Source organism: Megalobrama amblycephala, linkage group LG10 (genome assembly GCF_018812025.1).
Source record: "Megalobrama amblycephala isolate DHTTF-2021 linkage group LG10, ASM1881202v1, whole genome shotgun sequence".
Classification (NCBI taxonomy): domain Eukaryota; kingdom Metazoa; phylum Chordata; class Actinopteri; order Cypriniformes; family Xenocyprididae; genus Megalobrama; species Megalobrama amblycephala.
Window position 1 is genome coordinate 2149559 of NC_063053.1, and position 107029 is coordinate 2256587.

The following is a 107029-nucleotide window of genomic DNA, read 5'->3' on the forward strand; positions in this document are numbered from 1 at the left end:
TTACAGTATTTGTTACCATAATACAGTTAAAAAATGTTTTGAGTGAAGAGAAACGACACATAATTAACATCTGAGTTCATTACAGTAATGGGATCTGCTTCATTTTGTTTTTGTGCAGTATTGTGCATTTTCTTTCTTTTTTTAATTACATTTTGGGGTGAAATATGAAAATATGATCCACACGTTTTCATGAGAAGCTACTGCCACATTTACAAAAACAAAACATGTTAGCACAGGTACATGAAAGCAGAAGTTTAAAATATTCATATTTATTCACGCTGTATGTTTGTAGAGGCAGTATGCATCTATGCCATGGATACAGCAGCCAGAATCCAAGTATGCTCCGCGTTTCTGTTGTTTTGCCTCATTTGACCCTCTGTTTGAAATTGAGTGCTCTAAAAAACTCAACCGAACCAGAATCCCAGCAGCTCATTTGAAATGCGTGACGTGTGCCAAAACATGTAAATCACTGCCTCAAAGACACCTAGACGAGTTCATTAAGACGCCACAATTGAAAATGAAGAACAAAAGGGTCACGTTTAATGAGCTATTGAATTGTTCGTTTAATTTGGAGCCCATGTTTTGTTGTCTTTCTGTAGCAAACAGCATCAGTGTGACTGTCTACAAGACCTGCTTTTGTTCCTCGTGCCAAAATATCAAATGACTTAATCACTGCCAAGACTGGTTTACTAATCCTTTCTTTCTTTTTTTCTTGTATTTTGTGCATCAGGTTAAAGAAGTATTGAATATTAACTAATAAAACTGCCAAGAACCTGTGAGGGCGAATCCCACCAAACATGTCAAGAACATTTTTCTTGATTTCACCTCAAAATCAAAATGAATAAATTTAAGAAATTATATTTTACTTGCAGACAATGAAACCTATTTTATGTTGATCACTATAATTTTTCTTGTATATGTGTGTGTGTGTGTGTGTGTATATATATATATATATATATATATATATATGCATGCACATATACACACATACTTGCGTATATATATATATATATATATATATATATATATATATATACATATTTATATATATATACATACATACATACATACATACATACATACATACACACACACACACACACACACACACACACACACACACACACATATATATATATATATATATATATATATATATATATATATATATATATATATATATATATATATGCATGCACATATACACACATACTTGCATATATATATATATATATATATATATATATATATATATATACACACACACATATATACATATATATTTATTTATATATACATACATACATGCATACATACATTTTTATACTTTTTTGGGAAATATGATCAGGACATGTATTCGTGAGATTCACCCGTGAGGCAAGATGAAATCTGGGAAAATATTGACCCCAAATGTAACGTCTTTGATTTTCTATTTAACATGAGTGTATTATGAAATTGCAATTCCTGAAATAAATTTTGTAAACTGCCATTGTTTCTCTACACTGCCACGTGACCAACTGCTCGCTCGATATTCACCCCGCCATTCTCAGTTTCCATAGATGTTCCTGTGAATCAAATCTCAGAGGTTAAATTACATCTGTGAGAGCTTTTTGCCAACTGTGAACAGTAGATACGCGAGGCCTGTGCCGGTGGTGCGTCTCGGACGATGCTTGTGAATGAATCTGACACGTCTGAGTGTGAAGAGCCTCCATGTGTTTATGGTGGTGCGACTTCTTCTTCTGTTCAGTGTTTGTCTCATTATATTTTCCTCATGTTGTCTTCTGCCTACTATTGAGTGTGTCGACTGCATTGAATGATGTAAATAAATCTGACTTCTGTTCTGAACACTGACAGCTGCCACCTCAGTATCAGTTTGTTACTGTCTGTCAGACGGACAAACCCCTCGTTTTTTGTACGCTAACCTCTGTTAATAAAATGTTTATAAAATTTATTTTCGCCAAAGATATGCAATTGCATTATATATGGTATCACTGAATAAAAGATGTTGTTTTACTTAAGATGGTTTTTGTCCAGATGTGAGTTGCATTGTCTGTCAATTTTTGTAGTTAGCTAAAATATATATATAGTAGTCAATATTTGAAGTGGATCAATCAATCAATCAATCAATCAATCAATCAATCAATAAATAAATAAATAAATAAATAAATATAGTAATATTCAGTAGAGAAAAGATACACTGTTAAAGTACATCCTGAATTTTGGAAATGTTGGGACGTTTTTTTTTTATTTGAATAAAATGAAAACTAAATCACAAATCACATGAGCCAATATTTTATTCACAATAAAACATAGATAACATAAATGTTTAAAGGGAGAAATTTTACACTTTTATCCGCTAAATGAGCTCATTTCAAATGTGATGCCTGCTTCAGGTCTCAAAAAAGTTGGCACAGGGGCAACAAATGGCTGAAAAAGCAAGACATTTTTAAAAGATTCATTTGGGAGAACATCTGTCAACTAATTAAGTTAATTGATATCAGGTCTGTAACATGATTAGCTATAAAAGGGATGTCTTAGAGAGGCAGAGTTGCTCAGAAGTAAAGATGGGCAGAGCTGTGAAAGAGTGCGTAAAAAGATTGTGGAATACTTTAACAATGTTCCTCAACGTCAAATTGCAAATCTCATAATCTACAGTGCATAACATCATCAGAAACTGGAGAAATCTGCGTAAGGGACAAGGCCGAAGACCTTTATTGGATGCCCGTGGTCTTCGGGCCCTCAGACGACACTGCATCACTCATCGGCATTGTGTCAATGACATTACTAAACGGTACTTCCAGAAACCACTGTCGGTAAACACAATCCGCCGTGCCATCTGCAGATGCCAACTAAAGCTCTATCATGCAAAAAAGAAGCCATATGTGAACATGGTCCAGAAGCCCCGTTGTGTCATGTGGGCCAAGGCTTATTTAACCTCAAAACTCATAACCTCGATGCCTAGACGTTTTGAAAAGAAGAGGAGATGCTACACCATGGTAAACATGCCCCCATCCCAACTATTTTGAGACCTGTAGCAGGCATCAAATTTGAAATGAGCTCGTTTTGTGCATAAAATCGTAAAATTTCTCAGTTTAAACATTTATGTTATCTATGTTCTATTGTGAATAAAATATTGGCTCATGTGATTTGAAAGTCTTTTAGTTTTCATTTTATTCAAATTTGAAAAAGTCCCAACATTTCCGGAATTCAAGTTGTAATACAGTTATTTTCCAGATGCTGTTTTAGTAATTTGTTTTACCTTTATGACAATTAAAAGCCAGTCATTTATTTTGGAATCAGCATGTTGTCTTCATAATATCACATTTATAGGCTGCTGAATACATGAAAATGTATATCTGCCTGGAAGGAGGATCTTGTCTTCACTGTCCAAATACTGGGAATTCTCAGATTAATATTCTGGACAAACAGCTCCATCTGCTGGTTATAAAATGAACACATGAGATTCTTATGTTTTCTCTCATAAGCTCATGTAAGTGTGTAAATCTAATGAAGCTTGTGTTAATTACCGACTCACACAAGACTCTAACAGACACCAGTAAATCTGGCTAGTTTAGAGGCTGGTTTTGTGTATCCTGACACATCTTTATACTGTGAAGTGTCCAGTGAGTCTCAGAATAGACTCCATTGATAATTAGCACAGCATCTCATTCACTTTAACTCAAGCAGAAATTACAGCCCCCTCCCAACCCACATCCATGGCAACCACACCACGCCAACAGTTGCATGGCAACCAGACAGAACCGAAGCCTCCAGGCATGAACTATTGTGTGAGGAGAGACAGAGATAAATGGAGAAATGTTTGAGATGATGATGATGATGATGTGGGATGAATTCAGTGCTTTGCATTCGTTTCAGATGGAGCTGGTTTAGTTCAACACATTTATGTCTTCTCATCTTTAAAATGGGAAATATTTTTGTTGTCTTCACATCAAAATGTGATAAAAAGAAATAAATGATTAACTTCCACAGCCCAAACCAATAGCTTATTCTGATTTTCATTTCTTTTAATTTAATTATTTATACAAAAAATGCATTACTTTGTTAAAAGGAAATCCTTGGAAAAAGATACTAGTGAATATTACAAAAAGAAAATTATATGTCTATCAATATATAATTGATTATCATATTTATCTTATATCCATATGCTTGCTTTCACCATTTTTCAAAAATATGTTGGCTTTTACATTTTTATAGTGAAACAACTGACTAGTGAAAAAAACAAAATTGCTAATTAGCATATTGTTACATTTCTATAGTGAAATTTATAGAAAAAGTTTCTAGCAAAGAACAAAATTGCTAATTAACATATTGTTACATTTCTATTGTGAAATTTATAGAAAAAGTTTCTAGCGAAAAGAACAAAATTGCTAATTAGCATATTGTTACATTTCTATAGTGAAACTTATAGAAAAAATTACAAGCGAAAAGAACAAAATTGCTAATTAGCATATTGTTACATTTCTATAATGGAATTTATAGAAAAAATTACAAGTGAAAAGAACAAAATTGCTAATTAGCATATTGTTACATTTCTATTGTGAAACTTATAGAAAAAATACTAGCGAAAAGAACAAAATTGCTAATTAGCATATTGTTACATTTCTATAGTGAAATTTATATAGAAAAAATTACTAGCGAAAAGAACAAAATTGCTAATTAGCATATTGTTACATTTCTATTGTGAAACTTATAGAAAAAATACTAGCGAAAAGAACAAAATTGCTAATTAGCATATTGTTACATTTCTATAATGGAATTTATAGAAAAAATTACAAGCGAAAAAAACAAAATTGCTAATTAGCATATTGTTACATTTCTATAGTGAAACTTATAGAAAAAATTACAAGCGAAAAGAACAAAATTGCTAATTAGCATATTGTTACATTTCTATTGTGAAACTTATAGAAAAAATTACAAGCGAAAATAACAAAATTGCTCATTAGCATATTGTTACATTTCTATAGTGAAATTTATAGAAAAAGTTTCTAGCAAAGAACAAAATTGCTAATTAACATTGTTACATTTCTATTGTGAAATTTATAGAAAAAGTTTCTAGCGAAAAGAACAAATTTGCTAATTAGCATATTGTTACATTTCTATAGTGAAACTTATAGAAAAAATTACAAGCGAAAAGAACAAAATTGCTAATTAGCATATTGTTACATTTATATAATGGAATTTATAGAAAAAATTACAAGCGAAAAGAACAAAATTGCTAATTAGCATATTGTTACATTTCTATTGTGAAACTTATAGAAAAAATACTAGCGAAAAGAACAAAATTGCTAATTAGCATATTGTTACATTTCTATAGTGAAATTTATATAGAAAAAATTACAAGCGAAAAGAACAAAATTGCTAATTAGCATATTGTTACATTTCTATAGTGAAACTTATAGAAAAAATTACAAGCGAAAAGAACAAAATTGCTAATTAGCATATTGTTACATTTCTATTGTGAAACTTATAGAAAAAATTACAATCGAAAATAACAAAATTGCTCATTAGCATATTGTTACATTTCTATAGTGAAATTTATAGAAAAAATTACTAGCGAAAAGAACAAAATTGCTAATTAGCATATTGTTACATTTCTATAGTGAAACTTATAGAAAAAAATACTAGCGAAAAGAACAAAATTGTTAATTAGCATATTGTTACATTTCTATAGTGAAACTTATAGAAAAAAATACAAGCGAAAAGAACAAAATTGCTAATTAGCATATTGTTACATTTCTATAGTGAAACTTATAGAAAAAATTACAAGCGAAAAGAACAAAATTGCTAATTAGCATATTGTTACATTTCTATAATGGAATTTATAGAAAAAATTACAAGCGAAAAGAACAAAATTGCTAATTAGCATATTGTTACATTTCTATTGTGAAACTTATAGAAAAAATACTAGCGAAAAGAACAAAATTGCTAATTAGCATATTGTTACATTTCTATAGTGAAATTTATATAGAAAAAATTACTAGCGAAAAGAACAAAATTGCTAATTAGCATATTGTTACATTTCTATAGTGAAATTTATATAGAAAAAATACTAGCGAAAAGAACAAAATTGCTAATTAGCATATTGTTACATTTCTATAATGGAATTTATAGAAAAAATTACAAGCGAAAAGAACAAAATTGCTAATTAGCATATTGTTACATTTCTATTGTGAAACTTATAGAAAAAATACTAGCGAAAAGAACAAAATTGCTAATTAGCATATTGTTACATTTCTATAGTGAAACTTATAGAAAAAATTACAAGCGAAAATAACAAAATTGCTAATTAGCATATTGTTACATTTCTATTGTGAAACTTATAGAAAAAATTACAAGCGAAAAGAACAAAATTGCTCATTAGCATATTGTTACATTTCTATAGTGAAACTTATAGAAAAAATTACAAGCGAAAAGAACAAAATTGCTAATTAGCATATTGTTACATTTCTATAGTGAAATTTATAGAAAAAGTTTCTAGTGAAATAAAAATGTAAAAATATCATCATTAAATATGCCAAAATATTACCCAGTATGTTTGAATTCTTTTTTTTAATGTAGAATATTCTATTTTTAAGGGATTTTTCTATTCTTTTATCTTTTTTCTATCACTGATAATGTTTGCGTCCTCGTATCTATGGCGGACGAACTTTCAGAGAGAAAAACTTTAGGAGGAACCAAGAAAACACACTGAAGCATGAACAGACAGTGATTCTCATAAGCTTTTCATAATATCCTCAATAACCCGTCTATCATTTTTCCATCTTGGCAGCTTCAGCGCTGTTGGCACACTTATTCACAGCAGACTGACATCATCTGCTCCAGTTTTTCATCCTCGATCAGCAGCTCAATCATCATCGCTCTGTTCTTCTCAGACACTTTTATCTGCTGCATTTTCTCCTCCTCCATGAATTCCAGCATCAGTTTCTTCTCATGCTCCATCTGTGATGTCCTCATTCTCCTGTTCCTCAACACTACCACTAGATGGAGTTGTTTACTTGATTCTTTAATGATCTTTTTCATGATTTTTCTGTTTGAAATTAAAGGTAAAGTTCACTCAAAAATGAAAATTATTGCATAATTGATTCACCCTCAAGCCATCCTAGATCTATATGGTATTCAGTGCCATGTTATTACATCTGAAACCCTCAGTGTCGTTTTTTAAAGGGCCAATAACCTGATTAATGCCAGAAGTTCCAGCTGGATAATTGTCTCTTTCTCCTCTTCCCTGTCTGTGTTCGGGAGTCAGTAGGATTGAGTCGATCCTGAGCAGGAACAGCTGATGGGTTTGATTGACAGCACTAGCAGGTGAGGGTTCGAGTTCAGCTGTCCAATAAGCTTCTAAAAGCCCTGCGTCAGGTGGGATGTCTGTGTCAGAGCAGGGCTGTGATTGGCTGCTTTCGTTAAATGCACTGCCAGCTGCTGAGATGGAGCACAATGCAGGGATTGTGCCTGTTTCAGTGGTGGAGCAGCAGCTGCTTCAGACCTGAACATCACTATCACGACGCTGAACCTCCTCTGATTACAGACACAGACCTTCACAGCCTTTCATTTAGATCATCATCACGTCACACTGACTGCAACTAATTACACACGTCTGGCCTTTTATCCAAATATGGAAATCAAGAGCATCTGTCTATAACTGTGAAGTTATAATTATATACACTATACTGTTCAAAAGTTTGAGGTCAGTAAGGTTCAAAATATTACTGTTTTTAATCTCAGCTGTTTTAGATCAATTAAATGGAGCCTTAGTGAACATCAAAAACATCGAAAACATGTTTGAATGAGAGACATCTGCCAGTATTTGACCAGAAAGAATTCCACATCTGATCCAGTGTGTTATGATAAGAGATGCTCATCCCGTATACACACACACACACACACACACACACACACACACACACGCACACACAATCACTCAGAGGTCACGGCAGCGCAGACAGTTGACCTCTTGTGAAATTTATAGAAAAATACTAGCGAAACGAACAAAAATAGCTGAATATCATTTTGTTACATTTGTATAGCCTAGTGAAATTTAAAGGGAAAAAAACTAGTGAAACAAACAAAATTGCTAATTAGCGTATTGTTACATTTCTATAATGGAATTTATAGAAAATATTATTAGCGAAAAGAACAAAATTGTTGCTAAGCATATTGTTACATTTCTTTAGTAGAATTCATAGAAAAAAATTACTAGCGAAATGATCAAAATTGCTGATTAGAGTATTGTTACATTTCTATAGAGGAATTTATAGAAAAAAATAGTAGCGAAAAGAACAAAATTGCTGATTAGCATGTTACATTTCTATAGTGAAATTTGTAGAACAATTACTAGCGAAAAGAACAAAATTGCTGATTAACATATTGTTACATTTCTATAGTGGAATTAATACAAAAAAATTAGTAGCGAAATGATCAAAATTGCTGATTAGCGTATTGTTACATTTCTATAGAGGAATTTATAGAAAAAATTACTAGCGAAAAGAACAAAATTGCTGATTAGCATGTTACATTTCTATAGAGGAATTAATAGAAAAAAATAGTAGCAAAACGATCAAAATTGCTGATTAGCGTATTATTACATTTCTAAAGTGAAATTTATAGGAAAAAAAGACAAAGCCAAAAGAACAAAATTGCTGATTAGCAAATTGTTAAAATTTCTAGAGAGGAATTTATAGAAAAATATTAGTAGCAAAACGATCAAAGTTGCTGATTAGCGTATTGTTACATTTCTATATTGGAATTCATAGAAAAAAATTAGTAGCGAAACGATCAAAATTGCTGATTAGCGTATTATTACATTTCTATAGAGGAATTTATACAAAAGAATTAGTAGCGAAACGATCAAAGTTGCTGATTAGAGTATTGCATTTCTAGAGAGGAATTTATAGAAAAAAATTAGTAGCGAAACGATCAAAATTGCTGATTAGCGTATTGTTACATTTCTATATTGGAATTTATAGAAAAAAATTAGTAGCGAAACGGTCAAAATTGCTGATTAGCGTGTTGTTACATTTCTATAGTGGAATTTATAGAAAAAAATTAGTAGCGAAACAGTCAAAATTGCTGCTTAGCGTATTGTTACATTTCTATAGAGGAATTTATAGAAAAAAATAGTAGTGAAACAATCAAAATTGCTGATTAGCATATTGTTACATTTCTATAGTGGAATTTATAGAAAAAAATTGTAGCGAAACGGTCAAAATTGCTGATTAGCGTATTGTTACATTTCTATAGAGGAATTTATAGAAAAAAATTGTAGCGAAACAATCAAAATTGCTGATTAGCGTATTGTTACATTTCTATAGTGGAATTTATAGAAAAAATTACTAACGAAAAGAACAAAATTGCTCATTAGCATATTGTTACATTTCTATAGTGAAATTTGTAGAACAATTACTAGCGAAAAGAACAAAATTGCTGATTAACATATTGTTACATTTCTATAGAGGAATTTATAGAAAAAAATAGTAGCGAAAAGAACAAAATTGCTGATTAGCATATTGTTACATTTCTATAGAGGAATTTATAGAAAAAAAATTGTAGCAAAACGATCAAAATTGCTGATTAGCGTATTGTTACATTTCTAAAGTGAAATTTATAGGAAAAAAAGACCAAGCCAAAAGAACAAAATTGCTGATTAGCAAATTGTTAAAATTTCTATAGAGGAATTTATAGAAAAATATTAGCAGCGAAACTATCAAAATTGCTGATTAGCGTATTGTTACATTTCTATAGAGGAATTTATAGAAAAAAATAGTAGCGAAAAGAACAAAATTGCTGATTAGCATATTGTTACATTTCTATAGTGAAATAGCCCGTCCTGTCCCGTACACACACACACACTCACACACTCACGGCAGCGCAGACAGTTGGCCTCTTGTTCGCCTCAACTGCTGCAAGAATGCAAGTAAATAACAACTGCAGAAAGAAAGCAACAGATGCTCTGAAGGCTTCAAATCACTGAATGACGGACAGGCTGTGAAACGCCCTGTGGAGAGAAAGAAAGTAAAGGCTTTTATGACAGTAATGCAATTTAGTGGAGCACGCCCAATCATCAGTGCCAAAATTACTGTTGTATAAATCAATAAAACTTTCAGAATGAGAAAGATAAAGCGACAGAATATGATAAATGGTTGCTGATTCTTAAGAGCGGATTCTTTTTAATGAATCAACACATTTAGCATTTAAATGTAGCCACGCCGCGCTCGTCGTGTTCCGTCGTCCAATTTGTATTTCCACAGCATGGAGGTAAATCTTACGGATTTATGAATAAACTGCTCGTTTTAAAACCTTCCCGGTTTAACTGATATTTGTTTTGACATCTGCTTTAAACATTACAATGCTCATGATAACTTTAAGTAAATCCACCTCACCAGCTAATTACTCTCCGACAGCGATGTCAGACATTACCGCCAAAACTTAAGTTAAAAGACAATTCTAAAATGGCTGTTTCTCTGTAGTTACATATTTCCAGTATCAGAACAAGTGCATCTGTGAATCTCCACACCCCACAAATAACATGCAATCCACTGAACAACAACTGAGTGCATCTGTCTGTGGCTGCCATTACTATGCTGTAATGTTGTTTTCAAGACTTGATAAAATGCTTTTAAATTCGTCATGGCCTCTAGCATACTCATTTTGACATGTGGCTTTAATCCAGTGAATCCCAACTTCTTGGTGATTGTTTAAACTGTGTGGATCATTTTAATAATAGACTTCTAATACAAGTTTAGTGCTGGTGATAGAGAAATTTGAGCTTAAAACATAAAGACAAGGAAACAGTTTTAATCTATACAACACCAAGACAAATTTGATCATTGCAAAAACAAGTATTCATGATTTAATATATTAATCTAACTTTCCTTAACAAACTTTATTCAGTCAGACAGAGAGAATTAGACACAACGATGATGTCATAATGCATGATCTAATTCCAAGGCTAGATGATTGGATCATACATTTCCCCTAATTTAGGGGTAATTAAATGAACAGTGCTCCTTTTCTGCACACTGTAATTCAAAAGGGACCGCTGTGACCGACCCCTAATCTTCCTCTGCTAGCCACAGTCCTTTCCTGACAAGTCGCGTTGAATTCTCTCATTTCTTTAAGGATGTAAATACAGTAAAAAGATTTACGCCAAGCTTACGTCCCCTTAAGGTAACCATATAATTCATAATAGCTTTTGTTGTTGACATCAAAGATCATTTATCCAGTCAAAGCTGTGTTTGTGTGCTCATTCATGCCACTAATTTTGATACTCTGGGTCCAAAATTAAATGTTTTGAAGCAAAATCACTGATCTAAATTTTATGAAGTCTTAAAAAAATGAACAGAAATATTTCATGCACTTTTAAATTTGGCTGCAAGTACGATATTGTAAAACGAGCCGTCAGCTGTGTGCGGTTGAATGTGGGATTTAAACATCTGACTTGAGCAACTGGCGCACTGAATTCAGCAGGATAACAAATGCTGAGCCGCGCGTTCTCCAGTTGTCTGGGGTTCACGTCTGTCACCGTCTGTCTCAAGGCTTCACCCTTACGAACATTTGTCCGTCACTGTATAAAGAGAAAAACATTCGCTTTCACAACATTTGCTGCAAACAAACACCTTAGTAACCAAAAGCAATGGCCTGGAAAGTACAAGCATCACCACAGTGGCAACATAAAAATCAAGTTATTTTTGCATGTATGTTTGGTGGGTTTTTATTTTTTTAGGGGCCACCGTATTAGTATATTTATTATATTTATATACTTTATTAATAGGCACCTATTATAATCATTGGCGTTCTTCTTCTTCCGTTTCCGCTATGGAAGTCTATGGCAGCCCATAAAACCACTTGTGGGAAAGTTATGAAATTTGGCACACTGATAGAGGACAGTCTGAACTGTCACCATAGCAAATTTGGAGTCTCTAACTCAATCCCTCTAGCGCCACCTGCTGTCCAAAGTTGCACTCACGTTTATGCTAATAACTTTTAAACCGCAAGGGCTAGAAACAAATTCTGGTTTCATGGCTCAAGATGATTCGATTGAACCCTATGATGCCATTTTCCATCAATTTTTCAAAAATGTTCCCACTATTTTGAATTTTCATTTTTTGGAACGCATTTCTGCGTCATCTTAACGAGACAATCAAGGAGGAGTAGATTGTGCAAGCTGTGCCCTTTGTTTAACATTAGTTTATTTATTTATATTTGGTTTATCGCACCATATTGTATATTGTATCTATGTATTTTAAACATTTGAGTGGACTGATAAAGGGAGCTGTAAAGTATTTTTGTTGTCGTTTTTACTATAATAATGTACCAAATCTTACTCGTATAAATATTGCAGTATAGAAAAATACTATGCATACATTTATAGGTAAAATCGAACTCCTAACCTCCTGTACCCATTCTGTGATGTCAAACAACTTCCCTTTGCAGAGGATCATGGGGGCCCGAAGTGTCCATCAGTTGTACCATTTGAAATCCTTCATTCCGAAGGGCCCTTTGAAGTGGCCAGTTTTGAGCACTTCGGTTTGGAACGACCCTTCAATATGGCGGCCATGATTATTTTCACTCCGAAGTGCCCTTTGGAGGGCGATATATCCTGTTTGGAACGCACCGTGTATCTCCTAGAATTTGGTCCATGACATCATAAGCATACTGCATTTCGGCGCAGCGCCACCTACTGGTTTGGAGACATGAAAAATGTTTTTTTTTTGCTTATAACTTCTGAATGGTTTGTCCAAAAATCATAAAAGTGGTCTTGTTAGATTCATGGTGTCAATTTTCCCATATTGGCCATTTTGTGCATCAGCCATTTTGAATTTTGTAGTAAAATGCTGTGTTTTATGAATACATTAGTGTATTGCTATGAAACTTGGTATGAGTCTTCGACACCATGCCCTGATGTCCTCAAAAAGTTTCTGGGCAGTGCCACCTTGTGATCAAAAGTTATAAAGAAATATACAAAAATGCTAATAACTTTTGAATAAATTAGCCTATTGTAATGAATCTGGTCTTGATAGATTCCTAGATGCTGAGAACATTTCATAGTCAGCCAAACTTCCTGTCCACCATTTTGATTTTCTTCAAAAACCTACTTTTTCAATCTCCTCCTAGACCGTCCGATTTTCACCAAAATTCAGACCATGCTGGCAAAAACCGTTTCAAAGCCGTTTCCATATAACGCAGAAATAAAGTTGAGGCATGATGCCAAAATGACTCCTGAGGCTGCATATTGACACCAAACTTTGCATGTGTCATTGTCATCTCACTCTGACCAAACCACATCAATTTAGTCACAGCGCCACCTATTGGTTGAAAGTGATAAACCATTAAATCATTATTATTGACTGTATTTATGATTTTTCAGTTATTTTGCCTAAAATGATCTTAATAGGTCTTTAATTGCTCATTATTGCTGTTGGTCTGATGCTCCCAGCCATGGTGGTATGACTTACCGTGCCTTCTTTGTGCTTGGCCCCTTAATCGCTGCTTGCAGCTATATTTTTATTTATTTTATTGACCTCCACAACATAAGCACACTAGTGTGATGTTTATGCCCAAACATGAGCTCATCTGTTGTCTTTTTATTCCCCTAGATGATGTTTTGGAGGTTCAGACGATGCCTGGAAGAGAATAACAGAGACTTCAGAGACCTGAGAGAGGACAAACACCATTTGTATGGTTGTTTCAAATCAACTCAAATGTATTTATAGAGCTTTTTTTCTCAATACACATTGCTTCAAAGCAGCTTTACATATCATCATGATTACGTCATGTTTATAATTTCTTAATGTCTTCATACTCACATTTAACAGATTAGAACTGGACGATAATATCGTTTATATTTTGCGACGAAAGCTTAATACTTGATGTTCTGACCCCAGCATAAATTCTCTTCACTAATTTTGCTTCTCCAGTAAATGAATCTTGATTTAAGAATGTTTGGATATTTGTACTGGAAACCAAGACAAAAATACTGATGAAGAATATCATTTTTTGAAGTGTTATCAAACACCTTTGTGCTGTAAAAACACACGGACACAGACTAATAGGGATGTTGAAGATGCTTTTCGCCCAAAATGGCTTTGTACCAATTTGTGTCATCTAGAGAAAGGCAAGAATTCACTCATTACATCAGCAGAAAGTGTCTGATGCGTCTGGCTCTCTGATTAGAGCTAACAGGCTGTAAACATTTCCTGTGATTAAAATGTCATACCTGTTGGGTGAGAAATGGGAGAAATACACACAGGCCTCGTCGAGGTTGCGCTCCGACAGCTGTGCCTGTGTGTTTAACGAAACCTCTTTGTGTTTCTAATAAACCTCCAGCCCTCAGCTACATCAGCGCATAATTGAAGGCTGAGGCCACCTGACTGGCCGTGGTGATGACATCATGGGTCAAAGGTCAAACCCGCTATCAAAGTGATTGAAGGGGGTAAAAAGTCCGGAGTACAGTAACTTCACTTCAACATTACATAGATCACCGCAGAACGTGACTAAATGTTGAATGACCTCATGCTGGTCCATTTCCTCCTTGCTTGATTGCCACCCGAGGCGGACCTTATATTGAGATTAATATATACTCTGAGAGGTTTGCTTGGTGGTTACTTCTCTATGGAAGCTTGTTTCCACCACAGAATAAAAAATGTAAAAGATATTTGTGACTTTTTATCTCACAATTCTGACTTTTTTCCCTCAGAATTGTGTCAGAATTGTGAGTTATGAAGTCAGAATTGTGAGTTATAAAGTCAGAATTGTGAGTTCTAAAGTCAGAATTGTGAGTTCTAAAGTCAGAATTGTGAGTTCTAAAGTTAGAATTGTGAGTTCTAAAGTCAGAATTGTGAGTTATAAAGTCAGAATTGTGAGTTCTAAAGTTAGAATTGTGAGTTATAAAGTCAGAATTGTGAGTTATGAAGTCAGAATTGTGAGTTATAAAGTCAGAATTGTGAGTTCTAAAGTCAGAATTGTGAGTTCTAAAGTTAGAATTGTGAGTTCTAAAGTCAGAATTGTGAGTTCTAAAGTCAGAATTGTGAGTTCTAAAGTCAGAATTGTGAGTTCTAAAGTCAGAATTGTGAGTTCTAAAGTCAGAATTGTGAGTTCTAAAGTTAGAATTGTGAGTTCTAAAGTCAGAATTGTGAGTTATAAAGTCAGAATTGTGAGTTCTAAAGTTAGAATTGTGAGTTATAAAGTCAGAATTGTGAGTTATGAAGTCAGAATTGTGAGTTATAAAGTCAGAATTGTGAGTTCTAAAGTCAGAATTGTGAGTTCTAAAGTTAGAATTGTGAGTTCTAAAGTCAGAATTGTGAGTTCTAAAGTCAGAATTGTGAGTTCTAAAGTTAGAATTGTGAGTTCTAAAGTCAGAATTGTGAGTTATGAAGTCAGAATTGTGAGTTATAAAGTCAGAATTGTGAGTTCTAAAGTCAGAATTGTGAGTTATAAAGTCAGAATTGTGAGTTATAAAGTCAGAATTGTGAGTTATAAAGTCAGAATTTACGCAATTCTGACTTTATATCTCGCAATCCTGAGAAAAATAGTTAAGAATTGTGAGAGTGATAAAAAAAGTCGCAATTACCTTTTTTATTTTTTATTCCATGGCAGAAACAAGCTTCCATACATGATGCGGTCAGGGTTATTATAGTTAACTAAAACTAAAGCCATAAAAAATATAAAATAAAGTATTTGAAAATTTCTGAAAACAAACAAGAAAAGTACTAAAATTAAAATTAGTTAATTCAAAATATTAAGTCAAGTCACATTTATTTCTATAGCGCTTTATACAATACAGATTGTTTCATGGCAGCTTCACTTTAATAAACAAGAAAATAAAATAATTAATATTGCAAAGTTATGAAATGAATACAATTTCAGCTGTAAAGCAGCTCTAAAAAGACAATAGTGTCATTATTCGGCTTAGTTTGGCTTAATGTTGATTCAGTTTAGCTCAATAATAGTGCAATACTGTCAGTTTTTGGGATTGACAACCGCATTTACTTACCGGTGTGAGTCTTGAAATGTCCCTTTCACTCAGCAATTACAGTAGCGTCTCGAATACTGTCTGTATGAACGGTTGTCACTCCCGTAAATAGCCAAACTGTGTGTGAATGTAACCGTACTCAAATACAGGACTAACAACCATATTCTGCTGCTGTGTGAACATGGCTGTAGGATCTTCTCACCCATTTCCATTTGCCAAGTCTGATAGCTTAGAGTAGCAATGGCACACCTATCCTCAACGATGACGTGATGGGCTTAAGGGTCCGAATGTCACCAACTGACTTCCGATTGAGACGAATATAGTTTTGATATTCAGTAAGTAACACAAAAGCACTGTTCTTGCGATACAGACATCTATTGACTGTACTTGCACAGGCTTGAGTGCTGCAATATTTCAGCCCTGCTGTCTGGTTTCTTCCCCTCTGGTGCCGCTGATTGTAAATGGACACATTGTTCTTGTTTTAAATTTGGATCTGAGAGAACAATCTTGAGAAATGTCTACACGTCTGACCACAAATCAAAAGTTGAGCATTTCGTCATTTGGCAATTCTGAGACTCACAGATGTTTCATTTAAGTCGTTTAAGATGGTTATCAGCAAGGACGGTTCTATTTTATTTTATTTTATTTTATTTTATTTTATTATTTTATTATTTTATTTTATTTTATTTTATATATATTTTTTATTTTATTTTCCCTCTCAGTGATGCACAACAATCAGTGCACAATTTATTTTACTTTATTTTATTTATCATTGTCTCTATTTTCCCTCTCAGTGATGCATGACAATCAATGCACAATTTTATTTTATTTTATTTATTTTATTCTATTTTATTTTATTTATTTTATTTTATTTTTTATTTATTTTTTTTATTTTATTATTATTTTATTTTATTTTATTTTCCCTCTCAGTGATGCACAACAATCAATGCACAATTTTATTTATTTTATTTTATTTTATTTTATTTTATTTTATTTTATTTTATTTTATTTTATTTATCGTTGTCTCTATTTTCCCTCTCAGTGATGCACGACAATCAATGCACAATTTTATTTATTTTATTTTATTTTATTTTATTTTATTTGTCTCTATTTTCCCTCTCAGTGATGCACAACAATCAATGCATGTTTGGTGTGCAAATGGTATAAATATACAAGCTGGCCTTTTGAGGACTATTTGAGGATTATTAGTACAGAAAAATACTTTAAGTATGCAATTTAATCTTTCTCAGTAACATTTTCTTCAAAACAGTTGGTCCTTGATGACAGTAGATGATCTGAAAGAGAAAAGTGACCGTACATTGGCTTTATTGTCCAATGTAATGCATTGCATGCAAGTTGCTTCATGAATCACATTTGATAATGCACCAACCTGTAAATCAAGTTTGCGTAGCTAGAAGCGTTTGAAATCATGTACTTGTCTATTTTGTTCTCCTTAAGTGTTCTTAAACATGCTGCATTTCTTCTAAAGTCAAGTAGATTTTTCAAACATATTGATATCCTAAATCATTGCTTGCATCTTCCATATCTTTGTCTCTATTTTCCCCCTCAGTGATGCACAACAATCAAACAGCTTGCACAATAAGTCAAAGCAACTAAACCTCCAAGGTTTCCCAGATCTTGTTTGAAAATGTCAAATAATCAGCAGCGGTGTTACTGTGAATCACATGACTCATAGTACAGTTGTACAGCAAAATGACGAGTAGGGTTACGTATGGAGATTCAGAGTAAGCCAGATATAGAGGTTGTGTATTTACAGTGGACCTTCACACAGCGTTTGATGTTCGTCCAGCTCAGGGCTTCATGCTTCCGCTTGGCATCAACACACACACTGATCTCATCTGTTTGAGCACATGGAGTCGTGGAGCGAGTTTGGGGTGAGACTACCTTACCTGACAACAATCATTTTTTTAAGCCAGTAAGCAAACCTAGCGACCACCTGGAACACCCTAGCAACATGATACAAACTCTCAGAACATGTTAGCAACCGTATAGCAAAGCCCTGGCAAGTACCAGTATCACTGTGGTGGCAATGTTAAAATTAGATTATGTTTGCAAATGTTTGATGGTTAAATATTTATTTTATTTTATTTTATTTTATTTTATTTTATTTTATTTTATTTTTTATTTTAATGCAATGTAAAAATAGAATTATTTTTGCAATTATGTTTGGTGGTTTATTTTATTTATTTATTTTTAATTTCATTTTATTTTATTGCCCTGGCAAGTATTATGTTTGGAGGTTAAATATTTTATTTTATTTTATTTTATTTTATTTTATTTTATTTTATTTTATTTTATTTTATAGCCTTGGCACCAACATCACCATCATGGTGACAACGTAAAAATATAATTATTTTTGCAATTATGTTTGGTAGTTTATTTTTAATTTAATTTAATTCAATTTAATTCAATTTAATTCATTTATTTTATTTTATTTTTTCATTATTTTATTTTTATTTTATTTTATTTTATTTTTGATTTTAATACCTTGGCAAGTATCAACGTCACCATCATGGCAATGTAAAAATAGAATTATTTTTGCAATTATGTTTGGTGGTTTATTTTATTTATTTATTTTTTATTTCATTTTATTTTATTGCCCTGGCAAGTATTATGTTTGGAGGTTAAATATTTTATTTTATTTTATTTTATTTTATTTTATTTTATTTTATTTATTTTCCCTATCAGTGATGCACAACAATCAATGTACAATTTTATTTTATATCATTTTACTTTATAGCCTTGGCACCAACATCACCATCATGGTGACAACGTAAAAATAGAATTATTTTTGCAATTATGTTTGGTGGTTAAATATTTTATTTTCAATTTAATTTAATTTAATTTAATTTAATTTAATTTAATTTAATTTAATTTAATTTTTAATTTAATTTAATTTAATTTAATTTAATTTAATTTTTAGCCATGGCAAGTACCAACGTCACCATCATGGCAACGTAAAAATATAATTATTTTTGCAATTATGTTTGGTGGTTAAATATTTTATTTTCAATTTAATTTAATTTAATTTAATTTAATTTAATTTAATTTTTAATTTAATTTAATTTAATTTAATTTAATTTAATTTAATTTAATTTAATTTAATTTAATTTAATTTTTAGCCATGGCAAGTACCAACGTCACCATCATGGCAACGTAAAAATATAATTATTTTTGCAATTATGTTTGGTGGTTTATTTTTAATTTAATTTAATTCAATTTAATTAATTTATTTTATTTTATTTTAATTTTTAGCCCTGGCAAGTATCAACATCACCATCATGGCAACATAAAAATATAATTATTTTTCAGTTATGTTGGGTGGTTTATTTTATTTATTTATTTTTAAGGCAAGTACCAGTATCACTGTGGTGGCAACATAAAAATTTAATTATGTTTGCAAATGTTTGATGGTTAAATATTCATTTTATTTAATTTTATTTTTGATTTTAATACCTTGGCAAGTATCTACATCACCATCATCGCAACATTATGTTTGGTGGTTTATTTTATTTTATTTTATTTTATTTTATTTTATTTTATTTTATTTATTTTTAATTTCATTTTATTTTATTGCCCTGGCAAGTATTATGTTTGGCGGTTAAATATTTTATTTTATTTTATTTTTTATTATTTTATTTTATTTTATCTATTTTCCCTCTCAGTGATGCACAACAATCAATGCACACTTTTATTTTATTTTATTTTATTTTATTTTATTTTATAGCCCTAATTTAATTTAATTTAATTTAATTTAATTTAATTTAATTTAATTTAATTTAATTTAATTTAACTTAACTTAACTTAACTTAATTTAATTTAATTTAATTTAATTTTTATTTTAGCCATTGTGGCAATGTAAAAATATAATTATTTTTGCAATTATGTTTGGTGGTTAAATATTTTACTTTTTAAATTAATTAATTAATTTATTTATTTATTTTTATTTTTTTAGCCCTGGCAAGTAGCCGGGAAGATTTTACAACAAGCGGTACATTCATATATCCGTAAGCTCTTACCTTCATGCTGTGGAAATACAAAATGGATGACAAAACACAATGAGCGCAGCACTGAAAAGGGGTGGGGCTACAGGATGTCTATAAATTAAATATAAATGATATGTATAACTATTAATATTATTATTAGTGGTGCTTAAATACACTTCTCCTGCCCGTTTCCCTGTCCAGTTCAGTGGCACTGCAGCTGTCAGTGGCTCTTGACTAATAAGTCTGTTATTTCTGTGGTGAATGAGGTTGTCATGGTCTCTTTCGGCTGGCGTTTCTTCGCACTGATAAGACAAGCTGTTCTCGGGGGTCAGTGAAACATGACTAAGGCCACACGGCTCCAGGTGTACGAAGACGTCAGCCATCAGGCACGCACTCCTCTCAGATTGTGCGTGTATGTAACTCGGTACATATCTCTGGCACATTTCTGAGCATATTAAATCAATGATAAAGGGATGAAGTCATAGCAGTTGGGTGCCAGAGGGCCAGTTCTGACGGTTAATGTTCCTTAAAACCGGAGACAGAGCCTTGAACAGTTTATCGTGTTGTGTTTCGCCTTTAAATATGCATGCTCGGGGCGTAAAACAAATGAATGTGCATTATTTAATTTTGCGGGGACAGAATAAAGCAATTCAGAGATTCCAGTGGAGGTCAAGTGTCTAGGCGTCCCGACGACAAAAACACGAGAGGTTTAGCTCACGACTTTGGAATTCAAGACAAACAAGATACTCGCAGCGCAAATTTATGACTTCAGCATTGCTTTGCCAGCGCTTTCGTCTCGGTTTACTCTTGTTTTCACAAACTTCTCTTTGACTTAAGTCATTCACCAGCTTGACAAGTCAAACAAGCTGTCCTTTCTGTGATGTTGTGTTAGCACTTGCTGTCATTTTTTTCGACCGCGCTGTCAGTTCCTTCATGTTTAACAATGAAATGAGTGGGTGAACCTGACCATAGCTGGTTGTTAATGTTGCTTTATTAGTGTAGGAGAACAGCCAAAATCAAACATGTTTAGTTCCTACACACAGAGACATTTTCGCTTTGTATAGTAATCGTACTGTACTTCAGCAAGACAAATAAATGAGACACTGTGCAGTGAATAGTGTATTCAACACTTCTGTTTGAGTGTTGTTGCTCAGAGGTTGCTCTTTCAAAGCACATGAGACTTCATTGAATTTTCAGTTGTTTAAACTGTTGTGTAGCCAAGTGAGACAATTATTGACATACATTAAAGGGGACCTATAATGCACCTTTTCACAAGTTGTAATATAAGTCCCCAGAATGTGTCTGTGAAGTTTCAGCTCAAAATCCCCCACAGATCATTTATTATAGCTTGTCAAATTTGCCCCTATTCGGATGTGAGCAAAAACACGCCGTTTTTGTGTGTGTCCCTTTAAATGCAAATGAGCTGCTGCTCCCGCCCCCTTTCCAGAAGAGGGCGGAGCTTTAACAGCTCAACAACAACAAAGCTGGAGAATCTCACGCAGCCAAAATGAGGAAAGTGTTCAGCCTTACATTGTTCAAACCGACACTGATGGAGAGACTCAGGAAGAAGTTACAACTTTTAGACGTTTCTGAATGGTTAGTGGATAAATTGATGTAGTTGCTGTGGAGTTGATTCAACTCATCCACTAGCATGTGCCGTCATGTTCATCTTTTGTGTTGAATTGACCCTCGTTTGTGAAGCAGTCCGGCGTAAAATGATGGCGAATCAGTGGTTCGGAGCGTGTATCAAACTGCCAAAGTCACGCCCCCCAGTGGTGACGTAATAGTGCCTCGTTTACTGAAATCATGTGACGTTGGCGCTCCGAACCACTGATTCGACACAAAAGATTCATAAAGCTTCGAAGCTTCATGAAGCAGTGTTTTGAAATCGCCCATCACTAGATATTGTTGAATAAAGTCGCTATTTTTGTTTTTTTGGCGCACAAAAAAGTATTCTTGTCGCTTCATAACATTAAGGTTGAACCACTGTAGTCACATGATCTGTTTTAAATATGTCTTTAGTAGCTTTCTGGGTATTGAAAGTGTTATTTATTTTTGCTGTCAATAAAGAGGCCTCACTGATCCATCAGATTTCAACAAAAATATCTTAATTTGTGTTCTGAAGATGAATGAAGGTCTTACGGGTGTGGAACGACATGAGGGTGAGTAATTAATGACAGAAATTTCATTTTTGGGTGAACTAACCCTTTAAGGGTTTTATTGGGTAAGCCACACAAGGAAAGAGTTACAGTACAATTGTCCAGACGTGAGGTTATAAAAGCACGGACAACAGTTACGCCATTTTTTAAATTTAGCAAAGGTTGTATACGTACAATGTTGCAAAATTGGATAAAAAACAGGGGTCCCACTTTATATTAGGTGGCCTTAACTACTATGTACATACATCAAAAAATAAGTACTTTTTGGGTTCATATTGAATTGCAAAACACATTTGCTGCTATTGAGGTGGAAACGGGTAAGGTTAGGGAAAGCTTTGGTGGTATGGGTAGGTTTAAGGGTAGGGGTAAGGGTTAAGGGATGGGTCAACAGTGTAATTATAAATGTAATTACAGAAATTAATTACAGATGTAATTACATGCAGGTGTTTTTAAAATATAAGTACAATGTAAAAACATGAATGTACACAATAAGTGCATTGTATCAAATGATTAATTTAAAAATAAGTACATAGTAGTTAAGACCACTTAATATAAAGTGGGTCCAAAACAGGATGTGACAATCTGGCTGATATGGAGTTCAAAACGTCTTCGGAATCAAATAGAACCCCAAGATTCCGTCAATATCATTGGAGAAGTCATGTTGGGAAAAGACAAGGGATTTAGGGCCTACTAACAGGATTTCTGTTTTGTCAGTATTCAGTTTTAAAGGGTTAGTTCTCCCAAAAATGAAAATAATGTCATTAATTACTCACCCTCATGTCGTTCCACACCCGTAAGACCTTCATTCATCTTCAGAACACAAATTAAGATATTTTTGATGAAATCCGATGGCTCAGTGAGGCCTGCATAGCCAGCAATGACATTTCCTCTCTCAAGATCCATTAATGTACTAAAAACATATTTAAATCAGTTCATGTGAGTACAGTGGTTCAATATTAATATTATAAAGCGATGAAAATATTTTTGTGCGCCAAAAAAACAAAATAACGACTTATATAGTGATGGCCGATTTCGAAACACTGCTACAGGAAGATTCAGAGCGTTATGAATCAGCGTGTCGAATCAGCGGTTCGGAGCGCCAAAGTCACGTGATTTCAGCAGTTTGGCGGTTTGACACGCGATCCGAATCATGATTCGACACACTGATTCATAACGCTCCGAAGCTTCCTGAAGCCGTGTTTTGAAATCGGCCATCACTAAATAAGTCGTTATTTTGGTTTTTTGGCGCACCAAAAATATTCTTGTGGCTTTATAATATTAATATTGAACCACTGTACTCACATGAACTGATTTAAATATGTTTTTAGTACATTAATGGATCTTGAGAGAGGAAATGTCATTGCTCCCTATTCAGGCCTTCATCGGATTTCAACAAAAATATCTCAATTTGTGTTCTGAAGATGATTGAAGGTCTTACGAGTGAGTAACAACATGAGGGTGAGTAATTAATGACATTATTTTCATTTTTGGGTGAACTAACCCTTTAAGAAGTTTTGAGCCATCCATACTTTGAGATCTTGTAAACAGGAAGTGATGGAAAAACAGTACTGGGCTGAAAGGTCAGATAGATTTGTGTATCATCAGCATAACTATGGAAATGAAGACCATGACGCTGGACTATCTGACCGAGAGGAAGCACATAGATTAGAAACAGAAGTGGACCAAGAACGGATCCTTGAGGTACACCACAGGAAAGAGCGAGATTTGTGTATTAATGCTAATAATAAATTGTTGCCTGTACAAGAGATATGAATTTGTTAATTGTTTGAGACATTGTTCAGATCTCTTCTGAAACTTTACACATGTGTGAGGTCTTTTACTCAGAAAGAAAATCTGAAAATCGCTTGAAAAAGTCTCTGTTTGCTCTTATCGAATCTCTATAGTAGGAAAAACACTTAAAAAGAGATGTCATTACCGTTTCTCACAAGGTTTGGGAATTGAAACAACCCCCAAATATAAGCATTAAACTTCACTCTTAACTTGTACAGACATGAATGAAGCCTTAAATAATGCAGCTTTGATGAGGATAAGCTTGCTGTTTTTTTCTAAGCCCGTGCAAACAGCAAGTTTTCTTCATAAAATGTAAAGTGTTTTGTAGTTTGTGATTTTTCTTTCGTGCGGGGAATCTTTGAAGTCATTCAGTTTAAATGAGCAGCAGTCGACCCGCGTGCTTTTCCAGTGATCAAATACATCAAAAGGTTTTTCTTTCTCTGTGGTCGTATCGTCTGAGCGTCTCGAGCTTCTCCATTTATTTAGAGCATCCGAGTAAAGAGATCATACTGATGTGATACTTGCGTTCTGTCAAGTAAATGGGCCCATTGTCTCCATGCAGAGCTGCAATTTTGTCTAATGAGGCCCTTGATATATGCTGCGTGTGTGGCACGGATGTGGCCAGACGTATTTATCATGCATGGCACATGTGGTTTGTGCTCGTTTGTGTAAATAAAAGACATTCCGTTGATTTATACTAACAAATACTAACATCAGCCCACTATTGCAGCTTTACTGTGCCTACTGCGACTAGTTTCCGCTCGGAGAGTATTTGTTCCATAGTTTGTGAATGCATGATCATGTGATAATATTGAAAATAACAATATTTCCAAAAAGTGATTGTAAAGCATATTTGATCAGAATGTACTGAATTAAATTAAATTAGGCAATATTTTTATTCAGAAGTTACATTAATGGACATTTAAAAAAAGTTTCATCTGGGATAATATTAGATTTTTTTTTATCAAATTGAAATAACTGTTATTGTTGCTATTATTATTGTTATTGATATTTTTATTTATTTATTTTTGTTTGTTTTGTTATTAATATTTTTATTCATTTTTGTTTGTTGTAAAGATAATGTTTTTAAATTATTTTATACAATTCATTGAAGTATTATTGTTATGATTATTTTATATTTTATTACTCCTGAGCCTTGATTATAGTCTATAATGCTGATATGGCATGGTAGAACAATAAATACATAAATAAATAAATATTTGTTACTTTGAAAAGGTCATGTAAGACATTGTTATTATTATTATTATTAATATTTATTTATTTTTTAATGTTTAACTTTTATTTTATTTTTGTAGAGAAAATTGTCTATGTAGGCTTTTTTTTTCATTTATTTTCATGACAATTTATCCCCCGATTCTAATAACTTTTTTTGAGTAATTTAATTTGTATTTTATTTTATTTTATTTTATTTTATTTTATTTTTGTTTTGTAGAGAAAATCATCTATTTAGGCTATTTTATTAATATATTTTTCATTTATTTTCATGACAATTTATCCCCCGATTCTAATAACTTTTTTTGAGTAATTTAATTTGTATTTTATTTTATTTTATTTTATTTTATTTTATTTTATTATTTTATTTTATTTTATTTTATTTTATTTTATTTTATTTTATTTTATTTTTGTTTTGTAGAGAAAATCATCTATTTAGGCTATTTTATTAATATATTTTTCATTTATTTTCATGACAATTTATCCCCCGATTCTAATAATTTTTTTTTGAGTAATTTAATTTTTATTTAATTTAATTTAATTTTATTTTATTTTTGTTTTGTAGAGAAAATCATCTATTTAGGCTATTTTATTAACAGATTTTTCATTTATTTTCATGACAATTTATCCGCCGATTCTAATTATTTTTTTATTTTTTTAAGTATTTTATTTTATTTAATTTTATTTAATTTTATTTAATTTTATTTTTGTTTTGTTTTGTTTTGTAGAGAAAATCATCTATTTAGGCTATTTTCATGACAATTTATCCCCCGATTCTAACAATGTTTTTTTTGAGTAATTTAATTTGTATTTTATTTTATTTTATTTTTGTTTTGTAGAGAAAATCATCTATTTAGGCTATTTTATTAATACTTTTTTTGCATTTTTTATGACAATTGAATCCCCCAATTCTAATAATTCATTATTTTTTGAGTAATTTAATTATTTTATTTTATTTTTTACTGTTGTAATACAGTAAAAATTGCACTGTTTTTTTTTTTTAAGTCAGCAAGACTCTGCATATTAAATAAATACGATTTTTTCACATTACACTAATGATATATTTTGTCACAACGTTATTGTAATGAGGATTTCGGGGGTAAATGCAAATGAGAAAATGCGAGCAAAAATGCAAGTGAGCACAGTAAATTTCATTTACTGTAATCATAAAGCCTCGTACCCCCAAACCAAAGCCTGATGATGAGGGAGAGCAATCAAAGAGCAGAGAAAAGAACATCCAACCACACATTTTGATGAGAGCAGTCACGGCATGACATCATCGCTCATCTTAGAGGAGATTGTTGCGTTTATTGACTGCAGTAAAGCTCATGTAAGCCCACCTTCTGCCAGCCAGGCCTGGTGTTTGAGCTGCATGTCTTTTATCATCATCTTGGGAGGGCATGATATCATCTAGCCCAGCGTCAGCTCCCCGCCGTGGATCATGTTAAAAGATGAGCAAGATATTTATTCAAACAAGAACCATCCGCACACTTCGCTTATTTCATGTGCTAGAGACGGCACTCTAGTCCTGGGTTTTGGTGCGTTGCCTCTTTGTTTCTTTATACATATATTTTCCTTCCAGTTTTAAACCAGTACAAAGACTATAGTTTTAAGACTACTAAGACCTGTGGCCAATTGCATAAACTGATTAGACGTGTCTTACAATCTATCTAATTTTTTTCTTCAAGAAAGTTCATAACTTTTTTAAGTTAGTTACATAAAAATGTAGATCTGTCTAATTTGATTTGGAAAAGTAAGACTGTATACCTCTAATGTAACTGCTAGTTGGTCAGGGGTCATGAATTGAGATATCAACTTTTCCTTAAGCTTTTAATATATAAGAGGTCATCATACTATAAGAATATCCTGTAAGTTTCAGAACTGAAAACATCCTTGTTAGTCCAATAAAGCTTTTATTGACACCAACGAACGACTGATCCTGGAATGTGTCTATAGATAGGTGAAACTCCGCCTCCGCAGAAGAAATCAACGCCTACTTCATCATTGCATCATTAGTGTTAGTGAGATGAGAGAAGAGCGATACAGGACTAAAATAACATTACCTTTCAAATGATCCCAATACAGGAATATGGTTATTATTTTCAACAATGTGAATGTCTCAGTTGAGCTTTATTTATTTGTATTCGGTTCATTTCACTGTGGATTCTTTGGTAAATCAATCGCATTTCGGACTTTTACGATATGGACTCTACAGTAATGCAACAACATGTCAGAAACTGTGTTCATTCTGATGCCTGATCTGATATTAATGATTCATGTACAGTCAGATGATCTTTGTCTGTGTGTCAGTAAATCAAACCAGCGACTAAACGCTCAACTTCACCTTGTTTCTGTTAGTAGGATGAAAATAAACTGTTATTTAAACGGTGATTAAAGAAAGTGATCAAAGAACGCTCCCTTTACAATCACTGGAGCTGTCAATCAAACAGAGCGAGTTTATCAGTGACTGAGTTCTGGACTCCCGTTTTTTTCAACGAATCTCTTAGTTATGTTATGTTTGCACTGTTAGTTATGATGAAAGCATTCGTTAGTGTGCAGAAATTGAGTTGCAATGACGAGATCACTGCTTTCATGAGCTCAACAACATGTCTGTGATCGACTACAATGTTCATCACTGCAACCTTTCATGCCACGATCTAAATATAATGCCATAGAGCTAAATGTAATGCTGTAATCAACACTTTTCACGATTAGTTAACCTTGAGAGCTGTAATACTAAAAATGTGCTAAAAGTTTTAGAGAGAGTATAGCTATTTCATATGCAAAGATGTCAGCCAATCACAGCAGTGGGCGTTTACACTGAAGTCTCACAGCAGACACGCCCCTTAAAACAGAGCGTTCAAATCAGAGACTAAAATCAGGGTTTTATTTCTAAATTATGACCATTTTTGATGTAAAAATCATACTAACATTATAAGTGCACCCCAGGAAACATTATAAAATAATAAAACAACACAGTTCATGACCCCTTTAAGAAACAGTCTTAACATAGTGGCTAAGTAGTGAGTAAATTAAGCCTAACTAGTTTTGTCATTTTCTAAAAAAATACATAAAAAATAATTTGTGTTTTCTTGAAGTGCAAAACTCACTGCCGCAATGCTGGAGTGCTGTAAGTGGTTGCTAGGGCGTTGCTATAGAGTTTCTAAGGTGTTCTGAAAAAGTTTGTGTAGGATTTTTTTCTAGCATTTTCTTAAAAAACATCGGAAATAATTTTTTATTGCATTTATATAATGTTATGAGTGGTTGCCAGGGTGTTTGTCAGAGTGTTGCTAGGGTGTTTCGTGTGGTTGCTAGGCTCCAAGTCTAAATAGGTCTGCACCCTCAGGTCTCTGTGTTGTTTTTGTCTGTATGGTTCAGGTCCATCTTTCAATGTATATGTCTGTAAACTTTTCTAATGAAACCCAGCTTCTGCAAACTCTCTTCTGCTAATTATTTGCCTTTTATATAAATTTAAACCGTAAAATATGGCCAACACCTTAGATAAATTTCAGTGACCTCATTCCACAGTTCCTTGAACCAATAACTTCAAGACTTATTGGTATATGCCTGTACAGATAAATGTGTTTTGGTGTGTCGCAAACGTGTTTTTAACAGTCTTGCCTCAGAACTGTAATATTAGGACAGCGGAGGCTTTTGAGGTGTGGCATCATGTGAAATAAAGACCCAGCGTTTTCAAAGCTCCACCCATTTCCCTCGCGGCCCCTCCTCATGTATAGGATCTATCTCTGATGTTCAAGCTGCAACACATTAAAGGCTCTCTGTGGATGACTTCATAGTGAAACCAGAGCCTTTTACAACAGTCATTAACCATGTCATAACCAGGTCCGACACAACCATATGGCTTGCTGCCGACTGACGGATCTGCTAAATGAGATGCCTAATCCTGGAATATGGGTGAAATGCTAAACTATTTATGTTAAAACATCCTTTTTTAAGTATCTAATGAGACTTGAAATAACCTGAATGAAAATTTGATTGTCCAAAGCTCAAGAGAAAAGAGAGATATGGAGTTCTCAATACCAATAGCCGATTATTCAGAATGATGTCTGCAGATACTGATTTTCTTAAGAAAAAAACCCTCCCAACTAATGCCATAAACGATACAGGGAACCCTCTTATTGAGTGATATAAAGTCAGAATTGAGTGATATAAAGTCAGAATTGCGAGATATAAAGTCAGAATTGCGAGATATAAAGTCAGAATTGAGTGATATAAAGTCGGAATTGAGTGATATAAAGTCAGAATTGAGTGATATAAAGTCAGAATTGCGAGATATAAAGTCGGAATTGCGAGATATAAAGTCAGAATTGAGTGATATAAAGTCAGAATTGAGTGATATAAAGTCAGAATTGCGAGATATAAAGTCAGAATTGAGTGATATAAAGTCAGAATTGAGTGATATAAAGTCAGAATTGCGAGATATAAAGTCAGAATTGAGTGATATAAAGTCAGAATTGAGTGATATAAAGTCAGAATTGCGAGATATAAAGTCAGAATTGAGTGATAAAAAGTCAGAATTGAGTGATATAAAGTCAGAATTGAGTGATATAAAGTCAGAATTGCGAGATATAAAGTCAGAATTGCGAGATATAAAGTCAGAATTGAGTGATAAAAAGTCAGAATTGCGAGATATAAAGTCAGAATTGCGTGATATAAAGTCAGAATTGAGTGATATAAAGTCAGAATTGCGAGATAAAAAGTCAGAATTGCGAGATATAAAGTCAGAATTGAGTGATATAAAGTCAGAATTGCGAGATATAAAGTCAGAATTGCGTGATATAAAGTCAGAATTGAGTGATATAAAGTCAGAATTGAGTGATATAAAGTCAGAATTGCGAGATATAAAGTCAGAATTGAGTGATATAAAGTCAGAATTGAGTGATATAAAGTCAGAATTGCGAGATATAAAGTCAGAATTGAGTGATATAAAGTCAGAATTGCGAGTTATAAAGTCAGAATTGAGTGATATAAAGTCATAATTGCGTGATATAAAGTCAGAATTGCGAGATATAAAGTCAGAATTGAGTGATATAAAGTCAGAATTGAGTGATATAAAGTCAGAATTGAGTGATATAAAGTCAGAATTGCGATATATAAAGTCAGAATTGTGTGATAAAAACTCTCAATTCTGACTTCATAACTCCTAATTTTGGAAAAAGTATTCAGTTATAAATTATAAACTCGCAATTCTGACTTTATCTCAAGCAATTCTGACTTTATAACTCGAAATTCTGACTTTATATCACGCAATTCTGACTTTATAACTCGAAATTCTGACTTTATAACTCACAATTCTGACTTTATATCTCTTAATTTTGACTTTATATCACGCAATTTGATTTTCTGTGATTTTCTTCACAGTATGAGTTGCAGCCTGACATGTTTTTCCGATCCCTTTTGATTGACAGGATATAATCGGCCCTGATCATTGGCTGTTTTTAAACAATCTGCCAATGGCTGATAGTAAAATTAATTGAATTTATCGGCTGAAACCGATTATTGGCCGATACATTGGTGCATCTTAATTGAGAGTATAAAGTAACGACATAGAAGTGACTTTTGACTCGAGATCTCTTCTGAAACCTTCTGCAGGTGTTAACAAAAGTCTCCCATTTCCTCTCCATTCTGTCTCATTACTGGCTTGAAGGAACAACTGAGATATTAAAGAATAGATGCTTTTGCTCAGATATTTTGTAAATTGTGCCCATCATGATTTTGTACTGACATTAATATTGCTTTCTCTCATTTCAGAGTCCTTCATCATCATCTCTTCACTTTTACTGTGAGCGAGTGAGAGATTTATAGCCTTTGTTACGACACCTCGTAAAAACTGACATCATGTGTGACGGCCGGGTCTAATGGCAGAGGTAACGAGATTTTTACTTTTTATAAAAATATGCCTATGAAAAACTCACCACCATGATGCTAGGGTATTTTGGGGAGTTGCAGGATGTTGCTATGTGGTTGCTAGGGTGTTTCTGGGTGGTTGTTAGAGGGTTTCCATATTGAAGAGTTGGATTTCTGTGCATTGCTATGCAGTTATTTGGGTGGTTTCTAGGGCATTGCTAGTGTAGTCTGGATGATGTTAGGGCATTTCTAGCTAGAGTGTTCTAGGTTGTTGATAGGGAATTGCTAATATGCAGTTTCTAGGGTGCTTTGCTTTTTTTAGTGCATTGCAAGGGTGTTCTAGGTCGTTGCTATGACTAAGGTGTTCTGGGTGGTTTCTAGGGAATTGTATGGGGTTACTAGGGTTTGATTTGAATGATTTTAGGTGTTGCTGGGGCATTGCTTTGCAATATGAAGATGTTTTGAGTAGTTGCTAGTGCATGTTCTTGGTGATTGCAGGTCATTTCCATGTAGGGTTGCCAACTTCTGGAAAGGAAAATAAGGGACAATCATGGTTCTTTATAGGAAAATAAGGGACAGAATAAGGGACACTCAAAATATTTGTACTGTACCACACAGTGTATGTCATTTCAGTATCTGCAGTTAAGTAATGTGCATAAAAGGTTCCTGGAATGTTTTCATCAAAAACTTTAATTTCTTTTCGACTGAAGAAAGAAAGACATGAACATCTTGGATGACATGGGGGTGAGTAAATTATCAGGAAAATTTATTTGAAAGTGAACTAATCCTTTAAACTACGTCAGAGCTCGTACACACCTCACACACTGGATGTGGAGGGCAGTTGGACATAGTGGTATATCAGAGGTAAAAAATGATATAAATACTGTTCGGTTTCTCGCACAAACTGATCGTTTCGTGTCTTAGGACATCAATGTGTCGTCACGAGCTGCAGGGTTTAATTTTGTCTGTGCATGTTTTTTGACTCTTATAGATGAAGTTCCCATTATACGACTGACAGACGGTTGGAGTTAAAAATCATCATTTGTGTTCTACTGAAGAAACAAAGTCTCCTACATCTTGGATGCCCTGGGGGTAAATCAAATTTTTATTTTTGGGTGAACTATCCCTTTAAAGCCATTCCTCGCAAATTTGTCTCAAAGGAATGATTAATTCTTAATTTAGACAAACTGCATTCCGCATGCCTTCCATACGGAACGCTTCATTGATGCCTTAAATACGGGACGATTCTGTAATATACAGAACGGTTGCCAACCCTATTTCCATGTAGTTGCTAAGATCTTCAGAGTGGTTTGTAATCTATGTGGTAGCAAAATGTTTAGCGTGAAACACTTTAAAATTTAATACCTAAAACAAGCATTCTAAAACAACTTTCCTCTTTCACCCCGTCAGGTCTGCGTTCTCACTCCATGTCGTTTTCTCTGCTGTTCAAATGTGACTAGTCAGCTCCACACGTGCCCTTATATCACTGTAGTCACGGGGGTGAAAGGTCAGTCCTGAAGGCATCATTTGTTCAGAACACATGTCATTCCTCTGCTTAATTTAGCTTGTGCACTTTCATTGGGCTGGAAACCTGTTGAGACAACTGTTGGAGGCCCGGAACAAAGACGTGAGGAGAAAGTCTGAAGAGCTTCACTTGAGATCAGACGGCGACGCGAGCACAACACCAGCGTTTATCTTCACTGCAGATCTTTTCAGCGCTCATCAGAAGCTTATTTATGCTCAGAATTTACTGAAACCAAGAGTCTTCTCTCATCTCTGGAATGCGAAGATTTGGAAAACATGCCGATTTGCTATTTTTAAATATTTACAGTACGTTTCGAAGGTAAGCGCTTCTGTCTGCCCGCGAGGGTCACCCAGGGGTCTCCTTCCGTCTCCGCCGTCCCGCTCTTATCGCCAGGCTCCTCTGTTCTCAGTCAGAGAGGAAGTTTTGACAGCCAGACTTTACAACCTCCCGCCTGCGCTTTGCACATGCTCTGACAGAAGTCCAGTGACTTCATCCCTCATTCACGAAAGCTTCCCCTCCTCCTTCCCTCTCTCTCTCTCTCTCTCTCTCTCTTTGCAGTCAGGCAGCATGCCAGCCGTTTTCCTCTTGCTGCGCTCTCTGGTTGTCAGTCTCTTCAGTAGCAGATTAGCAGCCTCAGCCGCGCAGCTCCTCCGCAGAAGCCTCACGGCGGCTGCTGGCCACCTCGGCACCGTGCTGCGCCACATCTGGGACCGGCTCAGTTCCCAGGAGTCCAAGGAGGCCATCCTGGGCTGCGTCTTGTGCATTCTCAACATGCACAAGAAGGTGGACAACTAGATTTCGTGCATTTCTTGGACTTCGGACTTCTTATTTTTTAAATTTAGACACCAAATTGACGTACTGAAGTAAACCATGTCGGAAAGTATTGTGAGGAAAATCCAGCCTTTCACCATTGGGACCAAACTCTCAGCGCCAGCCGTGCCGAAGTGCTCGGACTTGGATCCAGATGGTTACCTGCCAAATCGGACATTCTCGGACAACTGCAAACTGAGGCACCTGAATGAACAGGTGTCTCTTTATCTCGGCCGAGATCGACGCTGCGGACCCGGGACGATCCCGGCGAAGCATCCGCGTGAAGACGACCACCTGAACAGAAACACAGTCTCCCCGAACGCTGCGTCCAGATCCATTCGCAAGATCACCATCTCCAGCCGAATGGAGGCTGCGAAGGACAGACTGACTCCAGGGATGGAGCTGAAGAAGATAAGAGCGAACTCGGAGAATATTAATAACAACAACAACAATAACATCACAACTTCCAACACGCAGCTGCCTAAAATTGTGGGTGTCAGCTGTGAGAATAAACCCAACTCGCATTTGAAGGTAAGAAACGCTTTGTTTGTATTCCTGCATTTGATTTATCTGTAAAAATGTGTCTTAAAGAAGAACTTGCTGTGCATTTAGAAAAGTCAAACTGAAAATATGCAAATGAGATTTGCCCGCAAAGTAGTCAAATGACAATTATTTGAATTATATTATACATTTGTGTAAGGCTGAAGTGTTTTTTAATGCAGGCGTACAAAGAGGTTTAAAATATTATACAAAAATGCTTCGAACTTTAGATCTATTTATGTCAATATAATATTATATAATACACTCTAAAAAAAAAAAAAAATGCACCCAAGATGGGTTGAAAATGGACAAACCCAACAATTGGGTTGTTTTAACCCAGCAGTTGGGTTAAATGTTTGCTGGGTAGTTTTATTTAACTCAACTATTGTTTAAAAATGACTATATGTCTGGCTTAAAATTAACCCAAAATATGTTGGAAATTAAAAATCAGACACATAATTACTAGAGGCAACAATAATAATCAAAAGGTGAACATTTATTAATAAGCAATTTAATGTTTATTGTTTAATTATTATTCATTAAACGTATTAAACATATTAATAAATGTTAATTTCCAACATATTTTGAGTTCATTTTAAGCAAGAAATACAGTAATTTTAAATCAATAGTTGTGTTAAATAAAACTACCCAGCAGGCTGGGTCAAACATTTAACTCAGTCACTGGGTTTGTCCATTTTCAACCCAACTTGGGGTGTTTTTAACCCAGTATTTTTTAGATCGTGTGTAAGAAAAATAATAACCATTGATATCCGGAAAACAATGTAATTTTTTTTTTTAAATGGTAAAACACATTTTCATTTTATAATTATTAATGATGGAATTTTTTTAATATTAATGATAAATATTTTATTTATAAAGTACATAATATTCATTAGTAAGTGCAATAAATGAATGAATGTTTATTATTAGGATGAATTTTTAATATTAAGACACAAATGCACAAACAACAAATCTGTTTTTAGGGTAATATAATATTACATAATGTGTAAGTAAAAAAATAACTATTAATATTCAGAACAACAATATTTTTTGTTTTTTTTAAGGATGAAATTCATGCTCATTTCATCATTCATCATTATTAATGATGAAATATTTGTTTTATTTACAAAGCATGTGATATTCTTTATAAACAAATGCTTTATACATAATACATGAATGAGTGTATGAATAGAAAACTTTTTTAAAAAATATATTTTAACTATTATTAGAGTTAATATAAAGACAAAAAATGCACAATCAACAAATCTGTTATAATATAGATCATTAAATTAATGTGCGATTACAAAAAACTAGTAAATATTCACATCAGGCCATTGCCTGTCCTGGTGTTGAGGAATCTTGTTTTTGGAGCCTCCGCATGCTGTCATTGTTTAGCAAAAGCTTCCGTAATCAAAACATAATGAGATGTCATGGAAACGGCACACAAATATACCATTGAAGCAGATCTCGTCCAGGCTGATGATGTCATCACTCTTTCAGCTTTAATATTAGTTCATGCAAGTCCACATGAGCTGATAGGCACGTCTTATTATGTATCTTATACAAGCTGGAAAATGCAGGAGACGAGTGTGGTTGTGTGCTCAGGATCTGTGTGGTTCAGATGATGTGTTTATTATGTAACGCTGCTCTTCCTGGAATGACTGCTCGAGTTCAGATGATGTCAGAGCTTCGGCTCAAAGGCTCCATTCTATTACAATCCACTTTCAGGATTCAGTGTGTGTTCGGTCAGGTTTGGTTTAATGTCAATGGGTCAGCAGGAGACACCGTTTCAGAAACGCTTCTGTATGTTCATACTATACAAAATATGCTGGGTCCAAAAGTCAATTAACGCTAGTAAAAATGATCAGATTTTTTTTTCTTTCAATTTATATTTCATTACAAATGATATGTTTTGAAATTTTAAGGATTTCTTAATTTTTGGGTTGTTCTTATATTTATATAATACATTGTAATATAATGTAAGTGCTGTCAAATCAATTAATAGCATCTAACATAAAAGTGTGTGTATATATGAAGAGTTTGGTTCCAAAACGCAAAAACTCCATTTTGATTAATTTGAGTAAAAATGTGTTGCAAAGTGGCAAGATGAAAACCACTATTTTCTGTTTCAAACTTTTACATAGCATCTTTTGGTTATAAAAACATTAAAAATTCAAATCTACATTTTGATTTTAAAAAGTTTATTATATTTTTTTTATTATATTTTTATTATATTTTTCCCCAAAATGCAATAAATCCATGACATGTTTTTTTTTTTTTTTTTTAAATGCAATTAATCCATCAATATAAAAGTTATTTTTCAAATTGAAAATACACAACAAAGTAAGTTGATTCACATATATGACAGAGTCCAAACTTTGCCAATATTTATCTTATATACTGGCATTTTAGTAAAAATTCATTCAGCCGTCGTTCCCAAAATGAATTCAACGGGTCATCTTGTTAATAAATAAACAATAACAATAACAAATAAACACATTTGCCGAGTACATTGGTATTAAAAACGGCTTTTTAAAAAAGCCTTCAATGTTTACAGTGGGTGGAATGGAGCGCTGTGATTGGTTGAGCCGATATATCGCGTTCTGCAGAAAAAGCAGACTGACGTTTGTCGCGTTTTGGAAAGAAAGGGAGAAAACATGACAGAATAACACGACGGAAATCGCATTTTGTGCAAAAGTAATAATTGACTTTTCAAAACCGACCAGATACAATACTGAAACTCAAGTTTTTTTAAAATGCCGTTTATCGCGTTTTGGAACCAAACTCGTCATATATATATATAATATTAGGGGTGTAATGGTACACAAACATGATGGTTCGGTATGTATCTCGGTATTGAAGTCACAGTTCGGTACGGTTGGAATTATTTTTGAAAAATAATTTATACAGTTACTGTCATAACTTGTTTTCATGACAAATTAATATAAACATATATTAAATAATTAAGACAATACTAACAGGTAAAGAAAATATAATGAATATACAGTATAAGCTAATATAGTGCATATATTTAGTGAAATGCTCCCTCTAGAGTTCATTTCTATAGTAAACTAACATGCTGTGGACACTGAATGACTTGCCTGAGGTGAACGTAATGCTACGTCAGATATTATTCTCAAGCTGTTTTATTGATGTCTTTCTGCGGTTGAAACACTGGTTGAGAGATTACATGTAAACATATCTATGCATAGGTCTTGTTCTTCTTCTGCACTTTTTCCTGTTGTGGCGGTTAGCAAACAGTGCTGCATTACCGCGCGCCCCCTTCTGGATTGGAGTGTGAATCGCCTGTGACTGACTGTATTCGTCGTCTGACTGCATGAATCTGCACCGTACGGTTCGGGACGAATAAATAAAAAACAAAATTAATCAGTTAATTGCACATTTTTTCTGTAATTAATCGCGATAAAAGCATTGGAATTTTAAATATTTTTTATATTGGATTAATTTAAGTTACTCTCCATAGAAACAACTTAAAGGCAGTATATTTTAAATATTTGTTTAATGGCATCCAGTTTCACTGATACTGATGAATCTATGAAATATTAATTATAGACATTCAACATTACAGTATAACTGAAAGCTATCAATTTCAACATTTATTAGGCTTTAAAAAATAACTTTTAATTGAAGTGAACTTAAAATAATCTTCATAAACCCATTATAATAAATATCATATTTATCTTTTTTAATAAAGATAAATTGAATAAGTTATCAAACACTTTACAGTCTTCACTGCATAAATTATAAATTAAATATAGATTAATCCTTATTAAAGCTACAATTTTCTGCATTATCTTTGTTCTTTGATGAACATTAATGACAGACATCACAGTGACTGGTTTATTAGGCTGCTGTCACTTTAAGAGCTTCCGCTGCCGATCATTACGTGGATCTGACGCGCATCTCATTTTCTCACTCTTTAAGTTCATTTAAGACGTTATTTAACTCATTTAAGACTGCTCTTATGAGGATATGTCACAAAATGGGCATTTTGTCATAATTATGATGTTATTGTTTGTTCAAGCGCAAAAGAGAACTCAATACTGGTGTGCATCTTGTCTTGTGGCACTCGAATGATTTAAAAGCATTTTTCTTTTTCGGAATAAGAGCATGATCATATAATGTAACGTTTTATGATGGAAAAAATGGATGCTGCTTTAATTGTGTTAAATATTTTTAACGGGATTAAACTGAAAGAATAATCACATGCATTTACGCTAATTTTGACAGCACTAATATATATATATATATATATATATATATATATATATACAGTATATGATGCAATTAAACCTACAAATAATAGGTTTTGCTCATGAAAACCAAAATTACACTATTGTCTATCTCACATGATCATTCTGGATCATCAGAGCTCGTTGTTTGTGTCTTTGTTTAGGTGTTACTGTGTAAAGATGCTGAAAAGCAGTGCAGCGGTGACCGAGAGAAACTATCCTCTTCTCCACAGGTAAACCTTACTGTATGATTTACCAGATTAATAACACTAATGACTCACGGACTGACAGCACAAGATATGATGTTTTCATCATTCAGGTTCTTTTCTTTTTCAGTTAGTCTTTGATTTTACATTTATACATTTAGCAGATTCTTATGTCCAAAGTGAAGGAAAAACAAGCAAGCCTTTTTTTAGGCCTTTTTTCATATTCATTTTCATCATAGATATCTTCATTAAAGAAAACACAAACCAAACCAACCACTTCTGAGAATCACAACAAAAATTTTGATTTGAAGCAAGAAAATTGTATATTTTAAATTCTTTTACAAGTGAACTATCATTATAAAAATATTCACTTTATTTTATTATGAAAACAATGCATTTTATGTTTTTTGGAAATATTCTGATACACAAACAAAGTCCCTTTAAGACAAGTCATTTCACTCGGCGGCCATCTTTGAAACGCCTCTTGGGCATGCAAGTGCAGCTTCAATCTCTTTGAATGGGGAAACATCAAATTCTCCAAAGCTGTTTGCCAAGCTTTCGATTAAATTTCATATTTGAAATCACCAATGAAATCTGACAACAACTGTCTCATAAATTCTAAACGCTCGAATCATGACAAAAAAACGGTACTTTTCAGGCTGGATCAAGCTAATGCGCATGCGCAGTCGTAATGCACGTGACGTCACCGTCGACCGTTACGGCTGCGGTCACGCCTACTAAGTGGCAAAAGATTGAGCGGCAGCATTGGTTTTCAGCGTGAATGCCGCGAAAAACACACAAACACATCCAAAAACGTGAAAGAGCTTTGACACAAACCCTGAGGTATATATTTAAAGACTGCCGAAAGCTACAGAAAAAAGAAGCAAATGGATCGCTGCAATTCACAGAAACAGCTGGACTCCAGGCAGAGAAACATGGATTTGCAGTTTTCATTTTGTGTCAAATTTTTGGATTTTGAGGTAAAATCATACCATATATATTGTATTGTTATATATTGTGTCAATTAAATATTTACCATCTTATATTCTGCATAATTGGGTGTTTTAAATAAACACTGACAAAAACTATACTACAAAACTATATATATGTTAGGGCTGGACAATATGACGATATATATAACATTGATAAGTGATTACGCGGATTAAAACCTACCTATATTGTAGTTATATCAAATATTCACAGCCAGATTTGCTTTATGTATTTCCCCGCCGTCGAAATCAGGCACATATAACGTTAGATGTCAGGAAACACGACTCCTGGCTGCATGTCAATATCGATGGATTAGGTTTCTTTGACAAGTTGTAAGGAACACTTTCGAGTCCAACCTTTAGTGTAATCGTTTGTTTTACAGTTTCCCCTATTAAATCCAGTCACGCAGCAGGTTCTTTTGCCACTCAGTTCATCTGAGGGAGCGCGCTTTCGGCGGGAAAGTGACGTCGATGCATACCCTCAATAGGAAGCCTGTGTCTGACTGTTTCTATAGGAACCGGAGCTTCTAACGGCCGCAATGACTTTACCAATCGGCGATTGGATCTTATTTAGAAGGCGGGAATTATTCCGCCATATTGCGCGTTGCACTTTCTCCTATAGACCCCTTAATCACCTACGTCACTGTGACGTCACCGCTCTAGCTGGAGGCAAAACATAAATAAGAACTCATAGCAGGCGCGCTAAAAGTTTGAGGTTTTGACTTTAAAATGTCGTCTTGTTGTGTTTTTGGCTGCCAGAATAGAAGGAACAGGACTTTTGGTTCAAAACTAAAGTTTTACCAGATCCCGGCAGACATTCCTTCACAGAAATCAAAAAGATAATTGTGGTTGAATGCAATACGGCGTACAGACTGGACAGAGACAATCATAAATAATGCTCGTGTTTGCAGTGCACACTTCATATCAGGTAAAATAATCGATGTATATGTAATGGTGTGTTGGTTTTATCTAGTACAAATCAGCAAGTTTCTGTTTTATAGGTGAAAAGTCGCCAATTTTCAGCGCACTAGCTAGCTTAAATGTTAAACAAACATACAGCGATAGATGTATGTGCCATCCTTTGAATGGTCTCTATAATCCACATTGCTAGCCATAATCATAGTTAGCCCAGCGTTAGGTTACATTAGACAATAAGCCTTGACAAAATTCCCCGAACCACCATATGTTGTCTAGGAAATATCCAAAACTTAAGTTAATTTACAAAAATAGCTGTCACGGTCCCGCAGAGTCAGTGACTGTACATATTCGGACAGTTCTGAACCTTCTTCTGCATCTATGTTTAATAAATCCCTCCTAAAACATGCTAGCTTACGCTTGTCAACATTGAGTCCAGCGTCTCTTTTTGCCTCCAGCTAAGCCCCGCCCACCAGGAAACGTTGCAATGTATACAAACTTTTAAGGGGTCTATTCAAAACAATATGAGTGACGCGTCTTGTGTTATTCTATAGTCTTTGACACAAATATAATAAAGTTTAAATTTGATTGCATCATTCACACCAGTTTTATTTCGTTATCAGTGAGATACTATTTTTTATTAGTTTTTATTTTTATTTTTAGTCATTTTGTTGTGTGTTTTTGTCATTTCAATTAGTTGTTTATTTTAAACAACTAAATGAAAATAAAATAAAATGAGAAATGTTGCTTCGGCAAGTAGCTGAAATAAAATTTAAAGTATAAAAGTTATATTTTATTTTCAGTTAATATTTATTGTACTTCAATAAGTTTTAGTTAACTATAATAACCCTATTTTTGCTGCTATTTCTGTTTCCAATCGCAAGACTTGTGGCTCTTAAAGAAGCGATTATCTTCACTGAGCTCAAACATAAAAATCTAATTCTCTAAGGAGAAATTCAATCATTTGTTAAGTCTATACGGACTTTTAAACCGTAAGCCAATGGTATTGTAACTATATCGTCTCCTTATTGCTGTATCGTTTTGCAGATCTTGTATTTCTTGTTCCTCTTCCGTTCTAAAATGTCTCTCACACACGCCTGACCCCAAACCTAATGCAGCAGAATTACGTTTTGTCCGTGAATTCCCTCTTGAGTGGTTTGCGTTCAGCCGTAGCCAGATGTATATAAGATAATGGGCTCTTGGAATTTAGGAAGTGATGTCAGTGGCGCAGCGGGCCAAGCCTAAACGACTTATTATTTTAAGTGTTCAGTTGGGTTTTGCAGAGGAAAAAGCAGCGGTGAAACTTTTACAGCCGTTTTGGGTTAATGTGAGTCGAGGCCCTTAAAACACGGACCGCCCTTTGATGAGACGGCGGCTGCGGTCGGGGCCACCTGCGCTCGACGCTGTTGTTTGAGAGGCATGATGCCTGTGAAATAAATGTTTACTTGCAGCATTAAGGGAAACCAGCACTCAAAACAAACTGGTCGCAGTCTGAGCGCCTCTGGGCCGTGTGTGACCAGGCTGAGCGCATCGGGAATCTTTCCTCACTGCCGCCATGTGGAAAACATGAGGTCATACAGGATGGGATGACACTCGGAATCACTGGACATGGACGGGACACGCCGAGTGATGGACACAGTTTAGATTTGCACTGCAGAAATCATTTTCTTTATCAGTGCTTTTGTCTTGTTTTGCAGTAGAACGTCCATAAAACAACTTGAGAAGCAACATTGCTTAAGATATTCTGACGTGTTTCATCTATATTTAATTAAGTGTACTTTTCTTACAACATTGGCATGTTTTTTTTATTGTATATGTGGAGTGTATAACTTTCACATTCTTTTATTTGCTTAAAATGAACAAATTTTGCTTATTGGATTTACAACCATTTAAAAAAAACATTAAAAATATTGCTTAAAACAAGTATAAACAATTTAATAATATAATACAATTTTTATTTCAATATGATTTAAAATATATATATATATATATATATATTTATTTATAATAATTATTATAAGAATTACTTTACATATGGTTAAAAAAAAAATATATATACAAATTTCTAAACATCCATAAAAACAACTTGAATAGCAAAATTGCTTTAAATATTCACAGTTTTTATGTGTATGTTTGTGTATTTTTCTTACAATATTAAGAAAAATAAGGATTTATGACCATTTTTTAAAAACACATTATTTAAAAATATTGCTTAAAATAACAATAAACAAATTAATAATATAATATATATAAATATAGTTATAATAGTTATAAGAATTACTTTACATATGGTTAAAAAATAATATATCAAAAAATATAATAAAAAATATCTAAACATACATAAAACAACTTGAATAGCAAAATTGCTTCAGATATTCACAATTGTTATGTGTATGTTTTTGTGTATTTTCTTACAACATTAAGAAAAATATGGATTTATGACCATTTTATAAAAAACATTATTTAAAAATATTGCTTAAAATAACAATAAACAAATTAATATTATAAAATAATATAATATATATAAATATATTTATCATAGTTATTATAAGAATTACTTTACATATGGTTAAAAATATATCAAAAATATAATATAAAAATATCTAAACATACATAAAACAACTTGAATTGCAAAATTGCTTCAGATATTCAGAGTTGGTACATGTATATTTGTGTATTTAAAAATATGGATTTATGACCATGTTTTAAATTTTTTTTTAAAATATTGCTTAAAACAAGAATAAACAATTTAATAATATAAAATCATATATATATATATATATATATATATTCATAATAGTTATTATAAGAATTTACATATGGTTAAAAAATAATATATCAAAAATATAATATAAAATATCTAAACATCCATAAAAAAAACTTGATTAGCAATGTGTTTATGTGTATTTTTCTGAAAATATTGGCATATTTGCAAAAATATTGGCATAACACTCACTTTTTATTTGCTTAAAAAAATTGATTATTGAATTTATGACCATTTTTAAAGCATTTATTAAAAAATATATTGCTTAAAACAATATTAGAACTTAATATAATAACACTTAATTATAATACTATATACTTATATATATATATATATATATATATATATTTAAAATTATATAGATAGATAGAATTACTTGACATGTATTTATAAATATAATATAAAAATATACTGTAATATATACATTTAATATAAATATAATGCAATGTATTATACTTTTATATGTTTAAAATATATATAAATATTTATTTTGAAAGATAAAAAAATTACTTTTTAACTAATATATTTATTTAATAATTAATAATATTACAATTATAATTGTTGCCTGGTTCCATTAACATCTGAAGTAAATGAATCTTGTATAAAAGATATTTAATAATGAAAAACAAGCCAAAGATACTGATGAAGATGATTTTTTTGCAGTATAAAGTTTTTAGGAAACAAACACGAGCTCTCATCTTTTATTCTGATTGTGATGATATGATAAATTAATGGGCCGCCCTTTCCCAACATCGGCACAGATGTTTCCTGACTTTATTCGCTTTGTGAAATTGCACTTTAAATGTGTCCTCAGCACCATTATCATCAGCGGTTGTGCTGACGGTGGCTTTTGGTTATATAAGACAGTCTGACACGTGTTTGCAATGCTTTCTGTGTTGTTTTACATGCTGATTCACAGCAAAAATGTACAGCTCCAATCCGTCAAGAGACCCTAATTAGACTCCATTTGATTGGATGATCAATATCCTGAAGCAAATCGCCAGTAGAGTCACTATTACTGCTGCACATGTGTTAGTGATCTGAACAAACACTTCATAATCAACCCTGGTGTGGAATGACATCACAATGGTTTTGTTGGTTTATAGTTCAAATTTTTGATGTATTTTGTATATAAATGTATTTTTTCCAGTTGTAGACATATGATATACTGATTGAACAGACATTTTAAAGGCATATTAGTTTAATTTTCTCATTCTTTTCCGTGTGTTCTTGTGGATAATTTGCCACATATTTAAACATGAATGCTCTTCCTCACTCGTAGTCATCAATGACATCATCACTGTGGGAATTGACTTTGTGGTTTTGCGTCCCAGTGATCTGAAATGACCTTGTTTCTTGCCCGGACTTGTTTCGCAGCCCTTCCATTGTGTAAGCGTCTTCCTCTCAATATAAACTCACCATGACGTCACACAAGCTCTCAGGCCCACCAGCACAGAGTGTTCAGATGATTTAACTCATATATATGACAACTTTTCCCCATGAATAAGTGACATTTTCATTTTTTTTCCCACACAGACTCATATACTCAAAACCCAAATGAGGAAAGACGCGGTGGACAGTCCATCCTGTGAGCACAAGGACATGTGTTTGGCTTCAAAAGTCTCATCGGTGCAGAATGACCACAGTTTTACCCAACAAAACGCCCTGTTTAACAAGGAGATCACTCAGGTATGATCACTGACTTGTCACTAGTGCTATTCATTTGCATTTTATGTACTTGACAGATGATTTTTATTGCACTCAAGGCAATTTTGTATGCATTTCTGGGAATCAAACCCATGTTTTCGGAGCTGCTAACACATTTTAAGCTACAAGAATGCTATTTACGGTGAAAAGGTCACATTTCACACCAAACTCGATTGGAAAACATATTGTATTTTTGCATTAAGAAAATGAAGACTGTTCCATTTTTTTTTTCATTGTAACAATTTATTTTAACACGACAATAATTATTTAATTCAAATCAACCTAAATTAGTATTTAATTAAGCAGTGCAAGTTATGCAAGCATAATATAGATATAAATATAAACACAAATCAGCATATCAAAATGATTTCTGAAAGATCATGTGACACAGATAGAGTAGTGATGCTGAAAATTCAACAGGAATAATACAATTTGTAATGGTATATGTATATAAAATATATTTTATAATTAATATAAATACATTTTAAATAACATCAATATTTTTTGTAAAATTTTAAATTGATAATTTCACAATGTAAAGTATATATGTATATATGTATATATATATATATATATATATATTTCATATATATTTTGTACAATTAAAATATATATATATATATATATTAAAAATTATAAAAATATTATATATATATATATTTCATATATATTTTGTACAATTATAATATATATATATATATATATATTAATATATATATATATATTAAAAATTATAAAAATATTCTATATATATATATATAAAAATTAATCTTTATCATTTTTTTAATAATTTTTTATAATAATACATTAAAATCTAATTTATAATGTTTTTATATATTTTTTATAATTTATATTTGTATAATTTTATATTATATATTTTAAATATATATATATATATATACATATATATATTAAAAATTATAAAAATATTATATTATTTATATATATATATTTATATATATATATTTTTTTTAATATATTTTTTATAATTTATTAATTTATATTTGTATAATTTTATATTATATATTTTAATTATATATATATATATAATTTTATAAAGTATATATATATATATTTTTGCATTGTGAAATTATCAATTTATAATGTTAAAAAAGTGTGTATATATATATATATATATATATATATATATATAATTTTTATATCATACATATACATAATTATATATGAAGGGGCCTGAAAGTATGCTTCATTTTCTTTATACAAAACATAATTTCTTATTTCGTTCTTGTTGATTTTGGGGTGAAATCTGGGCATGTTGTTGAAAGTAAATAACATCAAGCAAAATCATTTTGCTTCATATCAGATTATCAGTATTTGCCTTTGTGTCTCTTTGAAGAGGAAGGCCTGTTTTTGCTCACTTTTTTGTTTTTTTCCCAATAAACTGATGTCAAAAGTGGTAAATTGGTTGAGTGGTTGCATCACTAAGTGGAAAATTACACTTGCAGTTTACACACAAAAAAGAAAAAGCAGTGGAGATAAAGGTGGAAACAGACCGTCCTGGCCCTCTGACCCTGCTCTAGCCCCTCTGTTTCGTTTCTTTGCTTCTTTTTGTCTGAAGTTGGAGTGCGGGCAGCACAGGGGAGTGGGAGGGAAGAGAACAGCCACAAGAGGAGCAATTATTTTGGGATGAGATCATTGTTTGGCCCTGTCTGTTCACGCCTCTGGCCTTCTGAGGCTAAACCGAGCCGCTCAAGTGCTCGCGTTATCCCATCGCCACGCTCGCTCTGACATACAAGGGCATTTTTTGGGGATATTTGCTTCAGGACGCAGCTGCTGCTCTCCGGTCCGACTGTCAACAGCCCATGTAAACCGTGAGATTTACTGAGTTAAAGTGAAGTGGGCAGCACAGTGTTTTAGACGACAGATGAGCGTAACACGTCGTTAATGTTAATAGGCTGAAGAACCGCTGCCATTTGTTTAGGAAATGGCCTTTGGACGTATATTTATTCTTACATTCGTGTTGGGCAAACCCTCCATCTCTTTATGGGCGATTCAGTTGACTGATAGCACTGATGAATCTGTGTTAGTGTGGCATTATAGAGGCGAGGATGTGGAAATGGGCCTCCGTTTAAGAAATCCCAAATGAAGGTAAATTATAGAGGAGAAAGTCAACACTTCCTCCAGCGCTCTTTAAGATTGCCCCATAAAACCCTTTATAATGTAGAAAGCATAATATTGTGTATTCTGTAGGGATCCACTTAAAAAAGTGGGTTAATTCTAAATTTATATACCAGTTAAATGAAACTAGATTTAGATTCAAATTAAGTGCGGCATCTACTCTGAGTAAAGGACAGCAAGAAATGAATACTTTTACTCAGTAAGGATGCATTAAATTGATCTGAAGTGGCAGTAAATATATATATATATATAATGTTACAAAAGATACTATTACAAATAAATGCTGTTCTTATAAAATGTTTCTGTCCTTGGAAAAAAAATTATCACTGCTTCCACAAGAATATGAAACTGTTTTCAACGTTGATAATAATAATAAATGTTTCTTGAGCAGCAGATCAGCATATTAGAATGATTTCTGAAGGATCATGTGACACTGAAGACTGGAGTAATGATGCTGAAAATTCAGCTTTGATCACTGGATATAAATTACTGTTTAAAATGCAAGGCAATTTTATTTGTATAACACATTTCATACACAATGGTAATTCAAAGTGCTTTACATAAAGAAGAACCAAATACATAATAATAAAAATGGCATTAAAAGTCAGAAATAAAAAGATGATACATAAAAGATTGATGTAAAATGAAATAAAAACAAGAAAAAGAATTAAAAAGAATAAAAAGATAATATGTATAAAATAAAGTGCAAACACATAGAAAACAGTTATTTTAAATTATAATAATATTTCACAATATTACTGATTTTACTGTATTTTTGAACAAGGGTCAATGATGTGACGGGTAATTATTTTTTTTTTTTGTCCAAAGGCCTTAATAATAATAAAAAACAAAGATATGACATCTAAAGTATGTATAACTAGATCTCTTTTATTAAATCCAAAAGGTTTTAATTATATTTTGCTTCATATAAAGGTATTTTAAAGATTTTGAAGTGTCAAAAGGTCATTCGGTTTAACTGTTCATTAGTGATTAAAATATCTTAAAATGTAATAAATGTATATGATTTTTATTCTGGCATGGTTTTATATCATCATATATCAACATAGCGCAAAATGGTGTTAAAATTATGTGTAGAAGTCGTTGCTTTGTTATGAGAAAGAATGTCCGGAAAAATGAATTTCATTGATGTCATTCGGAGTAACCAATATAAAGGATCAATATCATGTGACAGGATGTGACATCATTCAGACACCTGCAAAGGACCACATGGTCGTGAAGAAAAGTAACTAACTCTCTCTTAACTATTTGATAAATTCATGTTTTCACTTGATCATATGCATGTCCCGAAACATCAGGTCATTCGGTGCAACCGCTATAAAACATGGAAAATGTTGTAATATTTTAAAAACTTGTGCTAAATATAAAATATTTGATTGCCCTTTTGCAAGATATCAGCCTGTTAGCATTGATTGAAAATATCGTCATTCGGTAAAACCGAAATTTTGGTTAAACCAAATTACTTTTTTTGTGATCCATCTTGTAAAAGAAAAAGACAAAAGCAGTGTTAACTGATTATAAAAACCACACAATCTCATTGTTAACACTTAATAAAACTTAAAAATGAATAATTATATCTCTTTTGAACACTAGTATAAGTATGCGAGATTATTTTGGCCCGTTTCAAGTGAAAATCGTGCACCTGATTGCTTAGTAAGCTAACAGCACACCTCTGCCCAAGTATGAGGAAGAGTTTTCACTTCATATCAAACATTTCCTAACTAAACAACCTCTTGTTAGATTTCAGTATCACAGTACAGGAACTCCTTTTGCTAATTTACTTAAAGAAGAAAGTAAGGCACTCTGATGACATCTATAGCGGTATCATTTCACCACAGCATTCGGTATGATTTACAGAATGTTATTTTTTGAAAAACAGACTATTGTTCCAAAGGGAAGCGGAAGAAACAAAGGCATCGACCTCCTGTATGAAGTCATCGGTGGGGTATAGAGCGAGGCGATAGAGCTGTTTACACAGGCCTCCAATATAGAAATACCTTTGAGCCTGTGGGAAGCCATTAAAAATAATGGCTGATCTTTTATTAGAAGTGACATCATATTATTTTTTATCTGCACTGTGAGATCTTGCCAAGCGTTGTGGTGGGGTGTTTTGTTTTGTCCACATGTGATGTGAATCTCCTGTGTGTTTTTGATTTGGCTTTGTACTCTTAAGACCACAAATTTCTGAAAAAATGTGAAAAGCAAAACTGACGTATCCTCAGCAATCAATCACATCTGTCGGTGCGGGACGAATTATGAGGCGAAGATGAATATTTAATATCCGCTCTAGCAATAGCGATGCTTTCTTTATCCAGCAGCACTAATACCGTCTCCTTATATTTAGCCCGATTTGTTGGTTTTATTGGCTCACGACGCAAACCGCTGCGTTTAGTCTTGTAGAAATGACAAGTTCATTTAACAATCCTTTCGTTCGCGGTGGCCTGGGTGGGCTTTTTGAAGACCGCCAGTGGCCTTACATTGTGTTCATACCAAATAAACATGTCCAGGACCTATCTGGGCTCGGCCACCTGTTTTCTATTCGCGCAGTGCAAACATGGCCAGAAATGGTGGTTTCAAAAGCCTTATGCAACAATCTGTGCGCTCCAGCCAAAAGAAACCTTTGCTGCTCATAACGTGATATCTGAGAAGCAGTGAGCAATCACCTGATGATGTTTCTGAAGTGTTTCTGTAAGTCGAGACACAAGTAATCGCTGTTTTCTTCAAAAACAAGAAGTCACAGAGGAGCTTCTCGTTCCTCGGCGTGAAATACTGTGACTTCACACATGTGCTTTAAAGATCCCTTTAAAGTCTATTTGCTTAATATTGTGTTTCCAGAGCGCTCTCAGAAAGCTAAGCGAGCGTAAAATGGGCCTTAAGTGTCTCAACATGTGTTCATGTTTCAAGCATTAACAATAAAATACAATGAAAAAACAGAAAGGATGAAACCAACATCCTCTGTGATGTGACCCAGGCTTCATAGTTCAGAAATTGGTCATTTTGTGTGGAATTGCCATTTGTTTTGGCCAGGTTTCTCCAATAATATTAGCATTTAAACGTTTGGGGTAAGATTTTGTCTCTTTTGCTTACCAACTCTACAATTATTTGATCAAAAATACAGTAAAAACAGTAATACTATGAAATAGTATTACCATTTAAAATAACTGATTTCAAGGTGAATATATTTAGAGGCCAAGCACCGAAGGCACCTATTGTATCCGCTGCCGTTCTTCTTCCGCTCTGGAAGTCTATGGCAGCCCATAGAACCACTTGCGGGAAAGTTATTAAATTTGGCACACTGATAGAGGACAGTCTGAACTGTCACCATAGCAAATTTGGAGTCTCTAACTCAATCCCTCTAGCGCCACCTGCTGTCCAAATGTGCACTTATATTTGAATAGTTTGGTTCCAAAACGCAATAACTCCATTTTGACTATTTTGAGTAAAAATGTGTTTTCTTTACCAAGAAAGTGGCAAGATGAAAACCATTATTTTCTGTTTCAAACTTTCACATAGCATCTTTTGGATATAAAAACATTAAAAATTAAAATCTACATTTTGATTTTAAAAAGTTTATTATAAAAACGTATTATTTTTTTCCCAAAATGCAATAAATCCATGACACTTTTTTAATAAAATGCAATTAATCCATCAATATAAAAGTTATTTTTCAAATTGAAAATACACAACAAAGTAAGTTGATTCACATATATGACAGAGTCTGAGCTTTGCCAATTTATATTGTATACAAGCATTTTACTAAAAATACATTCAGCCATCACTCCCAAAATGGTCATCTTGTTAATGTTATAAATTATTTGTCATTACCGATTAAAGAGTATCTGGCGCCGCCGCACGATTAAAATAAACACATTTGCCGAGTACATTGGTATTAAAAACGGCTTTTTAAAAAGCCTTCAATGTTTACAGTGGGTGGAATGGAGCGCTGTGATTGGCTGAGTGGATATATCGCATTCTGCAGAGAAGGGAGACGTTTTGGAAAGAAAGGAAGAAAACATGACAGAAAAACGCAAAATTAATAAATTACTTTTTTAATACCGACCAGATATAATACTGATTTTGGCAGAAACTAAATTTTTTGAAAATGGTGTTTATCGCGTTTTGGAACCAAACTCTTCGTTTATACTAATAACTTTTGAACCGTAAGGGCTAGAAACAAAAATTCCTCGTCTAAAGATGATTCGATTGCACCCGATGATGTTATTTTCCATCATGAAAATTTCCCCCCATTTTTGAATTTTCTGAAAAAACCTTTTCCGATTTTCACAAAAATTGAACCAGATCATCTTCAGACCATGGTGACAAAAAGTTGTGGAATGCAAGTTGATTTTTCAAACTGTTTTCGAAAAATGTGCGAACAAATTTAACTTAGCGCTTGCAAAAATAGATGTAAGGCTGTATCTCCTTAACACTTTTACTGTATTTAGACTAAACTTGGTCCATGTCATCACAAGGACGACCTGAGGATACATGCTGCCTTTCGGTGTAGCGCCACCTACTGGTCCGGAGATACGAAAAATGGCTATTTTTGCTTATAACTTCTAAACAGTTTGTTAAAAAAACATAAAAGTGATCTCGTTAGTTTCGGGCCGTCATGCCAAGTCGAATGATATCCAATTTTCCCATATGGGCATCTGCAATTTTGAATTTTGTAGTAAAATGCTGTATTTTACGAATGCATGAACGTATCATTAAGAAATTCGGTAAGGGTCATTGGCACGATGCCCTGAAGGAGTCTGAGAAGTTTCGGACCAGCGCCATCTAGTGGTGATAAAAAATTATTTACATGCTTATAACTTATAACTTTATTCCTGAATTCTTGCCGAGTCCAACGTTACCAAACATTATAGGTTTCGCCTTATGGTTAGTGCAACGTTGTGATTTAGCGTTTAAACAACATTCACGGATATCTTAGAAACCGTTAGTCCAATCGAGATGAAATCACTGTAGGAAAATCGGAAACATAGGTCGTTGACTATACGTTAATGGCCAAAAATCAAAATTTTGATAGTAAGCGGTAAAATGCAATCAAATTCATGTGTGGGTATTTTTTTTTGTGTGTGTGTTCATACATATAAATGTCTATAACTCCTAAACAAAATTAGATATTTTCACCAAATTTGACATGCTTATGTATGTCTGAGGACACACACAAAAAAAAGCAGTGGGACTGTGCCACTTGGTGGCGCTATAATTGAACAAAACATGAAATTGTCTCTAACTACAGTACTGTTAGTCTGATCGTTGACTTCAAAATTGACATGTAGTGTCTTTGTCTCAGTTGCTATCCTAGTCCATTATGACATTGTTGGTCTGCTGCCAGCTTCCTTGTTTGCTTCTGTTGTGCTTGGCCCCTTAATCGCTGCTTGCAGCTATATTTTAAAATGTAATTTATTCCTGTGATCAAAGCTGAATTTTCAGCATCATTACTCCAGTCTTCAGTGTCACATGATCCTTCAGAAATCATTCTAATATGATGATTTGCTGCTCAAACATTTCTGATTATTATCAACCTTGAAAACAGTGACATAAACAATAAAAGAACAGTGTTTATTTGAAATAGAAAGTTTGTAACATTTGTGTTTGCAACATGTCTTTACTGTCGATTTTGTGTTCTAAATCAGCCACTTCTGAGGTTACATTTTAATTAGTTGGAAGTTTTTAAAGGGAGCGTCTGTGGGACTGTGCTACTTGGTGGCGCTATAATTGAACAAAACATGAAATTGGCTCTAACTACAGTACTGTTGGTCTGATTGACTTCAAAACTGACATGCAGTGTCTTTGTCTCAGTTGCTATCCTAGTCCATTATGACATTGTTGGTCTGCTGCTAGCTTCCTTGTTTGCTTCTGTTGTGCTTGGCCCCTTAATCGCTGCTTGCAGCTATATTTTAAAATGTAATTTATTCCTGTGATCAAGGCTGAATTTTCAGCATCATTACTCCAGTCTTCAGTGTCACATGATACTTCAGAAATCATTCTAATATGATGATTTGCTGCTCAAGAAACATTTCTAATTATTATCAACCTTGAAATCAGTGACATAAACAGTAAAAGAACAGCATTTATTTGAAATAGAAAGTTTGTAACATGTCTTTACTGTCGATTTTGTGTTCTAAATCAGCCACTTCTGAGGTTGCATTTTAATTAGTTGGAAGTTTTTAAAGGAAGCGTCATGTGTTTGTGTCCCACAGGCTGAGGCGTGGATCAGAGCGAAGCTTCGAGACCTGCGAGACGGCAGTAATGTCCAAAAATGTCCTCTGACAGACTGGGAGGAAGTTTGTCAAACCCTCCAGAGAGATTTGAAGGACTTTGAGAACACCGTCATACAACTCAACCAGGTGAGGACAAACCGTCTTCATTAGGACAGTAAAAGATTGATGAATCATCATTCTAAGCATGTCAGGTTTCAACAAGTTCCTCAGCCAAAATCAACAAAAGAAGTTCTCCCTTTTGCAAATAAATGGCAAAACATTTACAAATTGTTATGGTAACAATCATAACTTCTTTTTAATGTTGACGTGTCAAAGCAATTTTTAACAGATCAACTGTGACAAGACCTGTTGAACCTCAAAAAGCTTTTTGTGAAACCTCCAAAATGACAAAAAAGCCACCCCCTCCCCCAGCACAGCTAAATTTGCCTTCTTTTTTTTTTCGACATATTGAAATAGTACATTGCAAATAATTAACCTCTCCTGACACACATCCCTGGAGGGTTGCAAAACCGGAACTCATGTTAGTCTAAGAGGAGGGGAACGAGGAGTTGAGTGGATTTCAAGTCCGCAGATATGATTAAGCTGTTGTTTTAGCGGACTGTAAATCGTCAGAATGTTCTTTTCTAGCTCATGTAATGTTGCTGAATGTTTGTGCAGATGGGAGAGCAATTAATGTGCAAGCTTAACCCGACGTCTGACCTGGTGAAGAAACAGCTGGGTCAGATCCGCGACCAATGGAACACGCTCAAACAGACGGCAGCCAATCAAATCAAGGCCATGGGTGGCGCTAAGACTCTCCAGGAGTTTAACAAGAAGGTGGACCGTCTGGAGGCATGGATCAAAGAAAAGGTTAATTATACCACTAAACCTAGTTATAATTAACAAAGCCTTTGAATGGAATTGTTTTTGGATTTTGTCCTAAATCAGTAATCTTAGTGGTTTATATAGAGAACATGGAAGTGATTCTGTGTTAAGATAAACTTCACAAAACACCTGTCCAGAACATGTCACAGTCACATTTCAGTTCACAAACAAAAGAGACAAATATGAATTTATATTTTGCATAAAGAAAATGAAGTCTATTTCTAGGCCCAGTAAGATTTTTCTTTTTGCATTGTGATATTATTTTCATTACACATTTTCTACAAAATTCTTATAAATTGTACATACTTTATTTATGTGTCTGGATTCTTTACTTTTGGGCTTTTTTAAATTCCTTTTATTTTTTTGCTCATTTTTTTCTCAATGTAATACAGTAAAAGCGTACTGTAATATAATGCTTTAAAACAAATTTGCATTAATTTAAGGCAGTACAACAAATACTAACATGATATTTTTAATTTTATTTGGTAAAACATGACCAAATATGAGCAGAATATCTACCTGCTAACTATCAATTAGAATGTGAAAAAACAAAACTTGAGATTTGGGTTAAATTTAATTCTATCTTTCATTTCACACTCATTTATTTAAAATTTTGATTCAATATTATTCTAAGTTTCAGAGCTGATCTTGCAAATGATATAAATACCATATAATATATATATATATATATATATATATATATATATATATATATATATATTTTTTTTTTTTTTTTTTTTTTTTTTTTTTTTTTTTGAAAAACAAAGTCCTTAAAGTTATTTTTGTGTTGTGACTAGTAACCTTGCAAAGAGTTACTGTGAGTGTGAAAAAAACAATGTAAAAACATCAATATATAAATATAGCTGCAAGCAGCAATTAAGGGGCCAAACACAACAGAAGCAAACAAGGAAGCTTGCAGCAGATCAACAATGTCATAATGGACTAGGATAGCAACTGAGACAAAGACACTGCATGTCAATTTGAAGTCAATCAGACCAACAGTACTGTAGTTAGAGACTATTTCATGTTTTGTTCAATTATAGCGCCACCAAGTGACTTTGATTGAATTTTTTTGCCACTTACTATCAACATTTTGACATTTGGCAATTAGCGTATATTCAACGACCTATGTTTTTGATTTTTCTACGGTGGTTTCATCTCAATCGGACTAACGGTTTCTAAGATATTCACGAATGTTGTTTAAATGCTAAATCACAACGTTGCACTAACAATAAGGCAAAAGCATGTTTGGACTCGGCAAGGATTCAAGAATCCAAGGAGATGACTTGGATAAGTCAACCACATCCAAAGTTATAAGCATGTAAAAAAATTTCACCACTAGGTGGCGCTGGCCTGAAACTTCTCAGACTCCTTCAGGGCATCGTGCCGATGACCCATACAGAGTTTCGTTATGATGCATTCATGCATTCGTAAAATACAGCATTTTACTACAAAATTCAAAATGGTCGACGATATAGGAAAATTGGAAATCATTCGACTTGGCATGATGGCCTGAAACTAACGTGACCAATTTTATGATTTTTGGACAAACCGCTCAGAAGATATTAGCAAAATTAGGGGCCAAGCATCGAAAGTGTGTAGGCACCTATTGTATTTGTTGGCGTTCTTATTATTATTCTTTTTCTTCTTCTTCCGCTCTGGAAGTCTATGGCAGCCCATAGAATCGTTTGCAGGAAAGTTATGAAATTTGGCACACTGATAGATAATTTTACGTATCACTTGTGAAAATAGACGTAAGGCCGTATCTCCTCAACGTTTTATTGTATTCAGACCAAACCTAGTCCATGTCATCACAAGCAGGACCTGAGGATACATGCTGCCTCTTGGCGCAGCGCCACCTACTGGTCTGGAGATACAAAAAATGGCTATTTTTCTTTAGTGAGCTAGAATTGTTAGAAGTATTACACACACAGACATGTCTGGTTTACTATCCCCTATTCTATCCCCTTACACTAACGCTATCCATCACAGAAAACTTTAAGCATTTTTTGATTTTCAAAAACATTCTGTATGATTTATAAGCTTGTTTCACCATAGGGACCTCAGTTTAGTTCCCCACGGTGTTTAGTCTGTGTGCATTCAGGAAACATTTATGAAATGTATGAAATGTATGGTTATACATTTTAAAAATTCATTGAAATATGTGCTCCTTGTGTGATTTTGTTCATATTTTTACTGTTTTTCTTCACTCATTAACCTTCTGCCTGCTTTGCATCTGCATCCAAGAAGCCGAGGTGTTACTTAACAAGCCTGTTTTACGTCTCACCATGGTAGCCAAGCTCATTTAGAGCAACAGTAGCCGTATTCAAAGAAAACAATCGCTGGGCTACAACAATTCAGGGCTGTAAAGCTTTTATATGTGTCAGCAGGAGCAGGAACAATCTCTGGCCAACATCCTTGGGGAAAACACTGACAAGATGCAGCTTACCAGGAAGATACTGGATTTGAAACAGGTGGGTGATTCCAGACAACAGCCGCAGAAATTGCTGCTAAATTATCAGCAGGACTCAATTATCGGTACTGGAAAACAATTGGCTTTTTTTGAGATAACCTGTATGTTAGTAAGTGCTTCTGATTTGCACCTTCCGTTTATACACTATTCATTGCTTACTCTACTTATTACTTGCTCACAGATGTCACTGATTCACTAACATCCTTCAAGCCAATTGAAACAGCCATTTGTACTTCAAGGGTTGGGAATATTAGACCAAAATTGGCAAAAATGTGTTCCAAACACCTGGTAAAAATGTGGCTTGGTTATTAGAGCTCAGGAAATGTTGTGTGCTTAACTTTCTTTCAGGATGAGCAGCTCTATCATAATCTTCATGAGGAAATCAATCATATGGCTCTCAGACTGGAAAAACAGGGAAAGACTGAAGGAAAGACCATCTCAACCCGCAGAAAACACATCAACAAAATGTTAGTGCACATAATAATAATACTTAATAATGATTGCAGACCTTTAGAGTCATTTTTTGTTGTACAAAGGTTTTAAAATCAATTATTATAGTTGATTATTATTTAATGTGTGTGTGTATATATATATATATATATATATATATATATATATATATATAAATGAGCAATATCACACTCGTAGCCATGCAATATTGGCTGTATATCAGCACAGCTGTGATCTGACCATAGGTAATCACAGCGTGCTGATATACAGCCATATTGCATGACTACGAGTGTGATATTGCATTTATATAACAGTTCGACGACACGAGTGTGTTAATAAATAAGAGTGTCTTTAAAACCCTCTTTTGGGCAGAAATACTTCCTTCCACCACGGATTAAAATCTCAAGTTCACAGTTGGACCAATCCTCCATTACTAATTCTAAAACATCACTTTAGAACTAATAACGACGGAATGTTGAGTCGCTTCATTGAAACTCATTGTATTTTGTACAGTTTTAGAGAGAGAGAGATCACCTGAGCAAGCATTACCTGTGTCTGATATAACATTCATTCTTCAGGTCGATGTCCATAATATTATATCCATTATAAAAATCTGTTTGAATGTCTGCTGATGAAAGCAATCTTTGTATTTGTCCTTTTTACAGTTTTACATACAGCACTAAAACAACGTCCTTTGTTTACAAAAGTCCCTTTCAATTTAAAAGTCTCTTGCGACTCACTGACTCATTCACTCGTAAAGTTTGCCACCATCTAATGGCGTATTAATGTAACTTTCACTCAATCCATATTACGCACTAATGGAGCCTTTCTCAATACCAAATACAACATATTATTTATATAAAATAATATTTATTAAACAACAATATTTACATTAACAACAACATCCATTGTAAATGAGGAAATAAACACAATTGTACAATTCAGTCAAACGTACAAAAGCAGTGCTCTACAGGATGTACGTTAAATATAGCCTTAATATTAAATGATTAAATTTAACATAACCCAATTCGATTTGCTCAGGAACAAGTAATAGATTAAGAAGACCAAAGATTGCCCGTTTTATGTACCCAAAATGAATTATATCTAATGTTTAACCACAATAAGAGACAGCGGCAAATCCCCGAAGCACTGGCCGAGATGAAGCTGTTCTCAGCGGGTACTTGAGCACCGAACAGCTGCAGACGGCCAGGAGCATCTCTGAAAACATCTAAACAAATTGTAAAATAGGCGCTATGAGTAAATATGAGTCACATATTCCAGGTCTAAACTACGTTCTTGCCTAAAAAAAAACACTTAAAACTACAGTTCGTGGTACAACAAGTGTAGTATTTGTAAAAAAAAAAAAAAAATTGGATTTGCTCAGCGCCATGACAGTCACTTCAAGCGGTCACTTCAATCAGATTCGAGAACCAGAAAGAACTGTTGTGTGTATATATATTAACACACACACACACACACACACACATATATATATATATATATATATATATATATATATTAACATATATTTATATTTTTTCCTTCTCATTATTATTTGTCAAATACCTAGGTGGCTAAAGGCCCAGTCGCACTTGAAAGAATATCACGAGAATCTCCAGCTTGCCCTCGAAGTCTCATCCTTCTACCAGCAGGCAGATAATGTCGTCTGTTCCATCAATAACATGGTAATAATTTTCCTTCATAGCTCCATCAGCAGTGCTATTTCTGTTCAAATCCCACAGGAAGGTCAGACCTGTGCCATTTTGCTTCGACGTGTCCTTTGATATGAATATACACCCCACTGCTGCACTGAATATAGAGATGCTGATGTAATCCAATAATGTTATTTATGGTTTTGCTCCTTTTTTTATCTTTTCATCCAGAGAAAAAGCCTCTCTCCAAGCAGTGGAGTGGAAAACGGCAGAGACGGGGAAATTCGGGACATTGCCAGTCAAATCATGGTGTGCGATCCAAAATTCATATCCCATTATAGCTACACGAGCAGTTGTGCCGTAAATGCGTCAGTTCACTGTCCAACTGTCTGTCAAACACCATCCTGACGCCCGTGTTTGTTTTCCTGTGTCTTTCTGTGTGGTTTCAGATGCTGGATGTGACCGTTTCCCAGCTATCCAACCTGCACCCGGCGCTGGCGGCCCGGGTCACACAGAAGCAGAGCGAGTTAAAAGACTGCTGGGCCGTCCTCCAGAAGACTCTCAGGTAACTCAAACTATAAACCGCACAAGCCCTATGGTGTCCTCTCGGGGACACGAGCCATTTCCCTCCTTAATGGGCGAACTGCGGGCTTTCCACAGAGCCGAAGGCGCTTTCCACAATCCTGTTTTTGTTGCATCTGTATTCCCCTCCACCAACCGCATGGTGCACAGCCAGGGAAAATGTTTCCAAATGATAATTAGATGCATATAAAAAATGTGTGCTTACTTTCATAATGTCAGCTATTACCAATCAGAATTTTCCCCTCCGAGTAACGCAATGTTTTAAAACACTAAACACCAAAACAAGCCGTTTAATATCACATTTTGTTTGGAAATTACTCTTTTGTTTGTTTGTTTGTTGCAATTTTGCCACTGAATCCAAGTTTGAGCTTGTTTTGCATTTTATTGCTCCATCATCTAAGGCGTCCGTATTGATTTCATCATCGGTCTAAAAGTCTGCGATTCCTGCTCTCGAGCCCAGTTAGTCATAATAAATAATGTGCTTACTGTGGAAAGATTGCCATCTCCTCCTTATGCCTTTGGTTGAGGATGAAGTATGTTTATCCCTGTAATTAGAGGAATTTATTCCTTATATTAAATGCATAAGGGTTTATTTGGGCAATGCAGATGTTTAATCAAGATGAATTCATGGCAAAAGTTGCTAATGGTAAAATAATACACAAGCAGCTCGTTCTGTTCTGTGAAAGTTCACCATTGAGTGGAACGTTTCTGAGGGAAATTAATAAAGACAGTGTTACTCTGTGCGATTATTAATATATATATTATATAATATTATATTATTATTAATTATAATATTATTAGTCTTTAGCGACCTGGATCTAAAGCTAACATGGATGGATCTCTAACCGCTGCAATAGTATAAAACTCTCCTGATATTTTTACAAAAGAATAAAATAAAGCATATTTCGTTACCTTTTGGTACTTAGAAGGGTTCAATTTGAGCTGATGCTCTTTACCATCATCACTGTCATCGTCAGTGCTCATTTCCCCAGTACAGTCACAGTATCTGGCTCATATTCGGCATCTCAACCATATTCTCAAATCTGTCGTTTGCAGCGTCTTAAAGTGCCCCTATTATGCTAAGGGCTGGGACAATACATTGTTTATTCGAGAAATGATTCTGCATCGATTCTAAGATTTTCCAAATGCATCGCGATTCTCTCTCGAATCGATTCGGAGCTTAGTTTTCTACAGCAGATGTTAGAAACAGTCGTACTCTGCTTCCTTCCAATTCCTTACGCGCACCACTTGAACCTTCTATAAAATAATCATTCATAAAGTTCAAAAAGGTTGAAGTGAAGTACAGGGGTGTTTGCAGTGGGCTGCTTACATTAATCTTGTGTCATAAAAGCATTCGGAGGTGCAAATACATTGTCAGAATCAGCCGAATGCACGAGCGCTCTTCTTGGTGAGCATTTGAGCATGCGGTTAAAAACTAGCCTAGAGCGTCATCTGCTGTTAAAAACTAAGATCAGAATCGATTTGCGATGCATTCAGAAATTATCCCTGAATTGCAATGCATCGATAGTATTGTCCCAGCCCTAATTATGCTATTTTAAAGGTTTTCATTTTGTTTTGGAGGTCTCTTATAACAGGTTTACGTGCATCAAAAGTAAAAAAATGCTTTCATTTTTGCATGATATACATTGCACATCACCACATTTTTTAATTATTCTCAAATGACTCGTCTGATGATTCAGTCTCTCTACACCCCTCATTTCCGAGAGCCTGTTGTTTGCTGATGATACTTATAATATAATTTTGTGTATGGGTCAATGTCGTGATGGCCATTTTTTTCTTCCAAAGGCCTTAATAACAATAAAACACAAAGATATGACATCCAAAGTATGTAAGGTAGTACAACTAGACCTCTTTTATTGAATCCAAAAAGTTTTAATTATATTTTGCTACATATAAAGATATTTTATTAATGATTTCAAAAAATAATTTGGTTTAACCGTCCAATACAGCCATTTAATTTTTTTGATTAAAATGTAATAAATGTATATATTTTTTATTCTGGCATGATTTTATAACATCATATATCAACATAGTGCAAAATGGTGTTAAAATTACGTGTAGAAGTCGTTGCTTTGTTACGAGAAAGAATGTCCAGAAAAATGAATTTCATTGATGTCATTCGGAGTAACCAATATAAAGGGACCATTCTGGATCAAGTCATGCTGTCAATATCATGTGACAGGATGTGACATCATTCAGACACCTGCAAAGGACCACATGGTCATGAAGCAAAGTAACTAACTCTCTCTTAACTATTTGAAAAATTCAAAATTTTAAAATTCTAAAAATTGTTAAATTTTAACATTTTTTAAATTTTTTACAATTTTAAAATTCCGCTATAAAACATGGAAAATGTTGTAATATTTTAAAAACTTGTGCTAAATATAAAATGTTTGGTTGTTCTTTTGATAGATATCAGCCTGTTAGCATTGATTGATAATATCATCATTCAGTAAAACCAAAAGTGTCATTCGGTAAAACTGAATTTTTGTTTTTTTAATAAATGACAAAAGCAGTGTTAATTGATTATAAAAACCACATAATCTCATTGTTAACACTTAATACAACTTCAAAATTAATTATATCTCCATTATGTTTTTTGACACTTTTAAAAACCTTATTCATCAATGATCCATATATATGCACGTATGCATGTGTGCTTTATCCACCATAAGCTTATAGCATTTCATGCTTTAAATCCCTTGAATCTGGTTATTCCCATGTGTGTATTTATTTTAAGACATGATGTAGTGTGTTTAGTCATCCTCTTAGTGGCTTTGTTTTGAAAATACTTTTGGAAGTTACAAATACCAGATGTGTAATCGGCTATCATCGGTTGCTCACAGTCACTATATTAAATCTCCATAGAGTGACAGTAAATGAGAATCCACCGTCGACATAATTAGAATCAGGAATTGTGCTTCTGTGTTCTTGGCTTCGGCCTCCGGTTCTGCTGGCAGGTTGATTTGATGGCTGACTGTTTGTGTTTGTAGGAACGAAAAGGCAGCTCAACTACCCTCCACCCCCTCGTTAACCAGGGAAGGCAGTGACCCTGAAACCTCGAGCCAAGAGACGCCCGGCAGCGTGGGAACAGACCCACACAGAATTATGGGAAAGGAGGTTAAAGAGGAACAAAATCGCCTGAAGGGGTTTACGGTATGCAGTTTTGATTCTGTTATAATTGTTCAACTTTATTATATTGCTTATTTTTCTTTCTACCTTTTTTTGGCACTTGCGTTAGTGTCTCCCAAAGAATCAAGCTATAGATATTATGGCAGAGAGTTCTGTTGATTTTCTTTCATCATTAGGAAAAAGAAAAAGCATTTGAGGAAGTGACTATATCACATGAAAAATGTTATTTATATGTATTTGTTCAGTCCACAGCTAATTAAAACGATTGCCAAATAGTTTCTGTTAAGAGTCGTCATTTTATGTGGCTGACTGCAATTGTTTTCTTTAAACGGTGGGAAAAAAATCTCAAAAAACTGAAGTAAAAAACTTCTTGAAGTGGTAATAATGCTTAATGCTAAGCCCCTTTATTATACATTTGAAATATTCTGTGCAAATTAAATGCTAAACTATTAAAGAGGACCTATAACGCCTCTTTCACAAGATGCAATATAAGTCTCTGGTGTCTCCAGAATGTGTGTGTGAAGTTTCAGTTCAAAATCCCCCACAGATCATTTATTATAGCTTGTCAAATTTGCCCCTATTTGGGTGTGAGCAAAAACACGCCGTTTTTGTGTGTGTCCCTTTAAATGCAAATGAGCTGTTGCTCCCGCCCCCTTTCCAGAAGAGGGCGGAGCTTTAACAGCTCAACAACAACAAAGCTGGAGAATCTCACGCAGCCAAAATGACTAAAGTGTTCAGCCTTACATTGTTCAAACCGGAGTCGACACTGATGGAGAGACTCAGGAAGAAGTTACAACTTTTAGTTGTTTTTACTGCTTGACGCTGAAAGGGCGATCAGCACTTGCCATAATTACATAACAGAGGCTAAACATGAGCAAGTGTTAGTTCCTCTAGCATAGAGCTGATTCTGTGCAGCAGTCGCTAGAGTTTTGATTGTAAACGACCTCTGACACGTTGAGTGATTCAGCCACACAAATACACTCACTTCACTCCACGGATGATGGTGCAGTTATTTAAGTGGGCAAAATGTAAGGCTCCTCTTTTCCTGCTTGTCGGTTTGGATGGGATGTAAATGAGTCAGCTTCTGTCATTTATTTTATGACATCCCGTCTATCTAACAAAGCCCCGTTGTCTGTGAGACACCACATTCAGGAAAAGCTTTTCAAGGTGTTATTGACACTGGCACGACAGATCTAGACGTTTCCATGAAGTATGACGCGCTTCGATTGTGCTGCGAGGGCAAAAACAGGCAGCCAGGACTCTCTCAAAACTCCCAAATCTAGAAGTTTTCATATCCTCTGACATTATGGCTGAAATAACATCTTTTGGATGTACGTGCAGAAAATAGAGGAAAACAAGCATTGGATTAATAACTTAAACCATTTGTTATATTACAGGCCATTAGCGCTGAAGAAGAGCTTCAGTGTGTGCAGTATGATTATCTTGGATGTTTCTCCTTCCTTTCTCATTCATTTTTTTTTTTAAATGAAATTAATACTTTTATTCAGCAAGGATGCATTAAATTGATCAAAAGTGACAGTAAATAAACAGTTTTTTTAACCTTGTTTTCAAATAATCCTGAAAAAATGTATTATATAAAATATATTAGATGTTTCTCGTGCAGTAAATCAGTATATTAGAATGATCTCTAATGGATCATGTGATAAAATAAATATAAAATATATGTGATATATACATAAACTTTTTGAAGAATACCATAGTACAACCATGGTAAATCTCCAAATAACTGCTATTTTATATGCATTTAATAATTAAAACTAGTCAAAAACAAATTATTTGGTGCATCTGGATGAAATTGTCCAGAAATATATACAAAATATTCTTACAAAAACTGGCATCAAATGATAATACTGTGGTACTTTGAAATTTAACATGGCACTGAAATTCATTTTTACATGTCCAAAACACCATGGTATTACTTTGATATAAACCATGGTACACTTAAAGCACCATCTGATCATCGCCATTGCAGTGGTATTTTACATGCAGAACTTCTTTTTCTCAATATTTCATGGATGCACTTAAACTGATACTGCCAAAAATGAAGAGTAATTTCCAGTAAAACATGAACCGTTTCGTCCAGGTGGACCTCGCTTTGTTTTTTGACTTTTAATCCTTAGATCCCAACATAAGCGTTGCATCAGGTGGTTCTCTGGCTTTGGCTTCATTGGCGCAATGCTGGCGATATTCTGGTCTGAACCAGGCTTGAAACAATGGCCACTTGTGTCAGTGCTGGTAACAGAGGTTACCTGGGTGTATCGTGTATGGGAGCCGCACTCATTACTCTTTATGGAGACTTTTACTGGAAGACTCAAATCCCCAAAACTAGCGAGATGCCAGATGGCACCGCCGGTCCAAAAGCTTCTAACCGAACGGCTCTCACAAACACACAAATGCTTGAGTAATACACTTGTGCATGCTTAACTTTCTCAGTAAGATTCTCTTCAAACTGTTGTTTTATCATGACTGCAGTTGAATTAAAAGAGAAAAATGCACAAAATTTGTGCTAATAACCACCATTATAGCTATATTTTGAGCCTTGGAAAACAGACCAGGCCACTTTCTTCCTTTGCTCCGTGGTCCAGTTCTGATGTTCACATGCCCAGTATTGGTGCTTTCAGCGGTGGACAGGGGTCAGCATGGGCACCCTGACTGGCCATACACAACAAACTGATGCACTGTGTATTCTGACACCTTTCCATCAGAACCAGCATTAATTTCTTGAGCAGTTTGAGCTACAGTAGCTCGTCTGTTGGATCGGACCACATGGGCCAGCCTTCGATCCCCACGTGCATCAATGAGCCTCGGCCGCCCATGATGATTTTGATAGATACTGACCACTGCAGACCGGGAACATCCCACAAGAGCTGCAGTTTTGGAGATGCTCTGATCCAGTCGTCTAGTCATCACAATTTGGTCCTTGTCAAACTCGCTCAAATTCTTACGCTTGCCCATTTTTCCTGCTTCTAACACATCGACTTTGAGGACAAAATAATCACTTCCTGCCTAATATATCCCATCCACTAACAGGTGCCGTGATGAAGAGATGATCAGTGTTATTCACTTCACCTGACAGTGCTCATAATGTTATGCCTGATCGGTGTATCATACTGTATGAGCCATAAAATCCTCAAATATGATACTCAACAAAAAAACATATGCAAATTTTTCTGACCATGTCAGACTTTACAGGCTAGTTTCTCAACCTGACCAAGCTGGTGTTTAGTTGGTTGACTAAAATGCCCAAACACAACCAAACTAACCTTGGTTAGTTTAAAGAGTTAGTTCACCCAAAAATGAAAATTCTGTCATTAATTACTCACCCTCACCCTCATCTTCAGAACACAAATTAAGATATTTTTGATGAAATCTGATGGCTCAGTGAGGCCTGAGCAATGACATTTCCTCTCTCAAGATCCATTAATGTACTAAAAACATATTTAAATCAGTTTGTGTGAGTACAGTGGTTCAATATTAATATTATAAAGTGACGAGAATATTTTTGGTGCGCCAAAAAAACAAAATAACGTCTTATATAGTGATGGTCGATTTCAAAACACTGCTTCAGGAAGCTTCAGAGCGTTATGAATCAGCGTGTCGAATCAGCGGTTCGGAGCGCCAAAGTCACGTGATTTCATCCGTTGGCAGTTTGACACGCGATCTGAACCGCTGATTCGACACACTGATTCATAACGCTCCGAAGCTTCCTGAAGCAGTGTTTTGAAATCGGCCATCACTAAATAAGTCGTTATTTTGTTTTGTTTTTGGGCGCACCAAAAATATTTTCGTAATATTAATATTGAACCACTGTACTCACATGAACTGATTTAAATATGTTTTTAGTACATTAATGGATCTTGAGAGAGGAAATGTCATTGCTGGCTATGCAGGCCTCACTGAGCCATCGGATTTCATCAAAAATATCTTAATTTGTGTTCCGAAGATGAACGAAGTGAACTAACCCTTTAAGCTGTTTTTTTTTTTTTTTTAATCTAAATGAATATTTTTACACGTTATGAGGTACAGCATCTATCCGTTGGTGAGCATGTGTGAGTTTCTGTGTATGTATAACCAGACTTCTTGTTTAGTGACGTGAGGTAAATATGATGAAGAGGCCTGTATTTCTGTCTAATGGCTCCCAGATGCTACGAGAGCAATTGGCTGACATCACTCCACAACTTTACACTGAAACGGAGGTCTTGAAAGATAGACAGAGAGAGCTGATGAAATACGAGCAAAAACTCAAGCGCTAATTGGCATCAGCGCTGGGAACGGGCAGACAAAGCCATTCGAGAGCTGGCTGTGACATAATTCACAATTCCTTACGTTTCATCATGGAGGAAAGGTGCTAGAGTTTTTTGAAGTGAGCATGTGGAAAGGAGATGTCCGTAATGTTTAAGCAGTATGTAATTACGCCACGCTTGTTACTCAAGCGCTTCACGCTCGCGGATAGCATGCTAACGTGCCGTCGTGCGATTAAACTCGAGGCTTCCACTCCTTGAGTGGCGTGTTTATAAATGCTATTAAGCCTTGTAAATTTGCTGCGCGCTCCAAATGGCACTTTCTCAGGCGACTGTTTCTTTCTTTCTCTCAGGCATCATGCATTTCTCTCTCCCAAACTCTGACTCATTCATCCTGAGCTCATAATCAGAGAAAGCCCAGTTCTGGTTCATATGCTGCCATAAAGCAAAAACGGGCCTATGGGGTGCCGTGCATGAAAACCCATTTTGTCTGGGTGAAAGCACTGTTGAAGTGTTGCTTGATTTTTGTTTTCCAGCAAGTTATTATTGTGCTAATGTTTCTGTTTTAATTGTGTCCTGATAAAAAACTTTAAGTGTTTATAGCATCTTTTTTTAGGAAATATCTGTCTTCTGTTTGCACTAGAAATGGGATTGGCGTATTTAATTGCAAAAATGCATGTTTCAAATGTAAAATTCCAACTGGATTGAAACTAGCGCTTTGGGTTTCCATTCCAAGTTTCCATCCACAGTCAACTTGCGTTTTTTCACAACAAAAAATCAGACCTCAAGCTCCAAAAATTACCAAAAAAAAGCACCATGAAAATACTCCATGATATACCTAGTCACTAAAATTGAAATAATTGAAACCGGTTGAAATTTAAATCATTATATACAGAAAGTCTTGTATTCAGATCATAAATGCATTGCATTCTCGTCTGCATTCAAAAAAGTCACTTAAAGGGGTCATGAACTGAGAAATCAACTTTTCCTTGAGCTTTTGATATATAAGAGGTCATCATACTATAAGAATATCCTGTAAGTTTCAGAACTGAAAACTTCCTTGTTTGTCCAAAATTTCGGACATTTAATGTTACCAAGCTCAGTGAACGACTCGTCCTGGAATGTTCCTATTTATGACGTAATAGATAGGTGAAACTCCGCCTCCACAGAAGAAATCAACGCCTACTTCATCATTGCAATGTTAGCCCCGCCCACTGGTGTGTTAGTGAGATGAGGAGGAGAGAAGAGCAATACAGGACTAAAATAACATTACCTTTCAAAGGATCCTAATGCAGGAATATGGTTATTTATTTTCAACAATGTGAATGTCTCAGTTGAGCTTTATTTATTTGTATTCGATACATTTCACTGTGGATTCTTTGGTAAATCAATCACATTTCGGACTTTTACGATATGGACTCGACAGTAATGCAACAACATGTCAGTAACTGTGTTCATTCTAATGCCTGATCTGATATTAATGATTCATGTACAGTCAGATGATCTTTGTCTGTGTGTCAGTAAATCAAACCAGTGACTAAATGCTCAACTTCACCTTGTTTCTCTTAGTAGGATGAAAATAATCTGTTATTTAAATGGTGATTAAATTATTTATAAAAAGCGATCAAAGAACGCTCCCTTTACAATCGCTGGAGCTGTCAATCAAACAGAGTGAGTTTATCAGTGACTGAGTTCTGGATTCGCACCAAAACTCCCCTTTTATTCAACAAATCTCTTATTTACATTGAGTTTGCACTGTTAGTTATGATGAAAGCATTCGTTAGTGTGCAGAAATTGACAAGATCACTGCTTTCATGAGCTCAACAACATGTCTGTGATCGACTACAATGTTCATCACTGCAACCTTTCATGCCACAATCTATAATCTAAATATAATCAACACTTTACACGATAAGTTAACCTTGAGAGCTGTAAAAACATGCTAAAAGATTTCAAAAGTTACACATGTAATACTAAGTTATTTAATATGCAAAGATGTCAGCCAATCACAGCAGTGGGCATTTACACTGAAGTCTCACAGCAGACACGCCCCTTAAAACAGAGCGTTCAAATCAGAGGGATAAAATCAGGGTAGCAAAAAATGCCTTTTATTTCTAAATTATGACAATTTTTGATGTAAAAATCATACTAACCGTATAAGTATAAGTTCATGACCCCTTTAAAGATGCATCATACAACGTTTTATATCAATTACGTCATTGGTTCTTGCATATATTACTGATTGCTAAGTGCCAAATTGGAATATATGTGGACATATGAGTTTTGAGAGCGTATATGCTACTTTATGGTGCGTTTTATCATCTGTCCTCTTTCACTTTTATTGTTTAGAACAAGATCAAAATTCAGTCTCATTTTGTGTTTCATGGAAAAAAGAAATAGTAAAACTGGAATGAAATTATGATAGAATTTTTATTTTTCGGTAGTATACTTCTGTTCAAATGTTTTTGAAGTCTCTTCTGCTCACTAAGGCTGCATTTATTTGATCAAAAATAAAGTAAAAACAGGAATATTGTGAAATATTATTACAGTTTAAAATAGCTGTTTTCTATTTGAATATATCGTAAAATGTAATTTTATTCCTGTGATGCAAAGCTGAATCTTCAGCATCATGTGATGTTATTATTATTATAGTGTCATGTTGTTTATTGTTGATGTAATGTACGTGAAAAAGCAGCGCAGCCCGAACAGAGTTTGTGACCTTCTACTCAAGACATGATGGCGAGTGAGAGAACAATTATTTTCTCGTGTTGGCTTCCTCCTGTGACGCTGGAGCCTGTTTAACAGCTGCTTACTGTAACTTTCCAGAAAAAAAGTATTCCCTTTCTTTCTGGGATTACATCCACACTGTCCGCACCTCCAACCGCACGCTGATATTCAAACTCAGGTTATCCAGCCAACCACGCAGTTCAGTGACACATCAATATCACGACGGACCACCGTGTTTTAAACAAGCACACACAAGGATCCATTGTAGCTGTTTAAACACATCAATGTCTGCTAGATGAACACGCACCTTGTGTTTTCCTTCACAGGGAGTTTGGGTTCTTGCCACTGTCGCATTTGGCTTGCTTAGTTGGGTTTAAAATAGGGCTGCCTCCTAAAAGTCGACTAATTGTTAGTTGACGTGAAGAGGCTTAGTCAACCAAAAATTTTAGTATTACTGGTTAGTCGCAGAAAAAAAAAAAACTGGTGGCGAAGTCACACAGTCTATGAGGGACAGATCGTTAACGGCGGGTCCTTGTGTAATTACAGTATGTCCTATCATCCATCAACCTCAAATATGGCTTATCAATTGAAACATGTAAGTAGAAGCAACTTTACTTGGCTGCTTGCTCTATGGTTAACCTAGATAAATGTACACATATCCAAGTATTTGTGTGGGGTGTGGAAGCTAAATTGTAGCTCGCTTAATGCACGCGCCGGCGCGATCACTTGCATTTAACTTAAAATACTCCATCAGTTTTGGTCTTCTATCAAGAGTAGCCTATACATAATTCGAAACGGACTCATTTTATTTGTGTACACTCACAATAACAACTAAATGTGTTTTTGTAAAATAAAGAAAACAAACAGGATGAGCTTTCTGCTGTCTCAATAAACTGGAGAGCATCAAAAAAATAAACCGAAACTCAGCGTGAACTTTACTCACAGACATGCAAAATACATCTATTGAAAGCTTGAAATGTCTATTTATAAATGAACTGATTCATTGCACTGTGGCAAGCTTTATGCGTGCGCTTGAGTGCTGATTAGGCTATGTATAGGCAATTAAGGCTCATTATTATTATGTTCTATTTGGTTTATTAATATAAAATAGATAAATGTGCGCTATTATTAGTCGCATATCCTACTGTTTGTGGGGAGTGTGGAAGCTTAAGTATAACGTGCTTTACTGTATGACATGGAGGCGCCGGTGTGATCACTTGCATTTTGTCCTAATAACAGCGGAAAAAACTTAAAATATGCCATCATTTTTAGTCATACAGATAAGAATAAATCATCATTCGAAACTGTAAAGGGTTTTATTTGTGTAAACTCACAATAACGAAAAAATAAAGAAAAATTTTCCGACAATGTCACTGCCCGCCATATTGAAGTAAATAAAAACGTTTTTGCTACTCTCTTACAAATTTTGCCCAATTTTGTCCACAATTGGCTCAGATGATCTTTGGACCGAGCCGCACAGAAATGACTGAACAGATTTTTGATATTCGCTACCGTTCCTGAGAAATATCTGTCCAAATTTGACGCTGCCTGTGTTTGTTGTTTTTCTAATGTGGCTCTTCAGCTATCAGGTTAACCATAAGCTACATTAGCATTAAGTTAGCTTAGCATGCTAATCTGATGCTAAGTAATGCTTTTATGTGCTCAGTCTCACACTGAAAGCTCTCCTCGGCAGCCTGGTAAAGCAGTGTTAACGTTGTGCCTTTGTAAAATAAAGAAAACAAACAGGATACGCTTCCTGCCATCATCTATAGAAAGCTTGAAATGTCAAGCGATTGTCAACCAAATTCAAGTTGGAAACAAATATTCTCAGGTTATGTAATCTGTATGAAACATGCATATGGCTTGAGCACTGATTAGGCTATGTATATATTAAAGGAGTATTCATAAGATAAAAATCGCTAAAAATGAATGACTAATAGCCCTAGTTTAAAAAGACACCTATCGTACACCCAGCGCAATGTGATGCCAGGTGCGTCGCAAGTGTTTTTTGCTAGTTTCAGCCTGACATAGTTATCATTGTTTAAATAGCAAATACACTCACGCCCATCTGTTCGCCCATGGGCATGCTGGTCTGAAAATGAGGTGTGTTCAGGTGCATTGTTGGCGTATTGCTATTTTGAGGCAACTGAAAACGACTGCGCCATTGACCTACTGAAACCTGCTCTGAAGTCAATGGCACAGTATAATTTTTGTTGTTGTTGTTGTTATTTAAAGGATGCATTAGTAATCTGCACCTATAGGTGCACAAAAACCACCTCAAGTGAGCGTAAAAATTGCAAATTAAGAGATTTTTTTTTTCTTTTTTCGAAATTGGGTGTTTCCATCTCTTGTTTCTGATGCAAAACATAGTTACTGATTACTGTTTCTGTTATTTTCCTGTTTATTACTGTGAAGCTGCTTTGAAACCATCTTTATTGTTTAAAGCACTATATAAATAAAGCTGACTTGACTTCACAGGGTGCGAGAGACGACGAGCGCTACGGGAAGCCTTCAGACAGCCAGGATGCCGGAGAGATCCCAGCACGTGCCTGTGCCAGAGATATCATCGTCAAACTCCAGACAGCCACTGAAAGGTGACATTTAGCACGGCCGTGTCTTATGTTTTTCTCTTCGGAACATTTTTGAACACATGCAAATTAGAGAAGCATGTTAAATAGAGGTCCTGTGTTTGGCTTTACAGCGGGAACGCGTCGAGGCCCGACTCCATCGGCCACCCACCACTCCACTCGCAACTCCAGAAGTTCACCGTTTCTGCAGACAAGGTGTCCATTTATTACTGTACCATTACACAATCCTTACACAATCGTTTATGCTTCGAACAGACCAACTGTGTCCAATCGAACAGAACAGGGAAGCTCTTCCAGCCGACATCCTTTCACTGCGGTTCAGCTGAGAGTTTGGATTCCACCAAAATAAACTCATGAAAGATTGATGGATGGGTCTTTGCTAATTGGTTGAAGTGTGCGTGTTTGTTTGACACCAGTGTCGGTCTCTGCTAGTGTATGTGACTTCCAGGAATTGTTCTGGCTTGAAGACCCAGCCCGCGGGTTCTGAACCTAGTAGCCAGCGGTTCAGAGGTCAGCCAGGTCTAAATAAGGGTTTCTTCTCTCTTTGTGTTGGAAATATGTCTTGCTATTTTTTTCATGGAATGTGACACCTCGGTTCTTTTCCAAAAGACTGCAACATTAAGCAAAGATACTTTCTTCATGGTGGATGAATCAGTCATGAAATTCATTAATATTAATTAGTTAATAATAATTATAAATCAGACAGTTAAATTATATATAATTATATACAGTTAAATTATATAAATTATATATAAAAATTACTATTATTAAAATACTTAGTATATATATAGTATATATTTATATATATATATAATTTATAATATAAACACTTATTTAAAGAAGCAATATTATCAAATTTCTATTATACTGATAAATAAATAATTTAGAAATCAGACGTTTTAAAATTAATTAATTAAATTAATTCATAAATACAATTTTACATTATATATAATTATATAATATATATAATATATAATATTATATTATATAATATATTTATATTAATGTGTGTGTAAATAAATATTATGTAATTTATATATTATATAATATACATGTATAATTTATTTAAAGTAACAATATTATCACATATCTATTTTACTGATAAATATTATAAAATTAATGTCATTATCAATTGTAATAATTAAGTCATTAATCATAATGAAAAATCAATTAGAAATTAATCATAAATTTTAAAATTAATTCCATTGTTTAATTCATAAATATAAATTATATTTGAATTAATTATATTTATATAAATTATATTTACATTAATGAAAAATTTATGTCATTATCATATGTAATAATTATTAATAGTCGTTAATCATAATGAAAATTGCTATTATTAAATTAATGCTTAGTTTAATATTACAATAAATGTATAAATGTATTATATTTAGAATTAGTTATTATAATATCTCATTTAAAGTATCATTTAAAAATAGTTGTTCTAGTGATAAATATAGGCTATTACACACATAATTGTGTCTTATAATTATTAGAGTATCGTGTTGTTAGCTTAGCAACATGCAAATGTCAAACTGTTGGAATCATTGAATCAGTCGCCTTCTGTTCACTTTATCTGAGGAAGACCGTTGCCTATACAGGGAGTAGGCAGCTATCGGTGTTATGTGTTCATGTTCTCTTTGTGTTTTCCACAGACTCTCTCCTGGCTCAAAGACAGCGTTGCGATGGCCACTCAAATTTGCAGCTTGGCTGGACCGAACGGTTTTGACGCAGCCAAGAGGCGTCAGGCCTCACTGGAACAGGATATCCTGTCCAACAGAGCCAGGATAGAGCTGGTCAAGAAGGTGAGCACAGCTGTCAGAGTGTGTTAGCGCGGTAAAGTTCACTGGATTTACGCAACAAGTGCGCATAGATACTTCATCTAACTCTGACTTTATAATGCCTGGGGTTGTTTTTGTCCATTGATAATGCAAATTAAAGGAAATTAAACATGATTTAAGTTATTTTGTAAAAAAAGAATTAAGCTGTTGCCTCCTAATGAAATGAAATCTTCAGTGTTTTTGTATATATTAAATACTGTTCTGTTTCTTTTTAATATTGTTTATATTTATCAAAAAAAGTCATATAGCTTGAGTATAATTAGCTGCATTTTGTCAGGAACTTTAGCTACTTTTTCAAAGGGCTAGCCATGAGGAGATGATGAAGCACTCATAGAGCATTTGTTTCCATCCAGGAGGGTCACAGTCTGGTGAGGGCTCAGCATCCCGGCAGCATCAAGATCCAGGAGTTTCTGAGTCAGCTGGAGGTCCTGTGGGACGAGCTGAAGAGAAGACATGAGAGGAATGGACTGGTCCTGAAGGTGTCAGAGGAGCTCAACTACAGGGTACATGTATATCTAGTGTTTCTTTGATTGTTTATAATGACATACCTTCTGTTTTTGAAAGAAAGTAGTATAGAGGATATGCATAGACGTCACTTTCCTGCCGAAACGCGCTCTCTCAGCTGGACTGAGTGGCAAAAGAACCTGCTGCATGAGTGGATTTAATATTGGAAACTGTGAAAACGCGAGTAAAACAAACGATTATACTAAAGGTTGGGCTCGAAAGTGCTCCTTATGACATATCAAAGAAACCTAATCCATGGATATTGACATGCAGCCAGGAGTCGTGTATCCTGACATTTATATGTGCCTGATTTCGACGCCGGGGAAATACATAAAGCAAATCTGCCTGTGAATATTTTATATAACTACAATATAGGTAGGTCTAAATCGCTTATATCAATGTTATATATATTGTCATATCTTCCAGCCTTAAAACTTGTATAGTTATTGTCAGTGTTTATTTAAAAGCACCCAATTATGCAGAATATAAGATGGTAAATACAAACCCGATTCCAAAAAAGTTGGGACACTGTACAAATTGTGAATAAAAACAGAATGCAATGATGTGGAAGTTTCAAATTTCAATATTTTATGCAGAATACAACATAGATGACATATCAAATGTTTAATGTTTTAAGGGAAAAATAAGTTGATTTTAAATTTCATGGCATCAACACATCTCGAAAAAGTTGGGACAAGGGCATCCCCTCTTCTTTTTATAACAGTCTGCAAACATCTGGGGACTGAGGAGACAAGTTGCTCAAGTTTAGGAATAGGAATGTTGTCCCATTCTTGTCTAATACAGGCTTCTAGTTGCTCAACTGTCTTAGGTCTTCTTTGTCGCATCTTCCTCTTTATGATGCGCCAAATGTTTTCTATGGGTGAAAGATCTGGACTGCAGGCTGGCCATTTCAGTACCCGGATCCTTCTTCTACGCAGCCATGATGTTGTAATTGATGCAGTATGTGGTCTGGCATTGTCATGTTGGAAAATGCAAGGTCTTCCCTGAAAGAGACGACGTCTGGATGGGAGCATATGTTGTTCTAGAACTTGGATATACCTTTCAGCATTGATGGTGCCTTTCCAGATGTGTAAGCTGCCCATGCCACATGCACTCATGCAACCCCATACCATCAGAGATGCAGGCTTCTGAACTGAGCGCTGATAACAACTTGGGTTTTCCTTGTCCTCTTTAGTCTGGATGACATGGTGTCCCAGTTTTCCAAAAAGATCTTAAAATTTTGATTCGTCTGACCACAGAACAGTTTTCCACTTTGCCACAGTCCATTTTAAATGAGCCTTGGCCCAGAGAAAACGCCTGCGCTTCTGGATCATGTTTAGATATGGCTTCTTTTTTGACCTATAGAGTTTTAGCCGGCAACGGCGAATGGCACGGTGGATTGTGTTCACCGACAATGTTTTCTGGAAGTATTCCTGAGCCCATGTTGTGATTTCCATTACAGTAGCATTCCTGTATGTGATGCAGTGCCATCTAAGTGCCCGAAGATCACGGCATCCAGTAAGGTTTTCTGGCCTTGACCCTTACAGAGATTGTTCCAGATTCTCTGAATCTTTGGATGATATTATGCACTGTGGATGATGATAACTTCAAACTCTTTGCAATTTTTCTCTGAGAAACTCCTTTCTGATATTGCTCTACCATTTTTGGCCGCAGCATTGGGGGAATTGGTGATCCTCTGCCCATCTTGACTTCTGAGAGACACTGCCACTCTGAGAGGCTCTTTTTATACCCAATCATGTTGCCAATTGACCTAATAAGTTGCAAATTGGTCCTCCAGCTGTTCCTTATATGTACATTTAACTTTTCCGGCCTCTTATTGCTACCTGTCCCAACTTTTTTGGAATGTGTAGCTCTCATGAAATCCAAAATGAGCCAATATTTGGCATGACATTTCAAAATGTCTCACTTTCAACATTGATATGTTATCTATATTCTATTGTGAATAAAATGTAAGTTTATGAGATTTGTAAATTATTGCATTCCTTTTTTATTCACAATTTGTACAGTGTCCCAACTTTTTTGTATTTAATTGATGAATTGTCAACACAATATATAACAATACAATATATACGGTATGATTTTACCCCAAAATCCAACATTTTGACACAAAATGATAACTGCAAAACATGTTTCTCTGCCTGGAGTCCAGCTGTTTCTGTGAATTGCAGTGATCCATTTGCTTCTTTTTTCTGTAGCTTTCAGCAGTCTGTAAATATATACCTCAGATTTTGTGTCAAAGCTATTTGTACAGTCAATCACAAAGCTCTTTCCCATTTTGGATGTGTTTTGTGTGTTTTTCGCAGCATTCACACTGAAAACCAATGCTGCCACTCAGTCTTTTGCCACTCAGGGGGTGTGACCGCAATCATAACGGTCGACGGTGACGTCACATGCATACCCTCTATACTGAGCATAATATGTCATATGCTTACCATGCAAGAAATGCCCAGATAACCTACTACATTCTCCAGAATGCGCAGTATACAACTAGAGCACACGGTGACCCCCAGAATCCATTTCCAGTGTGATAAAGGAAGTATGATCAATCATGATGACCAACACAATATTAGGAAGGTGGTCATAATGTTATGCCTGATCGGTGTATATCCCTACACTGTGTAGTATACAATCAGAGCAACCTGTATCCCACAATGCAAAATTGCAAATTTCAAATTATAAAACCTAAGTCTGCTCTGCCTCATCAGTGTATCTGTGATTTGTAATGCATATTTACAGTATAAAAATGTGATCTGACTGACCACAGCAGCTTTGTGTTTGATTGTGATTGGCAGGTGGTGCGGATGCTGCAGTCTTTGGCCAGTCTGGAGGCGTGGCTGGAGGCGGTGGAGCTGTCCATCAGGCAGGCATCACTGGCCGGAGACCCCGAGTCCGTGAGCGTGGCGGAGCAAGAGAGCTGTCAGCTGGAGCAGGAGCTGGAGGCCAGAAGACTGGAGCTACAGAACCTCAGACTGGAAGTAGATCATCTGAGCAAACAAAGACATCTTCACACTCAGCTGCTTCCTGCCCGACTGAAGGACGTGGAGAAGAAGTATGTGCTGCCAGTTCAAGATGGACAGACATTGCTTACACTGGTTCAGATGTATAAACATCAGTATTTCTTTCAGGTTCAGCAGTGTGCAAATGGCACTGACCCAGCAGAGCTCGCAGCTGAAGGACACGCGGATGCTCACAGAGTTCCTGGAGAAGGTGGAGCTTGAGGAAAGTCACTACAGCACCTTGGGACAGGTTCGATTTTTGCAGTTCATTTACATTTAAGCGATTGGCAGATGCTTTTATTCAAAGCGACTTGTGTTGCATTTGATCAGTTCATGCATTTTCTGGGAATCGAACCCATGACCTTTGCCATTGCATTTGAACTCGGTTCATTTCTAGCATTGATAATGGCAGCATTTCAGACTTGTTTGCAAAGGTCATGGACATTGGAGATAAAGTGTGCCATAAAAATATGAAGTGATTTATTGATGACCAGAAAGGTTGCTGGTTCGAATCCCACATGGGACAACAATCCCTGAGCCACATTATTTAGTATGTTTTATAAATTATATTTATAATAATAAATTAATATAATATGATTATAAAATGCATATTTATAAAATAAATTATTCACTTTTATTAAATGTACTTTATATTTAACTTATAAATATTATTATAAAAATTATATAATTATTATTAATTAAAATTGTTATTATAATTATTATTATTAATCAAAATTGTTATTATTATTATTATACTTAGTAACTTATACTTATTAAAACCTAAGTTTAGAATAAATATATTATTAGAATTCATTCAATAACTTAATGTATCAATAAAAATACTTAGTATCATAGTATCATGTTGTTTGTTTAGCAACATGCTGATGTCAAGTTTTCTATAAGATTTCTATTTTTTTCAATATTACATTCAAAATAAGTAAAAAGGTGAAATGAACTTTGAACAAATGAATAAATGGACATTAAATATTTATTTGAGTTGAAATGATTTTATAATGTGAGATGAAGGAGATTGGAGACTGAGATATGAAACATTAAACTAGCATAGATATTTAGGAAAACAGACTGTCCTATCCAATAAAGGCAAAAATGTCCAAAAATATAACTTTAACAAATTAAATAGTTTAGTGTCATAGTGTCAATATTTTACTTATAAAAAGTATTATAATTAATATTATAATGCAATAATAATAATTATTATTATTAATGAAAATTGTTATTAAAATTATGCTTATTTTCATATTATGACTATAAAATACTTAATATAAGTTTTTGATCAGAATAGCATGATTGACCAATCAGAATCGAGTATTCTAGCGAGCTGCATAATGTCAGACTTTTTGTTTGATTTGAACTAATTAATATAATATTATTATAAAATTAACATTATAAAATTATAAAATAAAACTATTATCAAATTTATATAATATTCTACTTAAATAGTATTATAAAATTCAAAATTTTAAATGCAAAAATAATTATTATTATTAATGAAAATATTTTTAATATTATAATTAGTTTAATATTATTACAATAATATACTAAATATAAATATTTGATCAGAATGGCATGGCCGACCAATCAGAATTGAGTATTCCAGAGACCTGCATAATAATGTGAAACGTATGGTAGACAGTTTTCTTTTTGTTTGATTTTCTAGCTGTTATAGCAGAAGTCTAATATTGTGCTGTGCTCCTCCAGCCCCTGTGCAGTGAACTTGACCCTGGACCATCTCTTCTGGGCTTGCCGGGGAGCGGACATGATGAGCCCCTGATGGAAGCCATTGGGAACCCTGTAAAGGAACTCAGAGAAGCTGTGGAGATGCTCAATGATACGGCGCGAGAGCGGGGCCGCTCGCAGTCACATGACCAGAGCGTCAAGGAACTGCTCACCAGGGTGTGTAGAATCGGAAATGAATTATATCAGATTAACTTTTCAATGTTTGTGTTAAGGCAGACCTGGCAAGAAAGCATTTTGAGAATATAAGCGTTCATTATTCTCTGTGCTATTCGTCTCCTCCTCGTTTCCCAGCATGCCATGGTGTCTGAACGCGTGGAGCAGTGTCTGCAGCGTTGTGCCGAACTAGCCGTAGATGTGCTAGAGATGGAGAGCGAGATGGCTGTGAGGTGTGAGCCGGATCGCTGCGGTCTGGATGGCCTGCAGGAGTACCAGGACCAGCTGGAGGTACGGGTACTCTGAACTTCAATGCAGGACTACCATAGAAAAATGTTGCAAAGCAAAAGAGTTTAGGGGGAGTCTCACAAAACCTGTCCCAGACTCATATTTTACCTTGTTTTTCGGACCAGTAAGATATTTTGCATTGCTACCTTATTTTTTATGGCAGTTAAGCACATTTTCTCCTCATATTCTTATTGCTGTAATGCAAAAAAAATGTCCATCATGAAAAATTTTCCACCATTTTGAATACTTTTTCGAACTCCTCCTATAGCATTTGTCCATTTTGCATGAAATTTGATATAAAGCATCTACTCACACTTCAGGCAAAAAGTTAATAAAAAGATTTTTTTTATTATAGCGCATTAACGAATTTGACGGCGAGCACGCAAAAATGGATTTGATGCTGTATCTTCGCAATGATTTGGTGTTTTGACACCAAACTTTGTATATGTCATTACAGGTATGACTTGGGGTTACATGCATAGTATCATCACAGCGCCACCTACTGGTGCAGAGATAGGGAACATGGCCATTTTTGCTTATAACATTTGAATGCCTTATCCTAAAATCATGAGGATGGGTTTTTTAGATTCCTTGAGGAATGTCGAGTTGAGCGATATCCAGTTTTCTTTGGTTGGCCATTTTGAATTTTGTCATAAAATGCTGTGTTTTACAAACGCATGAATGCATCATTACAAAACTCTGTATGATTCATCAAGGCCATGTTCTGAGAGGACCTGTAAAGTTTTAGGCGCCCCCTAGTGGTCAAGAGTTATAATGGAATTTATGAAAATGCTTATAACATATGAAAAATTCAGCATATTGTCTTTTAACTTACATAATTAGATTTGTTGGCTTATGCCGAGTCCTTCGATACTAAATTTGCCATATTCTACCATACTTACTGTCCGCCATATTGAATTTTATTCCATTTTTTGAACTCCTCCTACAAAATTTGTCCAATTTGTACGAAATTTGGTATGTAGCATCTACAGACACTCATGACAAAAAGATAATAAAAGATTTTTGATAGACCCAACCGTTGTTTTATACTGCATCAACAAATTTGACTGCGAGCTTGCCAAAATGGATATGCAACTGTATCTTTGCAAAAATGTTGTGTATTGACACGAAACTTGGTACATGTCATCACAGGCATAACTTGAGGGTGCATGCAGAGTTTCGTTATAGCGCCACCTACTGCTCAGAAGTTATAAGCCATAATTTAAACAGCTTTATCCTAACCTCATGATCACAGATGTCCACAAATATTTCCTTTTCTGCCCTTATTCGGCTTGACCCCATAATTGCTGCTTGCAGCTATATTTTTACATTTATCATTTTTATTATCACAATGGAATTGTGTTGAAATGATTTTATTTTGTGAGGCAAAAGACACTATGGGGTGATATGAGTTATGAAACTTGCTTAGATATATAGGAAAACAGTTAATAATACAGTTTAGTGTCATTATACATAAATATTTGTTTGACCAATATTCTAGAGAGCTGCATAATTTAAAAATAGAGCTGTTTTATTCATGCAGATTTTGACCTGGACGTGTTTTCATGGGATTCACCTTTTTGTGAGGTTGTTTATTTTTCAAAAAAGATCATTCCAGACAGCAACCAAGTGTTTTTACAAAACAATAACGCATCCAAAGCATTTACACCCTCTGAGAACAGGAAGCATCTTGTTTGCCGGTACTCTGTGACCTTGCAGTGTTGATTTAATGGAAATGACTTTCTCCCATTTGTTTTAGCACATTGTTTCAAGAATCTGTTTCCTGTTGTGGTTGAAGTTTGACATCCACTGAGGCTCAGCCAGACCCTTGTTTTGTTCAATAGATGTTAATGAAGTCAGCCTCGATGTGTGAGCCCACACATTACTTTATTATCCACACAGGACTCCATTGTGTGAGAGTTTTTAGGCATTTATGATGTGTATTTGTACGTGTCAGTGGATTCATTTGTGACTGCGGCATTGTGCATTGTGGGGAGCTTTGCAACGCAACCTCAATGGCGTGCGGAGCACAAACACGCACAGCTGTCTGGAAACCCCAAAGCGCAAGAAATGACCTAATGGCTCATACTAAAATAGTTTTACGCTCATGCACAAGGCATCTGACAATCTCTGTTTGATCTGAAACACTGAGCGGTTTGATTCTTATTAAGCCTTTAGCACTTTTAATTACATTCAGAAACACTGTCAGTGATGCCAGCATTGCATATGTAAAGCATGTGGTTCCTTTTAGGGTTTATACTGCCAAAATAGCACAGGTACTATACCATTCTGAACTTACACATGGGCGTCTTTTCTTTCTCCAGGCTGAATACGGGGTCTTAAAGGAGGAGGTTGGGGCTATGAAGAGTCTGGCGAGCCGTTTGTCAGATGTTTGTCCAGAGAGGATGAACGCTGTAGGAACTGAGATTCAGACCTGTCTTTACTCCTGGGAAGAGCTTGGCAAGAGTGTAGCTGAAAACAAGAAGCGACTCCGGCAGTTTGGACACCTGCGGCATTTCTTTAGGAACTACCTGGCAATGATGTAAGGAAATGATGAAACTATTAAATAAGACCTTCTTTTAATTCTCATTCTATTAATGTTAAAGATTTACCTCACAAGAACATGGCATAATTCACCCCGAAACCATCAAAATCATAATGCTTTTTTTGCATTATGATATTTTCGTGACAAATAAGCACATTTCCCCTAAGGTTGTTCATTTAATGCGTTAATTTGGTGTGATTAATTATGGGAAACGTGAAAACGCCTTGCCTGGCCCAGATCTTAACGTCATCTTACATTCACACTCAGTTTAGTTACGAACATGATACAGGGCAACGAGAATGCCTCTAAAATCCAAGAAATGAGGGCAAAAAATGCCCCTGCATGGGTTCTTCTCTTATCTTTATATCATATGATATAGTTTAGCAATAATCACATGAGCAAGAGTGCTGTTTTTTCCTTTATATCTGCACGATTTTATACAACAGTTCAATAAACAAAAAGTTAAAGAGGACCTATAATGCCCTTTTTACAAGATGTAATATCAGTCTCTGGTGTCCCCAGAATGTGTCTGTGAAGTTTCAGCTCAAAATACCCCACAGATCATTTATTATAGCTTGTCAAATTTGCCCCTATTTGTGTGTGAGTCCCTTTAAATGCAAATGAGCTGCTGCTCCCACCCCCTTTCCAGAAGAGGGCGGAGCTTTAACAGCTCAACAACAACAAAACAGGACAATCTCACGCAGCCAAAATGATTAAAATTTTCAGCCTTACATTGTTCAAACCGGAGTCGACACTGATGGAGAGACTCAGGAAGAAGTTACAACTTTTAGACGTTTCTGAATGGTTAGTGGATAAATTTATGTAGTTGCTGTGGAGTTGATTCAACTCATCCACTAGCATGTGCCGTCATGTTCATCTTTTGTGTTGAATTGACCCTCGTTTGTGAAGCAGTCCGGCGTAAAATGACGGCATGTCAACAGAGATGTATAGTAACGAAGTAGAACTACTTCACTACTGTACTTAAGTACTAAAATGCGGTATCTGTACTTTACTAGAGTATTATTTTTTTCTCCTACTTCCACTTTTACTTCAGTACATATTTTCGATGAGTTTAATACTTTTACTCCGATATTTTTTTATGTGCTGCATCGTTACTCGTTACAATTATAAAAATGTTACGAATCATTCCATTCCAAACCCACATTACCACTGCCAGAACGGTGGATGGCAGGTTTGATGACGCTGGCACATCATTGAGCGAATCAAGCGATTAAGAAGACTGCGCGTGCTCCCATTCTGCCTTTTGATCAGCGAAAAAGATGGACGAACCAAAAACACCACCTTCCATCCCATCAGTAAGTTAAGCCCTTTTGTTAACTAGCGACATGCTGCGGTGTTCACTTAACGTTAACTAGCTGGCTATCATAAAGGCTGTCACGCAGCGCGTTGAATGGTATTTTTGACCCATCACTAATGTCAACTTTCTCTTATTTTATGACAGCCTACTGTTGCCAAAAATAAATCGTAGAGCATGTGTCCTTTGGTGCTGCTTAATCACACGCCCGTTTTTATAGTGTAGTAGTGTTTTATAGGTTAATGGTAGTATAGATTTACACTGACATAACTAATGCAGGAGTTTTACTGCACGGAAAGAGAGAGAGAGAGAGGCCCGGCCGCGCGCGCGCATTCACCGTCTTAAAACAACACGAGCGCTGTCTTGCTCTCAAATTGCTCTCTATTTGTTTACATAGTTAATGTGCACTGTGAAGTAACATATACAAACAATGAACAGCTGTATTTTTATTAACTAAGATTAACAAAGATTAATAAATACAGTAACAAATGTATTGACCATGGTTAGTTCATGTTGGTTATTAGTCTAATACATTAACTAATGTAGTGTTAACAAATCAAACCATATTATAAAGTGTTACAAACAAATCATTTACTCAGAACACCTCTTGAAATGAGAATATAAGTGTGCTTACCCCATTTTTTTAGTAAGAGTGGTTAGTAAGATTTAATCTTAATGAACTACAGTATTTTTAGGTTATTTATATGACAATGTGTAGAAAAATTACCTAAAAAAAATAATTTAGCCTAGTTTAGACTGGAGTGAGGTGAAAACAGAAAAAAAGTGCAAAGCAAGTTGTTGTTAGCTAGCTGTTAATTTTATTCAATTGTATATGGTATAAAATTAGACTATTAGTGAAAATAAACTTTTTGGTAATGAAATCAAAGTGCTGACAACAAACAAAGCATCTCAACTTGTCTGCATCTCAAGTGGTACTTAATCACACTTAGGACCCTATAATACACCCGGCGCAATGCGACGCAAGGCGCAGCGCAAATGTGTTTGCTAGTTTGCGTCCGGCGCCGTTCGCGTTTTCCCGTTCAGCACCACGTCCTTAAATTAGTAAATGCATTTGCGCCAGTTAGTGCGCCCATGGGCGTGCTGGTCTAAAAAAGAGGTGTGTTCAGGCGCATTGCCGGCGCATTGCTATTTTAAGGAGCTGAAAATAGACTGCACCATAGACCAACTCAAACCTGGTCTAAAGTCAATGGCGCAATATTTTTTTGTTAGAGCGCGTTGGTAGAAACTGCACCTCTGGGCGCGTCCACAGTGCGCGTTGACTTTGCTTATTACACACAGGGATGCGCATCACACAAACATGCCAAATATTAAAAACAAAAGGATTACAGTGTAAAAGAATATTATTGTGTAGGCTACATAAATATAAAAATGTAATGATGAATAGTCATTGCGTGTATTAGAATTAGGCTACCTATTTTCAATTCAGCCTATTACTACTTATAATGATGAACGAAATTGGCTAATTAATTGAACAATCGTGCCAATACACACACATATATATTAACTGACTCATCGCGTGTACGCCATGTAAATAGCAATCCGCCATGGCGCGAGCGCATCTCGCTCCTAAAGGGAATGGGAGATGACACTCTGATTGGTTTATTGAAGGTTACGCCCATTACTCATTAAGAGAATAGGGACAACCCATTTCAAAAATGCGCCCCGGCGCACGGACCGTTTTTCCGTCGTTAAAATAGCAAAAGTGGATTTGGACACGCCCTGAGTGCACCTGCGCCGTGCGCTTTACACTTTGCGTTTAGATCGTTAAAATAGGGCTCTTAATCTGTTTTTGTTTACAAAAAGTTACAGCCAAAGGAATTGTGATTGTCCTTTAGGTTTATCATTTGAAATAATAAAAAACAATATGATGTTCAAACTTTTGACTACTTTCTTTAATAACTACATAACACAATACTTGTACTTTTACTTTCAGTACTTGAGTAAATTTTAAAATAAACTACTTGCAATACTTAAGTACAAAAACTGTTGAATACTTTAGTACTTCTACTTAAGTGTGGCACTTTTTTGATAGAGCACTTGTACTTTTACTCAAGTCTCGGTCTCTAGTACTTTATACATCTCTGCATGTCAACAACACTCTACTACAACAACTCTTCCTCTTTTCTAAAGCAGCCCAACATGGCCCCGCCCCCTTTGTTGCGTGTACTCGGGGGCGGGGTTTATGTAAATTTTGGGGTTTGTGATGTCATAAGCCCAGGAAGAAGCTCGTTGTAGTCCCTACCAGTCGTTTGTTGCAGTCCTTAAAAAGCGATTTCTGTAAAAGAAAATATCTCTCTTTGCATTGAACTTTGAGTGTCGTAACTTTGCAGATGTTGTTTATGCTCAAACAGCAACATTACACAATAACTAAAGTTAAAAAAGTGAAATCATAATCAAGGACCCCTTTAATATAATGCAAAAATTGTCCTAAAAATAGATGCAACATATATCATTTTTTAGTTCTTTTGAGTTTGGGGTGAAATGTGACCTGGACATGTTTTGGTGTGATTCACCAGGAATGTTCTATGAATTTATTTGCAGAGCTTGTTTTATTAATAATGTTTTATTTATTGATGGGAGATGTCTGTTCACATTGTGTTCTCTTCATGCATATGAAGCAACGTCTGGTAAGCATCATCTTGAGCTGTGTGTACTGGCCTGAAGCTCTTGTCTTCATCCGTCTGCTGTTCATCTTCTCTCCCACAGCTCTTGGACAGAAGACACCCGCTCCTGCATTTTCTCAGAAAGTGCTCTGCGTCAGAGCCGAGAGAACCAGGAGCCTCTAGTTGAAGTTCTGGATCGACAGATTGAACAGAAGTTTGAGGAGTTTGATCAGCTCACCGTGGCTGGAAAAAAACTCTTTGGCGACGAGCATCACCTTAACAAAATGGTAGAGTATGTCTTGCATAATTATAAAGAAAAGAACAATCACAAATAAGATTTCTTTAAAAAGGTCATATTATGTCGTTGTTTTGTTTTTGGATCTACTAGAACAGTTTTTCATGCTTGAATGTTGATTATTTTCCTCATATTCTCCATTGTTGCAGCTCCTCTCTTCCCAGTCTGTCAGTAACGCTCTGTTTAGTCTCTATGAAGCCCCTCCTTCTGAAAAGCACAATGTGCTCTGATTGGTCGGCTGGACTCTGGAGCAGTGTGTTGTGATTGGTGTTTGGGAAATGTCCCGCCCCTTGCCATAACTGCCAGTTTCAACACACTACTAACTAACTCAACCAGGCCCCGCCCCTTTATTCTGCATATAAATTATTTAAATGAGGAATATTGTGACGTGTTTGTTCCCAGAAGAAATCTCAGGTTTCAGGGAGTTCAGAAACAGTGACAGACACTGATATAGAGAATAACTCTCATTGGAGGGACTTTGTAGAGCTTTTTCAAGCTCAAACAGCAACATTACACACTAAAGAAAGTTGTTAAAAAAAAAAAGAGCATGTCATACAAGATATTCATGTCTTTCTTTCTTCGGTCGAAAAGAAATTACGGTTTTTGAGGAAAACATGTTGCAGGTCCAAATTTCAATGCAGCTTCAAAGAGCTCTACACAATGATAGAATGTTTTCCCCATTGCTCTTTGTCTTGTACAGATCAGAGAGAGGATGGAGGAGCTGAGGAGCATGCTGGGATGGATCCTGGTCCACTGGAGGGCTCAGAAGGATCAGCTGTTGAGCAGACAGAAGGCTGAAGAACCTCAGACAGATGCCATTTACTCTGAAGCCACGGTCTGCACCTCACAACCACAGGTAGAATCCATTCATTGATGGTTCTTCATTATCATAAAAATTGTCCCAGAATAAGATTTGTATTATTATTATTTCATATTTCTTTGTTTTGAATGTGAAATGTGATCTGGCAAATCCTCAATAGTCAGTTTTCATTAGATCGACGCTAATTCTGCCATTTTTCAGGTGGAAACCTCAACAGAAGTCTCTCAGAAGAGAATAGAAAGTCCCCCTGGTGACATGGAGGACAGTTTTCAGCACACTTATGAATATGAGGTGATGAAGAGTGTCAGTCCTAAAGGAAGCGATGACAGCAGTCATTTAGAGAGTCCGGATTCACCGTACCTGGTGCTGAAGGAACCCAGTCCCTCCGCTCTAGGAGGCACCGTCAACCTCATCCTCAGCTTCAGTAACTCTGGAGACACACAAATCCAGGTACAGGCGCCTGGCAGGGAAAGTGGCGTGCCGGTGCCGGAGCCTGTGCACAGGGTGAGAATAATTTAAACATCACCCTACTGACAATGACACAATCACTTATCAGGGCTCCAGACTGTGACTAAATGGTCGCATTTCTGCCAGTGTGACTACATTTTGTTAGAGGCCGCACTGGTGTGACCACCACATTGCTCATCTGATAAGAGAACATCAAACGACAAACGAAACAAAAGTGAAACGAACTGTACAGCGCGGACCGTTTATCAGCACTGAGCAATAATAGACAGCGCAAATCTCGATCACATGACACTGCTTACTACACACTGCTGTAGTATTTCAAATTTTGTAATTTTTAAAGAAATTTAAATACTGTTTTGTGTCTCTTTAATGTGTCGTGACAGATCGCTGTAGCGCCTCAGTTCAAGCGGCTCGTGAACCGATCATCTCTTCTTACTAGTTTATTTATAGCATCAAATAAACATGAATGAACATCAGAAGGTATGTTGTTTCAACCGCAGGAAGATGTCAGGACCATTTTTCAAATTCAAGTTCACCAACGTTAATTTACTAAATCCCTTGACTGCTTTGTTGGACATAACTGTGGATTTGGTGTTATGATTGGTTAGATTGCCTGTCAATCAAACTCCCGGCAAAGGTTCAGTTCTCTGCTATAAACCACAGATATTGTGGAAACCAGGAAAAACACTGTGCCACGATCAAGCTCTCCAGTCCACAAATCACCATGGATTTAATGTAGTAACGCTTACTGAAACTGGCAGAAATACTCAAATCAATGCTTTTAGTTATTAATTTCAGGGTTCATGCAAACTTTTGAAATTCCAGCACTTTTCAAGGACTTTTTAAATTGCTTCACACTTATTCCAGCACTTAAAAGCTCTAAGTATTATAAAATTTTAATGTTATTTTTAATGTAATGACTTGTAAAACTAAATGTTTAAAGATGAAGGAAAACTAACACTTCTGTACGGAAGAGGATTAGAGACAAGCAATAATAAAAAAATAAAACCATCTTGAGATTAAAGTTGTTAAATTTTGAGAAAAAACTTGTTAAATTTCGAGAAAAAAGTCGAGATAAAATGTTGAGAATTTATTCTCCTAATTTAACTAATTTGTTCTCGGAATTTAACTACTTTTTTCTCGTAATTTAATGACTTTATTCTCAACATTTTATCGACTTTTTTCTCGAAATTTAACGAGTTTATTCTCAACATTTTATCTCGACTTTTTTCTTGAAATTTAACGACATTTTTCTCATAATTTAACGAGTTTGTTCTCGTAATTTAACGACTTTTTTCTTGTAATTTAATGACTTTATTCTCAACATTTTATCTCGACTTTTTTCTCAAAATTTAACGAGTTTTTTTCTCGTAATTTAATGAGTTTATTCTCAACATTTTATCTAGACTTTTTTCTTGTAATTTAATGACTTTATTCTCAACATTTTATCTCGACTTTTTTCTCAAAATTTAACGAGTTTTTTTCTCGTAATTTAATGAGTTTATTCTCAACATTTTATCTAGACTTTTTTCTTGAAATTTAGCGATTTTTTTCTCGTAATTTAACGAGTTTATTCTCAACATTTTATCTAGACTTTTTTCTTGAAATTTAACGACATTTTTCTCATAATTTAACGAGTTTATTCTCAACATTTTATCTCGACTTTTTTCTTGAAATTTAACGACATTTTTCTCGTAATTTAACGAGTTTATTCTCAACATTTTATCTCGACTTTTTTCTTGAAATTTAACGACATTTATCTCGTAATTTAACGAGTTTATTCTCAACATTTTATCTCGACTTTTTTCTTGAAATGTAGCGAGTTTTTTCTCGTAATTTAACGAGTTTATTCTCAACATTTTATCTCGACTTTTTTCTTGAAATGTAGCGAGTTTTTTCTCGTAATTTAACGAGTTTATTCTCAACATTTTATCTCGACTTTTTTCTTGAAATTTAGCGACATTTTTCTCATAGTTTAACGAGTTTGTTCTCGTAATTTAACGACTTTTTTCTCGTAATTTAATGACTTTATTCTCAACATTTTATCTTGACTTCTTTCTTGAAATTTAACAAGTTTTTTCTCGTAATTTAATGACTTTATTCTCAACATTTTATCTCGACTTTTTTCTCGAAATTTAACAAGTTTTTTTCTCGTAATTTAACGAGTTTATTCTCAACATTTTATCTCGACTTTTTTCTTGAAATTTAGCACGTTTTTTTCTCATAATTTAACGAGTTTATTCTCAACATTTTATCTCGACTTCTTTCTTGAAATTTAACAAGTTTTTTCTCGTAATTTAATGACTTTATTCTCAACATTTTATCTCAACTTTTTTCTAGAAATTTAACGAGTTTTTTCGCGTAATTTAAGGAGTTTATTCTCAACATTTTATCTCGACCTTTTTCTCAAAATTTAACGAGTTTTTTCTCGTAATTTAACGAGTTTATTCTCAACATTTTATTTCGACTTTTTTTCTTGAAATTTAACAACTTTAATCTCAAGATGGTTTTATTTTTTTATTATTGCTTGGCCCTAATCCTCTTCCGTACTTCTAGGCAAACAAAAAGACATGAAATTACCACTAGATGGCGGCAGAGAAGCACTTATTGACTCCCTAATATATAGAAAAGTAGGAAAAGTCTCATGAAAAACAAAAACTTCTTCAAATTGTGACTGAATTACACAGAAAGCAAGTAAAGAGCACTCCTTTTAAAATCACTGACGCTGTCAGTCAGTTCAGTATGGTACATTTAATAATTGTAGAATATTTACGTTTTCTCTCAAATGTTCGTCTGGAGCCCTGCTTATGCACTAGTTTGTGTTCGATATCCCTCTCAGTCTCCTTATATTTTCCTTCTCTTTCCCCAACAACATCCTTCTCTGTTTTATTTTCTTGTACGTTCTCCTTCAGCCTGCTGAGTCTCACTCTTCTGCCTGTAAAAGCTTTTGGAAGCGCTGCCAGGGGCTTTTTGGTAGTTTAAAGCGAAAGAAAACGATTTATCGACACAGTGCAGAAGAGGTAAATACAGTTGGTCGGTGGCCCTGCATGAGAAAACAAAAACATGGTACTGTGTTTGTGTGCATGAGGACTGACTAACACCGAGATCTTCAGAAGAGAAATCATCTCATCATATCATTTGATTGAAATTTGATTACCGAAGCATTGCAGTACATCTCAAAATCGTTGTATAATAGTATGCTATTCTGAAACAGAGCCACTGGCCTGATCATTTATTTATTTGGTGGTTGGAAACGCAACAAAGCCAGAGACTTTGATGGAAGAGGGGTCGCTGTGGTTTAGAGGAGATTGCAAACAGGTATAGGCAGGTAATGAAAAGATGACTGAGGAAATAGCCACTTCCACTGCCAGTATATGGGAAGCATTAGAAACCAGGACAAGAAACTCTTCCAAGACACACATAAAGCCTCATTTCAAACATTTGGGTTGTTTACAAAACTGTCTTTGGGAAAGTTTTGAAAGTAATTGCAACAAAAATAAAAGTTTGTGTTTCTTGGAACGGTTACAGGGGCTTAAAAATATAGTAGCATATAGTAGCCATAAAAGGATTTGCAGTATCCTCCTTTTATTATGCCTTTAGGGACTGTGAAGTTTAAACTTCGGTCAGTAGTAGAAGTTATTTTGGAAATTTTGGCCGTTTCTGTATGTTTATAGCTCTCAGATTTTTTTGAAAACATCATGAGGATTAGGGCTTATGGGAAGTTGTCTTGCTGCTGTCATAGCGTCTAATTTTAGATGCATTTTGATATCTGTATGCAGGATTTTTTATTTTGTGTCCTCAGAGCTTTCAGCACATATAAAGCTGCTGGATGACACTGTGAGAGGCTCAATGCATAAGTTTCAATGATCTTTTCTGATTTTGTGTAGTTATATACTGCTGAGACTCCAGAGATCAGAGCGTATAATCACACAAAATCAGAAATAAGTGAAACATGTTTGCATTGAGTCTCTCATAGTGTCATCCATAAGACATCTGTAAATTAAAGGTGCAGTGAGCAATTTATGAGAAACGGTGTTGAAAGTGAAAGTCCGATTCACAAGATCTCCGTTCGATTTCATTCTCAATTTTGATTCGATTCAATGAATTCAATGATTCAATTTTAACTGGCAAAAAAGAAATAAATTGATAAAATAGTGTTTTTGTTGTTTTTGAACCTTGTATTGTAACAAATAAGGTTATGACACCCAACATTTTAGATACCAGTGAAATTGAACAATTCTCGAATCCAATTTCGATAGCACAACTAAAACTACAAACTAATATAATTTCCAAACATTATTAATGACAAATGAACAGTCTTTAATTAAAAAAAGAACTACATGCAATAGCACAATTAAATAAATACAATAGAGCAAATATACAAATGAAATAATCAGTGCTTTTAAGGTTTTTCAGGTAGGTCTAACAGCAGTTTTTAGGTACAGAAACTGAATAAAGTAATCAAATGTAAAATAACACTGCATATAATCTTCACTGTACAAATTAAATAAAGGTTAATTCTAAATAAAGTTATTCAGTGAAGAGCAGGGAGTGATTTTCTCTTTGTCTTTTGTAGTTTGATTAACATTAAAAACACAGACAGCTGCAGGAATATTAGGCTGCTGTCACTTTAAGACTAATGCATGGATACAATAATGATACACATGCGTTCTTTCCCGCTTTGTGCAAGGTAAATAAGAGGATGACACCTAGTGGAAAAGACTAGCATCAATCAGAAATTTTGTTCAATGTTTTCAGGAATAAATAGGGAGAAAAATTCGTGGCTTTTGAGAATTGATATCGAATCGGCTACATTTTAAAAAACAATTATTCGAAAAATCGATTTTTTTTTTGCCCAGCCCTACTTGTAGCCGATCAGCAATAAGGGGCATATCCACTGATTAGGGGGGAGGTGCCTGTGCTGCATATAGTTTGGGGGCGGAGCTATCAAGATTGGGGTGTGATCCTTTTGGGTAGGGGCGTGTTTATTTTGGCGATTTCAAATATCAACAGCGTTTCTCAAAAATCACTTACTGCACCTTTAAGACCAGAAATATACTCTATAATGTGTGTTTCAAGTTTTCTGCTAACTTTGCATGAGGAACAGAGTGAAATTTGAGCATTTATTCTCCTTAAACTGTTGCTCCATCATGACAAAAGAGTCTGAAACCAGCAGAGGCCAGGGGCTTTTATTAGATCTAAAGATTTGCTGCAAATCGGTTGTTTTAATCAGATATGCATGTACGGAGAAAGGTGATAAGATGCATGAAGTTTTTCACTCTTACGTAAGTTGTCTTTAAGCATGATGTAAACCCACTCATGACAGCAGCGCTGTGTTGAGATGTGACCTCACCCTTCGCTTCCCATGAACGCTGAGTTTTGAAATGGCTCCCAGCAGGAGTGGGGGGTGCTGGAGAAATTTGTTGTGAACTTTCTAGAAGGCCCTCTTGACTGGCCTGTGTGATTTATGGTCTGGGGCTGCCAGAGCAGCACAAGATTAGTCACGGGGTGAAAGGTCAAGCCATTACAGCTGTGTATGACGACATGTTTAAGAGCAGATGATTCTTATTAAAGTTAAAAAAAAAAAACCTAAGTGTGCTTGTGTAGTCGTGCTAGTGTTCTTTTGTGTGCGTTCATGTTGTTCTCATGTAAATCTAATGGTTCTGTTTTATTAGTGGTGTTTGCGAAGATTTGATGTGGCTTTTTGATGTAAGCAACCATTCAGAGCATCTTAGCAATAACAGAGCAACACCTACTGAGAACACCTTAGCAACAGCATAACAACTCTCCACAACACCCTGGCAATATTTCTTTACTAAATGTTAAAATTGTTTATTTTTCTGATTGCCAATGTGAATTCCAGCTTCTTCACGTAAGCAGTGAAGGAAAAGATGTTTCAGCATTTTAGTTGTTTTTATCATTGCAGAGCAATGTCATCATTCAGCAGTAACAAATGCGAAGCAACGTGTGTGTCTACGTTTTTGCTTAGGAATGCTTTGCTTGAGCCAGACACTCACAGAAGTGCTGTGTTCAGATACTAAAACACACTTATTTACACAAATGATTATACAAATGATCATTTTTGTGCAGCGGTGTTTGAATTATGAATTGCACTGGCCATAAAAAGTTTTTGGACACTTAAGCCACACTTAAATATGAATGTCCTTGCATAAGATGATAAAATATCAAACCAAGTTGCATTTATTATAAAGATAACACAAGCATGGTCCAAAATGAAGACATGTTGTGAAACATTAGTGAATGTTGATAGTTAATGTGATGAGCTACACCTGTGTGAACTGATTTCATACATGCATTAAAAATGACCTATTGACCAGCAAAAGTTGTTTGCAGAGGTCACTTAATAACTTTTGTTATGCAATGCATTGACATTCATGCATTTCTTGTGTGACCTAACTGTCCAAATGGTTTTTGGACCGCTGCACATCAGATAATTAGCATGATGTATCTTTAAAGGGTGAAATTTGTATTGAAGCGTGATACTTATGCATGCTAACCACTTCATGCATGGGGGAAAAAGGGTGATAAAATAACACTCTAAAACAATATTTTCCTTGTGTTTTAGGTAAGTACTTACTTGCATGTTATGGAAAACAACATGGCAGTAGCCCCAGTGTATGAGAGTATGACGCTACCCCGAGACAAAGCCCCGAGGCCCTCTTCCTCCTCTCCCAGGACCTCTCTGTACGCTTTCTCCTCCCCTTGCACCTCTCCATACTCCTCGTCCTCCACAGAAGACACACTTCATCAGGCCAACAACCCCTCTGTTCACCTCTTGCCGAAGAACAGCAACATCTCAATCTTCAGCAGCCTGAAGAGGAAGAGCAAGAAGGGGAAGAAGAAGAAAGATGACCGTAGACACACTATTCAGAAGATCATGGGAGAAGAGGTGTCAGAAGAGGCTGATTTGCCACCTGCACATGAACCGGTGACATACGATACGCACACTTGGCCGCTGAAGGAATGGAAGAAGCGGAAAAATGCAAGGAAACCAAACAGCGATGAAACTCAGGTCTTGGACTACATGAAAAACCCATTGGTGAAAGACATAGATGCAGAATGTTCTGGAGAGGTTGGATCTCCAGTTCACAACACGTTAGAGGTTGCCACCCAAGGACATGTGAAGAACCACTGCAGATTTCTGTCCTTGGGCTCGGTGTTAAGCTTCGACCTGCCCAAGGATATGAGCCTTATCCCTAGCATTCAAGATGTCATTACAATTGGCCCTCCCGAGCAAAAGAAGACAGACTCTCAACACCAGGACTCTCAGGTTGATCGTCCAACACCTCTGAGCACCTTTAAAACAGCCCGCTCACCTCCAACGCAAAAAGAAGAGTCCAAACAAACCTCTCCAGGTGAAGTAATCCTTAGGATTGATTGTAAAGACTCCAAAAAGATCAGCGTTGATACTATTTCATTTACTGAAGATGATTTTCCTCCTCCACCTTCTCCAGTCATTGAAGACATCACATTTGAGGAGAATCACCCCTCATTACTCCAACAGAAACACCTGTCTGGGATAAGTACAATGCCCAAAGGAGAGTTAGTTAGTTGGGACACAATGGGAACAAAACTTGACAACAAAGAAAACCACTATGTAAGTCCTCCAGAAGATGCAAGCCAAGGGATAGCCAACCACAGCTCAACTACAGCAGAGATTCATGTATGTCCTAGCATCCATACCTTGGTTCACAATCTTAATGGACACCTCTTCCATAGGCCAACAAAGACCTCAAGCTCTCAACAGTTGAGTCCAAACCATGCATCTCAGGTGGTATTGAACTTCAGAGCCAATGGAAGAGAGGACTCGGTGGACTCTGGTCACTCCAGCTCTGGAAGCTTCAAGTTGTGTTCAGAGGGTTTGTATGTAGACTCTTCAGAGTGTCCAGTGCCCAAGAGGACCATCGGGAAGGTACCATCGCTGGATGCAGGAGTCTCCACCAGGAACTTAGAGTTCTCCAAAGACAAAAGCCTTACTTTATCTATTGACGTTGAGGATCAGGTTCACCCTGACCACCAACAGTTTGAGCAGGAAGAGGAGGAGCTGGAGGACATCTGGAACCACACCAACAGCTACCGACAGAGTCTAAACTCTGACATCATGTATAACGGCTACCAGGCTTTGACAGCCACCTCTTCTCCAGACCAGCACAGGGAACCCTCACCCAAAGAGCAAGCAGAACTCTTCAGGAAGTTGGTCACAGCCTCCGCACCCAATCTTCTTGTGGCGGAGTTTCGACTGCCACCATCTATCCAGTCTATGATGGGTTGTGGGAAGCAGCAGAACTCAAAGGAAGAGAGGCAAATTCTGGATAAAGGGGACAGGAGGTCTTGGGCTGCATTCACTCAACAGGAACAGGTTTACAAACAGGTGGCCATTAATGAAACCGCTTCAGATCTGGTGAAACTACCTGAAATAGAGGACCAGGAAAAGTATATCTACCATTATAGAGAGGAGGAGGAGGAAGAGGAGGAGGAGGAGGAGGAGAAGGAAACAGGGTTTCTGAAGGTGAGGTCTACAAGTTGGCAATTAATCCTGTCAAACCCTGTCGTTTAGGAAGTTAGGGGTGGCCAAATCCTGCTCCTGGAGAGCTAATGTCCTGCAGAGGTGAGCTCTAACCCCAATTAACTACATCTGAACCAATTAAATCAAGGTCTTCAGGATTACTAGAAACATCAGAGGAGGTGTTGGGTCAAATTGGAGCTAAACTCTGCTGGATGTTAGCCCTCCAGGATTGGACTCCTCTGGTTTAAGTAGTTGAGCTGTTGACTTGTGCTGCCTTTGCAGCACTTTGTCACTTTGTCAGAATGACATTAAAGGTGCTAAAGAGGATGTTTTGTTTTATACATTTTTGCAATATTACTTGAAACTGTCTTTACTAACTGATAAAAGACTATTTATTAGGTGCACTGAAAGGAATAATATTAATATACATCATCTGTGCACACGGTAGGGCCTTAAAAACATCAGCCAATCGTTTACGCGATCATTGCGTAAACCAGGGGTCATCAACTATATTTGTCCAAGGGCCAGAATTTTTCTCTGCAGACACTGTAAGGGCCAGATACTCGTAATATAAAATAAAATTCGAATTGTATCCTAATATGTTATTATTTGATATACTAATTCTAATTCCAAATTTATTTTATTTTTTACATATTACCTGTACTGCAGCAAGCCACCAGGGGGCGATAGCAATATTTTAGGCTTCATATTTGTGAGGCTGTCAAGCTGTCCATCACTGTCACGCAAATTGTGCGCTAATCCCAGGCAAGGAAAATTTTGACATTTGTGAAAAAATGAGCACGTGAAACAATAAAAGATGTTCAATGAGAGAACGCGTTTATCGTCATTCTTGACTGAAGGCAGGCTATGGCACAAGCTACTTTTCAGAAGGGTTTTTTTTTTCGTTAGATTTAAAAATAAATAAATATGGAACGGACCCGAATATTCAAATATTCGTTCGGTGGGTTGGTATTCGATTTGAAAATTTGACATTCGAATATTTTTTTATTTTTATTTTTTGCACACCTGGGATCCCCCGCGAAACGATTCTCATTCCCCCTTGAATAAGGCCGGCGACACACTGGCTGCGTGAGCGTCTCAGCTGCGTGGCGTGTCCGTTTTTATTTCGGCTCCCATATTTAACAGGTTGGAGTTTGCACACTGAGACACGCGTCTCAGGCGCGCTCGAGCCACGCGGAAAACGCGTGCATGCTAGAAATAGAACCGACGCGTGTTCCAGCAACGGGAGTGTTCAGAACAGCGGAGTTTGTATGGACCGAAGTGCATGTCTGAGCTTGTGTTTTGTTGCTTTGACACTGTGGAAAATACAATAATAGAAACAAAATGTATTAGCATTTTTACCCGTTATTATCAATCTAAATTAATCTCGTTTTTAATTTAACTTAATTTCGTTTTTCTTTATTTAAATTTCATTTTTCTTTATTTAAATTTCATTTTTTCTTTATTTAAATTTCGTTTTTGTTTATATAAATTTCGTTTTTTCTTTATTTAAATTTCGTTTTTTCTTTATTTAAATTTCGTTTTTCTTTATTTAAATCTACCCTTACTGTGCCAATTTGTTAGTCAGAAAAATATTAGACTACCTTAAAAGTATTGCTTAATTTAACAGACCTGTGTGTGTGCGTTTTATATCACTAGTGCAGTGTCCGTTCTCGGAGCATAAGCCCTGCCCGCGTGAGGTGCGCCGCTTCCCGCTCGCGCTGTTCTGACTGTAGTTTACTAAAAGTTTATTAATTCTGAATGTGTCGCGTCTCGCGTGTCCATCTATATTGCACCAAATGCGACACTGCACTGCCTTGTGAAGTCGATTGGATGAACGGTTCTCGAAATAATAAAAATGCAAACGGACATACAGACACATATTCCTGCCTTTATTAGAGAGAAAAATATGTTCAGCCCCTCTCTCCGAAGAGTCGATGTTCATTACTACCGAAGCTTCGAAGCTCAAAAAATGGTATTCGGACCAGCCCTAAACTTTTTTCCTCTTACAAGGCTATTCCTGAATTCAGTATTATTCTGGGGGCCGGATGGAAATCTCTGGCGGGCCGGATTTGGCCCGCGGGCCGCCAGTTGACGTTGCATGGCGTAAACGATTGGCCCTCTGGCTTGTCAATCACTGCCATGACGTTCCTTGTGAGAGACGTGCATGGCTGCGCGCTCCAGTAACTTTCCACACTCCACAGGCGCCGCATGCAATGTTTTTGTCAGAAGACAGGAGTAACAACTGCAGATTATGAGTTACCTGCGGTGAGTCCGACATAATGAATCCACTAACACGACACAGCGAATGCCGGTGATAAACACTCGTGTTCCAATACTCGTGCACGAGTTTTGGGAGGCGTTCCCTTGAAATGAGCTGTGAAGGAGGGGGGTTGTTCTTACGCATGTGCTCATTTCAAAAACTCAGTAACAGTCTTTGATTTCTCAGTCGACAAAAAGATCCTCTGTAGCACCTTTAATGAGATGAGCGCCACCACAGTATTGTATTTAGCAGTGGGAAGATTAGGATTATCTTTAAAGGTATAGTTCACCCAAAAATGATTTACTCACACTCAAGCCATGCTAGTTGTATATGACAATCTTTCAGAGTTTCAAAATATGGATATTTTTCTTACAAAAGACCCATCGCTTTGCTTTAGAAGGCCTTTATCAACCCCCTGGAGCCATATGGATTATATTTATGATGGATGGATGCATTTTTGGGGCTTCAAAACTGTTCCACCCGTTCATTACCATTATAAAGTTGGAAGAGCCAGGATATTTTATATATATCTCCGATTGTGTTCGACTTAAAGAAGATAGTCATATACACCTAGGATGGCTTGAGGGTGAGTAAATCATGGGATCATTTTCATTTTTGGGTGAACTATCCCTTTAAGGCCATAAAATACTCCTTGGTTAGCTGGTTTATGAGGTGACAGGTTACATTTCCCATCATTCAGTGTGGGAGCAAGTGTGCTCTTTATTTTGTTGCTTTTGCACTAAAAGTCTAAAGTAGGATCTTCCCAGGAGGGTTTTATTTGGAAATGTGGCCAGCACAGTTCATATCATTATGCCCATTGTTGTAGTTATGATTGGTGCGCATTCAATCTGTTTTTGTCACGGTACTTAATGCATTGATATGTGTCCTCCTCTCTCCACAGGACCAGTCCATGAGTCTCCTGTCTGTTCATATGGGATTGGATGGCACCAATGACTCTGAAATCCAGGTATACAGAAGTTACATCGCAGACCATGCCAGAAGTGTATATGAGATTTACTTACAAGTCTGCTTAAAAGTTCTTCACAATATTGAGAAATAAAAGACATTGCTGTATCTATTCATTGTGAAATAATGATTGTTAATTTTTCTTTTTCAGAGCGGAAGACAAGAATGGGAATTGCCGTCTATGGAAGGTACTCTAGAGAGGAAACACAAACTACAGCTTGGTGGAAAGAAGGTAAACATCACAATTGTAATGCATGTAGGCTGGTAAGATCTGTGCGTGTAAATCTTACTCCCCTGAACTCAAGTCTTTAGCCTGCTTGTTAGAGAGCCCGACTCCCATGGTGGCGAACCCGGGTTCAAGTCCCACTCCCGGTTCATACAGGAGGGGTTACTCAATTACAGATATTTTCTTCACACAGACCAAGACAAATGAGCATTTTGTGTCACATGCCTCATACTTTTACCTGTGGTAGATGTCAGATTAGGTTATTTTGGTGCATTTTTGGTTGGTCTTTATGTAACCAATAAGCTAAATGTGCTCTTTCAGGCACCATGCAGGGCGTGGAACTCTTATCATGCTGTGCTGTACAAACAAACAATATGTTTCTATCAGGACCGGAAAGATACACTCAAGGTAAGCATGATCTGACTTTGCAAATCTTTTTGTTGCTTTATTGCAAACAGACATCATTAGTTATATTGCAAGGTTGAATTGTGATTTGAATTACATGTAATGGCAGCTGTAAAGCAGCTAAGAATATGAGTTAACCCAGACGAGTCTATATTTGTCCCCCATAGAGCTGTGTGACAAGCCTTCCTCTGAACCTAATTGGAGCAGTGTGTGAACCGTTGCCGGAGTACACCAAAAAACCCAATTGCTTTTGCTTGAGGTAAATGATGAGCAACTCAAGAGTTGTTTTAGTTACAGATGGAAGTAGTTTGAATCGCTTCACTTGTTTTACCATTTTCTCTCAGATTGCGTGATGGATCTGAGTATCTCCTCAGTGCCTCCTCCCGATTTATGATGAAGAAATGGATTCTTAGAATCCAAGCACACACGGGTATTATAGCATTATACATATCTGCCTGTCTGTCATTAACAAGTTGTCCATGCTGCATTATATGAATACAGTCATATTCAGATGAAATCCTCTCTCTCTACAGCATCCAGTGATTCTGTACTGAATAGATCTACATGTCATGGGTCTTCAGCTTCAGAGACGCTCCTGAGACATTCTCCTCCTATCACAGACTGTCAGTATGGAGATAAATGTCACTGCTCCATGAGAAATTATGTCACCACCACCGTTTTGGCACAGAGTCAGCCTGCCTCAGGCCGAACCAAAGAGATCATAGTCCACACCAACGACGGTCTGCAGATCCACCAAAGGCATCAGGATCGGTTGCTCCCTTCATGCTCAGATGCGGGTCGTTCTGGTAAGAAATTGTGTGAAGACTGAAGTAATGGCTGCTAAAAATTCAGCTTCTATCTATCTATCTATCTATCTATCTATCTATCTGTCTGTTGTTCTACCTATCTATCTATCTATCTATCTATCTATCTGTCTGTCTGTCTGTCTGTCGTTCTGTCTATCTATCTATCTATCTATCTGTCTGTCGTTCTGTCTATCTATCCGTCCGTCTGTCTATCTATCTATCTATCTATCTATCTATCTATCTATCTGTCTATCTGTCATTCTGTCTATCTATCTATCTATCTATCTATCCGTCTATCTGTCTGTCTGTCATACTATCTATCGATCCGTCCGTCTATCTATCTATCTATCTATCTATCTATCTATCTGTCTGTCTGTCTGTCGTTCTGTCTATCTATCTATCTATCTATCTATCTATCCGTCTATCTATCCGTCTATCTGTCTGTCTGTCGTTCTGTCTATCTATCTATCTATCTATCTATCTATCTATCTATCTATCTGTCTGTCTGTCGTTCTGTCTATCTATCTATCTATCTATCCGTCCGTCTATCTATCTATCTATCTATCTATCTATCTGTCTGTCGTTCTATCTATCTATCTATCTATCTATCTATCTATCTATCTATCTGTCTGTCGTTCTATCTATCTATCTATCTATCTATCTGTCTGTCTGTCTGTCGTTCTGTCTATCTATCTATCTATCTATCTATCTATCTATCTATCTATCCGTCCGTCTATCTATCTATCTGTCTATCTATCTATCTATCTATCTATCTATCTATCTATCTGTCTGTCGTTCTGTCTATCTATCTATCTATCTATCTGTCTGTCTGTCATTCTGTCTATCTATCTATCTATCTGTCTGTCTGTCTGTCGTTCTGTCTATCTATCTATCTATCTATCTATCTATCCGTCCGTCTATCTATCTATCTGTCTATCTATCTATCTATCTATCTATCTATCTATCTATCTATCTGTCTGTCGTTCTGTCTATCTATCCGTCTATCTGTCTGTCTGTCTGTCATACTATCTATCTATCCGTCTGTCTATCTATCTATCTATCTATCTATCTATCTATCTATCTATCTATCTGTCTGTCTGTCATTCTGTCTATCTATCTATCTATCTATCCGTCTATCTGTCTGTCTGTCATACTATCTATCTATCCGTCCGTCTATCTATCTATCTATCTATCTATCTGTCTGTCTGTCTGTCTGTCTGTCTGTCGTTCTGTCTATCTATCTATCTATCTATCTATCTATCTATCTATCTATCTATCTATCTATCTATCTATCCACCATCTGCATTTAAATGGACTTTTTATAGTGAATTTAGTTAAATGCTGCAGTTCATTACCATTATAAATTACTTGTGGTTGTATTTCATAAACCCTCATTATTTTTGTTCCAGAAAAAGTGCATTATAAAATGTATAATTTATAATAAATCTGTATAATTTTAGATGTTTCCTCCATAAGTAGCTTCAAAGTAGTTAGTTGAAAAAATTCATTTTCTTAATCAGTATTTTGTCTAGTTGTCATGTAAAATTGTAAAATAAATATTTAATTAAATATATAATTTATCTCAAGTATTCTAGTATAATGTATTTAAAAGCATACATGAGATAAATTTAGCTTTTCGTTTGACAGTAGCTTCCTCAACACTGGCCACTAATGCAAGTAATAAATAAATAATATGTAAGACAAATGTCTTGGACATCCAAAAGAGGGCAGTAGAGGACTCTGTGTTGAACATGAGCCGAGCTTCACACAGACATTATGAGGCATAGTCACATCTGTTTGCTGTCAGCGGCTTTCTATTTCTGGAGAAGCTCTCTGGATTTTGTCATTTCCACCTTGGTCACATTATTTCTCACCTCCAGTACTTTGTTACTCACTTATACTGTCTGCCCTTGTACTTTAGAGGTTGAATGATTCATATTAGTTTTTTTCTCTCTGTAGAGGATGAGTTTGAGTCTCATGGCGAGTCTCTGAGACAGAAATTGTCCTCTATGTCCACCATTCAGGGCTGGACCAGTGAAAAGAGACGCTCACACTCCTTTACCTCAGGTACAGCTAATAAGGTCACAACATTTGCCATGTAAACAGGTCATTCTTATGAAACAGTGCTATATAATGTAGTGTCTGAAAGTGATAAAACAATTGACTCTAAGCTAATGTTGAATAATATTCATCATGCAATGTAATTTATGTATATTCTCCTGGGACCCGGGAATAGACTTCTGTCTTTTGTAGTGGACATTATATTTTAGTGATTTTCTCTGACATCATGCATGTCACAGTTTTAAGTCTGGATGTCCTGTAAAGCATGAAAACAACAACTTCTTGGTCTTTAAATATGACTGTAATAAAATGAAAATTAGCATTTTTATGGAAATATGATAATATTTTGTAATTATCATTTAAATTGGATTAATTTTCAAATTGTTTGTTATAAATCAACATCTCAGGAAAATATAATGGGGTTTCAAATCAAAATATGTCTTTCTGTTATGAAACAGGGCATTGATTTTGTACATGACCTCTGTAGAGGACACCAGGACTTAAATCATGTTTATCAGGCATTTTATGAGATACAACAAGTGAATAGGGAAAGAAATTATATATAAATATTCCTATTAATTATTAGATATTATTATGAAAATGTTGCCAATTATTACCCCCCATTATTACACTTCTTTTTTCATTACATGTTGCTCCAAGAACACATTCATATGCAAATTAGATGCATTGTATTGAATGGGAAAATCCATGTATGACTATTTTACCCACATATCGCATAAAATAAAATGGTATAAAATGATATATTTCCATTATATCTTTCATAACATAATTGAGAATCAACTTTATACAAAGTTTGGTTAAAAACAATCCCGAAGCCTAAAAATTAATTAATTAAAGCCTAAAAAAAAAAAACATTATTTTTGCCTATACATGTAATTTCATGCCATGTTATTTTTTAAACAACTTAGTCCTGGTGTCCACTACAGAGGACATATAATATATGAATAAAAAATTATTTTCCAAAAATGTTATTTTTTAATTTGTTACTTATGCTCTATACAATATAATGATGTGGGGGGAAAAAAAACTAAATTAAAAAAAAAAAAAATTTCTGGGTCTCAGGAGGAACTTTAGATGAACTTTAAACACTCATATCTCTGTCCACAGCCACATATCAGAGGATAAAGCCTGTAGCGCCCCCTTCAGGCAAAGGCCAGGACAGCAGCTCCAGCTACTCTGTGACTTTATTCATCGGAGATCGAGAGATGCCGTCTGTCTGTAAAAGCACTGCGATGGCCGAGCCAAGCGGCGTCCGGCAGGAGTCCTTCTCCGACCTGCCCATGAGGAGCTACACAAGTCTCCCACGGCCACGGAACAAATCCGTCTTCAGGAAGTTCTTTGGGAAAAAGGAGTGACTGACACTTTCTGTCTGACCCTGACTGACATGTGCAGGACACAAGTTCTGAAAAACTTTTTTCTTACAATTTATTTATGGAATTGATGGCGAGAATCGTTTTTTGTCATTTTTAGATGAGATCTTGTATGGTTGTTTAATATTCACTTCAATAGATAGTTTAGCCAAACATGAAATTTACTCACCCTCATGTTGATGATCAAAACTAATATGACTCTTTCTTTATTTTTACATTAATGGGTCAAAGATGAAAAATGGTTTTCAAGCATCAAAACAATAAGTGTAATACAGCTTTGAATTGTTGTTGTTTTTCAGTACATCAGAATGGGTCTTGTTTAATTTTTTTTTTTTTTTTTTTTTTTTGAGCGAAAATTAAATATCATACATTTTCACCATGATTTACAGAAGACACCCACTAAAATGTCATTCAGTGTAACAATCTTGTCAGGGATATTTACAGCAAAAAATCTATTTATGCCATATTAAAGACTAATTACTTTAACTCCAAATGCTAATTACTTGTAATTTTATATTTTTAAACTTTGCCACTATCCTAGGTTTGTCAGCAAGAATTTCTTTACTCATTTAAAATGCAATAAAATTTAGTATGCACACTTATTCTTTTATATATTTTAATATGCACAGGTCAGAATAAGTTTGTTGTTTCAATTTCTACATAAATATAAGTGTTACACAGAATGACAACCCACATTTTGACATTTTATTCTCCCAAAACTTATTTGAAACCTTAAAAGTAGACGTTTTACTTGCATTTAATGTGCTTTCTATGTATATAAAATCACTCTATTGATGTGGACATTTAAATGTCTTTGACCCTTATGCATTTAGCAGACACTTTTATTCAAAGAGGAACAAAAGCAATTTGTCACAGAGTCATTGCTCTCTGTGAATCTTCCCTTGGTGCTTTATTGTCATTCTGGAGCCTTTTGTTATATAAAAGGGGTGTCCAGTCCTTCTGGATGGAGTTTCTGCAGAATTTAGCGTGCTTTATCACACCTGCGTGGATGTTTTAGAAATCCCAAATGCCTTAATTACCCGGTTCAGGTGTGTTTAATTAAGGTCGGAGCAAAACTATGCATTAAAAAAGTGAGAAGGACTGGACAGAATATTCCTCAAAAAGGGAAGGACACAAGAAGAGAGTGAGATATTTGAGTTTGCAACATCCAGAGGGTGAGTTGAGTTTCAATTATGGATTAATTCTTGCTTTAAACTCCACATTTTCCCATGCTAAAATTTCATTGTTGTTTTAAATGTGCATAAATGAGTGAAGTTTGCTGTGGACATGGTGACAGCTGCCATAATGAATCTACTGATATGAGACTTTTGATATCTAATGTGTTCAGTATTCCCACCACATTCCATTTGAGGTGGTCTGAAGTGTTTTCAGTTCATGTATGATATGTTTTTGGCCTGATTACAGTTTAGTTTCAATCTGCCCAGTCATTGTTTATTTTTTATGAGGTTTTGGCACATATTATTTGTCAGCTTGTCATGTTTTTTAGTGTTGGTTTGAGTTCTGTGTGGTCTAGTTCACCCAAAAATGAAAATTCTGTCATTCATTTATTCGTTTTTTTGGCAAACTATCCTTTTAACGTGTGTGTGTTTCCAAACTAAACATTTGATTCACTTATTGTAGTGTTGCTTTCTGTGTTTAAACTCATGCAGTGTGTCATGTGCATTTTAGAAGGACAACGTTTTTATGTTCTGGGTCAACTGTATCAATGTTTTGAGATTGAATGTTTATGACTGTTTTTACACAATTTTAAACATGTAATGCATTATTTTAGACATTTCGCAGTGGAAAACATTTTAGGACTATATTGATATGTTCAGTTTGTTAAAAAAAAAACAAAGTAGCTGAATTGTGCCTTGAAAAGAAAATAATGTCATTATAAGCATTGTAAGAAAATAAGGTCATTACAGCAGTTTGAATGAGTTTTGTGGTTTGTGCAGTTCAGGGGTTAACTGGTTCCCCTGAAATCAAAATTTAATTTTTTTTAGCTTTTCGTATGAAAATGTTAGCCTTAAATCACGTCTGTAAACAGAAAGAAGGAGTCCCTGCTATATCATGTGAGGACGCTGCTTGTAGCAGATCATTTATAGCCTTTTCTCACAGCAGCTGAAATAATTAAACGTATAATTTTGATGGCGGATTGTAATCCAAAAGCAAAGACGTCAGACTGCGGAGTGGCTACAGAAATTGAAACCTACAGGTAACGCTAATACACACTAAATACACAGTCACGCAATACTGATGTTGCTAACATTAACAATTTGAGAACAAAGTATAACAATAATAATAATTTGCACAGTTTGGCATGAGCCGAGATAAGCAATCATTAGATTTAATCACCATTGGCAGCGCGATTTATTGCTTTTTTCCTCAGTTGGTCGGAACAAAAGTGGCAGACATGTTACTTGCTTGTTCAGATGACATATTACGGTGAAAATTCTTATTTTGGTCATACTTCCTGTGATTCCGAAGTACGAAGTTCCAATGTGGTGACTGACACCAAACATTAGATTCATCCGCACAGATGCAATGCATGTAACAATAATAATTCCGCATATAACTGCAGTTGCAGGTTTCAAACAGAGATGGCGACAAAGAGGCTAAACTTCCGGACTGCAGCTTTAAGTCAAAGACTTTATAATAACATATTTCAAATCAGCAACAAAATCTGACATGAACTGTCCCATAAATGTTGTTCTTATGCTCAAATAGCATTTAAAAAAGCTTATTTTTTCAGGCTAGATGAGCCAATAAGCACGAGTCTCAGGTTTCTATGGAAACCGGAGCTTCTAACAACTGCTGCAGTGATGTAATGACTTTAACAATCAGCGATTGGCTCGTT

The 107029-nt window shown here is 35.2% G+C and overlaps 2 protein-coding genes across 6 annotated transcripts; both read left to right on the forward strand.

Annotated features, from left to right (window-relative positions):
• The first annotated feature begins 32116 nt into the window (after nt 1-32116).
• On the forward strand, nt 32117-33366 carry LOC125276454 (protein myomixer). Its single transcript, XM_048203928.1, has one exon. The coding sequence runs from the start codon at nt 33139-33141 to the stop codon at nt 33364-33366; it is 228 nt and encodes a 75-aa protein (XP_048059885.1). The 5' UTR covers nt 32117-33138.
• On the forward strand, nt 33302-106102 carry LOC125276453 (spectrin beta chain, non-erythrocytic 1). 5 transcript variants are annotated; one of them, XM_048203922.1, is made up of 33 exons: nt 33302-33912; nt 38339-38407; nt 44585-44737; nt 53122-53268; nt 53800-53991; nt 56397-56480; nt 56828-56946; nt 58500-58614; nt 58813-58890; nt 59031-59146; nt 62178-62340; nt 71784-71899; nt 72007-72088; nt 73552-73701; nt 74091-74240; nt 77055-77311; nt 77388-77508; nt 78978-79172; nt 79308-79460; nt 81782-81999; nt 86045-86228; nt 86937-87092; nt 87258-87560; nt 90437-90544; nt 94111-96054; nt 99216-99281; nt 99432-99512; nt 99828-99914; nt 100079-100170; nt 100256-100341; nt 100445-100717; nt 102677-102784; nt 103907-106102. In XM_048203922.1, the coding sequence occupies exons 1-33, from the start codon at nt 33442-33444 to the stop codon at nt 104152-104154; spliced, it is 6885 nt and encodes a 2294-aa protein (XP_048059879.1). In that variant the 5' UTR covers nt 33302-33441; the 3' UTR covers nt 104155-106102. The 5 variants fall into 5 exon arrangements, with proteins under 5 accessions (XP_048059879.1, XP_048059882.1, XP_048059881.1 ...); XM_048203925.1 differs by lacking the exon at nt 94111-96054; XM_048203924.1 differs by lacking the exon at nt 90437-90544.
• Nucleotides 106103-107029: the final 927 nt, after the last annotated feature.

Bases quoted from the DNA above. Each gene is read 5' to 3' on its own strand.
- LOC125276454 (XM_048203928.1), top strand. From the start codon at position 33,139: ATGCCAGCCGTTTTCCTCTTGCTGCGCTCTCTGGTTGTCAGTCTCTTC.
- LOC125276453 (XM_048203922.1), top strand. From the start codon at position 33,442: ATGTCGGAAAGTATTGTGAGGAAAATCCAGCCTTTCACCATTGGGACC. The intron at 62,341-71,783 runs GTATGCAGTTTT...TTGACTTCACAG, and splicing joins ATCGCCTGAAGGGGTTTACG to GGTGCGAGAGACGACGAGCG. The intron at 100,171-100,255 runs GTAAATGATGAG...ATTTTCTCTCAG, and splicing joins CCCAATTGCTTTTGCTTGAG to ATTGCGTGATGGATCTGAGT.